The 144,179-nt window shown below is 34.2% G+C and overlaps 1 protein-coding gene across 1 annotated transcript; it reads left to right on the top strand.

Moving 5' to 3' along the window:
- Positions 1–45,346: 45,346 nt before the first annotated feature.
- On the top strand, positions 45,347–121,718 carry Trdn (triadin). Its single transcript, XM_042695454.1, has 9 exons — positions 45,347–45,410; positions 59,435–59,644; positions 80,911–81,072; positions 82,119–82,151; positions 95,604–95,663; positions 106,298–106,351; positions 111,165–111,221; positions 117,324–117,506; positions 121,624–121,718. Exons 1-9 carry the CDS (start codon positions 45,347–45,349, stop codon positions 121,716–121,718), a joined length of 918 nt encoding a protein of 305 aa, XP_042551388.1.
- Positions 121,719–144,179: the final 22,461 nt, after the last annotated feature.

Genomic DNA, 144,179 nt, shown 5'->3' with positions numbered 1-144,179 from the left:
AAGAATTTCTGTTCATGTATTTATCATACTAGCTACTTCTGGTAGCATTAAAAGTTTGAAAATGTTCATGTTCCAAATAGTTCATCCAAATATTTCTAAAACATACTTCAGAATACTATTTTTGAAGTTTCCATGTATTTTTGGAGTGTGGGATGGAGGGGCAGGAGTTAGTTTGTTAGTTTCTGGCCACAAAAGCTCATCTGACCTAAAAACATAGGTCATCTGACTTACCAACCTAGCAATGTTCTGTTTCTGAAATCTCAAGTTCAAAGCCCAGTTTGTGGACTTCAGTTATGTAACCTTCCAACGCACTCATTCAATAAATTCAACTTCACCATGACCTTCAGTATCCAGCTTCCTTAATAGGGTCATTTATTCCATCACAAACACCTGCTGAATGCTTACCATGAAATTCTAGGCACTGTGGATAAGATGTTCAATAAAGCATGCTATTTCCTCAAGGGAATGTTTAGAAATAGAGACCAAAACTCTTGGAAAAGGAGAATATTCATTCTCATTTTGTGTTCAAACTATGGTATCTAAAACAGACAGAGAAAAGTGTGGGAAACCATAGGATATGTGTAAATGTTTTCATAATTAATGATCATAGTTCTTTCCACCATTTCACTAAAAAAATTATTTCCAAGTTTCAGTGTCCTACAACACAAGAACATACCAGACATGCAGTATAGAGTCTGATGATTTAGTCTTTTTGTCTTAGCTTTGTGTCACAGATGAGTTCAGTTCTCATCCACTTGCTTTTTAGCTTCCTTAAATCAACAGCTACCTATTTATGCATGTTCCTTTCATGGTAAAAGGAATAAGTAGAAAAGGTAGCCAATTACATTTTGATACCTTGTCTATGTTTAAGTCTGGTAGTGTTCTTTTGGTCACAAAAAGTCACATAGTCAGATCCAGAACCATAGGGAAAAGCAGTACATTGTGTCTAGTACAAGGTTATACAAGTCTAGACAGTTGGTACAGAAAAATGAAAAAAAAAAACTGTGAACAGTTATTCACCCACATGTTTCAATTTATCTCTTTGAGTTTAAGGTAAAGGCTGGAAGGAGATTGGAGAGGAACACAAGGCCATGTCATGGATTACACTGTTGTGGACATCAAAGAAATTTGGGTATTATTCTAGTTGTGGTGGGAAATTGAGGTTTTGGGTAGTATAGTAATCTAGTTGGTGCCTTGGTTCAGTAGTCTTGGGAAGTGAAATTACCCTCTTGTTCTCTTATAGCTAACTCTACATATAGACAGTTGTGAGACTCTAGGTCCTTCAGAACCTCCAAAATCAAACAGCTAAAAGACAAAGCTCTGCTGCATCATTGTGATGAAAGATATCTTACCTTCCAGCAGCAAATCTGTGGTAACTTCCTTGAGAACCTCACTGTTTGACCAGTGTTAGTGCAAAGTTGCCTGTTTGTCACCTGTTCTTTGTGATTTGTCCTGAGTCCAGGCCTACCCAAAGAGGACTTAGTTACTGATTGATGAAGCATTAATGCAGCATCATTAATACGTTTCTCTAGCTAGGGAGATAGAATAGAAAACATTGTAGTTCTTCCTATAGAATTAAAGGGATGATGGGTTCTTTGTGGGTCCTGCCGTCACTTATCCCTAAAAGAAAGGTCCACAGCTCACTGCAGTCTCTCAACATGTTGACAAATTTCCAATTCTCCTTAGATTTTAAACTCTTATTCCTCAAACCGTGACTAGATGAGAATTTACTACTGCTTACATTTACTGAGCTCCTCATTCAAGAAACAAACAAAAAGACCACCATCACCAAAAATACTACCTAAAATGAATTCAAATTTGGGTTGAAAAAGGTGCATATTTCTCATTTGTCCTTAGGAATTCAAGTGACAAGACCCAAGTGCCAGGATAGGGTGGTGATTGACAGTAATGAGCAATAATTCAGAAAAGAGACACCTATCGCTAGAGTCACAAAACCTCAAATGCCCCAAACATTTATTTCTTTTAAAAATAGTCCCTTTTTGCATTTTTTTGGTCATAAGACTTATAGCTGTCATTTTTAGTTTGGTTTCTTTCCCATTTGTGCTCATGAGAAAAAAAAGAAACTGCAAAACACAAGATCTCTCCATTTACATGCTCAGATGAAAGGTTCTAGTCTCAAACCCAGTGATATCGACAGCTCTGACAGCTCCTTTCCTGACTTGAACAGTCAAAAATGGCTGCATAGAATCACTACCAGTCAAAACAACTCCTTTTTATAAGTGAAAAATAATGAGGAAGAAACGAATGGAAAGTCTTTGGAATCCAACTGAGTGTCACAAAGATCATTCTAAATTTAAGAATTGATATTTTATCTATTAATTTCCATTCTGAAATTTTCAAAATCAGTCTCAGAGAAATTTGTTTCATAGGCAACTAATAAGAGCTTTGAATAGAAAGCTGAGACGTTTCTTGTATTGGCACTTAAAAAAAGTATTTAATTCGAATTTTTCCTACTGTGGCTGATAACCTGAATTTCAACCCCATTCTTGCTTTTCCTGGCACAAGACTTAGAATTTGATTTTAGCGTCTGTGCTTCCTTTTCTCAGTTCTTTCTCCTCCATTGTCATGTTCCTAAAATAAAACTCATTTTTCATTCACAGGGATACTTTATGACATAAAAACAGAAAGTAAGAAGCTAAGAACTTACAATTTTGTGTGTGTGTGTGTGTCAGTCATGGGGCTTGAACTTTGGGTTTGGGTGCTGTCCCTGAGCTCTTCAGCTCAAGGAGAGTGCTCTACTGGTTGAACCACAGCCATACTTCCAGTTTTCCAGTGGCTTATTGGAGATAAGAGTCTCATGGAGTTTCCTGTCTGGGCTGGCTTTGAACTGTGATCCTCAGATCTCAGCCTCCTGAGTAGCTAGGATTATAGGTGTAAGCCACCTGCACCCAGCTAGAACTTACAATTTTTAAGATTCAGGAAACTGACATTTCTGTGAAAACACCAAATTGGCTATTTAAGAACGATTTTTACAAGTCATCCCTTGATGGGATATTTCACATTCTAGTGAGATACACTGGCAACCTGTAGCAAGACTTATTTCTCAAGTTTGATTTGTTTGGGAAAAAAAGATATTGAAATAGTTTAAGAAGTACTGATATTCAGCAGAGTTCATTTTTCCACCTCTGTAAGTAAATTGATTACAAGTTATTCCCTTAAAAATTCGATTTCCCTTTTTATGTACAAAGTTCTCTAACATCCTTGCTTTGTCCTCTGTTCTCCAAAATGCTATTGTACCATTGAGGAGGTAATAAATGGCTAATTGCTGAGTCAACCTGGAAAAATATTCGTTTTTAACAAGCTGATTTTTTGACCTACATTTTCCCCTGGCTGACATTAAATTTACTTTAACAGAAGATAGCAGATAAATGATATTTATGGTGAATAAGTTACTATTTGACAAGATAAATAAACTACCTTCTTAATCCTTCATCTAACAACAACAACAACAAGCTATTTAGCAGAGTATCAGTGACTCAGGCCTATAATCCTAGTTACACAGGAGGCTGAGATTAGGAGGACTGATGTTTGAGATCAACTGAGATAGAAAAATTGGCTAGATTCCATTTCCAAAATGTCCAGCAAAAAGCAGGACTAGAAGTATGGTTCGAATAGTAGACCATTAGCCTAGAAGTGTCAAAGTTCTATGTTTAAATTCCAGTACAACATTCTCATAGTTGACTATGTTGCATGCAAAATCGAACAAAGCACTGTGGTATAATTTTCAAATTAATGAATATAAATTTGTATTCTTTGATATATTTTCAACTATTAGATTACAGAAATTAATCTTCAAATTAGTCCTGGGTTTCCAATGATAGAACAATTTTCTAACAGTGATTCATTTGTTTACATCTGATTCCCACTGTCTCCTTCATTTTACCAAAGGGAAGTATTCCTGGAGCTGCAGGAGATGGAATTCATTGTGATGTCCCAATGAAGAAAGAAGAAGGTAAAGACCAAATAGAGTATGTGGCCTTTGTGGCCCTTGTTTCTCTGAACGCCCCTTTTATCTTTCATGAAATACATGGAGACAGATTTGAGAAAGAAAATCTATCTTCAAGGGTCAGTTTGGAATAAACCTAATTCCTCCATCAATTTTTTCTTTTTCTTTTCTTTTCTTTTTTTTTTTCATGGGTGTTTGGTAGAGCAGTAAACAGTACAAAACTCAGAATCTGGTAAAAGACTGACTCAGATACCAAAAGTTTCTTGGCTGTAGGACAAATCTCACACTGGTAGGAGTCAGAATAAGGAAAATAGAGGTTTTGCAAGGAATTCTCTGACATCCTTCCTTTAATTTTACCTGCAGACTTCACATAATAATTTCTTACAAATTTGCAGTGTAAGCTCACCAGAGGAGACAACTGGTAATCACACCCCCACTGAATTGGTTACTATTGCAACAGAAGAGCTGCTTCCAAAAGCATGCTGTTCAGAGTCAGTTTGGTCAAAGACTTTACTATAGACTAACAGTGTGACCTTGAGAGGACTAATGTGCTCCCTAGATTCTGTAGTGGTAAAATGCGGAATATTGATAGAAAACAACTATTAGGGTCCTTATGAATTAATTGTGAATGAATTAATTGTACATGAAAATACCTATTGAAGATCATCATGTTGAGTCATGTTGAGTGAAATAAACCAAACTCCAAAAGCCAAATATCTAATATATTGCCACTCATGTGTGGATTATAGAACTAAAAGGATGACAATGAGGATGATGATGATGATGATGATGATAGAAATAGTAATAGAATGGTATTTTCTAGGGAGGGTGGGGGAAAGAGGACATACTAGAGGAAAAAAGGGTTGGGGGGTTGAATTATGTTACTTACACTGTACAACTATCTATATACACTTATATGCATATGTTCATATAGGTATCTTTGCATAGGTCTGAATATAGCATAATGAAGCACAATAAATGCTGCTTGAAAAAGCGTGTAGGAAGAAAGGGTGAAAATATTGTATATTGTAATATATGAAATACAAATAAAAATAAACACAAGTTAAGCAGGGCAAGGGTGACTCACACCTGTAATCCTGTCTACACAGGAGGCAGTGACCTGGGATCTGAAGTTTGAAGCTAACTCCAGGCAGGAAAGTCCTTAAGACTCTCATCTTCAATTAACTACCAGAAAACCAAAACTTAGGCTGTGGCTCAAGAGGTAGAGCACAAGCTCAGGGATAGCGCACACACACATGCGCAACACATACACACACAATCCTAAAACTTGAAAATAAAATATTGTTTATAATAAATCAACAAATAAGTTTCTCTTAGGTCTGTAAACCATCCTAACAAAGGAATAAAGCCTAAAGAATAAGTCATTGAAACCCCATTTGTAGCCAGTGGGTAAGAAAGTCTGGGGTCAGAATGGGGAGCCTTTGAACTGAGCCCTTAATTTTTGGAATCCATCAGCACATCTAGGTAAATGGTGCCAGGACTGAATTGAACTAGAAGTTGCCAACCAAAAGTTTGTGACTGCTGTTGAATGGATTGCTTGCTTGACCTGGGAAAAATCCCTCCCTTCCCCCCACATCTTGAAATGACTGAACTGACTCCTGCTATGAGAATAAAGAAGAGCTATGTTAATTTCTTCTCTGCTGTGAGAATAAAGAACTATGTTAATTTCTTCTCTGGTCCTCAGGTCAGGCATGTAGGAAACCACTTTTCAAAACTAACTCCTTACAATTACTAGGTTAAATAGCATACTACTCTGTGGGAAAATCCTGTGAGAACTTATTTTACTTTTTTACATTTTAATGACTTAATGCATAAATTTTAGGGCAGTGGAATGGATGTTTTGATACGTTTCCTTTGATGTGCTTATGATTACTACAGTGAAATCAATTAATATGCCAATCATCTTATATATGACAAGCTGATGAAATACAATATAACATTAACTACCATTAATTCTTTACCTAATGCTGTACATTAGGTCTCTAATATATAATAACCTTTGACCTATGTCTTACCATTTTCTTTTCTTCACTTGGTGACCAATGTTTGACCCTGTTTCTATGTATTGACTTATTTTTTTCAGATTCTACTTGTAAGTTTGATCACATGTTATTTTATCATTTGGCTTTTATCCCTGTCTATCTCATATCATGGGTATTGATGTATTGGTATTGATGCAAATAAGATCATAACCTTAAAAGTAATTACTGTTATTATAAAGGTGATGTACACAGCGGTGACAGTTACATAAGTTAGAATATATTACTTTTTGGACAATATCACTTCTTTCCTTGCTTTTTCTGTTTATCCCTCCTATTTCTACACGCAAGCTGTATAGTTCATTTTCAACGTGGTGTCCAGTGAGTAGCATTGTTGCATTTGTTTAGGTATTGTCCCTCCATTTCCGTGCCTCCCTTTATACTCTCCAAGATATATAAAAGAACAGGATAAAGAGAAAACAAAACAAAGACAGTAAGAAAGGGAAAGTTTTGTTTTCATTTCCTGCAGTTTATTTCAATAAATATTATTTTGTATGATCAGATACACTTAGGCATTGTGCCTTTTTGTTCCTGTCCTAAGAATAAAGGATAAGTTTATTTAAAGACTAAAGAATATTTTCTTTTCTTTCATATATATCTCACTGTCTTTACTCAATAATACATCAACAGACATTTTAGCTGTTTCTTGGTTTTAGGAGACACTCTATTTGAATGTACTTTTGAATCGCAGGAGATAAGTTTTTCAGTTTAGGAGTGCTTAGAAATTCTCTTTAGCAGAATAAACCATGGTTGTTAAAAGAGCAGCTTAGCTTTTCAATGAACAAACATTCCAGCTGAAATAACAAATAGGCCTCCCCCCACCCTAAAAGAATAGTTATCAACTTAGACTTCCATTCTCCTTTTCTTATTAATCTTGAAATACAGACTTGTTACCCAAGTTTGTCTTACTGGCTTTGTTGGGAGAATTGGTACAAATTACCTATTCTGACACGCCTCCAGGCGGAATTACTTTTTCTGTATAAACCTATTAAACTAGATAAGGGAAACTATCTACATAGTTTTAAGCTGCTGAAACTGAGTTCAATTTCTTAAGGCCTATTGGTTTAACAGAAAAATTGTGACTTAATTAGGAAAGCCCTTTTACAAACATAAAAACTATTTAAAACTATACAGTCCTAAAGAATTCAGACAAATATTGGAAAAGAACTCATTTGAAGAGTTTAAAAGCCAAGTTCATTTTCAGTTCGATTTCAATATTTACATTATTACTATTATAACTCATGTCAAGGGCCTGGTGTAATATGCTTATGTAAACAAAATAGACAAAACCATTTTTTCTAATGAAAGTTAGTGAGAAATGTGGAAAAAACATAAAACTGAATGTGGAATGGGGTGAGCAGATCTTACTGTAGTTCCTGGCATGTAGTAACATGCTCAGATACTGTTTCTAATACTGTACAGAGTAATGTCCAAACAGCTCACAACTTCTAGGTCTCATTGGATTCACTTCTCCTTCAGCTTGATTTATGGAATGAGCTGCCTTGTACAAGCAGATTAGGTAATGGGATTTTATGTGTACTCATACATTTTTACCTTGGAACTTTTACTTTTTGAAAACTTGGTTCAAAATACATGGTGTGACCTAAATATATCTATAACTCTCTCTGTGTGTGTGTCTCTCTCTCTTTCTCTTTATATATATATATATATATATATATATGCATATATATTTAAATTTTTATGTTGAAATCTTATCCCACAAGTGAATGCTGTACCTTTCAGAAGATTAAAACCCTCACAAGTGCCATTGGTACCACCTTATAAAAGAGGCCCAGAAAACTATCTTGCTTCTTTTCTACCTGTGAGGAGATAGAGCTAAAGTGGTAGAATGCTCTAGAGTTCTCAGCAGACACTGAATCTATTGGTTATTTGATCTTTGACTTCAGTCTCCAAAGCTATGTGGAGAAAATAAAATTTCTGTTGTTTTATAAGCTATCCAGCTATTGCTGTGTTTTGTTAGTCTGGACAGACTAAAATAACATGAGAGAATATGTTCTGTAGTGTATAGATAGCACAGATCTTCCTTTGGCTCAGAAAGCAGCAAATATTCCCTCAGGCACTGAAGTACAGGAGAAAATACGTACCTGCTATTCTTCAAGGGACTCTCAATCTTCAATCAATACACAAAAGGGAGGGACACACATATAAGTTGAGGATTATACTTTAAAGATTGTAGTAAGGCAATTTTCATGTATGATTTCAAGGAAAATGGAAAAGAACCAATTAGTCCTTATTCCATCTCAAACTATATTCTGAATTGGGAACATATGATTTGATTTAGATATTAGGCACTGAGGGGAGGAAGTATGTTTTTACTTATATATGGGAGAGTTATGCTGGTAGGACAAGAAGCTGCCTAGGAAGAAAATATAAACAATGTGTTTGTACTCAGATGTGCAGAATAGTCATCTCTTTCTTTGTCCTTTTTAATGTCTTCTGGCAATAACGCTCTTCTCTTTGGGCAACTATGCTACACCCTCACCTGTATTTTGCGGGCTGCTGGTGAAGCTGCAAACCACTGTGCTAAACCTCTTTTGTCACAGGATTTTGGATTTTTTTGGTACCAGTCCTAGGCTTGAATTAGTGCCTGAGACTGTCCCTAAGCTTTTATGCTCAAGGATAGAAAACTACCACTTTGAGCCCCACCATCATTTCCTGCCTTTTAGTAGTTAATTGGAGTAATAGTCTCACTGGCTTCCCTGACTAGGCTGATTTTGAACTGTAATCTTCAGATCTCAGCCTCCTGAGTAGCTAGGATTACAGGCCATCAGCCATGGATAACTGGCCATAAATTTTGCTTTCCAGTGTTTATTTTTGGAATCACAATATTGGTTGATCTATATGAACTTGGCCTATCCATAGCTATGCCAAAAACTTGTCATAAAGATTCTCTTTATAAAATGGGAGAAAATTAAAGAAAATATAGACAGAAACAAAACTTTAAAAATGGAGATAGTACTGGCTACATTATGTTGCTACTTTCAAAGATACACAAAAGCACCTACTTCCTTTTAGGATTCAAAGTAGACAGAAGGGATTTGGGTTAATGTTAAATGGATTCTTGCTTAAATTCAGGAAGACTGAATCAGAGGGAGGTGAAAAAATCTAACAAGGTGCAAAGAGAGCAGGATTGAGATCCTAGTCCAGGCTTTCCAATTATGTAAACAGGGATAAGTTACTTAGTTCTTCCAGGTCTCCGTTCTCTCCTCTGTACATGTAAAGCTAGCCTCAGCTGTTTCTATGATCCTTAAGATTGTAAATGTCCATGTCCTAGACATCTCTATGCTAATCACATTTTAAAATGAGTGCCTGATCTGTGAATCGGTAGGTGCTTAATAATTTTCTTGATAATAACATTTTATTTTTCATTTCCTAACCTCTGCTGAAAAGCTTTCTGCTTTAAAAAAAATACGAGGCTGCTAGATTAACCCGATGGAATGTAAATGTAATCAGTGACTAAATCAAACGTGCCTGTAGTCCACAACATTCTCAAAGCAAAACAAAATGATAGATCTTCCTAATTTGAACCAGCTGATGTAAGTGCTGATTTTTATAGAAAGAGTGAATTGTCAGAATTGATTGTCTCTGTAGATTATAATGCTGAGTACTTTTTTTTTCCTTTTCTTTTTGGTGAAGAGAACAGCCCCTCCTCTAATTTAGAGGTCCTTGAAGTCTGTATTGGTGATATTTCTGCTGTCTTTTCAGTAAGGTCTTCAGCCTCTTAGTCCCTCCAATCCATTTCTCCAGTCTTAGGATACTTAGGTTCAATGCAAGGGCAAACGGTAGTGGCTACATGGACTGTGGTGTTTAGAAGGGTGTATAGTAAAGATCATGAGCCTGGGGAAGTTGACTCCTGTAACTTTTTATTCTAAATGGTATTTTCTTTTTAATAGGAGCTTTCCAAATTCAATTTCCAGATTATAGGATTGAGCCTTTGATTTGTGTATGGCAGGCTTCCCCACTGGGTGATAGTATTTGGAATCAAGGTGATTTTTTTTTCATTATTCTTTATTCTTCCATGTGTTCTCTCTACAGACTGTCTCAATGCAGCATGGACTGGATTTTTATCCCCAGTGTCTTTCACAACTCCAATTAATTCCCAGCATAAAACACCACTTGCATTACTTTGAAATTCTATTCTAAACTTAGAGCCCATGGTTTCTGTGTGGGATGTAGAGTTGACAAAACACATACTTTTTTCCTAATGCAAATCCTACATGCATTAACTTTCAGGTAGTCAGGCTGACACTGTCGGGGGCGTGCGGGACAGAAAATAACTCCTGCTAAATAAAAGGGTTCAGGGTGAAGAAAGAGGAGTGAATCTGTTTTGTTAAATGGAATTTTTTAAAGACATGGAGCCATTTGCTTGGTTTTAAAGGGACTGTGAATAAAAGTAAACTATTAAGTAGGATGGAACCCACAGTAGGAAGTCAAGGAAAGAAGACCATCTGACAGCTGTGACAACATTTATTAATAATATACAAGGTAATTATGATATTGAAAATGGAAACTTCTGTCTTCAAATGAATAATGAATAGCAAAAGCAGACTTGGCTTTAAGGTGAAATGTGATTTTCATGAGGATGGAAACATTTAACATTTATACAGCAGTTCAATTCTCAAAGTCATGTATCAGTGACAACTGTAAAATACATTCTCAACTTGAATTGAAATACTTTTTATAGGTCCATTCTGGAGATAATATACTCCCCTCCCGCCCCCCCCCCCCAAAAAAAAAGAGTGAGGAGAATTGAATAAAGAAGTGCTTAAACACTGTTTAAATAGGGATACAGGTTGACTCATTGTAACAATGAGATGTAGAAGACACAATGTTGAAAATGAACTTTACAATTTCTGCCAGGGAGGGGGGAGGGCAGGAGAGGATGAGAGGGGGTAAGTTGGGGAGGTGGGGAAGGAAGGGATGGTAGGGGAAAAACAAAGGAGGAGGCATCAATGTTCAATAGGAAATGTACTCATTACCTTGCTCATGTAACTGTAACCCCTCTGTACAGTATTTTTACAATAAAATTGTATATAAAAAAGGAAGGCAAATACCCATAAACCCAATCATTTGACAGGATATTATTCTTGGAAATTATAACTTGGTTCTTAATACATATCACTGCTAATAGGATGGCTCAAGTCTTCATGTGTTTAGAAGTTAAAGGTAATTGACATTCTGAGTGCACAAACTTGATTTATAAATATGCACTGTAATCCTTAAGCACTACTTCAAATAAAAACCCTTTAGATCATCTCAGATCTGCCCAGATCATTTTATATCCTGCCTCATCTGAAATTTTGCTATAATTTTTCTTGAAAACCACACTTGCTTTAAGATTTCAGGGCAACCATCTACTTCCTTGCTCCTTATGCTGAACCTGCTAACTAGTATGTTGACTGATGGTTCGTGACCCAGTAAATGACAGGGAATTTCAGGGAAGAAAAGATCCACTTTAGCTCAGGGTTTTGAACATTTCAGGGCAAGTCTTCGGTTCTATTAGTTCAGAGTTTGCAGAAAGGCCAAACATGGTGAGAAGAGCAGAGGCAGAGGAAGAGGCAGAGATGGAGGGAGGGAAAAGGGGGAAAGACATTTAGGAACAGGTAAAACTTAGAAGGCATGTTTCTAGTGATCTACTTCTGCAGTTAGGATACACCTACCAAAGTTTCCAGAACTCCCTAAAACACCAGTAGCTAGGGATCAAGTGCTAAACACATGTGCTGGTGGGGATATTTCATGTTCAAACCATAATATATAGCTACAAAAATCCCAACACAGAATTCAGCCCCTATGGTGGACATGCCAATCCTAGTAATGGGATTTATATAGAGTATCAGTCATCCTTCAGCTTCCTTCAGCAATGAGTGCCAGAAGGACATGGAATAAAGCTTTCATCCTAGAAATGAAGCGAGAGTGACCTCCATCATTTCTACATTTGATCCACACAGCTTTGTAAAGCCTTTAGCTTTCTGCAGACTGGAGTGGTAATAGGCAGATGGGAGCTGCATCAAGGTGGCTGAACTGTTATCATCCTGGATCTTTACATGACTCCTCAGAGAATAGCTGGACCACTACCTGAGCAATCTCCTTGCATGGTCCATTTTATTTGGGAAATATATTCAGAGGTCTTTTGGTTTTGCTTCTTGTATCACCATAGCTAATACTTCTAAATTTGTTACTACATATTTAAATTGTCTAAGCCCAGATAGCCTTTCACCTGCCTTCTGTAATCCTTGTGAAATTGCTGCTTGATTTACCTTTAAAGATCATTTTCCCTTTCTTACTGGGGTTTGAACTGAGAATGCTGCTATTGCTAGGTAGGCAATCTACTTACTCTGCATATCCAACATAGCCTCCCAAGAAGCTAGTTTTAGAAACTTGAACCATCAGGCCTAGTGTTTCTCCTTTGCTTTTAAAAACAGCTTCATTAAGTAGTATTTGAGGCTCCTTCTTCATAACTCTGTATTTGGTTCATGATGTATCTGTCTTCACTGAACTTATTTTAAAAGAACAGATAAAGCTACTTTTCTATTGAATCCAGTTTCTTTAAAATACAAATATGAACAATAAAAATATGTTCCTAATTAAAAACTTTGTCATCTAAATTAGGATTGAGACTAAACAATTTTTCATGACCTTTTGTTCTTTAAAAAAAATTCATGTTTCTATTTTGTAGCTTTGGAAAATCTGTCCTTAATCAACAACATAAGGATGAAGAATGTCTGGTCCCCACCTGATTTTTTGGTGCTTGATAGACTTCTTGCTGGCTTCTCCAATTCCACCTGTTCTTATTAATTTTGTGTGGTAGCCACTTGAATGCTGCTACAATTATCCAACAGATCCTTGACAGAGAAAAAGTTTCATCATTCCTGAGTCATAATCAAGTTCTCATATATTAAGATTCAATATTTCCTTATTTTTAATGTTATTTTTTATTCTGTTAAAACTCCTTCTTTGTCCCTCCATCCCTAATGCTTAATTTCCTCATTCTACTTTTATATTACAATAGTTGGTCTACTTTTTTTTACTCTTATCAGACTTATCTCTTAACACACAGAGTTCTATTCATCTTTGCATAAGATATAATCTAGCTCAGTGCCCATAAAAATATAATGTATATTTATTAAACACTGGAATTCAGTAGTAGACATTATTTCTTTATTGGTTAGTAAGCTCATAAATTTGGTAACTCTAGCTGGTATTCACTAAGGATACACTATCTAGGTTGAATGAACTTCACTGTTGATAATGTAAAACATCACAAGGTAAAGAAAGAACGATGTTGTAAAGTTTTTTCAACATAAGTAAATGGAAATACTCATTTGAAAGGAAAAACTACCTGAGTCAGTAAACAGATATTTTCTTTTATTAGAAAAGCATTTATATTGTCTAAGAATTAGAAAAACTTAAGTCACATATTACATTGGATACAAACCAGAAATTCCTGCTGATGATCATTTGTAGTGGTATGTAGACTACAAAGCTCAATTATGAGCACTAGAGAAGCTACCTACTAAAGGACATTGTGGATATTCATAAAGAGAGCAGTGGTAGCGAACAGAGGCCAGCTTTGCAGAGAATGCAATCAAATGTTAAGAAGGAAGGGGCACCCACTGTCTTTAGTAACTGAGGAATAGATTGACCCAGGCTGTGTTGTAAGAGAATGTTTGACAATGGCAGATGTGTGTGGGGAAAGATGCCTGATACTGGAGACCAAGCTATTCATGAGTCAGAGTCAAAGAGAGGAAAGTTCTTAATTGCTCTGGAATGCCTTCTGAAATCTGAAACGACCTGGATTACGCAGTTTCTAAATAATCAGAGACAAGCCAAACCTATGGAATGACTTTCAACCTTTGATTAAAGAAGTGAGCTCAAGCCAGTTCAGGAAAATAGTAAGAGCAGAAGGAGATTTTCTGTAACAAAAACAGAACAACAACAATAAAAACAATTTAAATGGAAGTGAACAGAAGTGCTCTGATGAAGTAAGATAAATGAACTAGCAGTTCAAATGAGCGTTTGTTGTGATTTTGAAGACAGAGTTTATGAAAGATAAGCTTCAGAGCAATTTCTAGGTCGTGTGATGAGATTTCAGGGTCAAATGAAATCAAATACAATCAAAGGGACCTTAAGTTTACTTCTGATGTTAGCAGTTTCTCCTGTTTCTTCATTTAATGTTTAAAAAGCCAATATTTACTCTGTTCAAGTATAGATTGTTTTTTTTTTCACCTAAAAGCTAAAAATAACCACTTTTGTATATATCCTTTGGTAATCTACTTCAAATCCAGTGCTGAAAATTTATATTTGGTTAATTTCTAACATCACAGCACTTTGCCTTCCTTGACTTTTATTAAAGCCATCCTGTTTGGTTTATTATCTTTTTCCCCAATTAAAATGAAACTGAAAACTTAGGTTCACATAGAAATAATGCCAATTATAATATTAATATCCAAAGAAAGTGTACTTTCTATTCTATCCCAAATGCATATCTTTTTGTACTGTTTAAATGTACTAGAATGCATACTGTACAGAGTATTTTTATTATATTATGCTCATTTATCACTAACATGAATATGAGCATCTGTACATTGAGAAGTAGACCTTGTAAATAACCTTGAAACTTGAATTTCTCTCAAATATTCAAAGTCCTTCAGAAAATAAGTGATGGATGTTCAATTGCTGCTTACTAACAATTAAATTCCTTCCTACTACTCCATAGAAAGGACATATTAACACTGTACAAGACAGTGTATTACATTCTTAAATTTTTTTATATTAGTTTACATGTGGAAACTGAAAATCAAAAGTTTTCTGGTTACCTTCTGAATATTTTTACATTGTGAAATTCATTGTGAGTAAAATTTTATTTATAACCAAATAGAGTATAGGCCTTATTGATTGTTAGTTTATTACAATAGCAGCCAGGCTAAAAACTACTCTAAGTAACAATATTTTTATTGACACATTTCAGTATTTAGATCACTGAGTGAAATCACACTGGAGTAAGCAGTTTAGAGAGAAATACTGGCCTACATGTGACATTTATTACTAGAAAAAATATTTACAGTTCATCACTCACTTATGTATATTAGGTTAGTTATTGTTGTCCTGGTTTTATAAATGCTCCTCTATGCAACTCTTTTACTAAGTCCACCTGTACTACTAGTACAGAAATAGTAAGAAGACATCAGAAGAAGAAAGAACTGTCACACCTACCTGGTCATGGTAGAAATGTCCAAATGAGCTAGGCTCCTCCCTTTAAGATGAAATGAGAAATGAGGAAGGGTATGCTCTTGGTTTAGTATACCTTGCTCTTTGAGCTTCCTGATAAATGAGGTGTACCTACTTGGTAGGTTGCTTGATTCTGCAAAGTTTTGTAGAGTTCTATTTGGAATTCAAGATACATTGCATGGATTGGGTTTCAAAGTAGTTGTAAGAATTCTAATCACTTGTTAGAATGAGAAATATGGTGATTTCTTAATGCCTAATAAGATTCATCAACTCATCTATAAGATGAGTTTAAAAGAGCTTATTATTTCCAAACATGTGACTGTCTAGAATGCTTTTCTCTTCTTTCTTCTAGTATATGCAGCATGAAATTTAGTGATTGTCAGCTGGAGAGAAACATCAATCCGTAGGAATTTAGTATTCGTGCTCTATATAGTTTTAGTTTTTATTGAATAATGGTTTGAAATTGAGTTTATCGCTCTAAATTAGATAATTTTATTTAGGCCTTGATCCATAGAAAGGTTTAATGAGGTATACACAATAATATTTCTTCAGTAATTACATGAAACAATGAAAGGTCTAAATGAAGATGAAGAGCAGTATTTCTTTAAAATTGAAAGTACTATGTTGGAATGATGGTTTTTAGAGGAGGGACATGTTTTGGGGAAAATAGTGAGATGAATCTGCTTTTAGGGTAAGTTCTGCTCTAGGCCAAGTCAGACCACCAGAAGGCTGTTTTGAGGATTATGGATCTTCTCATCTTGTTACTTAGCCTAATTTGTAGGGCTCTCTTTAACCTATAAATGGTACTACGGTAGTATTGGCAACTTGACCTCATCTCTGGGAAAAGGTGGTCAATAGACTCTGCTACCAATCCTAGGTACTGAACCTTTTATAAAAGCATGAATCTTACACAAATTATTTCTTCCTTTGTTAATTAAGAATATTTCATTACTTGGTTGGGACTAGAGCAAATCATTTGAGCAAGGTAAGCCAAGAACAAAGAGACAAACAGCACGTGGTCTCCCTGATATGTGGATGTTAAAGCCAAAATGCAAGGAGATATGACAAAGTAAACAGGACTTGAGAAACGGAGGAGCTCCACTCATTTTGTCGTATCATTGATAAATGACTCTATGTTCTTGACCATATATATGGCATATATATATATGTATATATATATATATATACATATATATATATGCACACATCTGAGGGAAGCTAGGAGGAGGACACAGAATCAGAGGGAAATGGGAAAACATACAAAGAGGGGCCCATCAGCTGCACTGGACATTGATGAAATATGAACTAAGCAACTCAAAGGCAGCGATGGGAAGGAGGGAATTGGAAGGAAAGAGGGAACAGCTGACACTAAGCAAAAGGAAAGAAATGTAAATATCACCTGATGTGGAAGAAGTAGTTGTATTGCCAAAGCTCACAGAATTCACAAACTTTATAGACCATGATAATGACAGTTTGCTTTGTGAAAGTTAGTATGTGTTAATGACTTTAAGTATCACTATTCCACAATACTGTGAAATATGTGAAATTTATGGAATCACCTAATCTCAAGAAAATTATTTTTAACAATAATATTTCATCACTAATTTGTATATTTGAGCACTTGCTTTCGTGCCAGGAATTGGGGCATCATATAAAAGACAGTACTGACATGGAGGATGGCATTGTCAAGCAAATAGCTGTCTTATCCCTCTTCTTATCCTCACATTTTAAAATTATAGACACACCTTTGCTCTGTGATCTGTGAGGTACCATGCAAATTTAAGAGGTTCTGACACCCAAAGGCAGAAAGGCTAAAAGATGAAACTATAAGCACTTATTAGGTTGAGTGGGAAAATAAAATGAAAGTTAAGCATAGTCACCCCTTGATTAATTCACAGTCTGCCTAGAGTTTATGATTATCAATGCCCTTTGATTCTCCTTTTCCCTTCTAACCACCAACCATTGAATATTTCTCTACTCATTAACACCTGTCTAGGAGTGGGAAGGTGAATGCTAATCAGCCAATTTGGCTAATTGTTAGCTGCTGCTGTGATATCTTTTTTTATTTTTTAAGTTGAGGAGAAAAGTTGAGATCTTTTACTGAAATGTTGGCTGTGCTTTTCTACAATTTTCTTTCTTTCATTGCACAGATAAAATCAAATACTTTGATTTTGAATAAAGCATAAAACAATAAAATCTTGATACTTTCTACTTCAAACATTGTGACATAGCATTACATTATGCATTGGCTATTGGCTACTGTTCAGAAAATATTTGTCTCCTACCACATGACTACTTTAGGATAAAGTTCTGGGATTTCATACTTTCAACCTTAAGTATCGATCTGTATAAATAATTGTACTTGCTAAGTGGATTTACACCAATAAGAAATCAACCTAAGAGAAAATTACTTCAGACTGCTCTCCTCTTTGCCTCTGGAAGACATTACTGGACCCTCCCCATCCAAATAAGGCAGAAAGGAATGTTCTGAGCATTAGGGCACTAAGAATAAATCTGTGCTACCACGGATAAGATTACTTTCAACTCTATTTCATGTTTTCTGACACAGACCATAAGGTCTGTAATTATCTTAGAGAAGCTGCGGGGGCTTAGACAGAACTTTTTAGTTCCTTTGCCTTTTGTGTGTGTGTGTGTGTGTGTGTGTGTGTGTGTGTGTGTGGCCTTTTGGAGGTTGAAGTGTGTGTGTGTGTGTGTGTGTGTGTGTGTGTTCCCCTAGAGTGCCAGGAAAAAAAAGTGCTGAAGAGTCCTAGGGAGATGAGGCTATTTTTGTTCGAAGCTGATACTTCTAGCTGAGCCACAAGTGCTTCTTGGGAAGGGCTGAGGTTGTTTCCAGGGGGAGAACTCTGCAGAGAAGAGGCAAAGTTCAACAGGACAACAAAGAAGCAGCAGAAACAGCCAGAAAATAATAATAATAATAACGAAGAGCCCTCCTCACATTTTCACACAGAACCCTCTACCAGAGTTCTCAAATACTAAAGTACTTCGCAAAGTGCCACTTGACAAGAACTTTTCACCCGACTCAATTTCTACGACCACCATGACTGAGATCACTGCTGAAGGTACTGCAACCATTTTCCAATAGAATCACGCAGGGGGGATAGTGTATCAACTGGCAGCCTCAGGGTCTGCCTTGCTTCCATTGAAAATGTTGCTTTCAGGTAATGATCTTATTTAGTGATTCTACACAGGAGCTTGGAAGTGAATTCGGGAGCTGAAAGACTGTTAGATCAGTATGTTGGGGGAGCAAGAAGAGATTTGTCTGAAATTTTGCTGTGGAAACTGTTCTCTGCTATAGCCAAGGGTCCACTGGTTAACAGTTGTCACTCACACCTCTATAAATAGCTATAGTCACGAAACACGATGGCTGATTTCTTTGCTAGTAAAGGTGGCAAGACTTGCTACAGACAGAGGTTGTCATAAACTCAAAATATTACATTATATGTAAACTTCAAAATATGACTGTGAGCAATTTTGCTTTATTGCTAGAGATATCTTAATTAAGTTGGTCTTTCTCAGAATGCATACATATATAAAAATAATATGTGTACATGAGGTTTATTTGCAACTGATAATGCTCTGATAAAAATTCTACCTGTTACTATTATTTATGGATACCCAGAGACAATGTCGGCAAATTTACAAACTTGCCAGTCCAACTAGAAAATAATGCATTTAAGTGATACAATTCTCATTCTTTATATAAACTCGTATCTCTTTTTTTGTTCTCCAAATGGTGAAATCAGTAAAATTTCTTTTTTTAGTACTAATACTGAAAAGCTGAAGCACATAATTTTTAAATTACTTAATCAGAGTAACAAATCATGTTATACAGATATTCACATGTACTTTATTATTTTTTGCAATAAGGGAATGTTTAAAAATAAAATATTTCAAATGCAGCAATACTCTGGTTCTAATTGTGATAAAAATTTGAGAAGTGGATCTAAAATTTGTTTCTGACAGCTGTAAGCAAAACAAGACAGGTGGTACTTTTGACAACTTCCAAGTTTAATGCTGTGCTGGTTTGTTTTTAATCAGACAACTGAAAAACAGAATATGTGAATTTTGTCTTTTGGGGTGGAAATTAGTGTGGCTCCTGAGTCATTTCTATTATAGAATTTTAGTCAATACTTACAAGAAACATTACTTTTTTATGTAGTTTCTGTGAAGAAATTAGTTTGGCACTGTAACTTAGTAACACTGATTACTGTGAAATTTGTATATGTTAGGCATTTTGTTTAGAACCTGATGTATATTTATTTAAGTTTCACATGACTCAACTAGATAAAATTATTATCTCTATTTAACAAAACAAGAAACCATAACATAGATGTTCTGTGACTTTTTCAAGGCTACAGCCCAGTCAATATTTGAAGTCCACTCTTTAAATTTAGTGTTCTTTTTTTTTTTCTAAAGGGGAATATCAGGTTTCTGTTTAGCAATTTTAGTTCAGAACTGATAAACTATTTGCAAATAGTATTTTTTCTTGTTCTTCAGATATTCTGTGTGGGTGGACTTTAGTTTATCTTGAAGAGAGCTGTCTATAAACATTTCTTGCTTATCCCTGCACAAGTTATTAAGATACCTATGAGCATGCTTCCTTACCTCGGTGCACGGCATGAATAGCCAGCTGATTCAAGAGGTCAGTTGGACAGAATATTTTTGGCTCGCCTATATATTATACTCTGAAGACCTTTGCATTTGATCTATAAAACATTTCAAGAGTAATTTCCTGATTTAAGAATGGAATTTTTGTTTAAAGGGTCATTGAAGATTTTTAGGAGTGACTCATTTAAACACCACCAAAATTAATAATGCTAAAAATAAAAACATCATCTAATAGGTGAATGGTGATTATTTCCCACTGCTCAGTCTTCATAATGTATAGAGTTGATGCCATTTGATCATCTATGATACATTTATTCCATTTCTGAAATGATTTGTCAGTTATACTTCTCAAATGAAATTTAGATAGCTCAATGACTTGATATGTTAAAGTCGGTACAATAGTCATGCTCTGTGGATATACAAAGGTTAGAGCAGATTCTTGTACTACCCACATTTTATTTTTACTTTGTGATTCACATTGTGTGCCTTACCTGCAATAAAAGGTACATTTTTGTGCCAGATCTTGGTACAAGCTATTTCCTCAGCCTGACATAGTGTTTCTTTTCATCTGCTTATTTCTTTGGTCACTACCTTTAGAGAAATCACTGAAATGAAAACTCTTCATCAGTTGTCTTGTGCCATCTACCCATTGCTTTTTCCATTCATTTATCACCAAATAGCAAAAAGTGTGTAGTACTAAAGCAAGTAAGAGCTAGAGCAGCACCTTGGAAGTCCAGGCTCACATTGTTTCTATGACTCTTCCATGGGTATTGGTAATTATGTGTGTAATTCATGTCTTATCCCAGTCCTTATTCGACTAAAGTCCCTGATGAATCTATAAACTTTCCAAGCCCTACATGTGGGTTTTTAGTGCATATTTTAAGCTGGATTATTTCCTCTGATGGAAAGGAAATAATTCTAGACATAGAACTGTGTTTTCCATACTGTGCAATGGGTAAACTACAACTAGGACACAGTTAAACCCCAAAGATTTTAGGGTAACAACACCGTTGATTCTGGTCATCTCAAATTAACAAAGATAACTATAATGACAATAACAATAGCAACTCATATCTACTTTGAAGACTTCAAATATTAATTATTTAATGCTCCCAGCATCTAAAGTAGATACTCTTATCCTGAGTATTTATAGAATTTGAAGCCAAGATTTAGAGAGATTTAGTAATGTACATGTATTCCCATAGCTGAGATTCACATCTAGGCCTCAATGTGTGAGAAATATAGTTACCTTAGTGTCACTAGGTGGTTATTGCTTGCCTACAATAGGCCCCATGCTACATTGGGTAAGTTAGATCAGGCCCCAAGACTGGATTAGACTCAAACAGGACTCAGGACTGGGACTATCAATATCTCTCAATTCTTCTTCCAGAAACCCCATCATTCTTAAGTGACAAAATCAATTTCTCTATCAGAGAGAGGTTCATGCAAACTTTCAACCACTTTAATAAATGTGCCTATTGAAATTTCTACTTAACAGCAAATAGAACTATGCAAAAGTACCTTTGAATAAGTTCAATAATGAAAAAATGTTTAGCTAGCTTTTATTTACTCTGTGGAAAACATAGTGTGGATGTTTTTATGAGTTGGCAAAATATATAAAAAATTTTCAAATGCTCATTAACTAAAGGTAAAGTCATAAATAGTATGTTATACCTTATACTAATACTTATAAAATACATTTCCTGAGGATCTCTACTTAAATAAATAGAACACTTAAAAGAAGAAAGACACTTAAATATTTAAAAACTCTCAACATCCAAACTATTATATAATTATAGGATTCAACAGAACTTATTGTACTATATATAATTTTTTATTATTATATGAATATTATTTCACTGCTTCTATGATAACTTTTATGACATTCTTTTTAATATTCAAAATTTAGGACAAAGCCAGGAGTAGTGGTACAGGCCTATAATCTCAACATGAGGAAGGCTGAGGCAGGAAGATATAGAGTTCAAGTCCACCCTGTACTTAAACTTGACTAGAGAGGGCAAAATGTGTTCTGCTCAGTTTTCATTGGGGAAGGAATGTAGGATGCAGTGCTAGATTCTAGCACGACTCAGCTAAAATTTCATTTTTAATCCCAGGAATACATTTTAAAATTGACACTAAAAGCCAGTAAATTTGGTGCATAACTATGGCAGTAGAAGGCACAGTTTGAAAGATTTGTGCCCAGGTTGTTTAATGAGAAGACTATTTTCCTTGCATTATACTGCACTTGAAGACCATGCATAGATCTAGAGTCAAAAGCCATAATAGAGTCAAAAGCCATAAAAAGGCAAATTGTTGGTGAAATATAATCAACCAACTGGTAAGTGTAGCCAGAACTGATTCTTAAGGCTGAGAAGATCAAGGAAAACGGAGAGGGAGAGGGACAGGGACAGGGAAAAGGAAAGGGAGGGAGATACCAAGCAAAAGAAATGAAGAAACAAAAAACAAAAAGGACAAGTACAAAGGGAAAATAAAATATCCTCCAATTTGGAAGGAGAAGAGTTATGGACACTCAAACTCCAGGCTATGTGAACTATTAAAGAACAAACAACCCAGGTATTCAAATAATACTAGAAGCATAAAGAGGTATCAACGTACAAGGTAACTAATAGATCAAGAGAAAAATAGACTCATGGATTATTGGGTTATGAGTCAAATGGGCTTAAACACATTCCAATAACGTAATTGAAAAATTTGACATACTGCAGATGTTACATAATACTTGTCAATTATTATCCTGCTTTGCTTCATTTTTTTCTGAGAACACTGACCATATTGTGGCTCTGTTTTCAGATAACTTATAATTTGAGGACACATAGTCAAGTGTATGTGGCTGAGATGATGTGGTGTTTATAATTCTAAGTCATGTGCCAGCAGGGGGCTGTACATGAGGTTTGATTGGGGGTCAGGATTAACTATGACGTGAATCTGTTGGGCCTAGTGATGGGCATATGGATATTGTCTTATGTATTCTGTCTACTTTTGTGGATATTCAAATGTTTCCATGAGAAAGACTTCTTACAAAAGGGTATTTCCAGTAAGATAACTTTTAACTAACATTTTTCTTTTCATGGAGTACACAGGTCAGAAAATCCACTGGTCATTAAACTTATTTGGTATGTGCAAATTATTCAATTAAATTTTCTGCTACTATTGGGGGAAATAATATACCCATCTATTGGGCTTAAGTGGCCAGAAACACACTGTAGTTTTCTAATAACAGAATAAAAAATAAGTACTTAAAAATATATAACCGAGAGGAGAATCTTATCAAAGTCATAATGGAAATTCCTTAGAGAATGTGCCAGAATTACTTTGTTGTTTGTTTTTGGTGGTATTGGGGTCTGAGGAAAGGACTCATGGTTTTTATGTTGGTGCTCTACCACTTTAGCTACACCTATAGCCCATTTTACCTTGATTAATTTAAAATTAGAGTCCTGCTTTCTCCATTAGTGGGACTAGAATGTGATCCTGCCATTTATAATTCTTACAGTCACTGGGAGGAGAGGCCTGTACACCATGCCTAGTTTTTTTCATTGAGATGATAGTCTCCTAAACATTTTGTTCAGACTAAGCTCAAACTATGATCCCCTTGCTTTCTGCCATCCAAGTAGCTAAGATGATAGGTATGTGCTACTGAACTTGACTATGCAAGAATTAGTTCAATTGTGGTTAATGCAAAAACCTGACAACAATTAAAAAACTTGGAGAGAACTATTTAAAAAATTAAAGAGTCAATATGATACAAGAAAGACAACTGTAAAAATGCTATATCCTGTCAAGATATTAGTTATCATGTTTCAGTTCTACTAAAAAATATCACAGAAACTCTAAATGTGGTGTCATTTAAACCTGATCAATCTAATTATATGTCTTATTGTTCTAGTTGAATTAAGAGAAAGGCAAAAAAAAGCAGACTATGAAGAACAGTGGTGTATATTGCACTGACACTCCAAAGATGAACTAATGGCAAAACGAGGTGGCCTTGAGAATTAAAAAGCATTTCCCATCATAGGTGCCAGACTGTCTTCAACTCCTTAATACTACTTTCTCTCATACATGCAAATGATATATGTATATATATATATAATCAACACAAATATGCTTTTAAAGAATTTTTGAGTATAAATTAGAAACCTTAAGTACCCTTTAGAGAATTAAAGAATTCATTCATGAACAGAGCCAAAACACAGTGTTTGAACCTTGTTTAATCATGAATAATATGACCAAAGGAATGTCTCTGGCTTATTAGACTATGCTAATTGAAAATCAAGATATGCACTTAAAATTGAACAAGTACTTACAATGCAAAATCTGTGGAACAAATGAACATATACACTGAAATTTTCCTAGTTTTATTTGTAATAGCTGCTCATTTAATTCTCCACTCCACAATCACAACACTCATGGAAAACATTCTGTTTATCAATTGAGTATTTTAATTTTTTTTCCTTTTTTTCCTTTTGGTCATCATTTTGACCATTTTTTCAGAATTATGCTACTTTTACAATGTAAAAAAGAATTGAAACTACTCAGCAATTACACTAAAGGTGTAGATATCCTTACAGATGTATTAATTGTTAATCAGTTAACAGTACTTCATATTTGGGAAACACAAAGTGTTAGGGCAGATAAGCAATTTGAAAAGCAATTTGAAAACTATCTACATTGACCTTTGGGATGAATATGACAATTTGAAGAGAATGCTTAAATCATTAGGTTTTTCCCACTAAAATACCAGACTTTTACTTAGTTGGATCTTAAATCCAGTATTAAAACATTGCCACTTTCTTTTCTTTCTCCAAATAACAAGTAACCTTTTTGTGGATACATTGTATTATATATAATACTATGTAAATTATATATGCAATATAGACAAACATGCATATTTCCTAATTTTTAAAACACAAAATAGGGCCATACTTTCACCTGGAAACTATAAACTATAATTTCCTACAACATTAAGAGTTTCTGAAAGTTTATAGAGTTTCTGGAAAATCCATTAAGGTTAATTTTCGTGTTCTTTCTTCTTCCTGTTTAGTGTGATTGGTGGGCACAATGACTGCCAGCAAGATTTATTTAGTGTCACCTAAACCTTCATTGCCCCAAGTATGGGCTGTACATAGATAGGAAAACTTCTTAGTCCAGAATGATAGTAATTTCCATCTTCAAAGCAAGTTAAAATGAATATTCCTTGCAAATGTGTGATGAATAAAGTTCTGCTTCTCTCTATGCAAGTTGTATTTTCTAAACATCAAACATCTCTGCCTGAAGTAAGCTGTCAGAGACACCAAATTTACAATTTTGAGAGATACTTTGGTATGCAAATGAGCTGTTTCCTCATAAACTGCAGAGCCCACCTCTATTACATTTAAACATATGCAGCTTAAATATTTTCTAATTTGATAGCTGTGGCAGAGGCTGGTTCACATGCTCTTTACCTAAGCAAGTTAAAGATCTAATCTTTTAACTTATAAGAGATACGAAGACAATTTGCATATAGCAACTTGTTCTTTACAGGAGAAACTTGGTTTTATTCAGACAGCATGAGGCTCCAATTATCATGAGAAGCTGGATTGATCTTTGCTATTCATTTATGGAATCATTTTCTTCTCCGTGACCCAGCTTGCTGAAATGTAGAAAAACAAAACAAACAAAGGGAAATTTCTTAATATTTCAAACTTCATTTCTTCATTTTAGTAATGTCCTGGTTACAGGTAAGTTTGTGGATCTGAAAAAGGCGGTTTCAATTTATTTAGACTATCAAAATATAGCCGGGCGTCTCTGGGAGAGTCATTGCTGCCTTTTAAAATAAAAGTATCATGTGACTGGGGGAACTTTCTGTTTGAAGTAGACATTTGATATAATGTCAAGAAAGAAATGACAAATATAAAATGACACTTTGACATTTAGTGCCTAAGCTATTATTTTTGATCATGATTATTCTTATTTTACTTAAATATGATTGCCTGGGAGGGGGCACACTGTACAATCTATGAATGACTACAGATCATTTACTGTCAAGCTTTAGAATTTAAATCTGCAGAAGTATCCGGCAATACATTTAGAGAAGTGCAAATTATTCTTACTTGAAATATAACACAATTTTAGATCCTATAACACATTTAATATTAATGCAGAACTATAAAGCAATATTTCATGTGAGAGGTTCATTTGTATGTAAAATTTTAGCACCTTTTATTAACCCAGGCTAAATACCAAACCATGGAACACAAAGATGAACGATAAACAAAGTATCTGTTAGTATATTGATAGAGAAAACAACAAACAAATATGATACAAATGATGACTGAATAGATTTGAAAACAAAGCTGTATAGTTTCGTTAAATAGCATCATATGATAGTCTTAAATTTTATGATAGGTGAGCACATGTTCTAACTTCCTGAAAATAGTTTGGGGGTGAATAAAGACTGTTATTCTTTGACACTTCCAGTTTGCAATAAAATGACATTACCAGGAAGGTCAGATAGTTGGCCAGATGTAAAGGATCAAGAATAGGTTTGATCAGCCTAGCTATGCTGAAAAGATAGGTGGTGGCTGAGATTCAGGCGTCTGTGGAATGAAGTCTTTGGCAGAAAAGAATTTGGTAAAAGTCTTTATTTAAATATTCTATTTTTATTGAAGCATTCTATTGCTATAATGTTGCTACTTGCAACCTGGAACCACAAGATGGGATGCTGGAGCTGATCAAATGAGAATAGACAGAGAGTAAAGCAAGCAGGGACCAAGAAGTCAAGGCTAACCTGCTCTTGGATCCTGACCCTTGCGTAAACAGGTCTGTTTATTTAGTTCAATACAGGGTAGGTTACTATAAGTACAAGCAGAAAACAAGGTATCAGTCTATCTTGTGGTTACAACCCCTTATTGTTAAGTGGCGGGGTGAAGTGATGAACATTTAACTATAACACAAACTTTCATCTTAGGCTCAGTGTCTCAAACAACCCTAACTTAAATATCCTCCAGTTAATAGTCACTGACACATTGGTTTTGTCTTGTCTGTTTGAGCTTTCCAGGGTCCAGTTCTCAGCCTTCTGCATACTGACAAGGCAGCATTCTCTAACCTCTTAACTCTTTCCTAGTCCTACAACTCAGCCTCAAGCATTCCTTACACTAGACTATTAAGAGATCTGGTTGTTTCATGTTCCTCATTAATTTTTGATAGATTGTTATTGCTCTTTAAATTTTATTTCCCTATGTGAGTGTTCTCCTATGGAAGATACCCACTGCAGAAGCCTCTTACCTCTCTTTGAGCTGAGCGTGTATATGCTCCATTTCCAACTCATAAGGAAATAATGAAATACCATCCCATAGGTAATCCCTACGTTTTCTTACAAACCCACAATGAAAAAATAGCTTGTAAAGAAAAATGGTTGTAATTGTCCTCAGAATTGGTCTGTTAAGCTTTTGGTCTTGTGAAGTCATTGATCTTATAAAGTCATTACATTAGGAGTTGACATAATGGAAGAGATGTTCTGAATATGCCCTTAATCGTGGAATGGGTGGCATGGTTCATAGAATAAAGCTTAGAAGATTTGAGCGGGGATTACTTAGGGTTTCAAAAAAGACTGGATTAAAGTAATATAACCTGTGTAGTTCCTGGGGGTAATATTGGATCAGATATCAGAAAGTTTTACTATCTCGTCAATTAAGTTCACTATGTATTCTTACGTTGTTTCTGCCCAGATGTCCTTGTATTTGAATGTCTTGAAATTTCTGACTAAAATGTTCATTATGACCATTATGTAGCATGGGTCCCCAAGTCTGAATGACCTAGGCCCTTTATCCAGTTGTTTTGCAGCCCAGTGTTTTCATCTCCTTTCCATATTTCACAATTACCTGTGGATAGATAGGAGCCAAACTGCTGTAAAGAATATTCATTCTTAACACTTCTTTGTATTTAGTTTGGGAAAGTGCTTTTGCAAACATTATTTTAAGTCCGGGAATGAAATATGAAACATGCAGACATCTGGCTTCAAGAAAAGATGAAACAAATGTATAAACAATTATCTGTAATAAGGCTGGCAATTATAACTCCCCAAATGAGGTACAAACAAATTGTAAGTAAAGGTTGTGAGAAAGACTTCTTTATTTCTTATATTAAAAATTTAAAGGCAATATAAAGCATTTTTGCATATTAAACAATGAGGAAATAAATTAATATAACAAATAGTCCATTATTAAGAGACATGATTATCAGAAAAAAAAAGAGAGAAAGAGAAATGAAGTAAGTAGTTCACAGACTACCATAAAGTAGTGGAACTGGAGTTAAATCTTAAAGAAAGTTTTCAAATGAAAGAGTTCTGCTATGCAAAATTAACAGTGTTAACAACATGTCTAGATGCTCAAGGCTCCAGCATATTTTATTTAACAAATGATTTGTTTTTTAGTAAATTGATAATCTCACCTTTTAAAACATTTATTTTTATCTTTGATTTTGATTTATGTTTATTTTATCTTTGAATAGACAATAAAGCAGTATATGAACACAATGAATCTTGATCGATATAACCCCTTTCATCTCCCCCATACCTTTCAATGTCCCCCCTCAATTTTCTTAATTTTGTAGAATATGCATTGATTTCTCTCTTCCCCCCTCTTCCTGGTGCTTAGCATCTGGGCTTGGTTGCTATCCCTGAACTCTTTTTGTTCAAGGCTAGCACTCTAGCACTTAAGCCACAGAGACTCTTCTGAATTTTTCTGTGATTAATTGGAGATAAGTGTCTCATAGACTTTCCTGCCCAGGCTGGCTTTGAATCACAATCCTTGAGTCTCAGCCTCCTAAGTATTACAAGTGTGATTACAAGTAGGATTACAAGTGTGAGCCACTGGTGCTACGCTTGCATTGATTTTTGTAAGTGCATTTCGCCCAGTTTAACCTCTTTTAAAAAAAAAAATTGGAGGAGACACCCTCCAATGCCCTTATATCCTGGAGACTATAATTAATAACCAGTAGCAAAACTCACCCATAATTATACTCCACAAAAATTCTCCTTTAAGATACTAAACTTCATCTCAGTTAACAATCAACAAGAACAGAAGACAAAGTTTAACCCAGATGCTAGTGGTAATTTTGAGAGAACTGGAATCAAAATATTCTGTGATGAGAATCCTTAAGCTTAGCTAGCATTCATTTTATATACAAGATTCATTTTAGGCCAATATAAGGGATTTGGATTCATGAGATGGTTATTTTAATATTCCCAGGTTCAGAGTCAGAAAATCAAATATGACCATCCAATTCCATCCATGTTAAAAAGTTATTTGGGTACAATAAAATACTTGATGAAATCTAATTACATTTGTATGCTTTGGGGAAGTGCAAGCAGGCACTTCCGTGTTTAGCTCTTTTTCTTGAACAGTTATTTCTTTTCTTTCCCTACTTAAAGGACATATCTTTAAATAGTCCTTAATGCCATATATTAATATTGCTGTCATTCTGTCAGGAAACATCTACTTGGGTTTTTTACTCATTCTCTTCCTGTTTTTAGATCTAAAGCTGTTTTATGAAAAGGTGGTCATTTCATAGAGTTAATTTGATCCTCTTCATGCTCATCTTGCTAACTTAAACTCTGAAAAAAATGTTTCTATTTTCAATTAAATGGAAGGAAGTTTCACTGAAGTGGAAAGCTTAACTGTCTCAATGAGTGAGAAAAGACGGATTAAAAGAATAAAATCCTATTTACTACTCATTGCCTTTAAAAATGAAAATGAGAAAAATGCTACTCTTGATAAACTGTGAAGGTCATAAGTTCAATACCCATTTTTTTTTTCATTTGAAATAGAATGCACTTAAGATTTGTAGATATATGAACACTGGGAAATCTGGGATATATTAAAGTCTCCTAGATCAAATGTTCACAAAATGTGGATTCCAGCACAGCAAAATCAACAGTAATTATACCAGAAAATCAAATATAGTTGCCCATGGACTCAGAAAGCCAGTTTTCTAGTTAGAAATCTACCACTTCCCTTATAATCAGTTTAGTTAGAGTCACTTTAACTTATTTTTTAAAATTTCACAAATGGATATTTGAAAATATTAAGAAAGAGAGGTCATTTATAGGTATTTATTTCTCTTAAATATCTTTACAGTTAGCTTGCATCAATTTAATGACCATTTATGAAACAGAAAGTATGACTCACTCTATAATCAATGGCATTGCAAATGCATTTATCATGGGCACAATATAAGATACCTATGATTTCCTCTGTCTAGAAGATTATACGATGAACCCTAAAAGTTCTCTGTAACTCACATACTGAAAACCTTGCCCTTCTTCAAAATAGTTACTTTTCGTTTTCCCTAGCTTACACCCACCATGAAGCCATCTATTCCTCTGGAGAAAAAAATATTAATTGAAAGCTGACACTGCTGTGATTTAAAAAATCAGGTCAGAGATTAATTTCATGGAACCCATAGTTATGTCAGCGAAACATGACCTTTTTGAGGTAGGTGAGAGATGTGTGATCCCCATGCTGCCTGTTCAACTAAAATAAATGCCTGTCTTTCATATTCTGACTCTGAGACATTCTTTCCCCTAGGACTTCAAAAATATTCTTGTATGAAGTTCTTGCAGATTTTTTGACTTCTAACACAATTCTTTTGCTTAAACAGTTTCCAAGTAAGAGCAATTAAAGGAAAAGGGTCATCAGGGGGTGAGACACAGGAAGACGATATGACAAATGTAGTTAATTAAAATGTTGGAAATAGTAAAATTTAGACAACAAAACTTGGTGCTAAGAAAATATAAAGTGAAATTTGTTAGAAAGCAAAATTGCATTCATGTGATCTGAAAACACTGGATGTCCACAGTAGGATAGAAATATGAGTAATTCTAATATAAAGAAGAAAGTTAAGAGAAAAACCTTTAAAAAAGAGCAATACCAAAATTGTACATGTGAGAAATATTACACAAAAATTTAATTTATATATTGTAAATGCCTATGCATACATAAGTGCATATATATTTAAGATTTGTGATACATAGAATACAATGTAAAATTGAAACTTTTATTGTAGTAAATATTGAGTGTATACAGCATCATCAAGCAGTAGGTAAACCTATTTGAAATTTTTAGTTTTGAAATATATTTTAGAAAATGTTTAACCATATTAACAAATTTTATAGTAATATTGGGGTAAAATAGTCTATGCAAAGTATAATTAAATCACTGTCTAAAAAATCTGAAGTTTAGATATAACAGTATTTCATATCAACAGTCAGTAGTAATAGTTTCATTCCAGTATACCTTTGCAAAGGTATTTTGTTCTAAATTTATATTTTATGTATATTAAATTAACATTAACAGAATAAATTTGAGGTAATTCAAAAATAAAACAAACATGAAAAGTATACATTTGTCTGATTTGGGGAGGGGAAGGGGAAGAACAAAACACTGAAACAAGGACACAGGATGACCCATATAACACTATGTTGGAAATGAACTCTACAACTTTTGGGGTGTGGAGAAGGAGGTAGGGGAGGGAAGAGATAATGGGAAAACAACAAAGGAGGGGGTAACAATGCTCAAGAAGAAATGAACTCATTACCTTATTCATGTAACTGTATCCCTTCTGTACAGCATCTTTACAATAAAATAATTTAAAAAAAAATCTCAAAGCATTATACCATGGAAACATTCTTAAGTTATTTCAATGGTGGGAATTTGAAGCAAAAGGTGCTTTGTGATTACCCAGACTATCATGTGCCTATAAATTATTAGAGGTCTTGGCAGAACGTAATTTTCATTCAGTGGTTGAGGGAAAGTACTGAGGACCTACCTTCCCACAAAGCCTTGTGATAAGATACTGTTGACCCAGGGACCACACTTGAATAGGACGATCCTAAGTCATTATAAAGGGGATTAGAAGTAACTTTGCTTTTGGTTTCAGTCTCCAGGGCTGCTTTTTTTTTTAACTGAAATGAATAAATCAAAGGATATTCTAGGACAAAAAGGGAAAATTATTACTACTTATTATTACTTGATCTTGAATATCTATGAGCTTGGGTGTTGTCCCTCAGCTCTTCAGCTCAAGGCTAGCACTCTACCACTTGAGCCTCAGCGCCACTTCTGGCCTTTTCTGTTTATGTGTGCTGAGGAATTGAATACAGGGCCTCAGCATGCAAGGCTAGCACTCTACCACTGAGCCACCTTCCCAGCCCCCTATGTGTCTTTTTTTAAACAAGAAACGTTCACAATGCGAGGCTAATTGTAATATACCCTGTCATATTTACTATGTAAGTGTGATATCAAGTAGTTTCATTTTACATTTTTAAAAAAATCATAAAAATTTATAAAACTTTATATTTGGTGCTCTTTAAAACAGCAACAATTGACTTATCATCAGTTTCTATGGCTATTATTAGGTACTTTGTAGTAGATTTTATAATTTAAAACTAGATATATACCTCTTCAACACTCTGTAAGCTGTTTCTTTGCCAGGTGCTGGTGACACATATTTGTTCTCCTAACTGCTCAGGAATCTGAGACCTGAGGGGTCACAATTTGAAACTAGTCAAGGAGAAACAAAATTCTTTGGGACTCCATGTCCAATTTAATAACAAAATAGTTGTCTAGAAGTTTGGCTCAGATGAAAAAAAAATCACTGTGAGCTAGAGGCTTTGAGTATAAGAGACAGTACTGACGATAAAAAATACTTTTGCAGAATAAAATAATGGATTCCTTTATACTGTCAATGACATTTAATGACTAATGTGTAAAACAAATAGTATGTCCTGTACTTTTTCCACAGGAATGCTATTCAATTTCTAATTCTTTATAGTAACTAAGAAACCTAAAAAATTTCAAATATTTATTTATTGATCTCCTGCCAAATCTAAGTTCATTTTCCTCAGAGCAAGAAGTATTTTCTAGTAGATATTTAGACTGAGGATTTTGCTCAGATAAAATTGGTTATAATTCTCAAATCAATGTTTTTTTTTTTAAATTTAATTTTATTTGTGAACATACTGTACAGAGGAGTTACAGTTACATGGGCAGGATAATGCGTACATTTCTTACCAAGCATTGCAGCCTCCTCCTTTGTTTACCCTTCACATCCCTTCCCAGCCTCCCCCCTCCCCCCCAATCCCAATCCTTCTCCTTCCCACCCAGCTCCTTTTGGACATGACAACTTGTACTTCTCATTGTTGCAACAGGTCCACCTGTATCCTTAAACAACTGGTTTTTCCCCATCTCCTCCACAAGTTATACTGACATCAAATATAGTGAAAGCAGGGGTTATACTGTGGGGGAGGGACATGCAAAGCAACAAAGAGATAATCTTATAAATGCGTTAGAAACACATGCATGAAAGAAAAAAAACATTAAAATACACATCTAAGGGTTCATTTTCCTGACATCACATTATCTGACCTTTTCCGCTTGACTCATACATATACTAGATATTACAAATAAGGGAAACCATGGGACCTACGTTTCTTTGGGCCTGGCTTACTTCACTTAATATAATTTTTTCCAAGTTTTTCCATTTCCTAACAAATGGGGCAGTGTCATTCTTTCTGATGGAGGCATAGAATTCCATTGTGTATATATACCACATTTTCTTGATCCATTCATCTACTGAGGGGCATCTGGGTTGGTTCCATATCTTAGCTATGGTAAATAATGCTGCAATAAACATAGTTGTGCTGGTAGCTTTAGTGTGGTCTTGTTTGTAAACATTAGGGTAAATGCCCAAAAGTGGGATTGCTGGGTCATAGGGGAGCTCTATGTGAAGTCTTTTGAGGAACCTCCATACTGCTTTCCAAAGTGGTTGAACAAGTTTACATTCCCACCAACAATGAAGTAAGGTTCCTTTCTGTCCACATCCCCTCCAGCATCTGTTGTTGTTAGAGTTCTTGATTTTTGCCGTTCTAACTGGAGTGAGGTGATATCTCAATGTTGTTTTGATTTGCATTTCTTTTATGGCTAGGGATGTTGAACATTTCTTCATGTGTCTATTGGCCATCCTTCTTTCTTCTTCAGAGAAGCTTCTCTTTGTCTTTCGCCCACTTACTTATTGGGCAGTTGTTTCTTTGAGGATTTGTTGTTGGGTGGTTTAATTTTTTGAGTTCCAAGTATATTTTAGATATGAGACCCTTGTCCGTTGTATGGCTAGTAAAGATCTTCTCCCAGTCCGTGGGCTTTCTATTGATCTTGCTAGCTATGTCATTTGCCCTGCAGAAGCTCTGCAACCTTATACAATCCCATTTGTCCAACCTTTCTTTGATTTGTTGTGTTTCCGTGTCTCTATTCAGAAAATTTCGGCCTGAGCCAAGGAGACCCAGGGTTTCTCCTATTCCATCCTGTAATGTTTTCAGAGTGTCTGCTTTGAGTTCAAGGTCTTTGATCCATTTGGAGTTGATTCTGGTGCAGGGTGATATATAAGGATCTAGCTTTAGTTTTCTACATGTAGTTAACCAGTTTTGCCAGCACCATTTACTGAAGAGGCTGTCTGTCTTCCATTCTATTGTTTTAGCTCCCTTATCGAAGATTAGATGGCTATAGGTCTGTAGGTTCATTTCTGGGTTTTCAATTCTATTCCATTGGTCCTGAGGTCTGTTCTTATGCCAATACCAAGCTGTTTTGATTACTATGGCTTTATAGTAGAGTTTGAAATTTGGTATTGATATTCCTCCAGCAGTGTTCTTTCCGTTGAGGAGCGTTTTTGCTATTCGGGGTCTTTTATTGTTCCATATGAATTTTTGGATTGCCTCTTCTATTTCCTTGAAGAATGAGGGTGGAATTTGATAGGTATTGCGTTGAATTTGTAGATAGCCTTGGGAAGTATTGCCATTTTCACGATGTTAATCTTTCCAATCCAGGAGCATGGGAGGTTTTGCCATTTTTTAAGTTCTGTGTTGATTTCCTTTTTCAAGATTTTAAAGTTTTCATCATAGAGGTCCTTCACTTCTTTAGTTAAGTTAATTCCGAGGTTCAAATCAATGTTTTTTAAAACTATTTTTATTGTAAAAGTGATGTAAAGTACTAGGGTTAAAGTTCCATCAGTCATAATGAATTTCTTTTTGAACAGTGTCAACTCTTCCCTGTTTTTCTCTCAGTTTTTCCTTTGCTGACCCCTCCTTCCTACAAGTTGTATAGTTCATTTGCAACATATTGTCTAGAGAGTTCACCCTTTGTCCCACCATTTCTGGTTCTCCCCTGCTCTCCCCAAAACAGATTCAAAAAAAATAAGACTATAGGAAAAGAAAACAAAAACAAGTAGGACACACGTTAGCTTATCACAGAAGTCTTATTTTAGTTCTAAGAGATTTTCTAATACCTTAGTAAGTGAAGGGTGAGGTCATTGCCTTTCCTACCTACTAAATGTACATTTTCCTAGATTATTCAATTCATCCAGTTTTACCTTTGTGCTATATTGTTATTGGTTTTATTTGTATGATGACAAAAATAGCATGATAATAAAATAGGTAAAATTATAGGAATATAGAGTTGGAACAGGTTCAAGGTCAAGCAATTTCATGTTGAAATAAAAAAATTATTTGGTGTTATAAAAGCTTGTATCTGAAAAACTACTTCTGGCCTTCTTCCTGTACCTGACCGAGAATATTTTTTAAACTGTAAGAAATGTCAAAGAAAATGAATATCTACCATACAGTCAAATATTTCCATGCAAAGGCACTTCAATACTTTTCTTAGAAAGCTATTTGTGTTCAACAATACTTCTATCAAGACGTCTTTACCTAAATCTCTCTTGTTAACAATTCAATACAATTTTCCCTTTTCTTTTTGAACTTGAAAATAGCAGGTCACCATTACTTTTTATAATGACCCTACGTCTTCTGAAACACTAATATTACATCATTCTCTTAACAGTTGACAAAGATAAAGATTTTTTTTTAATTCTCTATGCATTGTCCATTTTTTTTGGTCTTTTAGTTACATTAACTCCTAAATTCTAAATATCAAATAGCAATATATTTTTAGAACATGTAGATGTGACATTTCAAAACTAATTGACAAGTAAAGCAAAGATTCTGACTGATCAAAAACTCTACCAAACCAAAAGGAAGAAAAAAGGGCAGCCTCAATTCTGTATTTGTACTTCCTAACTAAATCTTGGCTCTATGTATCAATAATATTTGATAAATGAAAACAGAAAGAAAATGAAATGACAAAGGTATAGAGTGAAAGCTTTCCTCTTCTGCACTTAGAATGTGACTTTCCCACATTTTATTATTTATTTTTTTATTTTTTTGTTGGTCGTGGGGCTTGAACTCTGGGCCTGGGTGTTGTCCCTCAGCTCTTCAGCTCAAGGCTAGCGCTTTACCACTTGAGCCACAGTACCACTTCCAGTTTTCTGAGTGGTTTATTGGAGATAAAAGTCTCCTGGTCTTTCCTGCCTGGTCTGGCTTTGAACTGCAATCCTCAGATCTCAGCCTCCTGAGTAGTTAGGATTATAGGTGTGAGCCATCAGTGCCCGCCTTCACATTTTATTTTAGAAATACAGGGATTGTGTGTGTGTGTGTGTGTGTGTGTGTGTGTGTGTGTGTGTGTAGTGCTAGTACTAAGGTCTGGGTGCTATTCCTTAGCGCTTTCCAGTAAGGGCTGGTCTTCTACCATTTGAGTCACAACTCCATTTCCAGCTTTTTGTTTGGTTAATTATAAAGAAAAGAGTTTCACAGTCTTTCCTGCCCTGGCCAGCTTTGAACTATGATACTCAGATCTCTGTCTCCTGGGTAGGTAGGATTACAGATAAGTTTCTGGTATGGTATCAGATATGAAATGCAAGTTTCTTATCTTCAACAGAAGGGTTATAAGAATAATTCACACTGTATATTCTTGAATATGTCAGAAACTGCCTGACACACACGAGGACAATATAAATATTAATTTCTTTTCTTCTTTATTGGTCCAATACTGTGTGAGCTTCAAAGGCTCATTCAACTTTATGGAATATATATAAATTGCATATACACATAACCAAAAATAAATGGAATAATTTTATTTTTGTTTATTTGTTTGTGCCAGTCCAAAGCTTGAACTCAGGATTCTTAAGCTTCTTGTTCCTGGCTACTACTCTTCCACCTGAGTCATGGATCTACTGCTAGCTTTTTGGTGGCCAATTGGAGAGAAGACTTTCAGAGACTTTCCTGCCTAGGCTCACCTCCAATCACAATCTTCAGGTCTCAGACTTTTGAGTAGCTAGGATTACAGGCATAATTCACTGTTGTCTGGCTAAGATAATTTTCTTTTTGCTCACTCCTGTGTAAATATTCGAATGTTCTTCTCATTTCAGTGGAGATAGTTGTTTTCATGGTTCTCTCCCCTCCCTAATTCAGATCTTATGTGTATAGCATACTTTGTGCTCTACCCATTTCAGTTTTTTGGCTATTCTAAAATTATTAACATTTGCATTTAGCAGATTTAAAATGCATAGTAAATCAATTTTATGCACTTAATTCATGTTTTTCCAATTTTCTTTCACATACAAACCTCTTAGAATCTTACTGGAATTACAAAAATCTTAACTCATACAAATGACTAAAGTAATCCAAGTGATCACAAACCAAGCCACACTGAAGCCACAATCATAACCATATTCATTTCAGCCCCCCCCTTTTTTTTTTTACCATAACTAAGATATGGAATCAACAGAGATGCTCCTCAGTAGATGAATGGATCAAGAAAATGCAGCATAGATACAAAATGGAATTCTATGCTTCCATCAGGAAGAATGACATGGAACTACTTGGAAAAATACATATATATTAAGCAAAGTAAGCCAGACCCAAAGAAACATAGGCTACATGACTTCCCCCATTTGTGATATTTAGAATGTGCCTATAAATCTACAAGTAAACACAATAGATAATAAAAGTCAAAAAACTTACACTTAGACGTGATTAATTAAACAGTACTCTAACCATAGTGAGAACAAAGGAAGATATTCTTAGGAGAGGATCACAAGGGCTCCATAGCTATGTGCCTATGATCATATAAAATGATGCTTCTCAAGATGAACTGCAAAAATGGAAACAAGTTTTTTATTGTAATGTTTGCAGTTCTTTCCCTTTCTTTTTTCCCTTTGGTTTATTCCCCTTTGTTGCTGTATATGATTTCTGTACACTTTGTCTTGTATATACGTTTATCTGATTTGGGGAGGGGAAGGGAGAGCAAAGAAATGGTGGGACAAAGTGAACTAATCAAACAGTAACACTCAATAGACACAATGTTAGAAATGATCTATACAAATTGAGGGAGAGAGGAATCAGATGGCAAAAAAAGCGGGAGAAAATGAGGGCGAGGGTGACACTGTTCAAAAAGAAATGTACTCATTTTCTGTTTTATGTAGCTGTAACCATCTGTACATCACCTTTACAATAAAATTAAAAAAAATAATCTTCCCAAGGTTAGCTCATTTCAGTAGAACCATGTGTTACTTATCTAGCATATAACAATATTACCAACTTACTAGTTTACAATAGCAAATATTTATTTTCTCACTTTTGGTCAAGAACCTGGGTCTTCTACTTCAGATTCTTTTTCTATGTCTAATCTCCCTTCTTAGATATATTTAGACTCCAGGTGTGCTACCTAAGTGTTCAGATAATCTCCAAGCTCTTTTTCCTTTTTAGTAAATGGAGGAATATATTAGATGTGAGATTCATACAGCCTTGCTCCCAGAAAGTTCCCACACTTGGGTGATAAAGAAAGGGTTTGGGGAGGGAAGTGGAAAGGCACTTTGTGTCTTGGTTCTGAATAACTACTTATACTTCAGAATTCAACCCAATTGTCTGAATAATGCTCATCCCAAAATCCCATAGAATGTATACATCCCTGTAACATTTGTCACAAATGCGTTCACTCATTTATGTAAATATTTAGTAGCTATCTTTGGCTCTATAGCCTTGGCTCAAAGAAGGCAGAGATAATGAAATAACTTTTCTCACTTCTAGAATGGAAGCACCAAGCAGATTACTCAGTTCATGGGCAAATTTCCATGTTTTCAAAACCCATAGTTTGACACTTCATTTTTTTCAACAATTAATTAAATCAAATGTAATCTGATGGAGTATTACAACAAACTCCTTATGTCTCCTTGAAAATTTCTCCTCCATGGATAGTATTTAGAATTAGAGGATGTCCAGGGATCTTGCCATTCAATAAATATTTAAGCCACTTAGCAATAGTCATCTCCTGAACTGTCGCAGAAGCACAGAACAGTTGTCTTCATTGGGAGTCAATCATTGTTACTCAGAAATGGTCACCTAAAAGTGTACTCATTTTAGTGACACTCCAGTACTTCAGTAGTGTTTTCTATTTTATAATGGTGCTAGGATTTGAACTCAGGGCCCGTGCCTGCTAGAAAGAGACTGTGCAACTTTGGTTATTTTTGAGATTTCTGTTTAACACCAAGATTAACCGAGATCAGCCTCAGTTATGACACTGGTATTATATTTCTGTTTCTTGATAGCTAAGGTGACAGGTGCATGCTATCTGTTGAGATGAGGTCTCATGGGTATTTTTCCAGAGCTGGCCTTAAACTGTTATCTTCCAGATCACAGGCTCCTGGATAGCTAGGATTACAGGCATCAGCCACCATCATACACACACACACACACACACACACACACACACACACACACACACAAAACATCTGGCAAGCAAGCACACAGTGCATATATATATACATATATATATACACATATGTATATGTGTATATATATGTTTCTTTTTATAGCAAACTACTAAGATAGAACTGGTATTTTACCTTGATTTGTTACAGAATGAGAAACTGAGCTCTATGCTAAATTTCTGACACTAAATAATGCTGATTATATACTAATAGTAATATTTCACACATACATAATTTGCCTGATCCTTTGCCAATTGTCTCAGTTAACTCTTGAAACAAAACTACCGGGATTAATGTTCACCAGGAACATGAGTACTGGAGGGGTGAATGACTTGCTTAAAACATGCATCACCTCAGGCTTCTAAATTCAACAGCATTATTTTCCCCTGTAGTTAATAAATTTTGGCACCTATTAAAACTTATCTCTTTATGGTAAAAGTTGTTTTATATGTGACTGCATTACTTACATTATATGTTCAGAAAGTAGTCAGTTTGGGAACCATGAAACAATTTAACAATAAATGGAAAAAGAGTTTTAAAGTTTTCTATGAATCAGAACTTAAGGTATTGGAACTTCTGGGTAAAAATAATACCTATAAAATGCTTTATTTTTTATTGGGAAGCAAAAATATTTATTTTTAAATTAAATAACTTCTAAAATTCAATTTAAAAATACTTTTTAAATCTCCTACCAACAGAAGACATTGAATCTGTCTGTACATTTCAACAGTCCACAGGCAGAGACTTGGTAGCCTCTTGGGGAGTTATCTAAATATTTGACATAGCTGGAATGTATTTATGTTAAGATATGGGAATTATCAATAATAAATTAATATGATATCTTTCTGTAGAGAAAGTGTGTGTATGATGACTTTAAGTCTTTTATGAAGTTTCTACTATTGACTTTGTTTATAAGAATATTACACCATTTAAAATCTATTTTGCTTTTATCCACAAGCATGAGTTATATCCAGACAATCTATATGCCACTTTTATAAGTTCAGTTTAATCTATGAGCCACATTTACTTTCCTGCTTCCAAATTAACATAATTAGATGTAAAAGACCATGTACCTCATGATAGAGGCAGAAATTCATTAAGAAATAGTTTATGAAAATGAATCAATAACATAATCCCTAATTAATACCATAATCCAATAATGCTGTAATTGAATTCAGTTCATTTTAAAGAACCACTTATGGCTGTTCCTGAAAGCTTTGAAATGTTTCAGATTACTTAGAGATGCTCTTCTACTTGTTAGTGAAAGCAGAATGAGAAATACAGACTGAGCCAGCATGCGGCCACGCCCCCAGAGGCACCCAGGCTCCATGGGACCTTACCATCCAGTCTAGAGTTTTGCAGAGTACCATTAATGGTGGAAACGAAGGTCTGTGCAATAAAGATGGATGCTTTTATTTTAGTTGTCATGATTTCATCTGAATATTTCTTAGTAGCAATGTAAGTCGAGCAATTATTCTAAGATTTGCAGACATTTATAGCATTAACTTGCTATAAATGTTTTATTAACCATTCAATATCTGATCATTTTATTTCAGTCTGGTACAATGTTATAACTGGGGTAATTATTCAATCTACTTTTATTATTTATTTATTTATTTATTATTGTTTCAGCAAGGCAAATTTATTTCTGTAGACAGGAGTGCCACCAGCCAAAAATCTGGCAAACAAGCACACAGAGCAGGCAATCTATCCAGGTATTTATTCCTAACAGAGAAGGCCCTACTCTTCTGCTCAGATCTTGTCCTACTTGAAACACCATTATGGAAGACAGGATAGTGGGTAGGTACCTCGTTGTAATGGATATTGTGAGAAAATTGGAATTCAAAATTCACTTGAACATATAATTTTAGTTGTTCAAGGTAAAAATTTATAAAATATTCAAAGAAAATTCCAGATTTAATTTTGGCAAATGTTATAGATCTGTGGGTGATGGACAATGCCAGTAAGAGAATGGTAAAAGTGTCTCAACTCTCTAAAAATTAGGTAGAGCAGAGTCTAAGTCCATCCTTTTCATTCTCATAACATAGAGCAATGCTTGGATCATAGTAAATGCACAATAAAATTGGACACATTGCTGTATGGCTGGATAAATGCATGACTATTGGATGGAAATTGAGTAAATAAATTAATAAATGAGAGATACCCTATTACAACATTAATCTATGGGTAAAATAACCACACATTATTTTAAGATTGCTTGCAAAGTCATTATAAACTTCAACACAGAAAGAACAGGTACATTGAAATAAAGGAATTTTGGAAGGGAATAAAATACTGCTTCACCTAATTGATGACAGTATATTTTCTATAAGATGTACAGTTTAAATGACAAAATCAAGTGTTTACATTTTTTCTAGTACCCTAGTACAGAATACCAAATCAGACTGTTCATTTACTGTTCCAATTGTGGATCTGTAATCTCAGTTTTTATTATGTTTACAATTCATGTCAAACCAAATGTGAACAGAAATGTAAGATGCTTTTTCATAATTCCTTCCTAATTTCTTTTGTGCTGATCACATTTAGAAAATAACTATACAGAAAAAGATTTCCAAATACTATTATGTTTATGATTGAATTTCAATAGCCCCTTGAGCTATTCAGTTGTTTGTTGTGCATTAAGGTTTGGAATAGTGAAGATCATATTTCTAAATATCTGAAATTTAAATAAGATTCAGATTTTAGATTAAATAACCCATCCAAAGCCAAAGACTTAATTTAATGTTGCTGCATAACTTCATAAATCTAAATTGCATTCTTATTTTAAATATAAGCACTTTCCTTTGGCTGAAGTAATAGTATGAAGTCATTGTTATGGGTGAATAGCATAGTGATTAGGTTATTTTGCCTTTGTTACTGTTTTGAAATTTTGATCTGAGGCTCTTGTATCAGCTACGTTGGAGAAAGTCAAAATGAAACTTGTCTTAGTTCTCAAATTGACCTTAAAAAGCAAACTCAAATATAATATGTCCTCACTGGAATGCAAATATCAGGAAAGTTTTAAGGCCCTGTGTTTAGACTCTTGCCTGATAAGTAATTAGGCATTTGTGAATATTCTAGTTGCAGTTTATAGAGTTAACTAAGCTCAGACCTATAGGTTTTAGCCCTGGCACTACTGCTTGCTAGAAAAATCTCTCTGGGCATCAATTCTCCTACTTTGAGATAAGAAGATTAGCTGCCAACTTAAGTCAGGAAAAAGCATTAGTATGGTGTATACAGCCTTGCATTTCAAATTTTGAAGTATTACACAGAAGTAAGAAACAACCTACAAATTAAAAGCTCTTTATGCTGTCTGTTTGTTTCCTGCTAACCTACATTTACCCAGTGCAAGTAGATCAAAACTGGGTCTTCTATGGTTTGCAGGAGGATGTACAGCAAAGGAAAGAGATGCAAATGGAGCATATTTTCTGTGCAACCAGCCCGGATTCTTGCCACAGCAGCACTGGCTGCTTAGAAGGGTCACTTCTGACTAATTACAGCAGAGAAGACACTTAAAATAGCTGGAAACTCAGGCTAAGCTCATGGCATTTTGTGTCTTCTCTTTACTTGACATGGTGTTCAAGAAATGTATTATCTGATGTCATGAAATCTGCTTTTTGAAGCATAGAAATGGCTACACTTTTTCTTCCCTTCTCTTTTTCCTTTTTCCTTTTGTTCCTTTCTTTGTTCTTCTTCCTCTCTTTTTTCATTCTTTCCTTGTCATTTTCTTTCCTTGTGTGTGTGTGTGTGTTTTCAAATTTTATTTTATTGTAAAGATGTTGTACAGGGGGTTACAATTACGTGAGTAAGGTAATGAGTACATTTCTTGTTGAACGTTGTTATCCCTCCTTTTTTCTCCTACTCTACCTTCCCTTTATCTTTCTTTTTTTAGAAACAGAATCTTGATAAATACTCTGTGATAGTTTGGAATTCACTAGGTAGTCTAGGCTAACTGCTCCCTGCTTCAGCCTCCTTAATGCTGGGATTATAGGTTCATACTATTGCACCTGGCTATTACTTTAAATCCTCAGCCAAAGTGAGCAAAAGGGGTTAATGAGTTTCTTTTACCTTTTTCAAGATGAAGCATTATGTTTACAAAGTATTGATTAATTTTGGCCCATATAAATCAGAATTACCAAAGACTTCTGTAACCTAATTCTCTCTCAACCGAATATCCATAAATATATAAAATATTTTATATTTAAGTCTATATAAAAATCATTGTACAAATATTTCTACCATCTCAAGTTTGTTTAGGATAGAGTTTAAATAACTTTCTTTGACTTCCTTTAATACTAAAGCAAAATGAACTCTCAGATATGGCTAGCAAAGAGGGTGAGTTTAGAGAATAAGAATTGGAAAAAATTATATTAAGTGAAGTAATCCAAGCCCAAAGAAACATAGGTCTCATGGTTTCCCTTATTTGCAATAACTAGTATATGTCTGAGACAAGCAGAAATGGTCAGATAAGTTGATGTTAGGCGAAATGAACCTCAAGATAAGGATTCAAATGTTTTTTTTCTTTCTTGAGATTGTTTCGAACATATTTATAAGATGATTTCTTTGTTGCTTTGTATGTCCCCTCTCCCCCATGATATAACTCCTGTTTTCACTGTATTTGATGTTGGTATAATTTGTGGAGGGGAAGGGAAAAAAACAATTGTTTAAATAGAGATACAGGTGGACCCATTGCAACAATGAGATGTACAACACGTTATGTCGAAAAACGAACTTTACAATTTTGGAGGTTAGGGGGGAGGGACTGGGTGGAGGGACATGAGAAGGGATGGGAAGGGGAAACAAAAGAGGAGGCTACAATGCTTGATAAGAAATGTACTCATTACCTTGCCCATGTAATTGTAACCCCTCTGTACTGTATTCACAATAAAAAAAAGAAAGAAAGAAAAAAAAAAGAATTGGGGTTGGGAAGGTAGTTCAGTAGTAGCATGGTTGCCTTGCATGTATGAGGCCGTGGGTTCAATTCCTCAGCACCACATAAGCACAAGAAACCGGAAGTGGTGCCATGGTTCAAGTGGTTGAGCGCTAGCCTTGAGCTGAAGAGTTGAGGGACAGTGCCCAGGCCCAGAATTCAGGTTCCAAGACAGACAAACAAACAAAGAAAACAAACAAAAAAACAATTAAAAGATGTGGCATACTTTCGATCTTTGATTATCTCAATTTCAGTTACACAGCCAGAAATTTATAAATATAAATTATTGTTGTCTTTAACAATATTTAGGAAGGAGTACAATTATATACAAAAATGTTTCACAGATACAGTTGTTCTGAGTCAAGATTTAAACGTAGGACAAAACCAGAGCTTTAGAGTTAGCCTAGAGCTTATGAGCACCTCCCAACAATACCTTTACCTGTAAAATATGGGTGATACTCTCCCTCCTTAGCCTGCTTCTTCTTCCTCCTATAAACTTTCTACCATCTATAAACAAAGTTCTCAATATGTTTTTCTTAACACGAAGTTTAGAATTTTCTTTCTGTCTCTCCCAGGCTACCAGGACAAAGTATAGGACCCACGCCCAACACTGAAAAGGGTTACCAATCATTTCTGTCTCCTCAGGTTCTATCTCTACTCCTTTTCATTTTCCACGAGCAAGATCCTTGCCCCCTTTTTAGCAGACTCTGCAGTACCCCATCCAGCAGTACCCTGCTACTCTTCTCGAAGTTTCCTGACATCCATATCAGGCACCATTCCTGCCACACCTGCTTTGTCAGTCAGTTATGATATACTGTGGCAGGTCTATAATGCATAAACAAAAGGGTTGGTCTGTATGGATCCAGGATGCACATCCGCACTCTTGGAGACTATGTCCAAGACTTCCTGAAATTGCTGACACTAGAGCTAAGTAGGATTTCCTCCTATGGAAGGAATGCATAATGCTTAAAAATATTTAATAGCATAGGGATATCTACAAGTTTATTCATCTAACAATTCAGCGGCAAAATATTAAAGAGATTTTGAGAGGCATACTGAAAGCATAACTAACCTTCATTACATTCTTTAATTAAAATGGGAAACACATTGGTGCTCTAAATAATCACTTTACCAAGAAAATAACCACTTTACCTAATGCCTTTTTAGAGTAAAGAATAGCACAGATTTATGGAAGGGATTAGGGAAACAGCAATGCTGTTTTATACATTGATAGTAAATGCATAAAAAACAAAACAAAACAAACAAACAAAAACTTCAGGAACCGGGCGTTGGTGGCTCCTGTGTATAATCCTAGCTACTCAGGAGGCTGAGATATGAGAATTGTGGCTCAAAGCCACTCCAGGCAGGAACGTCAGTGAGATTCTTAAGTCTAATTAACCCTCAGAAAACTGGAAGTGGCGCTGTGGCTCAAGCGGTAGAGTGCTAACCTTGAGCTGAAGAGCTGAGAGACAGCATCCAGGCCCAGCGTTCCATCCCCAAGACCAATAAACAAACAAGCAAAAAACAAAAGCTGTTGGAGTTTTATATGAATGAAAATGCGTATTTTTATTCAGCAGACATCCTAAACATTGGACAGTGAAGTACAATTTCTGAATTGTTAACATCTCTTGGCTTTAATGATAGTTGTGAATGTTTTTATTTTATTTTACTATGCTGTTATTGTAAAGGTGATGTACAAAGGTGTTACAGATACATAAATCAGGTAATGAGCACATTTCTGTTTGAACAATGTCACCTCTTCCCTCATTTTCTCCCAGTTTTTCCCTCCCAACACCACCTCTCCCCCACAAGTTGTACAATTCATTTTCAACATAGAATCTAGTGAGTACCACTGCTGCATTTGTTTTCTCTTTGTCCCACCATTTAACACTTACCCTCCCCCAAACAGATAAACTTTCCTAGAAGATAGTTTAGAAATTGAAAACAGCAACAAACCATTAAAAAAAACCAGTAAACTTAACAAAAAAAGCTCATTTCCATTTAGATAAACATCATTTTATGTGATCATATGCACATAGCTATTGAACCTTGGTGATTCTCTTCTAGAATATCTTCCTTTGGTCTCACTATGTGAATGGCTAGAGTTTTATATAATACATTATGTACACTAGTATTATTTTGTCTTTTACCATCAGTGTGTTTACTGGAGATTTATAGGCACATCTTAGTTACAACAAATGAGGGAAACCATGCAACCTATATTTCTTTGGGTCTGCCTTACTTTACTTAATATCAAAAATTGTACTAAGTTGTGTACTTTGTAAAGTCTCTTTCTTCAAAGACATTAACTTTTAAGCCTTTAGAGCTTATGTTCTCAGTTATATAACCCTAATTATTATCTACATGAAGAAATAGTTTAATTGCCATATTCAGAATTCTACGTACAAAGCAAAATGAATGTGTTGATAGAGTGAAAGTAGTATTGCTCTTAGTGAAACACTTTAAATAGACACATTTATATAGAAGACTATGCATCACTAATAAATATTTATCAATCAATAAATCAAAGCAGAGAACTTTGATAATAGAAAGAAAAAGAGTGAACAGCTATTGTATCTTACACTGGCTATTTTATCCCTTATGGTCACCCTATGAAGGAGTTATTATTTTGGTTTTATTGATGAGAATAGAAGTTTAATTGCTAATAATCTACAAAGATTTGTACAGATGGGCATTTACTATGTTTATTTCAATGTATTCATAAAGTGTTTGCTTAAATTAACATTTCCTGATTCAGAGCCATTTATTTTTAAAAGTTTCTACTATGATAGTTTCTACTGTAAGAGTTTCATTCCTAGACTCAAACATTAGGAACTGGCAAAATACTTGAGTAAAGGGGAAGTTAGTAAATATTTTTATAATTGGTCTATGCTCAATTTTGCTATTATGGAATGTAAACAATGACATTAAATGAAGTGAGAGCACAGGATCTTTCCAGATAATTCTAGTCTCAGGTCACAGTTTATTGAATACTGAGCAATGGCACATTCTCAGAGTTATTAAAAGATGTGACAAAGTGCTAGGCATTTGAAGGTTCACAGTTGTAATCCTAGCAACTCAAAAGGTTGAGATCTGAGGACCATGGTTCAAAGCTAATCTGGGCAGGAAAGTCTGTCAGACTCTTGTCTCCAAAAATCTAACCATAGAACACAACAAAACAAACAAACAAAAAAGCAGAACTGTGGCTCAAGTGGTTGAGCTCTAGCTTTGAGCAAAAATGCTTAGAGATTGTTCCCAGTCCCTGAGTTCAAGCCCCCAGACTGGCATCACCAGCACCACCAGCACCACCAGAACCAGCACCACCACCACCAACAACAAGAACAATAAACAACAACAACAACAAAGATGTGACAGGAAAAGAATTTCCTGATTACTTTTACCTCAGAAGAACCAACGTCAATTTTGAAAGAAAAAGAAATCTTGAATGCTTTATTCTTTCTCACTTAGATTTCCATATTTCTTTATAGAAAGCCCTATTCAGCCTTTCATCAGAATCCACTGAAAGACAAATTTATCACATCCATTGTCAGCATACTTTGAAGGATGTAATGAAAAGAAGTCTCCTATAAAAATAATAAAATGCTGCTTCCTAGGGTCACTTCTCAAACAAAAACCTTTTAAAAAGGCTTACTTCTAAGAACTATGAGAAGAACAAATAATGAATGAACAAATACGTGACTTCATTGAAGTCTGCTTTTCATAATTATGACAGATTTTATGACTTTTTTCTCAATTTAAATTTCACAAAAAACAATTTTCAGGAAACCAGAAAATCTTGCTATTTTTGTTATGCATTTCAGAAGTCCTGTAGATTCCAATGGTTCAAACTTGTATTTGTTTAATGGCTAAGAAATTGTGGTTGTCACGCTGTGAGAGCATCTTCTGCATTGCACAGGCACATTCATAGCTGCATCAATGTTCCAGACATAGTTTTCCCTATTTGTTTTGTTTCAATTATATGTCTTGTTGGATAAGTAATGTAATCTGATTATTTTATAAATTAAAATTCCTCAATTTTACTGCCAAACTGACTAAGCCTGGTCTTTGATAATGAAGATATGTCACCTAAATAATACTATGATATATTAGATATAATATATTATTATATATAATATATTTTATATATATAATTTATCATTTATAATATATTTTATATTATACTAGAAATACATATTATAGTTAATATATAATATATTAGAAACCATTATTTAAATTTTATATTATAAATTATTTATATTATAAATTACCAAGTGTTTTTAACCTTAAAAAAATCCTATGTATTGGGTAATGAGGGAAATGGATTTCACTGAGCAAATTTTTATAAAAATCATTAACAAATAAATAAACAATTTCATTCTGTTTTGGAATATTCATGCTTCAGGTATTATGGATAATTAAGGAGATTACTTTTTCTTTGTGATAAGCAAAAGAATTGAGTATTGCTTGTAGAACCTTTTTTAACATAAATATTTTCCTTTAGTGAATTTTAAAATTACATGACATGGGTAAATTATATAAAAGCGGTTATCTATAACAAAATTTTATCTGGATAAATAACACATATAAATGTTGATTTCTTTGAAAAATGTCTATTTGTTTTACAATAGGTTCATAGATCTAGAAAGTAGGATTAATTAAATGGAAATGTTTGATTCTGATATCTCAAATTATAAAAAGAATCAATAATATAGACACAGCTTCAATAAATATCCAATCTGACTGCAGTTACTTTGAACTCTGAAGCCCTATTATTTCATTAAAATATATCGATATATTGTGTTTAACTAGCTTTATCTGTTTTTGTGTTCACCTTTGTTTTTACGTTTATATGTTCGTGTACAGTTAAATCTAACCAATGTAATGACTACCAGAAGCCATTCTGTGAATGACTTCATAGCTTGTTAGTTACCTTTCAGATTTGAGAATAACAAATTTCCCTCTCAATGTAATTAATTTGAGGCTTCATTTTACATGTCATGAACGGTAATGTTTTATAATTAATCTAATTTAATCTTATGAAAATCATTTTATGGTAAAGTGAAGAGACCATATGGTATTTGTCATGGGATGAATTATGTTCCCTCAATTCATATATTGAACTAGTTCTCAGGACCTCCGATTGTGACCTTATTTGGAAATAGTGTCTTTACAGAGGTAATCAGATTAGTGTGAGGTACTTAATGGACAACCTAATCCTCTTGTCTGCTATCCCTAATGGAAAGAGATCTTTCCACATAGCCCTCAGGGGAAAACTAGTAACTACCTTCATTTTATACTTCTTCCCTCTGAAACTATGGAGTTATACATTTCTGTTGTGTAAATGCACTTAATTCATACTGTTTTATTCTAGCAATCCTAATAGATCAAAGAAGAATTTAACTGTTTATCAGATGGCAAATAACCACTATCCATGGTTAATCTTGAGTGAGTTCTATTCACAGATGTACTTCTTTTAATTCCAAGTGCTCTTTTTGAGCCACTGTGTCTTCTGAAATGACTGAATATTGCCCAGAGCATCACATATACACATCCGGAAAATCTGGTTTATCTGTGATTTTTAATTTCCCTGGGGCAGATATGCTATATAAGCCCAAAGCAATATAATTATAATCAGTTGGGAAGCTAGGATGTTAAGTATTATGATTTTCTCATGAAAACTGTCTTAGAAAAATTTATGTTTTATGATATCATTATTTTTGTGATCCGTAGAGTCTTTTAAAGAAGATAACATTTAATCAGAAGTGAGATATGGAGAGGCACTGGTGTTATCTTTGGAAAACCTCCTGTAAAACTGAACCAATGAACTTAATATTGAAATTTCCATATTTAATATCTTCCTTTTATTATAAAATTTAAAAAAGTGATTTTTGTGCAAAGGAAAAGATCTCCAAACTGTATCCCATTTGTCTTAATTATTCTATGACAGAAGCAGACTTGGAATGGTAAACACCTTGCACAGAATAGCCCTAGAGCTATGTTACTCAAGAGAAAGCTGCTTAGGAGGTTCTAAAAAGCACATGCTATAAGACAACTGTGTGTTTTTTTTTTAAAGCTTATTTTACTGAACTGGCTCTGGCTTGGTGATACAAATGCAGCTGTAATGCTTGAATAAGCTTAGTCAAATAAAGCTTATAAAAATGCTCACCCAACAGAAATAACTGCTCTGAGAGATTTAAATGTCAGAAATAGGAGATTGTCTTATCTTTCTCCATTAAGATCTTACTCTGAGAAGCTGTTTGAAACAATAGGTTATAGTATTTCACCCTCCCATGTAATACTGACATTCCCAATGCCTGGAGTTGATTTCAGACCCACTCTGAGGAAAATGACTTTTTCCTAGCATCTTACAATGATGCAAAGAGGGGTCCATATAAAAGTACAGACCAAGGAGTTGCTTAGAGGGAAAAGGGTCACTTTTTCATTACATTTTTTTCTCCCTTGAATGCTGATTATAAGATATCTTTAGAATACTCAATAAAATGATTATTTTTCTGTGTAGTAAAAACTGAAGGATGAAATAATGGGAACAGCTAGATGGAAAAAGTTCTATTATTTTCTTTTTGTTGATTTCTTTGGTTTGTAAAATTGTTTTGTATCATAATTTTAACAGCCTACAGGAAAAAATCTTTTCTTTTTCAATTGGTTGACAATGAGTGAAGTATTTTCTTCACATACCATGTAAGATTGGTCTTAGGTTGGTTTGAACCTGGGATAAAATGCTAGGGATTAATCAGTGTACAATAGTTTTAAATATGCCCATGAGTAACCTTCAGAAAACAGTTTCTTTCCAAATTGTGTGTTTCAGTTTTTTTTCTTACCAAACAAGAGTAGCATATTTCTACCATCCCTTAAATGTGTGCATCTTTATCAGCCTGGTGCTTATAAACAGTAAGAAAATGTTGTATGTTTGTTTAATTGCTTTTATTTTTTTTTGTTTTACAAAATATGAGCATGTACATCTTACTGATTCTTTCTTGAAGACATAAAGGATCTGCAAGCTTACTTAAAGTCCTTTGAAATGCACAGCAAGCTGCTTACTTTTCTCTATAGATGAATGATTTAAGAAAGAAAAAACACAGCACACATAGGTGAAATCTCTAACTTTTCAGGCTGTGTTACCTTCATGAGATATGTCTATTTTCCTCAAGTTATGTAGATTCAATTTAATGAAATTTTGGGTTCAAGTTAAGCATAAACACCCAATAACCTAATACTAGTCTATTATGGGTATATGTAATTTTTCTCATAAAAGTATTAAATACTTCAATTAGAGATAAAAATTCTGTGTAGCTCCATTTTGATCAAATTATAACAATCTCCTTAATGCTTGAGTAAATAATAAAAGTAGCATTTTATATTACTGACAGTAAAATGTATATTATTGACAATTTAGACAATGAAAATATACTGCTTGTATGTATGTAATATGAAAAACATTATAATATTATTACTCCTTTTCTGACAAATTGATGGATATTTTCTTATAGAGAGCATAAACATTTATTTTCATATTTAAATGGATCTGAAAAGAAGCCAAGTTGCCCTGTGTCATTGGAAATTGAAGATTCCCCCATTGTCTGTGTGTGTGTGTGTGTGTGTGTGTGTGTGTGTGTGTGTGTGTGTGTGTATGTGTGCGTGTGTGTGCATGTGTATAGTGGAGATAGATGCTTTACATGAAGTCTTTATTACTACCAAACACATTTACATTTATAGACAGTAAGCATGAATATCTTGTATGTTTCAGGTGGGGCAAGTCTAGGTAACTTGCAACTTGTTATGAGACTTCAGTACTAGGATTATGACTCCACGTGTGCTCAAAGCAGCAGGAGATGATTAAGAAAGAGTCAATTTTCACGAAAACGTCTTTAGGAAAAAGAAAGCGAAAAAAGACATATTAGAGTCAACAAATCATCGAAAGTTAATGATTTAGAAGCTCTCAGTTGGGTATTTTTCTTTTTCCAAGTTGAATAGCATATAATGACTCAAAGCTGTTCTGTTTCAGTGGGTTTGCAATCTAATGACCATGGGACAATTTGTAGGAAGACTGCTGGACTAGGTAAAGCACTTCATTTATGCAAATTTGTCTGAGAAAGAACTGAATATAGTTTGCAAATCATAACTTCACCCTATTCAAATGATAGTTCCTTGGAGCAAAATGTCTACTATTTCCTTAAAACTGAATCCAGTAAATTTGGGAAATTTTTTGGAGACTATATCTCTAAATTCAGACTCACAAAACTTGCTATATCCCATATCCGTTTATTTTCTTTTGTACGTGTTCTTTGATTCATGAAAGGAGTATAGATATTTTTCCCTAAAATGAACCTGATTACACTTGTCAAAATCATTGTCTTTGATTAATTTCCAACTCTGATGTGACCCACTTTATATAGTGTCCATTGAAATTTTGATTTGGCCTCCTTACACACATAGTGGTAGTAAAGGACCCTTGTCATTATTTCTATTATTTTAACATGAAAGACAGAGGTGTATTACAATAGCTATGCTTACTAAGATTAAAAGATGCCAGTAGTCTTTATAGCAATTCAAAACAATTATCAAAGAGAAAAATGCACAATGTGACCTGAATTTTATCCCTTAATATCAAAACCAGATGTCGAAGTCCTAATCCCCACATCAATAATGGATTTATGATTTGAGGGTGGGGATCTTGGGGAAATAATTATGTTGAGATGAAATTATAGTGATGGGACTCTTATGATAGAATTAGTGCCTTTATACCAAGAAAACACTAGACAGTTTGTTCATTGTCTACCACTGGAGAACACAATCATCGGCCATAAATGAAAATAACTCACACTGTAACCAAGTCATGCTGGTACCTTGATTCTCAGATTCTAGAACTGTTACACTGTTACACCTGTTACACTGGGAGATTTAGAAACATAATGGCATTGAAATATTAGTTTTCATTGACTCAGTAGAAAATACTTTCATTTCTTCCCAACTCTCTTGCTTAATAATTGACAAAATACATTTTGCTTTTGTTTTTAGTCAAAGATTTGGCATATCTTTTACAAAAGCCTTATTAGTTAATTTTTTTCAGTATCAGGAATTGAATCCAGGGTCTTGCACATGATTTACAATTATTTTCCCATTCACATATACCTCTAGTTCTGCATTATATTTTTTATGTTGTAGCCTTAATTATTTTTGTCCACATGAATCTCTTAGGTCTGATAAGATAGACCTGAACAGACATACTTTTACTTCTATCAATAATATTTCCCATCTCAACTTATTCTCATATTACAAAAATACATTTCATTTATTATTTCTTTTATTTCTTTAAGTCAAAGGCACTCCAAATTGTACATCCTCATGTATGTAGATATGGTGAGCTTAGCATCATATATTTTAAAATCTAATTCCTATTAAAATTAAAATTTAATTTAAACTTTAATTCCTATTAAAAACATTCATGACACTCTTCATTTTTAATGATGGTTTGTTGTAGCCTGTTTGGAAACAAATGTTGTGCTACAAAAGTATGCAAGGAGAGATGATTTGCTTTCAATCTACAGGCTTGGTGAGGGATAGTTATAATAAAAAAGTCCTAGTTTTATCTATTTCACCTCATTATGTATATTAACACATTCTATAGTGTTGTAAACAAATATAAGTTCCATGTTAAAAAGATTTTAAAAAACATATTTAAGGAAATGCCCTGGATTCAAAGATGAATTATGCTTTTCACTTTCAACTTCTGTTAGCTATTTGTAGAAAATCTATTATTCTAAGAGTGTCACTAAATTGAAGATTTTTTTTAAAAAAGGTCAAAAGTAGAGGATGCAAGGTTTCAAGACTAAAACAAGAAAAGACATCTACCAATTTTCATGAGGACTTATTGGAAAGTTAGCTACTAGGTCAGAGTAAACATTTTGGTGTAGTCCACTATCCCAAAATACAAGAGAGGTACTTATAAAAAACACAACTTCCTGTCTCACAGTTTTGGAGGCTGGAAGGCCAAGAACAAGTAAATTGGGACAAGGGCCTGCTTCCTCATAAACAGCCTCATTTCACTATAACATCACAGTTCTCCCTCTGACCTCATTATTTGAGAACAGTTAGTTAATTCATGATGGCTTCACCCTCACGAATAACCTACTAAAGACTGATCTCCCAATTCCCTTAACATGGGAGTAAGGACTTCAACATGTATTTTGGTGAGCATGCACATTCAAATCACAGCAGTGCATGTGTACTGCCAGGGGACGGAGGCTTTGCCTATTGCTCATAAAGAGCTCGCCTGAACTAATGACAGAAGCTGCACTTTATTTATTTATTGTTGGTTGTTGGTCTTGAACTCTGGGCCTGGGCGCTGTCCCTCAAATCTTCAGCTCAAGGCTAGCACTCTACTATTTGAGCCACAGTGCCACTTCCAGTTTTCTGGTGGTTAATTGGAGATAAGAGTCTCACTGACATTCCTGTCCTGGGTGGGTTTGAACTAGGATCCTCAGATCTCAGCCTTCTGAAGTAGCTAGGATTACAGACGAGTCATCTGCGCCCAGCAGAAGCTGCCCCTTTAAATACTTTTTTTTTTAAACTTAGGATAATGACACTTCAGCCACTTGCAAGATGAGTGAGATTTAATAATTTTGAAAAAGATGTTTACATGCAGATTTTTCTTACTGACTAGTTCCTATGACATAATGACATGAAGAAAAATAATTTTATCCATCTACTCAGCAGAGAGAGAGAGTGTCATTCAGAGCTTGTGATGTCTGATGATAACAAATGCAGTCAAATCTAACTCATTTGTTTCTTCCCATGTAACTACAAAGCCCAGACATATATCTGCCTTTAAAAACATCTGGCTCTGTGAACCCATTTCATGTTCCTAAGGTCAGACAAACCATACATTCTAGTATACTTCTACTTAGCTGCCCATGGCTGCCTGTTTTATTGGTAATTTTTGGACCTGTAATGGTGTTATAAATATCCAATTATGTTGGAAGCAAAAAGTCTCTAACTTTTAGGGTACACTAGAGACCCACTGCCAACCTCCTACAACCTACCAATTTCTAAGCTACAGTAGAAAGAGAATGCCTTTCAGCTATTCCTCAGAAAAATGTGAGGGAGTCATTGGTGGTCTCAATCTTTAAATGGGGTCCTGGATAATTAGGCCTATTCTTATGCCCTGGCCTTAGGAACAATTCTACTTTCTAGCACCACCACCCCCACTAGAAAAATAAATCTGTGGGTATTAATAAGGAGTGATGGGTAACATTAAAGATATGAAAGGAATTCCATGTCAACGGTAAGACTAAGTAGCAAAAATACCCTCTGAAATTTTAGTATAATGATTGCAGCCTAAAAACTGGAGAAAAGAAGCTTGAATTGATATGAAGAGAAACCAGTTTCCATTTTGAGACAGAAGAGAGTTTTATTCTTCACAGACACTTCATTTTTAAAAAGGACACTTCATAGTTGTTTATGTGTTTCATATATCTAAAGTCTGGATTCTTCTAAAGTTATATTACTTCTCATTATTCTCATACATATTGATTAATACATATATCCATGATAATTTTTTATCTTCTTTATGACTACTTTATCTCTTAAAATATATGCTCAGTTTATGTAAACTTTTAGATATGCTACAAGCATTAAAACAGTCAACAGGAAAAAATTTTAATTTTTCAACCTCTTTTGCAAAAAAATACCCCGTTTTGCAATAGACTTTCTGTAGAGTTCTCATTGACATGCGTGCATTTTAGAAACCCTAACTCAGCAAAGCTTATTGTTATGAATTGAAAGTCCTTTTTACTTCTCCATGTAACTGGAAAGTCTAGACAGGCATCTACCTCCAAGGACATAAGGTTCTGCAAAGATCATTGTGATGAACTTTGCTCAGCATGACCTCAGAGTACTTTGGGAATAATGTGTTTTATAATGACATAGGTATTGTCTACTCTCTATTTCATTTATGCTCAAAATCTTGAAGGAGAAATATAGTGAAAAAGTACTACAAAAATCATAGTGTTTTCACATAATGAAGAATTAATATTTTATTTATATAATTATAGAATATAGGTATCTTCTTTAATATCTATATTCTTTAAGCATTCTGGCAGAGACTGTACTGCTAGTACCACATGAGAATAATAATGGGCTAGTGCATTTGGTGGTTTAGTTGTCTGATCAATAAGGCATGATGAGGTTAAGTGAGTTCTATCAAGAGGTTTATGATTTATTCTTCTGTGTATAAAATGACCATTCTTTAAAACCATTGTACAAGCAGCCCTCCTCCCCTCCTTTTTATTAAGGAGCAAAACCACATTCAATCAAATCTATACTTCATTTGAACCTGATTTTATCTGTCTGGCAATCAAAACAATTTGTATGGAATCAAAGGGAATGAAATTTGCAAATAGATAGAGAAAGTACTGGTAGTGCTCTGCTCTAGCTCCAGCTCTGAAACGCCAACTTTGAAGAAGCATCGTCCATGTCAAATTGCTCAGCAGCATTTACCTCTCATTTTTTCCACCATATCAATAACTAGCTCTTGTCATCCTTAAAGTGCTTCTCAAACATTAAAAAATCTCAAATTATACACTCTGTTCTTTGCATTTATCTTGACCAGCTGTCAGGAGAGGCAGTTTTATTCTTTAATTCTTCTCCTCTTGGCTCTGTGTTTCTTCTGCAATAAATATGAATGGAAAATGAAAGGTACAACTTAGTATGTTTATAGCAAAGGGAGCATATAATTTTCTTCAAGCAATATACTTTCAGATTATATAACAACTGTTTATTTTACACCTGGATACTTAGAGACTATTTTCCTTGTGTTTGAGTCTTGATCAGGTTTTAAGTAGAGATTTTGAAACCAGGAAGGTGAATAAAAGAGAGATTTGCAAAAGAAAACCCCAACATTATTGAGCATTTATGTTATCATTTTTACCTATTTAAAATCACAAAATAATTGTCCCAAGAGATCATAAAGAAAAGTAAAATTTCAAATTCATATAAATTCCTCAAAATAGGCAATTTTTTGAGCTTGCATTAATTATTTCTTAAATTTGTAGTTTCTCATTTTCATGATCAAACGCCATAAATAAAAAATCGTTTCCTTTAATTATTTTTCTACTTTAAAAAATATTACCAGCATTCAACTAATTCTGTTAAGTGTTGGTAATTTGTACTTTCAGTTTTAAGATTCCACCAGGTGTGAATGATATTGTCTAATACCATAATACACAGCTCACTGAAGTGAATCTGAAGTACAGAAACAATTATTCAAAGATTCTCTACTTAGTGGTATTAAAAAGCCTTTCAGAGATCAAGAAACGGAAGATTAGCAACATATCAACTTTCAGGTGGGCCACTCCTAAACACTTATAATTCACTTGCTTCCCTGAAAATCATTATTCAGAAGGTTTGATTCACTTGTAGTCTCACTTGGGCCTTAAATCTCATTACAAGGCACTCCAACCATTCATTCATTTCAGACCTACCATGACATATGATGGGAGTTTGACACAAAAATCAATGAGAGGATATGGAATGAGTTTTTCCCTAATTTTTCCTTCAGTGGGCAGCCCTTCAAGCAGTGTATAAAATCTTTCTTAATGTAGCATTCCTTCTTTGTGTCACTTTCCCTAAATTTTGAGTTCATGAACTGAGGATATATATATATATATATATATATATATATATATATATATATATATTCCCATTTTTTGAGGAGAAAAGGAAATGTTTTCTTTTGTCATTATTAACTTCTACTAAAGTCATTTTAAAATCTTAGATTCTTTGCCATGTATTAGCTACATTAGCTTTTATAGTCTTTTGAAAAATGGGCTTAGGTTCACCATTTTATCTAAAAATAGTTATGTTTGGCTATTGCCTAGTAACTAATTTGCTTGCCTCTGGGTATTCAAAGAATTATATGCCATTTATCTTACTCCTGTAAAGAAGTGGGCCTTCTACAGTGAAAACATCAGAAGAGTAAGTTCATTAACAAAAGTAATTGACTTTAGCTTTTCATGCACTATTTTCAACCCCCTACCATTTCTAGTCATTGTACTTTGTTCACATCTGTTTAAAGGGTTCAAATTTTATTTTCTAATTCAAATAGTTAACTTATACTGATGTTTATATTATTAATACTGTTATCTGAAAAAACTACATAGAGGGAAGTATGATAAAGATTGTCTAAGCCAAGAAAACATTTACATATTTCTACACACTTCCAGAAAACTCAATGGAAATTGAATAACATGTTAACAGAAGCTGTTTCAGAGTTGTGAGATTAAAATTTTTATGTATCTATTTGCTTATGTACTGGTTGTTATTTTTAAATTTTTTGAACATTTTCTCAAGAGCATAATGTTCTTAAAATCAGGAACAAGAAATTAAAATATAATATTCTCCAATATTCCTTTCTTAGTTTTATTTCCCTATCAATAATAACAACAACAATAAAGAGAAAGGAATGACCTCAATGAGAGGGACAACTCTGTACCTAAACTAGGATCTCTGAAGAGAATTTCTGATTCTATTTGAACTGTTGTATCACAGACCGTGATTCTCTTTTGAAAAAGGAATGTATTTTCTCTGTTTTCTGTTTAAAGAAAAAAAGAGTGTGGTCCCAAACTGCACTGTTTTTGATGGGACACCAGAAGAGATGATAGAGAAGAAAAATGAATGGGAGGAGAAGTAAAATTGAATGAAATAAGAGGAAAAGCTATTTGGCCTGGATGGTAGACAGATGGAAGAGGGGATATGACAAAGGCTGATTACATGGGCACACACCTTTTACAACATCAAGTAAATGTTAAGGAAGAGATGGGCTGAGGCACCTGAGGGAGGCGCTGAGCCACTGAACAGCTTTGTTCTGTGACTGAAAACAATGCAGGGGTTATCCATGTCTAAATGTTTTCTTTTTTTCTTCTCTGAATGTTTGACTAGGAAATGCATCGACAACCACAACTGTTATAGACAATAAAAATGGATCTGTGCCCAAGTCCCCTGGAAAAGTGCTGAAGAGGACAGTCACAGAAGACATAGTGACAACCTTCAGCTCCCCAGCAGCCTGGCTCCTGGTCATTGCACTCATCATCACATGGTCAGCCGTAGCTGTTGTCATGTTTGATTTAGTGGATTACAAAAACTTTTCAGGTAAGAGCCACAAAACTTGAATTTTAAATGAAAGGAAACAATAGTCTCTTTAGCAGTAGCTTTGTTTCTCTTCGCCCCAAAGTGTTGTGGGAGAAATAAAGCTACCACAAATGTGCTCAAGTGTCCATGTGGTCAGTTTTCTTCCATTGTCAGTCTTCTTTCATTGTCTTTCCTCATCGACAAAACTCTAGATTTGAGCAGTCAATTATGATTCACATTTTACAGAGTTGGGCCTCATCATTTATGTTCTTTCCCCTTCCCTTTTCTGTTTTCTTTTTCTAGTAGGGATAGAATACAATTCAATAGGACGATATTTCATTTTACCTAGAGATCTTCTTCTTATGGGAGGCATTTACTCATGTAACAATTATTTATCAAGTGCTCATCAGAAATCGTATCAGAAAATGGTTGTGTAACAGGGGACAAATATACAGTACAATTATCATAAAGGAATAGAATGGTTTTAGGTGTTGATGAACATAGAAGTGTGAGTAATGTGATTTCTCCCATCTATATTCCTGATGGATGGTGTGGTAGACATTTTTTTACAAATAAAGGTAAGTTGAATGATGTTGACAAAAATATAACAACTATTACTCTAGAACCCTAAGTGCTGTTGCATGGCTGCTCTCTTTCCACTGGGCACTGTCATTAAGTACTGTGGATAATGCCTATGTGAATGGCATTATATCTGATTGAGCAAAACCGGCCTTTGTGTTACTACTACAAGATTCAAGAAGAATCTGAAGTCATGTTTTAAGTCTCTGAGTAGTGAGCAGTTTCCATAATCTCTGCCTGCCGAACTCACATGGTCATCAGTTGGAGCTCTTCTTTCATTACTACCATTTCCATTGTCACACTTACTTAAATCCATTCTCTTTTAAGGGTACTTATGCAATCTATTATGTCTTTTATCCATCCACTACTCATTTATATTGCTCTAAGACATCTTCACAAAACATGCATTTGATCAAGTCATGCAGAGCAAGCAATTTGGCATGAAATTCATCTTGTAATTCAACATATACATTCCATTCCCAACCATATTTACTTCTTCTCTTCCTGGTTGGACCTAGGACAACATAGAATTTTACTTCTTGCTGACTCTGCTCCTACTGTTTTCCCCACCACAGCCTTCAATAGAGTAGAAAGAGTAGTAGTTCATATCTAAGCATGGGGACTGTGGCTTCAGTTCTCTGATATTAGTATAGACCTTATTATTTGCTAGCTTTTTTTAAAATGAGAAACCTTTGTACACTCTCTGCTTAATTTTCATCATTTATAAGATCAGGATTCTAATAGTACCTATGTAATAGGATTGTCAGAAAGATAATGAAATATATGAGAAGTGCTTAGAAAAGAACCTGGTTCACCATGTATGCTGTATAAATATTAATATCACTAGGAGGAAAGCCTCCTTTTTCACTTTTATCTGGAGAATTCTTATTAACCCCTCAGGGTCTACTCCATCTGTGAAGCATTCTGAGATGTCATTAGAAAAATGGGTTATACCATACTTTCATTCTCTTTCTGCCTATGGGCATGTGCATTACAAGCAGCAGGATAAATATTGTGTTATAAATGTCTGTTTACTCATCTTGGGATATGTGTGTGCGTATGTGTGTGTGTGTGTGTGTGTGTGTGTGTGTGTCTGTCTGTCTGTCTGTGTGCTGGAGATGAGGCTTTTGCACACTCTAGGCAGAACTCTGCTTGTGAGTTTTATCTGTGTCCATTACCTTGTCCATGTCATTCAAGGAAAGTTCAGCTATATTCTTCATTGTATATGAATGTCACATAGCAAACTTTCTGATACACATTGCTGAATATAATTAATAATGCTCACACTTTGAGTTTTAAATGTCTTATGTACAAATAGACTTGCAAATTTTACTTCATCAAGTCAAAAAACCTTTTGAACGTAACATTCACAATTAATAAAGTAGCCTTAATGAAATTCAAATGGATAAAATACTCTTTTATACAAATGAAATTTTACTTATCCTCTTTTGTAATAGTTATTTTTATTTGTTAATAAACTGCTTCAATAGTGGGTAGATTAAAAAACAACAAATATTCATTATTACATTAGTAATTGTAATTAGGAATTTAGCTGGATGGTCTCTTCGGAGATTGCAGTGTGATTGCAGTATGTGGTATGATTAATGGAACTTTTTCTAAGGATGTCTTATGAACTTGGCTCTTAAAATAATATTGGTGTTTCCTCACTATGTGGCAGATGGTTTCCCTTCAAGTAAGTGATCTGAGAAAGAGCAAAGCTGAAGTCACCTTGCTCTGAAGACTACATGGAATTCCACATTGTCATTTTTGCAAAGTCCTTTAGGTTCATATGTTAGCCCCATTCTGCACTGAAAAAACCTAGACAGATGATGGGTTGATACTGTAATTACTGAAGCACAAAGAAAACGAGTAAGCTTCCGGATGATAGGCTCGTAATTCCAGGTTTAAAGGGGTGAAAAGGTGCACCACATGGATGGATTCAAATGAACAAAAAATAATCCCAGAATTTCAAATCTAAAAGAAATTCTTCTAATAATAAATTTATTAAAATTTAAACAATCAATTTCTGGAAACAAAAGAATACAAATTTTAAAAACTCAGTGTAATTATAGAAAAGAACAATTGGTACCTCATACTAATCCTTGTGTAGATGGCACACATTCACTTATTTTAATATTCTACTATCATTTTACCATTTTACTTATATTAATATTTAAATTTCATTTTTTGGTCGATCATGAGGCTTGAACTCTGTCCCTCAGCTGTTCAGCACAAGATGAGTGCTCTACCACTTGAGCCATAGAGCCACTTCCGTTTTTCTGAGTGGATTGTTGGAGATAAGAGTTTCACGGACTTTCCTGCCAGGGCTGGCTTTGAACCATGATCCTCAGATCTCAGCCTCCTGAGTAGCTAGGATTACAGGCGTGAACCACCGGTGCTGGACTTGAATTTCATTTTTATCATTATTTCCATTTAGCATTTTCAATGCTATCTTCTTGAGGTTCATCTTTGTTGCCAGAGTTCCGAAATATAAACTATATTCTTGGGGCTGGGAAGGTGGCTCAGTGGTAGAGTGCTTGCCTTGCATGCATGAGGCTCTAGGTTCAATTCCTCAGCACCACATAAACAGATAAAAAGGAGGTGGAGCTGTGGCTCAAGTGGTAGAGTGCTAGCCTTGAGCTGATGAGCTGAGGGACAGCACCCAGGCCCAGAGTGTAGGCCCCATGACCAACATAACAAAAACAAAAAAACCCAACTATATTCTTAATTTAATAGATATATTTGAAATTTTTACTGGGGATTAATATTATCATCCTATTTAGTCTTTTATACTGCCTACTTGTCTTTGAGGATCTTCTTGTTAGTGTTTAAAAGATAGAGCTAATAGAATAAAACATGCTGGAAGCTGATTGTTGGTGGTGAACACCTGTGGTCCTAGCTAGTCCTAGTAGGAAACTGAGATCTGAGGATCGTGATTCAAAGCCAGCCCTGGCAGTAAAGTGCCAGTGAGACTCTTAGCTCCAATAAACTACTAAAAAAGGCTGGAAATGCCACTGTGGCTCAAGTGGTAGAGCCCTAGCCTTGAACACAAAGAGACTCAGGGACAGCACCTGAGTTCAAGCCCCAAGACTGGAAAAATACAAGAACCAAAGCCAAAACAAAGAAGCATGCTGGAGATGATCATGAAGGCCAAGAGTTAAGCCAGCTACTATTACATTAGCAATGATTCTCTGATGCTTTAAAAAACTAGATATTGTTCATAGTGAGGTGAAAGTATATTTTCATACTACACTGGTTTGAGAAGGATGATTATCCTTCCAACAACATCATAATTCCATATTTTCAGAATGCGATCTGAATTACTTGCGTTTGCGTGTGCTTCCATGAAAATGTTTTGCAAAGTCATATGACGAGGAATTTCTATTTCTTGTTCAGTGAAATGATGTTGGTCCCTAAAACTGCGAGTTTGATTCTTCTTAACAAGTAAGACAAATTTCAGGATACCAGACAAACAGCCTAGGAAAGAAAATGTCACCTACATTTCTTCCCCAATGTAATGTCCATACAATATTCAAATAATACTATGGAAATATGTCCGGTTTGATGGGAGCAGCAGGAGCAGTCTGATGGATAACGGGATAGGGATTTGTTTGGTGGCTTATAAATTCCTGGGAGCTGATTAAGCAGTTGGTGGAAAGCTGCTGCAGCGATTCTGAAACTGAAAGGAAGGTCAGATGGACACATAGGCGGAGAGAAAGGACAAACCACGACCCTCATTTGTCTCTCAGCACCTCAAATTACCATGACGTGGAGGAGTTGCAAGATGAATTGGTGCCCTTTGGTACTGAACTGCGCATGTACCTGAGAAGGTTTTGGAGATGTGGGGAGACAGCGCAGCAGGAGCTGGGGGGCAGCCAGCATGTTGGCAAAAATATGCACAATGTCAAGAACACCTGCCCTGTAACCAACCTTCAGACAAGGAGCGCTAAGTTTCATGATTACTTCCTTTCTGACTTCCAACGTTTGCACCATTTTCGCTTCATGCTCAACAGACACAAGATAAGATTTATTATCACCCTGATATTATTTACACTGCCTTTACTTTTTTTCTTCTTCTGGAAAACAAATGCTGTAGAAAAGTCTACATACAACAAGTTTATTTCTTCATAATTGAGTACAGGGGTCCACCAGGACTGCTGGAAATCTGGCCTGCAAGCTTGTGTACAGTTTCTCAAGCCCTTTTAGTAAACAATTTATAACTGACAATTTATAACTCCTTGAGAAGCAGAATAAGTGGGCTTTCATTGAAATTTCTTTTCAATGTTTTCTGCTTTATGAAGAGTCATGTTTCTTTCTAAACAATAATAAGCACAAGCAGAATTTCTAAAGAAACAATTACAAATTGAGGCATCAGTGCATGCTAATGAATGTATAGAAATAGATGGCTATAATTCTTAGTTTTTCCTTACATAAGAAGAAGGATTTGCTGTGCACCAGTAGCTCATGCCTGTAATCCTAGCTACTCAGGAGGCTGAAATCTGAGGATCACGGTTCAAAGCGTAGCCCTGGCAGGAAAGTCCGTGAGACTCTTATCTCCAATAAACCACTGGAAAACCAGATGTGGTGCTGTGGCTCAAGCAGTAGAGTGCTCTCCTTGAGCTGAAGAGCTGAAGGATAGCACCCAAGCCCAGAGTTCAAGTCTCATGACAGAAAAAAAAGAAGTATCTTTATTTACTTCATCCAAAACAGGAAGAGTTATAATATGATTGTACAAGGGTTTCTTCAATGTATGTTTGGCAATTTTACAAGCATCTCACAAACTGTTTAATTTCAAAACAGTTGTGTAATTATTGGAATAAAATAATCTATGTGACACATAGATGCCTGGCACACAGGAAACACCCACTCATTAAATAAGAAATGAATTTTAATCCTTACTTGGGGGGGGGAGTAAGATCAGTAATGTGAGAAGAAAGACAGCAAAGACATAATGATAGGAAGCATCAATTTCTTATGAAAGTCTTGCAGACATCTCCTGCATGTGCCTTTTAAATAGATTTTCTAATGAGGTATGCCATTTATCTATGCTCTTAGAAATTAATTTCCCTGATTTATTTTCTTCTCTTTTCTTGGAACTTAGCCCAATTAAGCAGGTGCAGTTTGTCAGGTTATGAGTTTAGCATAGCAAAAATCATTTAGGGAAATCCCAAAATCAATCTGAAAATACAAATTTAGTATCTATTTACTTATACATATCTATCAACTCTCTCTTCATCCATCTATCTACTGCTCTGGCTAGAGATGTGTTTGTGTCTGCATATATGTGAATACATTAATATGTTTTAGGATCAAAAGACTACAACTAACTGCACCATCTTTTTAAGCTTTATTAGTTCTCATGTGAACTGAGGTTTTGATAATGACTAACATCTTTGTGTTTCTTATCCTGATTTAATTCTTAAAATTTTCACATGTTCTGTTCAATGTCCTAGTCCTATTGGGGACTATACATAAATAGATGCACATAATTTCCAAGTTTTCAGTCAGCTTGTAAATACCTCAAGGAAGCAGAGTCTATATTGTAATGTTTCTCAATCCTTAATAAAGGCTTATTTATTCTTCATGTACTAAAATGGAAAAAGATAATAAAAATTGTGTTCATTTAGAGATATACACTTAGTGATTTTTTTCCTACATTTTGGTCATTACATTTCCTGTTGAGATTATGGTGAAACTAGATTTATCCCATCATTTTTCAAAACAAGATAGAAAGTGGGCCGTATGAGGTCCTTAACATGTCAAGAGTTTCAGTTAAGAAACTTAATACCATACCATAAAACCAATGTTCTATACCATTAATTTGGTCCTTTCCAAATGAGATCAATTTAAGATAAATTGAGATTTATACATTTTATTTATTTATTTATTTATTTATGTCGGTCATGGGGCTTGAACTCTGGGCCTGAGCACTGTCCCTCAGCTATTCAGCTCAAGGCGAGCACTCTACCACTTGAGCTACAGTACCACTTCTGGTTTTCTGGTGGTTTATTGGAGATAAAGAGTTTCACTGACTTTCCTGCCAGAGCTGGCTTTGAACCGTGATCCTCAGATCTCGACCTCCTGAGTAGCTAGGATTACAGGTGTGAGGCGCCCTGCGAGATTTATAAATTTTTAATGCAGATGATATAATTTTAAAATTTACCACATGCTTATTATTCTTTTCTTTGAAAGTTCCACAGTTACATGTTGTTTAGTTTTTAGTTGAAATTCACATTCTTAGAGAAAATTTTCCAGAACTTCTAAGAATCTCTCATAATATCCTCATATTACTTATTTTAAGTCAAAGTACTATTTTCTAGTTGTGTATATTTAGTTGAATGTACTGTAAAATATATGTTTCTTCTCTATTGATCTGATAGGGTAGAAAAAATGCTTATATTTATTTACTTAATTTTTCTAGAAATTAGAAAATACAACATAGAAATCAACAAGTAGTTCAATAACTGAGCAACTAATTTTATAAAGGTAAAAAATTGTGAGTTTTTTATACTCCAGATGCTCACTAATGAGTACAATATTACCTCATTTAAGATTAGTATGTAATGATACAGTTTATACGTGGATTTAACTTTACACAGTGTTTTAAAAACTGTCTCCATAGGCAGCGGCGCTGTAGCTTAAGTGGTAGAGCACGTGCCTTGAGCGAAGAGCTGAGGGACAGTGCCCAGGCTCAGAGTTCAAGCCCCAAGACTGACAAAAACAAAACAAAACAACAACAAAAAACCTGTCTCCATAATTAGACAATCAGCATCTTAAGTGACGGGGGTTCATGTAAGTTAGTGTTCATCTTAATGTGTGCATTTCCCTACTTTTTTCCAGAAATATATTATTCAATCAAATTTATGTGCTTTCCACCAAAATTTTTGGCTAATTTATTTAGCCTACATAGTAGACAAGCAAATAAAACAAACAAGTACAAAAAAATAAAAACAATATTGTATCAACAAAAGGGCACACAAATTTTAACACTAGAGAGTAAGTAGGTGAATGCAGGGTCTCCCAGCAGAGCACTGGATCCAGATCCTGATTCTGTCAGCAGCTGTGAGATCTTGTGAAGATTTATGCTCTGTACCTGCTTACTGACTGCATATAATGGTGCCTGCTTCTGATGTCTGCTATGTACACCTTAATAAGCTAACACACACAAAACACTTAAAATGTTACAAGGCATATATTAATGGTTAGATAAATTATGGCTAGTGTTTTTTCTATAATTTAATCTCTTTGAAATTAAACATATTTTGTACCTCAAAGATATATAGGCATGTTTCAAAAAGATAAGTTAATTAGATGAGTTCCAGTTTTTAAGGATCATGTGAATATACATAAATTCTAATTGCACAAAAGAAATTCATTAAGTGAAGTATTTTACTTAATGTCAAAGGAGTCTTCTAATCATTCCCAAATGATTTATTAAATTATATGATATGGTAAGTGAATTAGCTATGATATTCCAATCTATGTTTTGAAATGGTGAAAAGAAATTAAAAGTAATTTCATAATGATCATTGAAAAATAGAATGGCTAAATAGAATACATATTATAATCAAGAATTCCTAGAGTTAGCCCTAAAATTGTTGAGATGAATGTTTGTTTAATACTTATTTAGGGTATGCTAATGCATTACTAATTTCCAATCTCGCATCTCTTCTCCATATATTTGCTAAACATATAATAGTAAAGGCATTCAACCAGAGTGATATTTTGACTGATCTTTTGCTGCGAGAAAAATGAATCCATTGAATTCTATACATATATCTATAAACCCATGAAAACTTACTTTTCCATACTTTACTATGTACATAGTACATGGGCAGAAAGGTGTGATGCTAATGCCATCATTACAAGAGGTACAGCTGACACTCTGATAACCAAAGATATTGTGAGGAGAGAAAAAAAACACATCAGATTTATAAAATCAAAGTTTTACATTACATGCAAGCATTCAGAAATACAGACCTTAAGTCCAAAGGAAACTGAGCTCAGTGTGGAGAAGAATAGAATCTTACTACAATATGGCTGGCTATAAAACTATGATCTAGTGGTCATAGACTAAGGGTAGCCCCATGAGGGACAACCTGTTGGGATTCTTTTGGACTATTTATATGATATTCTTTCTACTGGGCATAGGGCAGAATTCTTTCTGGAATGAGGGTCTCATAGTCCATCAGACAAGGTACTTCATAAAATTTCTTTATGACTAGCCCTTACCTAGAGTTATAGGGAAAGTTTTGAGTCATTGTTCTAGGGCTCTGCTCAGTGGTCATGGCCTGCTTTTCAGAAGAGACAAGAGCAAAGGAAAGAAGGAAGTGTGAGCAAATAGCAGAAAGATCTTGCTTCTGAGGCCTTTTCTTCCTATTCTGTTCTTTGAGATATCTTATTTTCATCTCCAGCAATAATAATGAATTAAAAAACTAACACGTACTTATATAAGAAAAGGAAAGCAAATGAGTATCCAGTAAATATAACAGGATCCTTTTTTATACACTTACTAATAGAAGGTAATTTGACTCCCCAGCTTTCATATTTTGACCTGAGTAGAAGAAGAAAAAAGCTTTTTGTGTTTTTATTTTGAAACTTAAAATGCCCTTGATTTGACATGAGTCTAGTTCCAGTTAGCTAGTGAGATTCCTTTAAACACTTACAACCCAATTTTGCTAGCAAAACTTGGCTGATTGGGGTCATATTGACAAGGAGAAGGGAAGTGTACACCTATTTGTACTCAGCAATGTTCCTTATTGCCTCAGAAAGTTACAATTGAATGGCTTCAGAGAGAAATTTAGAGATAAAACATCCTGAAATTATTAAATATTAAAATACCTCGAATTTTAAGTTAGGAATGTTTTTGTTTAATTTCATTAGTTTCCACACAAATACACATTTCTAAACTACTGAAGTAAGTTAATAGTAAAGATGAGTATGGGAAATTTTCTATTGAGAAAGTTTTGAAAAGCAGAAAGAAAATGTCCACATCTCAGATATTGAAAGGCAAGGATTGGAACTACTGTATGTCTATTCAAATGTAAAATAGAAAAGTAACAGCATTTCCTTCTTCATTGAATAAAACAATTAGCTCACCAAAAGTGCCTATAAATCAGGATCTTAATTTTTCTTTGGTTTAAAAACATCTGACTATCCAACATCTGCAAGTATTTGGTTTTCTGAAAATTGCAAATCAAGTGAATTTTGTATTTTACAATCCAATCTGCTTCAGGAGCTTTTGCATTCTACCTTTTATTTTCACATGATTTTCAGTTGTTTGGTCCATTTGGGTTGCTGTGACCAAACATCTCAGAACAAGAGAAATTTATTTCTTACTGCTCTAGAGATTGAGAAGTTCAAGATTAAATTGTTAGCAGGGTAATAAGGGTCTGCTATCATAAAGCCAGACATGTCTTCTTGCTATAGCTTTATACCATAAGAAGGGGTATACTGAGGTTTTTCTGGGGTAAGGGAGGAGGGTGATGAATCTGTTATTAAGGCATGAATCTCATTTTTGAGAGTTTTGCCTTCATGACGTAGTCATCTCTCAAAGACCCTAACATTGTCACTAAATGATTAGAGATTTGTCACAAACTTTGTGTCGATGCAAACTTTTAGAACATAGAACACATGGAAGGAGGTAGAAGGAAGGGCACTTATTTTCATATGAGTAGTATCCAGAAGATGGAAAGAAACAGAAGGAGAGGGATGGGGGAGGAAGGGAGGAAATGGGGGGAGAGGGAGAGAGAGAGAGAGAGACTCAGGCAAAAATGTATAAATGTAATAAAATAACAGTAACATTGATTTAGAAATGGAATAAACTTTCAGTCAGTAGAATGAAAAATGGTTGTCTTTAGTGTCTTTAGGGTGAGAGTGACAAATTTGTCTTGAAGAGTTGAATACTTCCTGAGAAGGATCATGAGATAGTCTTAGTACCCAGGTCCAGTCCACAGGGTAAACAATAGTGTCAGGATATTTACAGAATGATTCTGTACAAAAAATTATGGTCTTACCTGATCCTTAGCTCAGGCTGGAGTCTTTGTTTAATTAGGTGAAACATCTATTGTTTTACAGAGTAGAATGAGATCTGGCTTGAATAAAGCCTGGGATGGTGACTAAAAATCATGTGGCAACATTCCATGACCCTTTGGACTATTTCGATTTTAATAGAAGTCAGGAATTTTTAGTTACAAGTTTTCTTGTGATGTCTTTTGCCATTTTAGGATAGATAGATAGATGGATAGATAGATAGATGGATAGATAGATAGATAGATGAATAGATAGATAGATAGATAGATAGATTAGATAGATAGATAGATAGATAGATAGATAGATAGATAGATAGATAGATAGATAGATAGATAGATAGATAGATAGATAGATAGATAGATAGATAGATAGATAGATAGATAGATAGATAGATAGATAGATAGATGGATAGACAGATGATAGATTCTTACATGCATACATACATACAAATATAGAGGAGAAAGAAAGGAGAAAATGGAGAGACACATCTAGAAGATGATGGTCATCTATGAAGATATATTTAGACATGAAATAAATGTTACTACTTAATGAAGATTTAGGTTTTAAAATGCTAATTACTCTTAAGGCCATGTGAGTGTCTTGGGTCTAAATGAACGGAAAGGACAGGATACCCTTTAAATGCTATGTCAAGTACCATCTCCCTCCTTTGTCTTCAGAACTTCCCCATTCTCTCATTCTCCTCAATATGCTTGTTTTCTGACTTGGAAAATGAAACAAATCTTTCTTCTTTCCTATATCCCTTTTTAATCCTGAAGCCTTTCTTCACTCTCCCTGCTTCAGTGAATGAAGTCTTTTTATTAGGCCATTACATGACCAACACTATTCCTTTACTCTGCTGAAATGTCAAACACTATTTGCTAATAAATCAGTGCACATTTCATATCTTTTTTTCTTGGGAAAAAGTGCCATATTGCATTCTTGATGATCACATCCTTCTTAAAATCTTAGCTCCTGTAACTCTTGGAACTCATTTTTTTTTGCATTTTCATTTGTTTACCGCCACTAGAAAATATCACCTATTAAATTGTGGTACCCTCATACTCCCTAAACAAGCAATGAGTGATAAAAGCAAGCTGCCACAGCCCACCAGCTAGCCAGCTTCTCTTACTATGTAGCTCTCAATCTAATATTAGAAACAATCCTCTAACAGAGACAGATATGAAAATTGAGTACAGGGAGTGAACAGTTTTAAACAAATATGTAAGGTAAATAGTGAGAACATCTATTTTATGCAAATCAGCATTTATTTTTATTTTGAAGGAAAATGTAGCTCATTGGCATATGTTTTTTCTTAGTTAATCTACTTTCCTAGAAGTTTGCTTAAAATTAACCTCCAAAGACAATGACTTCCAAGTTTACATCTTTAACTCCAATTTTCTCAATTTTCCTAATTACACTCCAATGTTCATTGAAGCAGCAAACTTAAAACTCCTGACTATGCTAACTGTATTTTTTTTCTAGGCCTGTTTCCTACATTTCAAATTTTGTGCAGTTTCACCATCTTGTTTCTTTTTCTAGACCTCACAGACTTGGAAAAACTTTTTTGAACTAGAAACAGAAAAATAATATGAAATTACCCTCTTCACAAATTTTGAAGTATGTAGAAGAATTGCTGATTATAAGCTCAACATTGCATGCAAGGTCTTGGAAATTCTTTCATCCTGCTTAACTAAAGCCTGTTCTAATTAGTGAACAACTCCTTATTTTTCCTTCTCTCCGGCTACTGACCACCACTGTTCCACTCTTTGATTTTATAAATTTGACAATTGCAGAAACCATCTATAAGTTGAATCATGCAGTATTTGACTCTCTGTATTCATTTGCTAAAATAGGAACATAGAATTTTTTGTGCACTTTTCCTTTTCCCCAGGCCCCTTGAATACTGAGTGAATGAAAAGCCCCATACTACTAGTTAAGCATCTCATAATCATGCACTCTAGGCAATTCCTACTCGACTCCTGATGTTACCTAACATTTTCACAAAATATAGTCCTTCAATAAATATAGTCCTTCAATATTTGCATCTTTCTTTTTCCTCAGCTCTCATTCTAAAGTCAGGTTGCTGTAAACTGCAATTAGAAATTTATTTTTACTCTATTTAAAAATTTAGGTGCATAATATTGGATATGAATATGTATGTGAAATAATGGAAATATAAACTGGAAAGTAACCAAATGAAGTAACTGAAAACTGGAAGAGAGAAGCACAGAAAGGGATGGGATAGGAGCAAAATTTATTTTAGTAAGGACTCAGTTTTTATAAAAAACTGTTATTGTGGGCTGGGAAGGTGGCTCAGTGGTAGAGTGCTTGCCTTGCATGCATGAGGCCCTGGGTTCGATTCCTCAGCACCACATAAGCAGAAAAAGCTGGAAGTAGTGCTGTGGCTCAAGTGGTAGAGCACTAACCTTGAGCTGAAAAGCTGAGAGATAATGCCCTGGCCCAGAGTTCAGGCCCCATGACTGACAAAAACAAACAAAAAACAACTGCTATAGTAAGATATACAGAATGTTTTTATTTTTTTTCACCATTTTTTTAAATTGAGAAAATACCATACAAAGGGGTTACAATTACATGGGCAAGACAATGAGTACATTTCTTATCAAGCATTGTTGCCTCCTCCTTTGTTTCCCCTTCCCATGCCCCACCTCCCCCCAAAGTTGTAAAGTTCGTTTTTCGACATAACGACTTATACATCTCATTGTTGCAATGGGTCCACCTGTATCCCTATTTAAACGATTTGTTGTTTCCCTTCCCCTGCACAAATTATACCAACATCAAATAAAGTGAAAGCAGGGGTTATACCGTGCGGAGAGGGACATACAAAGCAACAAAGAAATCATCTTATAAATATGTTAGCAACAATCGCATGAAAGAAAAAAAGATTTGAATGCTTATCTTGGGGTTCATTTCACCTAACATCAACTTATCTGACCTGTTCTGTTTGTCTCAGACATTTACTAGTTATTGCAAATAAGGGAAACCATGGGACCTATGTAATGTTTACAGTTATGTAAGTCAGGAAATGAGTACATTTCTTTTTGAACAGTATCATCCCTACTCATATAGTTTTTAAATTGACATTGTTAATGTTTTCTTTTTGTAATTAAAAAATGGCAGAAAACAAGAAATTATTAAAATTAGAAATTATATGGAAATCAATTGAATTCATTCTAGATTAGTTTAATTGCAAAACTACAGAAATGATTTACTTCAAAAGATTTGGTCATACCCAATTCTCTACACACTGGGACACAGTTCAAGAACCCAAAAAAACATGAACAGAAATTGGAAAATTCCTTCACTCTATTATTTGTTGTATTGCTGTCATTTATTTATTTGAAAGGGAAAATATTGTCATTAAATATCATTAAGAATCAAGACTTTCAATGAAAGATAACATAGATGTAAGCATAAAAGTAAAGAAAGGGAAAGGAAGTCCTGTGTTCATAAATTTTATTGGAAGAGTAAAAACATACAGTTTTAGGGAACTTCATATTTTCTGGGTTTGCCTATTCAACAAGTTTAGAAGCTATGACAATTCAATCCAATGAGCACTTTTTGCTGAATATTTAATCTCAGAATAATATTTCTGAAGAAAGGACAGTATTTAGTTAACATTTAGCTCAATAAGAAAGCAAAATTTGCTTTCAATTTGTGTGTGCTTGTGCACGTGTGTGTGTGTGTGTGTGTGTGTGTGTGTGTGTGTGCGTATGCGCGCGTGCATGCTGCAAGTATGTAACTATTGGAAAATGTACTAGGGAATACACATGCAATGTAGTATATTTAATTATCTTGGATTAAGAATTTATATAGCTGGGATCCATGTTTAATTATTTGACAAGCAAGGAAAAAAAAAAGAAAAATTAAGAGAAGTGGGGAAATAAGTAAAGTTGGCAAAATGTTGAGGCTAATGGAAACAAGGCTTGGAAGATTTGTATTTTATCATTTTTTTGCTGTGTTTCCAGAGTTCCTCCTCTTGTTCTGGGTTAAAGTGAGTCAGGAATCACCCGGGGCTACGTCTGGACGCAGAGGACAAGTCCCTGCAGGGGAACAGCGCAGTTGTGCCCTCATGATGTCATTGAAGTCTTGGCTCACCTGCGTGGTATAACACAGCAGCTATGACTGCAAAAAATGCCAGCTCCTGCCAGATCTTCCATTGGCTTCTCTCATTCCAGGGGCAGGTGCCTACTTTGCTCCACACAGAAGGGCAATAGCTTCTCCTGAATGAGTTACAACCGACCTTGAAGGTCACAATTCTGATGGAGGTTCTAGTTTATCCTCAAGTTTCAGCTCATCTCTTGTAGGGTGTAAATTGCCTTTCTCTCTCTAGTCCATTCTCCAAACCCAGTGTTTCTTCTTTCACCCTCAGACATTGCATACAGTCAAATCCAAATAATATGTCTCTTATTAGCTGTCATTCCCAATCATTCTGCTTCTCATATCAAAATCTGAATACAATATTTCTCTGATTAAACAATGGGAAAGTCAGTTTCAATTTGTCTTTCTTCTGTCTAGTCCTTCCTCCTTCCTTCCCTCCCTGTCTTTTTCTTTCCTTTTTCCATCTCTCCCTCACTTCTTTTCCCTCTTTCTTCTTTCCTCCTTCCCTATGTTCTCCCTCTCTTTTCCTCCCTTTCTCCCTTCCTTTATTCTTCTCTTTCCTATCTCTTCTTTATTCTATCTTTTCCCTTCTTTCCTTCCTCCTTCTTTCCTCCTCCCTTTCTCTCTTCCTCTCTTTTCTCTCTTCCTCTCTTTTCTCTTTTCTTTTCTTTCTTCCTGTCTTCCTGTCTTCGTGTCTTCCTTCATTCCTTCCTTCTTTCTTTCTTTCTGCCTTTCTTTTTTTCTTTCTTTCTTTCTGCCTTTCTCTTTCTTTCTTTCTGCTTTTCTTTCTTTCTTTCTTTCTTTTCTTTCTTACTTTCTGCCTTTCTTTCTGTCTTTCTTTCTTCCTTCTTTCCTTTTTTTTCTTTTATGTAATGATATTTTAGATCAGGGACTGAAAAATATTACATAATAAAAGAGAGTTATTCAGTGCAAAGCATATACTACAGCAACTGTATTTCATTGTCATTAGTGTGTTTGTATTTATCTTTTTTTCATTGTTACTTTAATGTTTAATTGTAAATCCCCACTGGTTTGCCAGCTCTACCTTCACAAAATGCTTTAGTGTAAGTAATTTCAAAATGTTGACAGAAGTGAATTAAAGCAAGATATCCAGAAATGAAACTCTTGGTTGATTCCATATCTTAGCTATAGTAAATAATTCTGCAATGAACATAGTTGTACTGGTAGCTTTAATGTGGCCTTCTTTTTGATCATTTGGGTAAATGTCCAGGAGTGGGATTTCTGGATCATAGGGGAACTCTATGTTGAGTCTCTTGGGGAAACACCATACTGCTTTCCAGAGTGGTTGAACCAGTTTGTGTTCCTACCAGAAGTGTAGTAGCATTCCCTTTTGGCCACATTCCCGCCAATATTATTTGTTTTCTTGATAATGGCCATTCTAACAGGGCTAAGGTGGAATCTCAATGTTCTTTTTTTTTGCATTTCTTTTGTGTACAGAGATGTTGACCATTTCTTCATGTGTCTATAGGCCATTCTTATTTCCTCTTCAGAGAAGTCTCTTTTTAAGTCTTTAGCCCACTTATTAATGGGGTAGTTATTCCCTTCAGGATTTGTTATGGGGGAGTTAATTTTTTGATCTCTAGGTATATTTGATATGAGCCCTTGTCTGTTGTATGGCTAGAGAAGATCTTCTCCCAATCTATGGGGTTTCTATTGATCTTGCTAGGTATGTACTTTATGAAGCCAACCCAGATGACCTGAAGTAGATCAAGAAAATGTGGTATATATACACAATGAAATTCTATGGTTCTATCAGAAAGAATAACATCATCCCATATGTAAGGAAATGGAAAAACTTGGAAAAGTCATATTGAGTGAAGTGAGCCAAACACAAAAGAACATAGGCCCCATGGTTTCTCTCATTTGTAATAATTAGTTTATGTCTAGACTAGTCCTAGCAGAAGATCACAATAGCTCAATAGCTATGTATGTATGACCATGTAAAATGATGCTTTTTGAAATGAGCTCTGAGATATGGAAACAAGAGGATGTTTTTGTCTTTATTTTTATTTACTTATTTTATGTCAGTCATTGGGCCTGATTAAGGGCCTGGGTGCTGTCCCTCAGCTCTTCAGCTCAAGGCTAGCACTCTACCACTTGAGCCACAGCACCACTTCTGGCTTTTTCTACTATGTAGTGCTGAGGAACCCTGGGCCTCATGCATGCAAGGCAAGCACTCTACCACTGAGCCTCCTTTCCAGCTCTGTCTTTTTTTTAATAGACTGTGTGAAGTTATTTATTTTTTCCTTCATTTTGTTTTTCCTTTTGGTTTATTCCCAATTGTCACTGTTTTTGATTTTGGTACCCTGATTTTGGTATATACATTTATCTGAGTTGGGGAAGGGAAGGGGGATAACAAAATGGTGAGACAAAGGACAAAGGCTGAACCAATGTAACAGTGGTACTCACAAGACGCTGTTAGAAATGAACTCTACAACTTGGGGGGAAGGGGAGTTGGGGGAGGGAAAGCGGGAGAAAATGAGGTGGGGAGTAACACTGTTCGATAAGAAATATATTCATTACCCGACTTATATAACTCTAACTCCTCTGCACATTACTCTTACAATAAAATTTTTAAAAAAGAAATGAGACTCTTTAGTGCAGAAACTATTTTTGTGCAAGAAATGATCACTATTGTAGATATAGCTAAACTACCTAATGTTTTTCTGAAGAAGAAAGAATATACAAGCATGCGGCCTTCTTCCTGTGTATTTTAAGAAAAAAAAATGAGAGTAGGAATACAATTCTTGTAGTAATCCATTATAAGTGTGTAACATTAGAAAGATTGAAATAAATCTTTCAACTAAAATATTGAAAAATAAAAGTGTAGGTCAACAATTTTGGAATTCTTGCCTACCTTGGATTTATGTTACTTATTATTCTAGTTTCTGGCTTTACTGTTAGCTTGGAATGAAATAGAAAACAAGAAAGTAGAAAAGATATGGAAGGAAAAAAAGTGAGAACATGAAGCCTTAAGTTCCATCTTTGTTGTTAAGCATTAAAAAAAATCAATAAATGTTTGAGTTGCATTGTTTTTATTCACTGTTGATATGGTTTGGAGATGATGTCTGAAGAAGTTGTTCACCTGTCTGAAAATCAGAATGTATTCATATGTTACAAACTTTGCTTTTCTGAAAATGTTCTGATTTGAAGATACCATGTACCTGGAGCAGCTAACTTCACATGGAGCCTTTTAGCATGGGCATAATAGAATGGCAACTATTTGGTAGGATTTTATTGTGAACTTCCTCAATTAACACTTTAAAAAGATGAGGAACAAGGAAATATTCTCCTCTACTTTAATCATAAAAATCGTATTTCTAGTGCATTGCTACTAGAAATAACTTAGTGATAAAAATGCCTTTAATGGGGCCAGCACAATCTAGGTTCTTCCATATCGTTGAGAGTTCTCAATGGCAATTAACAATTCATTTCCTTTCTCTAAGATTTAATCTCAACATTCAGACTACTATTTTTTCATACTCTCATAAAACTCTTGAACGCAGTAAAAATAAGATGGAGAATGTGAAGGCATGTTATCAATAATCACAGAGATAGGATTCCCTGAGACTACTGTTTCATCACTTGGGATCATTGCTGGTCTGTATTGTTCACCAACTCCACAAAAATAAAAACGTCAAATAAAAAGTTTGCGTAGGAATACTTTCCCCATTTCCCTCTCTTCTCCTTAGTCAAAGCCAATGTTGATTCTTTCCATTTTAATAATGCAATTTATTAAAAACAACAACTGTAATCCAAGTGGCTCTCCAAATATAACTCCATCTTTCTCATTTGCAGTAAAATATACTTACTGACCCCCTCCATGTTCTCCCATTTGACCTTGAAGGCACTTTGATGAATCTCTTCGATGACATCAGTCACATTGTATCCAAAAGGAGCATTCTTTATTGTTCTCCTCCTCTCACCTGAAGTTGTAAAGTTCATTTCCATATAGTGTCTTGTGGGCATCATTGTTGCAATGGGTCATCCTGTATCCTTGTTTCAGTGTTTTGTTATTCCCCTTCTCTTCCCCAAATTAGACAAATGTATATACAAGATGCAGGGTACCGAAATCACATACAGTGATAACAGAGGGAAGAACATACAAAGGAAACAAAAAAAAATCACATAGTACATTAAAAACAACAACAACAACAAAGAAAGACTTCTTATGTCCATATTTTGGGGTTCATTTCACTTAGCATCATCTTATATGGTAACAATAATATAGGGGGTAACAATGCTTGACAAGAAATGTACTCATTACCTTACTCATGTAACTGTAACCCGTCTGTACAACATCTTTATAATAAAACAAAATTTAAAAAACAGGAGCATTCTTAGATGTCATGGTACTTAAAGTCCTCTTGGCCACTTGATCACTTTATTCTTCTTGGTATGTTGTCTTTTCTCTTTAGATGCTTTACATCCTTGCTTTCTAAATAGTGAATTTTTCCTGGTTCCCTAAGTAATACCATAGCTTCTCAACCTTATTGCATTCACAAGCTCCTAACTTGAGGTAGAACTTTGATTTGTAGATATTTATTTACTTATTTATTTATTTATTTAATACTAGGCTTTGAATCCAGGGACTCATGTTTGCTAGGCAAGTACTCTACCCCTGAGCCATATCCTCAGCCTTCTTTTACTTTAATTGAAATTTTGATTGAGCCAACCTGGGCCATGATTCTCCTACGTGTTCATCTTGCATAGCTGGGATGACCGGCATGGATCTCCATACCTGGCCTGTTTTTACAAGATAAGAGTCTCACTATGCTTTGCCCATATTATCCTCAAACCTCATTTCCACTTCTCAATTTGATAGCTTTTGTTGATGTTGTTCAATTATGTACATATACAGATGTGTATCTCTCTCTGTGTATGTAATTTGAATTGGAAGTTATAGGTATATACTACATTTTTATCTATATATACATATTTGTATATAGTTGCCTAATGGGCATTATAAGTTTGGGAAGTCTAAAACTTGGCTACTTTTTTTACTTTACCCTTCCTCTCAATATAGGAAAGCTAGATGTTTTTTGTTTTTGTTTTTGTTTTTCTTGGCCTCTTCTATTTTACTAGATGTGATTTTTCTATCCTTACTGTTTCTCATACCAAAAATGTTGAAGTTATATTGGTAACTTTCTTTTCTCACGTCTCAGAGCCAAATTGAAAGCATATACCGTTAATTAAATTCACAGAATTACATTCAGAACCTGACCACATCTCATATCATATGCGGTTACTAGACTACCAAAAATTACCGTCATCTTTCTTCCAAATTATTCCACTTGGCTGCTCATTGTCTGACTGTTTCTAACTGTCATCATTTAGATTTTCAGCACAGGAAATAAAAGGCTTCTTACGCTTAAGCATTTTATTCATCTGCTCCACCTTTCAATGACTTCCTATCTCAATCAGAATAAAAGCTTTATTTTGGAATACTTAACCTTTAGATGATATAATACACTGATATAATTTGGATCTCTGGAAAAGGATAGATACTCTAAAAACCTAAAATATTTTTAAGTAGGAAAAACATAGCTCTAAAACTGAATTACATATTGATGAAAAATCAGGTGAATTTTTCTACCAATTTTTAGATCATCTCTTTAATTAGATCTTAAAGGTTACTCTTGCTTTTTCAGAGCAATTTTCAAATAATTAGAAAATTAAAAAAACAATCTTTGGAAATCCCTAACCTTGCTATTTACTTGAACTTTTATTATTTAATTTCTCATTATCCATGTTTTAAAAATATCCTAAGATATAATAAAAAGATTTACTGATATTACTAAAAGTTTAAATATTTTTTAATTAAGGTACTAGGATGTTTAATAATTATAAAACTAATTGAATGAAGCTTGCACTTGACATAATCACTGTCCTGAAATTACAGGTTTTTCCTTCTATAGAAAGAATTATAGGGGGTAGGGGTTTAGCCCAGAGGAAGGGCGCCCGCCTGGCTTGCGCAAGGCCCTGGGTTCAGTCCTCAGCCCTGGAAAAAAAAAAAAGAAAAAAGAAAAAAAAGAAAGAATTATAGTAAATAGACCAATTGGTCTTAATTTGACCACAAATACTTTAGTTAACTGACAGAAATGTGGCACTCCTAGGGCTCAAACACAGGATCTGGGAGCTGATCCGGAGCGCTTTTTGGCTAAGCCTAGTGCTCTATTACTTGAGTCAAAGCTCCACTTCCAGCTTTTTGGTAGTTATATAGACATAAGATCTCATGGAATTTCAGACCCAGGCTAGCTTTGAATTGTGCTCCTCAGATTTCAGCCTCCTGAATATTTAGGATTATAGGCATGAACCACCAGCATCAGGCTCTATAATTTCTCTTTTTACTTAAGCATTATACAGCATAACATTTTCCATTTTGATGCAAAATATTATAGCTAGTGGGTATTTAAATTTTAGAAATTGATATATTCACTGTGTCAAAAAAACAAATTATGAAAATACAAACCAAATTTTCTTAGTTTCTTTTGGAATGACTGTGAAATGTTTGTTTTGTTTCTCGTTACTTTTAGCAAGCTCCATTGCCAGGATTGGGTCAGATCCTCTCAAACTTGTACATGATGCTGTGGAGGAAACCACAGACTGGGTCTATGGCTTCTTTTCTTTGTTGTCTGACATCATCTCATCTGAGGCTGATGATGAAGATGATGATGTGGAAGAGGACATTGATAAAGGTACTGAGAATATAGAGTTATATCTAACTGGTGGGACCAATATTAGATATGTGTGACAGTAACTTGTTAAGGTTTACCCAAATGAACACTTAGGTCAGGTTGAATCAATATATTTCTGAATACTAAAGTATTTCAGTAAGCTGCAAAATAGACTAAATTGATCTCTATTTGATTTTCATGTTATAATTTATCTGCCACTATGGAAAAATGTCAAAATTTGATGCTACTATTATGGTAGCATTATAATACAAAGAATCTTATTATACACACCTACAAGCCCATAATAGACACATATATTTAATATACTTCTCTGAGAAAATATTGTGGCTATTTTTCAGGTTTATCTCCAGGAAGACTGAAATAAAAACATTAAATAAGAAATAGATATGCTTTATAACCTTACTTTTGTTCAGCGTCAAACATCAGGAAACTATCTTATTAAACGCACAATTTAAACAATCAATTTGTTGAACCTAATTGAAGCATAGAGTGGAAGGACACATTCTAAATGTCACATAATTATTCAGCTCTCTCATATATATTAGTGAATAAAAGGAAACAGCAAAATAAGCTCTTATATATAAGCTACCACTGAATGGGTATTGAAAGGACAAAGAACAGTGATTCTGTTGGCTAAATGACATATTTTCAGGTTAAGATTATTCACCAGAAATTATGTATTCAGACTTGGCTAACAGAAAAGCTCATATAGTGAGAGGCCTCTTCCATGATTTTGTCTGAATATATATTTGTTTTAGCACCATGACAAGTCACGATGAACAAGGAATTGAAATTATTATGATATATGATCTATAATGTATAATTTGGACCACAGCCACAATTTTATTGAACTCATAGAAATAAAGCTATCTCAAATAAAAGTACATAATCAAAATTACCAGTTAGGAATTTGGAAAGCAAAATAAAAGAACTATGATTTTCAGACATAAGAGGGTTTTTAAGAGTAAACGGAAAAAAATGCACAACTAGCCATATTTCCCCATGTTAAGAAACTTTTCTAATTTAATATTTTTATCTTCATTTAGGAGAAATAGAAGAGCCTCCCTTGAAAAAAAAAGGTTGGTTATTTTCACCTTTTAAAATATTTATTTTCATAGTAATAATTGATTTTCAGTGTGACTCAATATATTTTACTTGTTTTGCTCCTTTAATTTTATTTTTAGTACAGAAGTTTTATTTAATGACAGCATCAAATTTTATACTGAGGAGCAATACTCAGTTTCTTCTGATGAAGCAGATCCTGCAATTTTTAAGTCGATTATTGTTTTATGTTGGTCATGGGGCTTGAACTCTGGGTCTGAGCATTGTCCCTCAGCTCTTTAGCTCAAGTCTAGTGCTCTACCACTTGAGCCACAGCGCCACTTCCAATATTCTGGTGGTTACTTTCCTGTCTAGCTAGCTTTAAACTGTGATCCTCAGATCTCAGCCTCCTGTGTAGCTAGGATTACAGGTGTGAGCTGCCAGCACCTGGCTCATTATATAATATTTTGTAAAATATTTCTCATGCCAATTCTACATTTAAAATTTGCTTTTAACATTATTAGGGAAGATATTTTATTTGTAAACTTCTATCTCATCATATGCTATTTTATGTGTTTTATATTTAAAATTTTGGTTTAAGATTTTTTTTTTTTTTTTTTTGGGTCCGGTCGTGGGCCTGAACTCTGGGCCTGGGCACTGTCCCTCAGCTCTTCAGCTCAAGGCTAGTGCTCTACCACTTGAGTCACAGTGCCACTTCCAGCTTTTTTCTTTTTGCTTATGTGGTGCTGAGGAATCGAACCCAGGGCCTCAGGCATGCAAGGCAAGCGTTCTACCACTGAGCCAACTTCCCAGCCCTTAAGATGTATTTTTATAATCTAAAGTACTAATCTCTTAGAACATTTTTCTTCAAATTATTCTAAAACTCATTTCAATTTGTATATATTCAATGTTTAGTCATTTTATATTAGCGAATTTACCAGGTAGGAATATATTTTACTTAACCCTCTTGTGTATACCTAAGGCATTTAATTTAAGTGAACAAAATTTTTAGATTTATTTTCCAAGTTATTACTATTCTTAGCCAAATAAAAGATCTACCAACTTGTTGTTTATGGGTCAAGCTAGAATTTCTAACTTGATGTGGAATAATGGTCCAGTCAGCTAAACTCAGGGTCACAGAATTGATTATTAAACAGGTTATTAATATGGATGAAATTTTTAATGCTAGTCTGTAACTGTATTGTTATATATAAATATAGCTTTAGGGCATTACATACACCTAGTGTTTTTATAATCGTTATGAATATTTATTTTTCAACTTGTCAACTTTAAAATATGAAGTACTGCTAAAAATCTCTCCATAAAAAGTGTCCAAAGCACAGAACCATTAGAAAATATCATATTTGTATCATGTAATTATCTAAAAGTTTTAAAATAAGAACACCAAATAACTTTGTAAATGCCATTTCCTGGATCCACAGTTATATGTTGTAGATAGGTGGGTATTTTGTTTATCTGGAATGGGTCCTATCAAGAATAGTCTCATACCAACATACACATCACAGATATATTAAGCTCATTCTATAAGGAGTATACAAATGTAAACATTTTTTAAGAAATAATATGCTTTTCCAAAATCTACTTTCCTGAAAACATACCCAAATTTATAATAGTTTTACTGATACTTTCAAGATAAAGACAAATTTTATACATTTTCAAATTTCTAGAATGGCAACCAAAAATGATGCTAAAACAATGGGCCTCTGACCCTGTCTCATTTGTGCAGCTACTAAGCAAAAATTTATCAGTCACTGTATCAGTATAAGGTCATTATAAAAATAGCACATGACTATAATTCTAGCTACTCAGGAGACTAAGATCTGAAGTTCATTGTTCAAAGAAAGTCCATGAGAGTCTTATCTACAAATTAACTACTAAAAAGCCAGAAGTGGTATTGTGGCCAAGTGATAAAACACTTCTCTGAGCAAAAAGCTCCAGGACAGCTCCTAGGCCCTGAGTTCAAGCCCCAAGGCTGGCACAGACACCCAAATAGCTTCAATAAGTTTGCAATATATTTGTTATTAGGTGTTCATCCACCAAATATTAATGGAATGTAGCAATGTTGTTTTTGAATGACATTTACAGTAATTTTAGATTATTGTAACCTTTAGATAATAAAATAATTTTAAACATTAAATTATTAGCAAATACTCAAAAGTCATGCCCAATGACACAGATGCTACATTCACTCTTAGACATACAAAGACGGGGGTCAGAGAGAGAGAGAATTCAGTAGGCTAAAAAAAATTAATTATATATGTCTACTCAGTGCAGGCATCTTTGGAGTTTTCTGTATTTTTCAAAAGTAAAATACTGGCTGGGAAGGTAGCTCAGTGGTAGAGTGCTTGCCTTGCATGCATGAGGCCCTGGGTTCGATTCCTCAGCACCACATAAGCAGAAAAAGCTGGAAGTGGACTGTGGCTCAAGCGGTAGAGCACTAGCCTTGAGCTGAAGAGCTGAGGGACAGTGCCCAGGCCCAGAGTTCAGGCACCATGACTGGCAATAAAAAAAAAAAAAGTAAAATACTGGTTCATAACAAAAATACAATTTTTATATGTCTAATATTAATATTCAATGTTTCACTAACTTCCCTGACTTGTCAGATTAGGAAACATTCATAGGAAGTATAATTCTCTAGCAGGTATATAGCTTTAAATTGTTTTTGTACTAACACTTCTAAGTACAGTATAATGGATATTCTTATCTCCTTTTTACAGTTTATTCTTACCTAAATTTCATCTACAGTCAATCTGTATATTATAAGAATAATCATTATACTATTTGTGTACTCTCAAATATGTACTTTTAGAAGATAAGGATAATCTCTTAACCAGGAATTTTATTTTATAATGCTTTTTCCTGAGATCTAGCTTTAAAGTGAAGAAATAATAAATGTAGAATAGTAGTATTGCAGTGATTCAGAGCTAGGTACACCCAGAATTCTGTTGTTTTTGCTGCTCTAGGGATACCACCCAGGTTTTATACGTGTTAGGAAATCACTATTGTCCAGCTGAACTCATAAGAAAAATACTTACTTTTTTGTTTCTTTGCTTTTTGGAAAGTTGGCCTTCCGTTTTAGTTTCACTGGGATCTTACAAATTGTAGATCTGTCTTTTGCCTTTGAGGACAGCACAAGAAACTCCTTTATACTCTGTGTCCAACTGCTTGTCTGTCAGAATGAGGAACTGACCTGATGCCTGGCATCATGGTCCCTAACAAAGCCTGGTGTTCTGTGTCCTGATGCATGCCTGTGACTGAAAAGCAGACTGCTCTACTCAGAACAAGCAAATCACATTATCTGTACAGTCATGTTTTTTAATTGCTCTAAATTCTGCAAGTTGAAAGAGAAAAAAAATGCTCACTAAATTTACACTTAGTTCTCTTATTGTGTACTTTCCTTACTTTATTGAACTCCACAATAGTTGCCTGCGGTCAGAGTAAATGAGGAAGAGCTAGGCAATCTCAGCATCATAAATATTCAAGGCTTTAGCATTAGACCATTCAGAGGGCTGTATTACGTCCTTGGCCATAAGATGGATGAGCATGTATGCGTGCCAGAACTTTCATTGGCAACTTCTGTGGTTTGCACACCAAGCTGAACATTGTCTGGAAAATAATAGTGCCTGAATAAAGAAGGAAGAATGGGTAAGTGACTAAATTATTGTAATTCATTGCCTCTCAATATTGGTTACTAGGTAGGCCCTAGTCACATTGTTCATTTTGGATCTCTCTTTAGACTTACTTAGGTAAGTCTGTATCAATTCTCAATAATTGCTCTCAGACAACATGAAGAACTTACTGCCCTAACTGCTCCTTGTCTCTCACTGCAATCATTGGGTCTAACTCTGAATCTAACTCTGTCATTGGAGACAGAGTATAGAGGGAGCTGGCATCAAGGAAAGTTCGATATAGGTATATAAACATATCTATGTATAATAGTGTACATAATTTCATAGCCTCTGCCTGGGTGTTCCCTGTTTCATTCTCTTCCTTCTTTAAGCAGCTCTTTCTTCTCTCTTGGCAAACATAGTCACCAGAATCTTGAAGCCAAAGTTACTTTACCTTAGTGACCCAGGAAAAGAAGCAGCTCTTTTCTAAGAAATATTTCCGTTGAAACAACTCAGTTGAATTTCATTGACTTATACTGAGTAACAAAGCAAGGTTGGCTAAAAAAAGATACAATGTGCAAATTTGTCAGAGCCTGCTAATGGGTCTATCCTGGAACTAAAGAATGAGGTAACCTCAACCAAAATACAGGCACTAAGTTGGGAAAAGGAGTAGTTCCTGAACCTCAAACATTACACCGATATTATAATTATGGATTGTAACAAGAACACGAGATAGATATACCCCTATTGTTTTAAATTCCACATTCGTTTACCTCCCCTCTTAGATAGGACATTGAAATCTCAGGGGCAGACCAATTACCAAGGAAGAGCAAGAGAGGAGATATAGATTGGGGTGGGAGAAAGCTAATGCTTATGGAATTTCTTTGATGAATGATGAAAATATTCTACAGTTGGTTGTGGTGCTGGGTTCATAACTCTGAGAACAAGTAGAAAACATTAGATTGCACATTTTAAATAAATTATTTGAATGGTAAGTGAGGTATATCTAAATAAAACTATGTGACGTAACTCATCCCCTAAAAACAGAAATTTTAAAGTTTCAACAATATGTTTCTAAACAATAACCAAGGTAAGAGCCATTGCCATTCTAATGGCTAATTTGCAAAAGAAGGGGACTTGATACATTTTGAGGCCAGTTGAAGATAAGTGAATTCCTCTTCCTTTTGTTTACATATTGTGACTACTGTATATAAACTTACTGTAAGAAAAAAAATAGAAAAGGGCAAAGTAGGGCATGGGTGTGGTGACATGTGCATAATTACAGAGATTAGACAATTACAGTTGGCAAAAAGTTAGCAAGACCTGATTCAACAAGTAAACATGGCATAGTGGGGCACATCTGTAGTTCCAGATCTACTGGATGCTAGGTAGGGGACTATGGTTTTAGACTGGCCCTAAGCAAAACAACAACAACAACAAAAACCTGTAAAAATAATTAAAAGAAAAAAATGGCCTGAATCCTGGTTCAAGTGATACAGATACCCCTAATAAGGCAAGACCCTAAGTTCAAACAACAATATAAAAAATTCAGAAAGAAAAGAAAAGAATGAATGATAAAGTACAATGTCACATTGACCTGGATCATTGAAGTATAGATAATTAACATTCTTCAGTCAAAGTAGTGACATTGATCAAGGGACTTTTTTTTTCTTGTCGGTTGTGGGGCTTGAACCCTGGCCTGGGTGCTGTTGCTCAGCTCATTAGCTCAAGGCTAGCTCTCTACCACTTGAGCCACAGCACCACTTCTGGCTTTCTGGTAGTTTATTGGAGATGAGAGCCTCACAGACTTTCCTGCCCGGGCTGGCTTTGAACTGCCATCCTCAGATCTCAGCCTCCTGAGTAGCTAGGATTACAGGTGTGAGCCACTGGTGCCCAGCTTGATCAAGAGGCATTATCCTCAAACTGACATGTTGAATTGAAACTTTTTGAACTACTTCTTGATAATAAAAAAGTCAAGTAGAAAACTAATAATAAAATTCCTAAGAAAACTCAAGAAAATAAATAACTAGATAATGTTCTTCAACAGAATATATCAAAATTTGAAACATGATTGAGGCAAGCTGCAAAGAAGAAGGAAAGGAGGTACTGGTCAGGGATCTCTTGTAAGTTTGACCTCTTCTGGTTAAGTCACTTAACCTTGGTGCCTTCTAATCTTCACATTTGTAAAACAAAGATGCCGGATTTACTGACATACACATCCTTTTGAGCTATCATGCTTCTGGCTCTGATTAAGTCATGTTGTTAGATTTTATTACGCATCAAGAATTTTATCTGTACTATATCCTTACAACTCAAAAGTACAACTCAAGCAGCAACTTTTACATGAGCTGGGGCTATCTGAAAATCCAGCCTGCATGCACGTACCTTCACCAAGTCACAATCTGCATTTTAAGATCTCCAGGAGATTCATATGCACATGAAAATTTGAGAGGCATTGAGCTAGACAGTAATTCCCACTTCCAACTGTGGCTCTGAAATCATCTGAAAGCTTATCTAAATTGCAGATCCTATGTCTCCTCAGCATGAAAGACCCATTGATTAGGTTTGCAGCTCTGGAATAGGTTTTAAATCTCCCCAGATGATTCTGATGAACAGCCCACATTGATCTTGTCTAGTATATCACCAAGTTTGAAGCACATACCCTAACTCCAGCCAATGTCTCCTCTGTAGCTGCAAACTACACTGGTAATTACTTAACAAAAGATCTTATTTGAAATCACTTCCATCTGTCCGGTTCATGCTCACTTGGGAAAGTATATTTCATTTTATAAATAAAGAAAATAAAACCTAAAATGGGGAAAAAGCTAACCTAAGACTATAGAGCTGCAAAAAAAAAAGAGATTATATAGATATTGTTGTAACATGTTTAGTTTAGAGATGTAGAGATTTTCTCGGGACATTATTTGAGACTGTTTTTATGCAAATGTTTTACTTGTATTACTAAATAATAATAAAGTATAAAAAATAAACACACTAAGTATTTTATATTTATGAGCTTGAATGTCTCTGTAGAAAGATACCGTGAAGATAATCTGCCTACCACCATATCCACTATATAAATGTAAATAATATAAATGTAAATATAATATAAATATAATATAAGTATAAACAATAGGCGTTTCAAAGAAGTAAGCACTGTCATTATCACACTTTTTATTCATGGTACACAGTGCACTTCTTTGAAAACTTATTAGTCTGGATAACAGAAAAAGTATAAGAAAATGCAGCTACCTGAACATATTTGGTATATTTGTCTAAAATATTGGGAGTTCCTTAGCATTATTCAATTAGATACTAAAATTAACTACATTTGCTCAGTCATTTATGATAATTATTTTTGTGTCCTAGTGATAATTAGCAAAATCATACAAATAGACACTGTGTTCAAATGAGTAAGTAAATTAAATTTTTAATATTAAAAAGAAAAAATTAGAAAAGAGCCTTCTTATATTATCTTATTCTTGTGAGATATTTAGAGAAAAGAAAGGTGGAAGGCATTCTTTGAAATCCACAGCCCACATAATAATTTAATAAACTGGGTTGTCATTTTGAATCAGGGGATAGTTGCCTTGGTGACAGAGATTATCCTTTTAACTTCTTGTTTCTGTCATACATTGATTACATTTTGAATTTATTAATAGAGCAACACATTCATAGATAAAAATACTTGCTTTAAACTGGTCATGCATGTCTAAAACAAAATTATAAAGTACTCAACAATGAGTTTTGTTAAGATAATAAATAGATAAAAGGTATTTGTCATAAGCAAAAGTACATGTAATAAAACAAAGTGACTTAGAGGAACCTAACTATGAAATAAATTCATTTTTTTGGAAGCCATTTATTGCCTTCTATTTTCACTACCACTAGCTATTGTTGCTACCACCATCATCCACAAAGCTTGTTACCCATACTCTTTCTTTGCAAGATCAAGTAGAAGTCATGCTCAGATTATTGGAAATATCTGAAGACCTAATTAATGATTGCCATGCCACTGTGGTAACCATAGGACTAAGATAAATACATTCTGACAGCAATCGATGGAGTGAATTTTCAAAGCAAATTTGGAAGCTTTTGGGATTTTGTCTATAAATTATATATTTTAATGTTTAATTAGTACATAATATGCACCAAGTGAACTAGAAAATACACTGAAAATACCATTTGGGGAAACTAAACAGGTTCAGTAAAGTCTGTACTTATTTCCACAGATGTCCACCAACAGCATATTTGCCAAATCTCAAATTTTATATTATATATATATCATACACCATAAATACATAAACAAATAGTAGGCAAAAAGAAGGCAGACTTTATTGTAATACTAGATAATAGGAAATGTTAGATAAATGTAACAATAACAAAAAGTGAATGAAGGAAATAAAAATTTGGAGGAATACATTTTTTATTAATTTACTAATTTATTGTTGTTATAGAGGTGTTGTACAGAGGGATTACAGTTCCATGAGTCAGGTAATGACTATATTGAGGAATAAGAAGTTTTGTACACTTTTTTTAAAGTGAGATGAAGTAGCATATTCTAGTTTTAGAACTAGAACATGTAACAGTCATGAAGGTGTCAACATTTTATTACAAGTAAAATACACTCATTTGTTGTCTATGTGTCTATATCTGCATTCAGCCTACATAGTCATAAATAATATATTAGCTTCAAGGAGGAGAGTATCATTCTCTTCTTATTCTTCATTAGTATTGAATAATGCACTCTTCTAGAAAAATATTTATGAATATAACAAAGAGTATAAGACATATAGTAGTTGCTTGAATAAAATTTGGTATATTTTAATAAACATCTATGATGTATTAATGTATTGAGAACTATTCATGCTGTCCTCAAGTTGACCATCATTTAGCTTCTTTCTCAGTGTTGCAGAAAAAGGAAATATGAAAAACTTTTGAATAAATTTTGTGGTTTCAAAATACCTTTCAGACATTTATATTATTTCACTAAATAGAAAATTCTTCAACGTCTCCCTCCATTTCATATAGGTAAAACAAGTATTTACTTTCTGTACTTCTGGGGATCAAACTTAGGCCCTCTTTTATGCTAGGCAAGGGCTCAATACCAATAAACTTCATCTATAGCCCTACAAATCATCTTCAATCAATTTAGTAGACATGTAGAGTTGTACCATAAAGAGCAGGTAAGAAATAATCCACCTTTTTCTCCTAAACCTTTTTCTTTTAAGTGTGATCAAATAGTGATTTATTTCAAGTTGGTAACCAGGTAGTTATTCTTTGCCAATCATCCTGTATGGTATTAAACTTTAGTGTGGAGCAAAATAGACATTAATCTTGGCATTGTCAAAGTTTCTACTTACTGAGAAGTACAAGTAACAGCAAGATAACAGCCAATGTCCACGTGGTACTTGACATTCCAGAGATTCTCTACATTTGACTTATTTTAATCCTAAAGTAAACTTATGAGGTGGGTGCTTATTATTATCATTTTATGGATGAAGAAAAGAAATTCACACAGCTGGTAATGGGGCTGAGGTTTGGAGTGGCCACAGTGTCTCCAGTGCTAGTTAATTACCTTTAACAATAAATATTAGAAATGGCAATATTTTATATAGATCTTATAAAAATCATGCCAGTCTTTATTTTGCTGTCAGAGTAGATCATATTTGTAGGCACTAGCTGCTTATGTGTGTAATACTGGAGAACACTAAGATAGCAATTCAAAGCAAGCCAGGGGATGATGGTTTATAAAACTTACCTTAAATTGATGATGACACTGGTCATCCCACAATGATGGGAAGGTAAAGAGGAGAACTGTGGTCCACATCTGTGCAGGCAAAAAGAAAGACGCTATCTGAAAAATAACCAGACTATAAACTGCTGAGGGCATAGCTTAAGTGGTAGAATATCTACCACTTAAGTAAGTTCAAGGCCTTGAGTTCAAACCTTAGTACTTCCCCTCTCAAAAAGACGGTAATTTATATTAGAATAGAATAGATTTATAAATGTAATAGATTTATGACATCTTTCAAATGGAAATTAAAGCAAATCACTGTCATCTAGAAATGAGTAATCACAAAAACAAATTTTAGTTATTCTCAAGCTCTAATAAATCATTATATCTTCTTTGTTTTCTATAAGCTCAAAATCTCTCATATTGATTGACATTAAACTTAAAAATCCAGTCTGAGTATATTTCATTATCTCCAGTGAATACTAAAAGATAGAAATTAAGTTTAAATTATTTGATTCCTTAAGTGAAGGAAAGCTATAGATATTTCTAAAAGTTAGCTACATAACTTTTTTCTGGTAACTTCAAGTTTTTACTTTAGAGTGAGAAATGAATAAGAATATAAAAGGAGACACCTAATGTTTTCTCCAGTTCTCTCTTTATAAGCCATGTTAAAAACATTAGTAAATAAGACATAGTAAAAGAAACTGGAAAATGTTGCCTCATTCTGTGGAAAGACCTCGCTTTTTTCTCTGTTAGTGATTTGTATAACATGGCAAGACTACCAGTGTTACAGCGTGACAAAGGGATTGTTACCTAACACATTGAGATTTAGGGCTACTTGCACATCTGGATTGAAATACTTTTATCTCTGTTCCTTCTAAATCACAAAATATTTTAGTATTTTCCAGTTGCAATCAAAGCTTCGATTCCATCAGGTGCAGAGACTTAACAAACCTTTCAGAGACATTTGACTATTGACTTTTTTCTATTTCCAAAACACCTATATTTGGAGGCAAATCATAGGACTATCCTTTTCTCTGTCACTTGTATTCAGATTTGGTTTATGTTTAAATACTCTGTTCTTTAAAGCATGATTTTATTTTATTTTAGTTTTTTTGGTCAGTAGTGGGGCTTGAACTCAGGGCTTAAGTACTGTCTCTGTGCTCTTTTGCTCAACGTTGGCGCTCTACCCCATTCAGCCATAGCTCTACATCTGGTTCTCTGGTGATTAGGTGGAGATAAGAGTCTCATGGACTTTCCTGACTGGGCTGACTTTGGTCCATGATCCTCAGATCTCAGCCTCTTGAGGAGCCAGGAGTATAGACATGAGCCACCAGTGTCCCGCGTAAAGAGTGCTTTTTAAATACAGCTTTGTGCACATCATTTGCATGTTACAGGAAGCATAGATAAATTATTACAATTAAGTGCTGGTATTACCATCACATATGAAAGTTTGTTTCCTGTAACCTCTCTTTGAAACTTTTTGAAAACCAAAAGGCAATAAATGCTTTTGAAAAAATGACCTGAATTATTTAAAGTTAACTATCCAGTGTTGTACAAAGGATCCTTTGCTGGCTCATCGGAGGTAACAAATTAGACATGGTCTGTGTATGAGAACAGTGTCTGTCTCAAGTCTAAATTGGTAACATGCTGTTATTCAGTGGCACAGGAGCCTGAATGGTCATCATTTCCTGGCTAAGTTTCAAGGAGACAAGTTGGGACACCATGCATGGGGGTCACTGGCTCCTTCTGACATCTAATAGCCACAGGAAGTAATGCCAGAGATAGAACCTGATCTCTAAGGAAAATGAGATGGAGCTAGAAAACCAGCAGAGCTATTTAATTTCTCCTTAAGTCTGAATCATGGAATGCATTTCTTATGCTTGGTTTGAGCTGCAGACATGAGTTACCCGTATTCTACTTATTATACAATGAAAAAATAAATTATCTGAAATAAATTACCTGAAATAAATTACCAGTTTTTCTAACTAATTCTACTCGTTTTATTTGTGTGTGTGTGTATGTGTTTAATAAGTGATGAAGTACATCAGCCAACCAATGTTTATCTTCTACTTTAGAGTCCCTTTCCATGTTTTTAGGGTAGAGTTTAAAGAATATATTCACCCTCCCCTGCCTTCCTTTTCCTTAAGTGATACTCTCTTTGTTCACTAATATAGACTGCTTTCCTACATGTTGTTCACTGTGGTATTTCCATGCATACATTAGAGTGTATATTGATCATACCCAGTCACCGTTCTTCCTAACCTACTGTATCTTTCCTAATCCCTTATCACTCTCTTACTTTTGAAGATCAGCCCTGACAGTTTTCATTTGATAGAGAACATGTTTGCCATTCTGTGTCCAAATTCATATAATGTCCATTTTCATCTATTTTACTGCTAGTGACAGGAACTCCTGCTTCATAGCTGACTACTCAAGTGCTTTCTCAAATGCTGAGATCAACCATGTCACTCAGGGACAGAAATAGATTCAGATCAGTGTTCTTCATTCAATTTTTCTGAGATTTTTTTCTCCCCTTGTTTGTTTCCAAATTCCAGAATGGACCTCTGCTAGTTTCTATTCTGATTACAGTCTTATAGTTACCCATTTAAGCCTTATCCAAGAGCATATATAGAATTATGAGCACACTCACATACAAATACACACACACACACACACACACACACACACACACACACACACACACACACAGATCTGAAAGTATTGCCCCAAATTCCTTTTTAGGCAAAATGAACTCCAGTTGAGTTCCAAAATAAGCAGCCTACTAACACTTGTCACTGCCTTAATCTGTATTGGCTAATGACATGATTCCTAGATGTTCATGCACGGTAAGCACATTGTATGTGGTTAGTCCAGTTGGGGGCTATGAGCATCAGATGGGTAGAATCCAGGAAGTCTACTAAATAGCTTAAGAGGCTCATAATAGTCTCAATCTATCTCTCAATGGTTCACTGATCTGAGAATTTATAGTGCTAAGGCACGAAACATTGGCATACAACAGATTTTAGAGCTATTACTGAGAAGAAGGAATGACTGGAAGTTGTCACAGCCCTTTGGAGATCTTCTATTGAAACTTGGAGAAGTTTTTTCATGAGCGATTTTTTTGCCATATTGTAATTCAGGGATGATATGAAGGTTAATGAGTGGAACTGTGGATATTAAAATGATTGGTAAATGGTGAGAATTTAAGGAAGATAATGTTGATAGTAGTGATTACCTCCTTAATAGTTCTCATTTCTGAAGATATGTAGGTTTTGCCTTTAGCAGATTCTGGAAAAATTACAAAAATGTAAATTCAAATTTAAAATGAAAAATGTAAACCTACATAGTTACTTGTGTCATCTAATAACTTTTGTTGAATAAAGTAATGATAAATAAATAATTAACATTTCCCAAGATGAAACATGATATTTTAAGATTAAGTCACTTTACAGAGGTAGTGATCACATTTGCAAACCTTAAATTCAAATATACTTCTATCATTTAAAATTAATTGCAAATTCAGATTTAACTCCATTTTCTAAGACTTTGCAATGCAGGTAAACTGAATCTAGAAGCAAATGAAATACATTTTTAAACCTGAGCTTTAGAAAAAATTTCACAAGTAACTTTTTCTATGAAATGTATCCTTATTTACTTGAAGTAATTATTGGTTAAATTCAGTGCCAAATACTTATTGTAAACATAGCTTAAGTGAACTCTTCTAAGATGTATTTCCTGTTACATAATGGTTACAGTTTATTTCACAAATTCTTCATTTAATACCTCAAACTAAGACTTCTAAAATTGAAATCACATCCATATTTGTATTGTGAGTAATTGAAATAAAACATAATTATAGTTGGTGAAAAATTTTAATGCTGAAAGTATACAGTTTTAAGCTTTTACAGGTAACTTGATTATTGGAGTGTCCCTAACTTTTTTCTTATTTTAAATAAATAAGTTTTTTATATATCAACATGTAACAAAGATTCAAATGTCAATAACCTTGTTAGACACAAAAACATATACTTTGTGATGGAATTAAAAAGTCATAGCTATGGCCTAATTTAAATTTTATATTTTTAAACAAAAAGTTTTAAAATTATTCTTTATTTTTCTAGAAATACATAAAGTAAAGACTGAAAAGCCAGAGAAACCTGAAAGGAAAATACAAACTAAAGGTAAGTGTTGCATTTTATGTTTATTTAATTATGTATATATTATATATACATATATATAGTCGTATATATGCTATATTTTTAACTGAGACTGACCTTTGCTAGGTAAAATATCATTTGTACAATGTATGAATCCCTGATTATTCTTTCATTTTAGGGAATATTTTTCTCTGTAATTTTAAATGAAAGAATAAAAGAATATTAGTAGTAGTTTGGCTTCTTAAAAAATGTTATTATTTTCACAAGTAAATTTACTCCTCAATTACTTTCAGGCACAAATACATGAGTGTGTGTATACTTTTTAATGATTGGCATCCAAGTAAGTTCATCTATGACAATTTTCTAATTAGTTACAACTGGCTCTTATAAACTAAATAGTTCGACAGATAAATATTTGTGGCTTGTGGTATATTGCGACAATATTTTTGCTCTCTTCCTATGTGACTAATGAGCCAGATTTCATTTCTTTTTCACCATGAATTTCTCAAGCCATGTAATGACCTCACAGTCTTTGGTGCAGAAAGGTCAAGGTACTGTGTTACCTCTCTGAAGAAGGCGGTGTCTTGTAGCTTTTCCCCACATCTCAGGGTAAACAGACAATGACAGCATGATGAATCGCATTCCTTTCACTGAACTGAGTCCAGCAACTGCAGCTTTGCAACAGAAATGTCTTAACCATGACCAGTATTGCCTTGCTTAACTAACAGGCAGCACTTTTCTGTGGGTAATCCATATAATTACAAAAATATTAAACAGGAATTGGGGAAGGGGGTAGAGTACAGTCATAAGGGATGGAGGCGAATGATGGAAAGGTTGACACTGATCAAGACACATTGTATTCATAACCAGCTTTGTTGAATGGCACCTCCTTTGAATAACTAACTCCCTAAAAAGAATAACAAAAGAATGAAAGAAACTTGTAGAAATAAACGCATTCCAAAGGAGCATATTTCTAAGCATTCTCACGTTTTCCTAATAGTTATGCCTGCCTTCGGATGAGCCAGGACAAAATATTACAATCTCAATCATTACCTTGATGTGGCATATCTGAAACAAATTCTCTGGAACAAAAATAAAATATTTTACAATATTTATTATGTAAAATTGGCTATGAAAATTACCTGTCATAAATGCTTATTACAGTTTTGAATAATAGTTGTAGTTACTCTTAAACTACAGCAGATTTTTTATCTGAATTACAGAACCAAGTCACTGCTCTTCACTGCACTTTATGTATTTTCTGGGAAGAGCTCAAATCCGATATTAGGTCTTTAATCATAATGTTTGAATCTGTTCCAGATTGCTCAGCCAATAATTTACACAAACAGAACATTGAAATTCATTCAGTGGAAACTTATTTATACTTGTACTTAGGGAGCTGATGTCTTCTGACTGTTCACTTTCCTTGTTGGATTCTTAAACTCCTTTGGTCAGGGAAATTGGAACCAGCTCTTAGACAAGAATTGGCTGAGGAACCCTAAATGAACTAGCGGTTTCCATTTGCTAGTGGTTAAACAGAAACTCAACTCGTTCTGGGTGGCTGAAATCTCTACTGTTAATTTAAGAGCTGTTTCTGCTGGTACAGATATGGTGATGCGCTTGGTATACTTTGCATTTTGGACTCCACTCTGCTCCAATCTGCTTTCAAAGACTTTGAGCAGTGGGCTGTAGAGTAGGTTTATTAAACTAGTGAGTCTTCCATAATTACAAGAGTGAAATTGGCTGAAGTTTAAAAATGAATTTCTCAAAGATCAGGCTTGAGATTAGTTACCAGTACCATTGTTTGAATACACCAAGTATTTTCCAGGAAAATGAACAGTGCTCCAAAAAGAGAAAACAGGGCTTTACCTGTTCAACAGTGATTTAGGGAACAGAGAGAGTTTATTATTTTTTTCTGACATAGGATTTCTATGTGAATATATATGAAATATATCATTTTTCACTTCTTACTTTCCTATCTGTAGCAAAGATAAAATAAGGCCTCCCTCTCACTTGTAATTAATTCCATATATATAGTTTTACATTGGTTCACATATATATTGAGCACTGTACATCATATTCAATATTGGCTAGGTTATATACTGACAGTTGTGAATTTTAATTGTTATTAAAGCATTTTGAACTTTCATTATACAAGAAAAAGAACTCCATGGTAATACTATAATTATCTATGATGATTACAAACGAGCCAGGAGGTACCTTAATCTACAAAGATTCAGTATTCTGAAACTAATATACTTTATGCAGAGATTAAAGGGTTTGTGATAATGAAGAGATATTCCCATCCTATTTTCTCATTCTTTACTTCTTCAAAACAATCTTATTGTAATCAGAAAGATTTTAAAGATACTTCTCCATAAAACTTTATAAGTCTACTCATAGATGTTGTGAATACTGAAAAACAAAGAATATGTAATCCCAGGGAGCACAGTTTTTGAAAAACCATCTATAAAGAGATATTAATTAATTAATTTTTAATGGCCACAAAATCCATTTCAATTCTGAGTTTGTCAAGTAAGATAAAAAATACTGTACTTTTATACATTGAGTGATTTAAATTCATAATATCAGACTAATTTTTATTTCTTCTTAATCCCTCAATTTTGAAGAAAACAGCATTTACATAGAAGTAACCAGCATGACTATGTTTATTGCAGCATTATTTACCATAGCTAAGATATGGAACCAAGCCAGATGCCCCTCAGTAGATGAAAGGATCAAGAAAATGTGGTATATATATACAATGGAATTTTATGCCTCCCTCATAAAGAATGACATTGCCCCATTTGTTAGGAAATGGAAAGACTTGGAAAAAATTCTGTTAAGTGAAGTAAGCCAGGCCCGAAGAAACATAGGTCCCATGGTTTCCCTTATTTACAATAACTAGTATATGTCTGAGTCAAGCAGAAAAGGTCAGATAAGTTGATGTTAGGGAAATGAACCCTTAGATATGTATTCGAGTGTTTTTTTTTTCTTTCATGCGATTGTTTCTAACACATTTATAAGATTATTTCTTTGTTGCGTTGTATGTCCCTCCCCCACGGTATAACCCCTGCTTTCACTGTATTTGATGCTGTTATAATTTGTGGAGGGGAAGGAGAAAAACAAATGGTTTAAATAGGGATACAGGTGGATCCATTGCAACAATGAGATGTACAAGTCATATGTCGAAAATGAACTTTACAACTTTGGTGGGGGGAAAGGAGGGAAAAGGATTGGATGGGGGGGGGCGGGGGGAGGATGGGAAGAGATGAGAAGGGGAAGCACAGGAGGAGGCTACAATGCTTGGTAAGAAATGTACTCATTATCTTTCCCATGTAATTGTAACCCCTCTGTACAGTATTTTCACAATAAAAAAAAGTAATACTTTTTTTTTTTGGTCATGGGGCTTAACTCAGGGCCTAGCAGTATCCCTGAACTCTTACACTCTTACACTCAAGGCTAGTGCTCTACCACTTTGAGCCACCACCTTTAGATCTTAGCCTCTTAAGTAGCTAGGATTACAGGCATGAGCCACCAGCATCTGGCTGAGTGGTCTTTTTGATTCATAACCTGGCAATGAGTTTCTTATGGTTTTGAGCATCAGCTGTGACATGTTAATCATATTTTTGACCTAAGTTAATCTTATTTTTCTTCCATACAAAAAAGAAATCTATTTTATGTACATCACAATGATATATGCACACAGGACTTTGAATTGAATTTGCGTAGTAATACAGTTGATAAATACATTTTGCTTAGTAGTAGCTAAGAACCATAATTTATTTTTTCCTGGATTATAAAATTCTATTAATCCAATTGGTGTCATGTAAATTGCCTTTGGTGTAAGCCACAATCATATAGTTGTGGGTACAAATTAGTAGCTATAGCATCAGAGTTATGGTTTGTAACAAAAGCTTCCATATGTCAAAAATGGTCTTAAAGAATACCAGTGTATATAATGTTATATAATCTATTCTTATCTAACCAGAAAGAACTAACAAATGTCTCAGTGAAGATAAATCTGTGTTCAACTCATGACTGTTTCAGATAAATAGATGTCCAAAATAGACATAGAGCTACATGTCAGATAATATTGATTAGGCAGAAATATTAATTAGGCTCTTGGCCCAGAGTGAATCCTCAGACTTTCTCCATAGTGTTTGATACCACTTGGTAATCATTTAATTATAGGCTGGATTAATTTGTGACATGTCATCAGCAGTAGAGTTGTTGTATGGTGGTACTTTCATTCTTTTCTCTTCTATGCTGCTCCTGGGGCTTGAAACTTGTGGGATCTAGAATTTGCTTCTGATTCATTTTCAGATTTGATTCTTTGTCCCTGTCCATTATTGAGGCACCTAAGCATTTTATGCTACAGTTATAATCCAACCTTTGCTCCTTTAAAGTATTTGATAGCAAACTTAACTTGTAGGTATAGAGATTTAAAGCACTCCTGGAGTTCTGAGATTATCTGTCTTTATGTATGTTCTTTAGAGGCTTGGTCACTTCAGATGATTCTCTCTGTCTCTCTCTCAATGTTTTCATTTTCTTTAAGTAGTTGTACAAAGGAGTTGCCATTTAACAAACAGCTAATGAATAGAATATATCTTGGTGAATGTTACCCCTTTCAACCCAACCCTATGTCACTTTTCTTAAATTTATAGGATATTCATTGGAATTCTTGACTGCATTTTCCCCACTCCTTGTCTCTATTTATCTATCCCCTCTCTGTGTGTCTCTTTTAACATTTGTGTTTCCTTGGGGCATGTGTGTCTGTGTGTGAATTTCCTTCATACTTAAGGACATCAAGATGGAGGTCAACCTAATAGCAATATTTTAACTTAATTACTTCTGTAAAGATGAAATTACAGATGAAATCATGTTTTTGAGGTCCTGAGGGTTACGGCATTAATTTATTCTCCTACTTCCCCAAATAGGTTGAAATTCTGTACAAGTGTCACACATACGTTTTAAAGAATGTTATTCTAATGTATGACTTAACACTGTGACAATAATTGACTTGCGTAGGACTTCTTAAGCTTCTTGGAAGCAATTGCAGGATTAGGAATCATAAGCTGCCAAGAGATTTAGCTGGTAGTGATTCTCAAAAGCCAAAGAGGAAAGGAGGTTAAAATGGATCTGCATATCCCAAACTGCTTTAGAAAAATGCTTGTAAGGCTCACAAATTAACTTAGCCATCCTTCATTTTGGAAGCTTTCATTTTTATCTTCTCTGAGATCGACTAAAATGTATCTTCATGTAAAATTTGTAAGTTTTCCCTTTGTGGAATCAATGAAAAATGCATCTGAAAATTTTGAATAGGAAGTTCAATGCAAAGCTCTCCATCATTGCTTTCATAGTGATCATTCACTCATGAGGAAGCAACTGCAGTTTTCCTGGGGCTAGGAACAACAGGTAAAGGAGACTTGCTTCTCAAGCCATTTTTGAGAATGAAATTAATAATTTAGAGCCATGTATACATATATACAATATATAATATACATAAAATATGTATTTATTACATTTACACACATATATAAAGTATATTTATTGGATAAGAATTGAGCTTTTGAGTGATTGGCCAAACCTTCACTATATGTGTTTGGGGGAGGGGAGCAATACTGGGAGTTTAACTCACGATCTTGTGTTCATGCTTGGCTTTTTTGCTCAAGGCTGGAATTCTACTTCTTGAGTCACACTTTCTCTTTCATAAGAAGCGTGGCTTAATTTTTCTTGTCAATAAGAGATAAGAATATCATGGGGTTCTCTGCTAAGCTAAATTTGGCCCTTACTACTCATACCTCAGCCTCTTGCGTCGCTAGAATTATAAGGGGTAAGCCAGGGTTACAGGGTAAGCTACAATTATAAGAGTAAAGCCAACCTTTACTTTTATATGAAAAGAAAAGTGATTTTACAGAGTGTCAGTGGCTCACACCTGTAATCCTAGGTACTCAGAAAGTTGAGATCTAGAAGGTTGTGATTGAAAGCTACATGGGACAGACTCCAACTCCAAACTAGCAAATGGCAAGGTTGGGATGTGGCTTGGTGGTAACCCACAGCAAAGCCATAGGTCATGACTTCAAACCCTATTGCCACCAAAAGGCAAAAAGCTGATTATGTGAAGTATGTATGCTATTAAAAAGTAGATAATATAGAAATAGTCAGCTTCCATTCATGAGAACAAATTTTCAGTCTGCCCAGGACCTAAAGGAACAAGGCAGCACGGTTTAGGCAGAAACAATCTGATAATTATATTCTTTTCCTGGCTTGCTCTATATTTTGCTTGTTTTCTTATTTCTGTCAAAGAAATCCAGACTAGTTGACCTGCTAAATCTGTGTTCATTTGTTAACCTTAATGTGATAAATATTTTCTTAAGAAATACTAGATAACAGTCTTTCTGAAATTTCTCTATTTAAGAATCACTGTATTTGATGTTGGTGCCCTGCATCTTGTATGTACACTTCTCTAACTTGGGGAGGGGAAGGGAAAAAACAAAATGCTTAAACAGGGATACAGATTGACTCATTGTAACAATGAAGATGTACATGACACTATGTGGAAAAACAAACTTTACAATTTAGGCAGGGGAGCGGAGTGTAGTTGTGGAGGTGGGAGGGAAGGGATGTCAGGGGAAAAACAAAGGAGGAGATAACAACGCTTGATAGGAAATGTACTCATTACCTTGCTCATGTAACTGTAACCCCTCTGTACAGCATTTTTACAATAAAAACATATTTTAAAAATTCTTTTACTATGATGTTTGTTATATCTCTTTTTTAAGTATTTTTTTGCATTTGGCACAGAATTAAAATTCTCCAAATTAGTCCTTTTTTTTTGTTTTAAAGAAACATACAGGCACACCCTCAATAAACTATAATATGTCTGGCTATTTTTTTTCTAGTGATGGCTAAAAGAGAACTTCCCTTTTAAATGGTTTAAAATGAATGTGTCTAATTTTTGTCATAAAACTAATGAATTTAATCATGAATGTGTATGAATCTATGAAACTGAAATGTTCACTTATTTAAAAACTGATTGACTATTAATATCTCCTACAAACAAATGCACCAGAAAAATCTTAAAAATAGGGACATTAATTAAAACCAAAATCTGAAAAGTCTATGGCTAATCATGCCCCACCAAATTTTAATAATAAAAGTTATGACACCCGATCTATTTTTGCTTGGATATTCAAATTAATCTCATTCAATAGCTCTGAATTAACCATGAGTTTCAAAACTTTGATTAAATTTATTAGTTACCCATGAACCAGAGAATGCACAGTAGAGGATACCAATCAGTACTTTGAATAGTTTTGACCATAAAACTTTTCATATTGTTTTTAAGCTAAGAGCAGATACAAAGAGCAAGAGTCTGATAACTTAGAGCCTTTTGGCTCTCAGGGAGTATATTGACCTGGAACAACTGCAGAGTCAGAGGTATTGTGAGCTCTGACACACATCAGAAAACATACAAGTCTATCTGGCACTACAGGGATCAAAATCAGAAGCCTGGGGAAGGCTGGAGCAGAGCCATGTGGAGAGAGTAAGAAATCTACTTCACAGTTGAGTTGGGCTGAATGTTCTGGTCAGGGAAAGGTCAGAGTCTGGACAAGTGCAGGAACAGCAGGGCCATGCCAACTCAGATGCTGGACATCAGGGCCATTCCAACTGGTGGATTTTGCTTGTTTTTAATTACAAGCATACCAAAGGACTTCAGTTGGCTTTTTTTGCTTGCTTGCTTTTTGTTTTTGTTTTTGTTTTTTGTACCTAGGATGACAAACTTAATCTGTGGCAGGTGCAAAACATTTATTTTTCTCTGAGCTAAAACAATCTTGTCTAAGACTTCACTTACCAGCTAAGGCTGGTGACATTTTGGAATTCTTTTCCTCTTCCTTGTGGAAATTCTTATTATTGGTTTTAAGGGAAGAAAGGCATCAACAACCCCAGCTCCTGTTTCAAATAATTTTATATAAGCTTTAGAGTGATTGTTAAAGCAGTACTGACTGTTGTAGTGTTGTGGTTAAAAAAAAAAAGTCATTTTAGGAACTTGGTATTTGAGCAGAGTCTTGCCAAAGTTTGAAGTTTCTGTCCAAGCAGATTTAGTGGCCGTCTGCCATTTTGAACAGTTCCCTAGAGCCAGGGCTCCAGCTGCTTCACTAAGCTGTAGAATGGTGTTGTTCTGAAGGGTGAAAATGAAATTCCAGCGTACACTTCTGCGTCTGTAAATCAAAAATTTTGACTAGAGGAATAAGGGTTCCCCCCACCCTCGGTCACAGGAATGAGGAGTTAATATGCTAATAAAGGCTGGATTCACTCCCCTTGCTCTTTTGATTTGGTATTAATTCTCCCACTTATGCATGTGCACATGTCAATCTTAAAAATCCTTCCATGGAATGGACAACCAGCTGTCTGAGGTGCGTGAGCCCAGCCCTTCCAGAGCAGAGCCACAGATTAGGTGATCCCTTGGGGCTTTTTCCAATCAGAGTTCTGAAAGCACAGCTTATCTCACACAAACTAGGTTCCCCCTAGGGAAACTTTAAAGGAGGCTTTATTTATGCCAAGAATTTCTTTTAGTTTCATTAATAGTGATTTAAAGAAGCCCAAATAAGCTATTTGAGATCTGCATGAATGCTGATTTCTTTTTGCGAGATATTTTTATTGAACTTAGTAGCTCAGAAATACCTAAAATGAAAGGTGCCATTTCAAATGGTAAAAAAAATTAAAAAACCCTAATATCTAGATATTCGAAGGTGAAATTTTTCCCTTTAGCCTGCTTTTCTTTAGGATTTACTCAAGAAATCTTAATATTTCAAATGATCAGAAGCAAAAAGTGTACTATGTGATGTATGTCTATATCACAGCATGGTTCTTAATACAGATTTTACTAGAGATTTTAGAATTTTGCATATTCAAAAGCCAGGGATGCTAACTGGGATGTAGCTCAGTGGGAAAGCACTTGCCTAGTAAATGCAACATCCTGGGTTCAATAGCCAGTACCAAAAAAGAAAAAGAAAAAAACAGAGATGCAAGAAAAATAATGGGGCATTGTCTCTAAAGATTTCACTGGGTGGTTGCATATATGAGCAATTGGGATATTATTTCATCATTGCTAAATGGAATTAAGAAAATGATACAATTAGAGTATGGGACAAATATAGAAAGTATTGAGGGGTTATTTGATCCCAACAGAAAGGGAACATGGAACAGGAGAGTGAACTTGTTAAAATATGGACTGGGAGTTTAAGGTTGAAGACACAAACAAACAGGGATAGATAGGTCTCACAAGGGCACAAGATGTCCTTGATATCTTGTGTCATATGACATTGTGTCAAAACTGGAATGTGAAATTCAAGGAGAAATTCCTGGTTGATGACAATGGATTGTAAGCAAATATCGGATCATTGGGCCAATAAAATATTTGTGTGTTTGATATAGCACATGCTCTGTGGCAGATACCAAGCCAAGCAATATGTGAGATACTAATATTTGAAAAAGATAAATGATATAATCAGACTTGTGTTAGAAAGGTTATTATGAGATGGAAAAATAGAAATCTGTTTCCATTAAAGGGGAAATAATAGCATGCCCAAGATGGTTTTCTTGCCCATTGTTCTGAAATTGTCTCTTTCCACTTTGTCCTTTGTATTGTCCATGTAGATTAATTTCCTTCCACTTCTTACATCCTTCAGTGTCTTTTCCAAACATGTGTGAGATTAGGTCTCAGTTTTACACACTGACCTGCCATCCTGCCTATTTACTTCATAGTGATTATACTAACAGCAATTAGCTACCTTAGTAATTACTTGTTTGGCATCCATCATCCTTTAATGTGACATTCCATGACAAAAGTGGTATTTGTCTTGCCTAGCTGAGTCACTAGCATGTTTCTGGGGCTCTTTCTATATTTTTGGGAAAATAAGTGGTGTAAGAGGAATACTATAAAAAGTAAGACTGGCAGAGCTTGGATAATGAACTGACGTAGGAAGTAGAAGAGAGACACTAGTCTGGAATGAGCCATATATTTATAGTTTGAAAAATTAATAAAAATTATGATTTAAGTATGTGTTAAGCTTATGACATAAATGTTGATCCTGTTGCAATAATTAATTGAGTTATAGCTCATTCAGTCCAATTTTATTTTTTTAAAACAAGATGTAACAGCATTTTAATCCCATTCTAGCATTTAAAAATAATTGTGGAATATTGCTCTAGAAAAGCAATATGTACAATTTAGATTGATGTTTCTTTGCTTAAGGTTCAGTTGATTATATTTCTGTGTTTTTCAATTCAGACTTCTGGCACTTTTCCAATATTAAAGCTGGGCTCCTTGGCACATGGCATAATATTTTAAAGAAGTCTTCTAATTCATTAAATTATAGATTTCAAAAGACTGAGGAATATTCTTATCTTTGCAGTCAGACCTAATTTTGATATTTGCTCATGCTTGAATGTGAAGCAAAAATAGATTAAAAAATGAAATCTGTAATTATACTGAAGCTTAAACTTCTACGTAGGTAAACCTTATGCCAGTTAAAGGGAGATTTCTGAAAGTAGAGGATAGGTGTTTTTTTTTTTTTTTTTTTAACATCAAAACCACTATGTGATTATCTTGTCATTTATTAAAATGAAACGTGTGATCTGTTTCTTTCTAGTTGCACACAAAGAAAAAGAAAAAGAAAAGACAAAAGAAAAACCTATGAAGAAAGGTATGCTGTTATTCTTTGTGCAGTTTTTAATATTATATCATTTTTCCTTTTGACTTTCCCTTCCTTATATTCAGATTTATTCAAAATTTCATATCATTTCTTTCAAAACTATATCAGAAATACTTGCAATAGAATCTGAAAGGAGGAACTTTGATTGAATGAAAATGTTAAGGCTCTTGAGTTGTTTGCACTCTGCTGAACAGAAATGTGTTAGTTACCCTACTCCCCACCCCAAGTTCTGAGACTGTCATCTCATAATAACAATTTTATTAAAAACTACTTGGCATTTCATAAATACAAAATCACTCACCATTATTTTAATTTACATATGTTTGCTTATTAGACTTGATTTCTTTTAGCTTTTGCTTTATAATAGAATGGTCATAGAACCATATTATCCAATCAGTGAAGATACCTTGTGAAAACCCTCCTCTTCACTCTTTCCCAGGCCCACATCTGTCCCTTCCTACTTTCTAGTCTGGCCAAACAACAGGTTTACAATAAACTGCTGTGTGAATTTCATACATGCCCTTCCAGGATCTTCATTTGTAATATGTGACTGATATTAATACAACTTAGAATATATACTATATTTCACTAATATGTTATTATAATAAGTGTTATTGCCTCTTTATGTGCATATGCATACAAATTCTAGCATTTCTTACATTCTGGCTTTTATAAATTAAAAAGATATACTATGGATATTTTCTTCACTATGATCATTTGCATAGTGCTTGTATCAGAGTATTTTCTTCCATCAAATCTTCAATATGCTTGATATATGTAGATAGAAAAATGTAGATATGACTTTTAGTATGCTTTGTTCTTATGTAGCTGCTCACATTTGATACTCATTTATTTTAATGATGTCATTTAGAGATACAAATTTCTTAGTCAATCATCATTCCTAATTATTTTTTCTGTTTTCACATAAAATCTATGTGATTGGACAAATGTGAGTACATATATGTGTACATGCATATATAAGTTTAGACTCTTTGTTTTTGTATGTGTGTAAATGTGAGGTTACTGGGGTTTAGACTCAAGGCCTTCCATTTGCTAGACAGACATTCTACCATTTAAGCCATACTACCAGCCCTTTTTAAAATATGTTTTTAATTTATTATAAAGGCAATGTACACAGGTGTTACAGTTGCATAAGTCAGGTAAAGAGTATATTTTATTTTGGACAATGTTACCCTTTCCCTTGTTCTCTCCTAGTTTTCCCCTCCCATTCCCCCCCACAAGTAAAATAGCTCATTTTCAACATAATGTTCAGTGACTACCATTGCTGCATTTATTTACCCTTTGGGTCGCCATTTCTCTGCCTCCCCTGAGGCATGCTCAGAGACATACAATAAACCAAAAGAGCAAAAAGAAATGAAAACAAAAACAGCAAAAAGAGAAAAAACCCTTGTTTCTATTTCCTAGAGTTCATTTCGATAAATACTATTTTGTATAACTAGATACACATAGGCACATATAATTTATCATGCCCCTGTATATTTTAGATCACTTATGAGGGAAAAAAAAAACCATACATCATTCCTCTCTCTGAGCTTGGCTTGCCTCACTTGCCATGATTTGTTCTAGGTCTATCCGTTTCCTTGCAAATGACATAATTCTTTCTAATGACTGGGTAAAATACCATTGGGAATAGGTACCATAATTTTGGAACCACCCATCTATTGTAAGACATCTAGGTTGTTTCCACAACTTGGCTATTATGAATAGCTATAAAACACTTGCACATCCTTGTTCACTGCTGCACTATCCACAATAGCCAAGTTGTTGAAACAGCCTTTTTTTTCCCTCTTTAGTTATCTTTCAAATAAGAGCTGATGTTTTTGCCTGGGCTAGCCTCACAACTTGTTCTCCTATCTGATGCTCCTCTGTAACTAGCATTACAGATTCACATCTTCACCTGCAGCATACTGGTTAAGCTGGATTCTCACTTTTGTCTGTTCTTGTCTCAAATTGTGATCATTCTGGTCTCCACCACTCTATAGTAGTTGAGATTGTAGGTATAAGACACCACTCCCAATCTGCCTATGTATATTTGTATTTTTGTAGAATTTTATGTTTTTGAATCTTTATCAAAGATTATTTCAATAGATGCTAACATTTTCTTCAAGCTAAAAACCATTGCAACACATTTTATAGGTAGTGTGCATTTTAATTACTTAAATCCAAACAAAATTCTATTTAATGTATAATGTGAAGTAAGAGTTAATTTCGTTGTTTGGTATTGTTTTAGAATGGATCATGTCTAAGATATTTACCTGACTTCTGCAACCACAGTATGAATGACCTGCTGAGATTTCTTGTTTTATGCAATGTTGAAAATATTACCAATTGTACTGCTGAACCATGCTCCAATATTGATTATTCACCAATGAGCATTTGAATTAAATAGTTGCTCCTTTATTATTGCTAACTAGTGGCCATTTTCATGAATTTTAACTTGCTATTTCAGGTGTCCACTTTTGCTAATGGTTTATGCAGAATGAGAGCATCAGATCCTCTGGGTTCTGACTAAACGAAATAATTTGCAATTCTCCTATGAAGTTCGAAACTTTCACTGAAGCAATACGATGTATTGTTTAAAAAGAAGTGATTCACTGTCCGGGGATGGTGGCTGTAATCCTAGCTGTAATCCTAGCTACTCAGGAGGCTGAGATCTGAGGATCGCCATTCAAACCCAGCCCAGGAAGGAAAATCTGTGAAACTCTTACTTCCAATTAGCCACCAGAAAACCGAGGGTGGCGCTGTGGCTCCAGGGGTTGAATGCTGGCCTTGAGTGGAAGAGCCCAGGGATAGAGCCCAGACCCAGAGTTCAAGCCCCACGACTGAAAAAATAAAACATTAACTCATATTTTGGAACGTAGGTAGCCCCATGACTTTGTGTGAGTTGTGTCCTGCCTATCCTAGCATAGTTTTCCTTCTGTGAAAACTGTACAAATGGCTGCTCTTAGCGGCAAATGGTAGCGGAGGTAGGCGTGGGGGAGGCTGATCTTTGGAGGAGGAAGCTGCTGCTATGTCAGCATTCTGCCTCTCTGCTGGCCACTTGGCCTTTATCTGGACAGGAAGCATTAAGCTTTCTGTGAGGTTAAAATTGTCTCTTCAAGATTCCAGGCAAATTATTCATAGATATCATCTGTGTCCATTTGCAAAAGCTATAATAAAATACTACAGACTGGGTAGTTGTACATTCTAGGGAGTCTGAGCACCGGGATTGCATCTGTTTGGCTTCTGTTGAGATACTTTCTACTTCTTTGTAACATGGAAGGAGGCAAAGAGGGTCAAAAGAGGCAAACTTGCCTTTATTACAGTCCCACTTTCAGGAGAGTGAACCTACTCTGCAAGCGCAAACTCACTCCCGTATGAATATATTCATCTATTCACAAGTGTGGAGCATCAGTGACCAATCCTCATACCCCCTATCAAGCCCATTCCTTACTATTTCAATCCTTTAATGAATAAAACTGATGTTCATCCTTATTCTTAGATAGGCGAATAAATCCAGTTGTTTGAGGGCACTAATTTACTCCTTCCTTAAACAAATTAGTTAACAAAATTCTATCTTTTTATCACCTAATTGTCAATATATTATTTAATTTCCATTGTAATTATCCAATAAATGAGATGTGAAATATATAGTGATTAGAAATATATAGTGATTAGGGAAACTAGCTAGCTACCATTTAATATGCTTGAAATAGTACCTGCTATCATACCCTCAGGTCACCTTTATTTAAAATTCAGAGACCAAAAAAAAAAAACCGAGTGTATAAATACACTACAAATTGAGTCATTAGTTTACTAATAATGACAATGCATAACATCCCAGGTATCACATGAAAAATTGTTACTCCACATGAGAATCAATAAGATTACTCAACTGATAAATCATGGCTTTTTAAATTTTATGTTAAGTAGTTGTTTAAAAAGGTTTCAACTCAACAAGTCAGGGGTCTGGGAAGGTGGCTCAGTGGTAGAGCGCTTGCCTTGGATGCCTGAGGCCCTGGGTTCAATTCCTCAGCACTACATAAGCAAAAAGAAAAGAAAAGCCGGAAGTGGCTGTGTGGCTCAAGTGGTAGAGCGCTAGCCTTGAGCTGAGGGACAGCGCCCAGGTCCAGAGTTCAGGCCCCACGACTGGACCCAAAACAAGTCAGATTTTCAGTATGATGTATCTTGACCAATGTCATCCCTTCCATTGTTCTCTTTCTCCTTTTCTAATTTCATCCAGTTTGAATTACTTTATATCTATTGTAGATTCTCCAGTTAAAGTGTTGATTATAAGCAACAGGGTGCAATACATTACTTCAATTGTCAAAATGATGTTAAGATAGAGCCTTTTGTGGGAGAGATGGGAGAGAAACGAAACACTATTTTCAATGCAGAAGATAGTGCCATAGAGTAAGCAACTATTTTTCACCTGTTTCCCTTGTATACTAATCAATCCTTCGTTCCTGATTTCTGCATTCCTTTTTATTAATCTTAAAGACAGATTTTTTTATACCTGATATAAAGGTATTTTTTCAATTAATTCTTGTAAAACTTCTACTTTATTTACTTTTGTTGTTTGGAATAATGAGTTAGAAAAAGAAGGTGGTAAGCTTATTTTTCAAAATGCTTTCTACATCTCAATGCCAAGCTTTACATTGAAGTTTACACAGTCAATTTTTCAGGGTAAAAAAAAACAACCTCCTAAATATTCCATGATATTTGTGACTGTAAACTGAAACAAAATGAAAACTTGGTTTTGCAACCTTTGAAAGTACCCACTAATATAAATTTTCTGTTTAAGCAACCCACAAAGAGAAAATTGAGAAAAAAGAAAAACCAGAAATGAAGACAACACAAGGTAAACTTTCTCTTTATTATTACCAGAATTAAATTCATTTTAATGTTGAAAGACTATCTTCTGCTGAGCAGATAGTTGAATATCAGTATTTCTTTTATAGAAAAAAAATAAAATTTAATAGCTTAGAATAATAAGCCAAACACTTAAAATAGTAAGGCTTCTTGAAAGAGGAAAATTATTAACGTCCTATGTAATTGGAAGATTGTTGGTTTCCCTGCTTTGCTGCATTACATGACCAAAGTTTTGAGGAAGTATTCAAGTTCATTCTAACAATAGGGAAAATTTCTTGGCTGAGGACAGCTGAGCTCAGGTGGGCTCAGAGTACTATCACAACGTATTTAAAAGCAAAGAGATTCAGCAGAATGGAGAGATCTGAAGGGCAAGGTCTTGCCCTCTCTGACTCTCTGAGAATTGGAAGGGCCACATCAAAATCAAGCTTATTCTATGCTGAGTAAGCACAGATGACAGGTTTTTTACATTCAAACCCCTAGACTCCACTTAAGAAACAGAGTGCTATTGACAGTTTGATTGTACTCTTGTGAACCCAAAGCAGTGAACTCAGTTAAGTGATACTGAGCTGAAACTACAGAAATCATGCAAACTGGGAGGAAGGAAATGGCTTGTTTTGCAGGATAAAGGATGAACTAATGCAACAATGATACTCATTAGACACTCTGTTGGAAATGAACTTTACAACTTGTTAGGGAGGAGAATGGGGAGGAAAAAGGGAGAGGAAATGACTGAGAGGGTAACAGTTGCCAGGGCACATAACTAATTTGTAATTGGACTAGGATAAAAACCTAGGTAATCTAATTAGAAATCAAGTAATCCTTCCAAAAATAAGTAAAAAGTATTTTAAAATTCTTCCTTCAGGAGCTGGGAAGGTGGCTCAGTGGTAGAGCACTTGCCTTACATGCCTGAGGCGCCCTGGGTTTGATTCCTCAGCACCACATAAGCAAAAAGAAAAAAGCTGGAAGTGGCGCTGTAACTCAAGTGGTAGAGCGCTAGCCTTGATCTGAAGAGCTGAGGGACAGCGCCCAGGCCCATAGTTCAGGCCCCACAACAGGGGTCTTCCTTCAACAAGTGTGTTATTTGCTTATTATTTACTGTTATATACTGTTGCTCTTATAGAGAACAACAATGAAAAAACTTCTAGACTTAAATTCACAGGTATTTATAAGTAATGTCAGTGAGTAAAGAATCTGGCCAGAACTCAATCACTCACAATTCTGCAATGAAGGTAGTAATCAGGGCTGTAGGAAAGATCATTTTCAAGTTCATCAATATGGCAGTTGGCAAGACTCGGTTCTTGACAACTGAAGGCCCGAGTTCCCTGCCATATGGCTAGAAGTTATCTTCAGATCTTTGTCACCTGATAGATAATTTCAATGAGATTGTCAAGAGAGAGAATCATCATGATAGAAACCACAAGACTAGGCTGATTCATCATATGTCTTATCTGAAGTCATATACTACTGGGTAGCACATTCATGGGAAAAGGATATCAGAAGAGTACAAATACCATAAAATAAGGATTAGGAGCTATCTTAAGTCTTCCTGCTACAAACGCTTTCAACTTACCTCCATTTTTCTGAGGCAGATACCCTACATCTACCATGTTCCCTCACATATCTCATGCACATAATTTTCACTTTTATTATATATACTATTATATAGTAAATGGAAGTAGGAAGTGATCCTGGTATAATGTGTGGATTTTAGGAAAATAGAGTAAAATTATTAAAGCACAAACCATAATATTTGACATTTAAGTTAGTTTTTTCTTATTCCTGTTCAAACCACAATGCACAAAGGACAGCAATTGCTCACACTCCCTCAGAAATTCCTTCTGAGAAGCAGTGTCAGACCTCTACCTTTGTAAAAATTAGCCTATTTCTGTAGTTTGCTAAAATTTTTTAAGAAAAGAATGAGATGAAAATGATGGAATGAGAAAAGTTAAAAAGTTAATCAAGAGTAGAGTTAATCAAGTGTGGGTCACTGTGCAAAACTGTCCTGGAAATAATCAACTTCAGTACCCATGTCTGATAAAGTAGAGAGAAGAGTTTGTATTGCTTTCAGTTGGTCCATGTATATCTGTGCTCGTATGCCTTAAGACTCATTTCTGGGTATCATTTGCATCCATTAGTCTTAAGAATTGTATACAATTTAGCATGGTTGGAAAATGGATTCAATATTCTGGTTTTATTGTATTTGCATTTACTCATTAATTGTATCATTTTCACTCTTAATTTCTTCATATTTAAAGTAAATACATGTCATGGATTTTACTATTAACTTCCAAGTAAATCCTAAAAAAAAATCCAAAACCAAACCAAAACAAAACAAAGCAAAACAAAAAAAATCCTTCAAAGAACTCCAGTTATCTAGGTGCATATTTCCTATTAGTGATTTATGTAGTTATCATACAGGGCAGCTACAATCATGACATTGTTATTGCAGAGAAACTTAAGACCAAAGAAGTACAGCAGTTTCTACTTCCTTACTTAATAAGGAATCAAATTTATTCTGTCCTAACTCATGTAAAATCAGCAATATTTTAGTATGCTTTTTGTATAACACCATTTAACGGCCATGACACCAAACATTTTAATTCTAACGCGAGTTTTTTGTGGTGATTCTGGGCCTTGAACTCAGGGCCTAGGCTTTCTACCACTTGAGCCACAAAACTACTGTCCCACTTTTGCTGAGTGGTTTATTGGAGATCAGAGTCTCATGGACTTTCCTGTCTAGGCTGGCATTGAACTGCCATCCTCAGATCTCAGTCTCCTGAGTATCTAGGATTGCAGATATGAGCCACTATTGCCTGGCTATAACAACACTGTTCATCTTTCTTCTAGATCCGGACCCACTATGTTGATGTCAATCATTTGATCAAATCATTTTTTTCTTGATGAAAGCTATAATAAATTAAAATTCTTCCTAATAAAACTAGGGAATTTGAATTCATCATGTAAGTAGTTTTTGTTCTTTTTTAGCTTCTCAACAAAATTATAAGTTCTAATTATATTAGAATATTTTGATTAAAAAGAAAATTTGGCACCGATTTTAAGAAAATCACCAAGTTTGAAAGTAACTAGAACTTGCACCTGTGCTACTTTCCTTTTATCTTCATTGCATTCACTTCACTGTTGAGTTCTCTCTGGTTTTTAATGCGATGCAGATATTTGTAGGGAAGATTTGATAAATTCCTAAGAAAACGAGTTTTTTAAAATTATTTTTATGCATTAAAAACAACCACTAAAGTAAATTTGTTGTATGTGTGATCCTATTCTCTAAGAAAAATATCTTTCCTGATTGATAGTTTAAGTCATTAAAGGCAGTTGAATTTAAGGAATCTTTAATTCCTTTAGGATCAACAAAGATTTAATCAATTGAAGCCTACAAGTAGATTTAAAAAAGAAGCCATTTCACATGAAAATCATTAACACACACACACACACACACACACACACACACACACACACACACACACACACACACACGTGCAAAGATTCCACACTATTACAAGTTTATTTTAAACATTTTTACTTACCTATGGCATATACATACTACTTACTCTATTTCACATAGATATGAGAGTAGTAAAACATTTCTTCTCTTTGAACAAACTTTTTAATCCAGAATGTTTGTTCTGTTTTTCCCTGAAAAAAGCACTGTACTAATATAAAAATGTGATACAAAAATAAATAACAAAATCCCTTTCTTCACGTTGTCTATAGTTTGGTAGGGAAGACAGATTGATGAGCAATCACCTGTAATTGAAGACCTGCTATAGGGAATAAAGTACATGCTTTAATAAAATTTCTGGCAAATTGAAGCTCAGGGGACAGATTGATTAATTCCCATGACAAGACCATTATTTTTTCATGTGAGTCAAATATGATGGAGTTTAGAGATATAGAAAACATGGAAAATGTGGAGAAAAGTCTAGGCATGTCTGGCACAGGAAAAATACAGAAAGTAGTCAGAAAAGAAGGAATATAGTAGAGAAAAAAACTCTGGAAAAAATGTGTGAGTAGACAGACAGTATGAAGTGAGATATCTCAGGTTTTAATGCAATTTATTTAGAGAAGTATATTGTACTGTTCTTTACAGGTCCATTTCCCATCAAGATAGGTTGCCATGTGTATGTGTGCATATGAGTTTCGTGTGTTTGGAGTGCTGCTGGCTAGCTCAATGGAACTTTGTTTCCAGGCAGACACTAATAAACATTTTAGTGTGAGTTTTTGAAATCTTCTGTAGAAAGCTGTATTTTTGTACTGTCAGATATGTGTGTGTGTGTGTGTGTGTGTGTGTGTGTGTGTGTGTGTGTTTGCTTTAGAAATGGAATTAAGATGCAAAGATTTTGAAATGGCTTCTAGAAAGGAGATTAAAAAAACACAATAAAAGTAGTCACAGAATCCACAAAGACACTGGAAGATTATGAAGGAGTTAGCATGAGAATTTTATGGTCTAATAACTCTGGACAATGTGTATATCCAAATACTCCTTGAAGAGTCTTAAAATACTCTATTTTTGAGGGATAATTCAGGAGTAAATCTGTTGTTTAAGTTAGTTTCCCAATTTGTTTCATGATGAGGATAACTTTTGACACTCACATGCAGTATTAACTCCTAGGCAAATTCCAAGGTAAAGTGTCTGAGGAAGTGTTAGTTCACTCAGTTACATCCAGTATTGTATCATAGATCCTGCAGCCAAACTGGCTTCAAACATAATAACTACCATTCTCTCTGTGACATCCCCAATACAATCTTGGCTTAGTCTGTATCAAATTCTGAAAACTAGATCATTTTATTTTCATCAAATCCTTGGAGTAATAATAAATGCTACACACTGCATTAATAAATGATATGTGGGATTCAACATTGTGGAAGAAATTCAGTAGTACAGTATCTGATGGATATGTACAGTCTGGTACTATACATCACAGATGGTCCCAAATGCAGCATTGCAGAATTAAACTATACATAATTGGCTTTTTAAAAAAATAATGGCGTCATCCAAAACTTAAGCCACAAGACAAAGGCCAATTGTTTGTGTTGATGTACATCTAGTATCAAATTAATAATATGCACACATAGCATTTATATGCTATAATTCATTCACATTTTTCAGTAAGTAACTATTTCCATTTCCTAAGTTACGTTTAAGACTTTTTAAACATATCTGAATTAAGTATATTATATGAATGCATGGAAATGTCAAAATAAAACTCCTTATTTTATATAATTAATATATGCTGAATAAATTGAGCCAGCAAAAACATTATTTCTGACTTTCAATAAACAAAAAAAAAGTTTTGTACTCTTTAGCTTATTAAAACCCAAATCATTGGGGAAGGGGAAGGGAAATCACAGAAACAATGGGAAAATGGAGGAGCCAATGCATCAGCGATACTCCCTAAACACTATGTTGGAAATGAACTTTACAGCTTGGGTATGTGTGTGATGGGGGAAGGAAAGCAGGAGAAAAACAAAGTGGGTAACACTGCTGGAAAGAAATGTACGCATTATCTTACTTATGTAACTGTAACCCCTCTGTATATCATCTTTACAATAAAATAAAAAAAATTAAAGAAAAGAAAAGAAAACCCAAATAATTAAAGATGATGTGACTTTTGGTTGTTCACTAATATATTTTATTGTTTTATAATTGTTAGTCAATACCAGTACTTGTCATTTTCTTTTTGAATGCTGAATAATTATCTTTTTAAAAACCTGTGTTGGAGTTTCAGTTTATTGGTATGAGCATTGACTTTGATTGAAGGTGCCTATATGTACAATCTCTGCCTAGAACAAATTCTTTTGGCAGGCTAAGTTTAGAATCATCTAAAACAATCCCAACAGTATTTTTTTTTAAAGATCATCATTTTGTATGTGAGCTGTAAGTCTAAATAGCATGTAATATATTGCATAAAACTATGACACCAATCAGAAATATTTATGTTGATGGCACTATTTTTCTACTGATTTTTTTTCTTTTCCTTTTCAAATTGTGGTTCAGGACAAATTTCAGAAAAAATAATTGTATGATGTTGGGACATAAAGAAAATTATCTACCATTTTTTTAAATCCTATATAGAAGAGAAGAAAGCTAAGGCTAAAGAAAAGACTGAAGAAAAGACTAAGAAAGAAGTGAAAGGTGGCAAACAGGAGAAAGGGAAGCAAGCAGCTGCAAAAGTCAAGGAAGTACCAAAAACTCCACCAAAAGCTAAAGAGAAAGAAGATAAAGAGGCTGCAGCTGTGTCAAAGCATGATCAGAAAGGTAAACACAGCAGAGGCATCCAGATGATCTAAGAGTATGTTGGGCAAGACACAGATGCACTCAAAGTAAAAAGCTGGACAAGGCTGAAATCAGACTACAAGTGATGGTAAAAGACTTGCACAAGTAAATACACCTGAAAGGAAGTCAAATAAATTGACAAATAGCATGCATTTGTAGATATACAGAATGATTACTTACCTAAAGATGGATTTTCAAGTATTTTAAAAGAGATTTTGAGTTAACATTTGGAATTACTTAAATCTTGTGGATAAAAGTTGACTTACTGAGACAAAGGATCTCTATTAAAATACAGGATAACAATGGAATCATCACATGTGTCTGGAGAAAGCAGAGGGAAGGGAGAGGGGGGAGGGAGGAGTGACAGTAATTCTCAGACCTAGTTGAGATGTCTACATTCAAATCATGTAGAATAAATAATAAAACAATTCACCCTTTGTATCTCTGCAATAACATACAACTCTGTGTATATTCAGAACCAATTTACTGGATCAATTTAATAGGCAAAAAGTTATTAAAAAAAGAAAAGGAACTCTTACAGTTCTTTTTCATTTTCCTTTATTACATGTATGACTTCAGAAAGTTCTGCGTCTGACAGGTACCTCTCTTCAACAAGTTTGATGTCAAACCTACATCTCCACTCGCAGAAATGTAGCATGCAATGGAGGTGTGATAGAATTTTGACATTCTTTTTGAAGGTTGCTGTATCAATTTAAAATAGGAGAGTTTGAAAATGGTTCCTAAGGGATTTTTCTTCCACTTCACAATCCCTTGTTGAATCTTTCTTCTACAGTCACTTCTAACACAAGGCTACTATGGATCCTGTCCTCCTGACTTAGAGTGTGAGGTTTAGTCTGTAGGGACTATTTTCAAGATTTTTATTTGCCTTATAAGTGCTGAAAAGTAAGAGTTTATTTTACTTTGGTAAAAATGGAATAACTTTATTTGAGGATGAAAATCACAGAATTTAGGATCCATGATAAGATTTTATTTTAAAAATAACTCTTCATGTTTTTTATTGTATGAGCTGTTTGCACAGTGAAACTGAAAATAACTTTCATTATAAGCTACACACATATGAAATTTCCAGTCTATTCTTTAACTTTGATTTTTGTATTTTCCACAAATTCATAATATATATATAAAATATAATACATGAATAACATAAAATTTTATTTATTTATATATAATATAAATATATAGAAAGAAGAGCTAAAAATTAACTTTTTAACAATTTTCAGTGGTTCAAATATAATAAAATATCCATAATTTAGCTTATCACTTTCATGCATATTTAAAAATAGTTCCCTTGAAACCAATAGGGTCGAATTATCATTATATACTGGGAAACAGTTTCACATGGGAGAAACTTATTGAAAATTATTTAATTATTCATTATATGCATAAATATGTTCAATATAGTTACCATTAATTACACATTTGCATAGATAAACAATGCATTTTTACTTAAAGCATTGAAAATAAGATGAATATCAAAAACAAAAATCGAGTTTCGTGGGCCAATGTAAACCTATTCAAGGTGAAAGTGAAGAATTGACAGGATCAGTTACTGTTCCCAAGTTTCTCACGGTCTCTGACAAGTCTGTGGGAAAAAAAACAATCTCCCCATGGCCACACCTGTGGCTTATTCCTGCCTTTGTTTTCTTTTTGGAACAATTATTTAAACATTTGTGGCAGGCAGAGTAAGTGTAGCTAATGAGAGTGCTTTAGAGCACCATACGCCATGTAACCCATCCTCATTAGAGATTATTTTTAAAAACACCTTCCTATTGACATTCTGTACTCAGAATGCATTTTTTTCCCCTGAGCTTCTATTCCTCAGGGGAAGCAATAGCTGATGACATCCATCATAACTTTTAGCAGATTAAGATGGGAGGGAGACCTCACCAGCTCATCTTAGAATGATGTTTATTTGAGGGAAAATGCTTCAAAGTGGTGACCAATTATGAAATTTCAATATACATATATATATATATATGAAAGCATATATGTATATATATATATATATATATATATATATATATATACAGTTTAAGTATAAAAGTTAGAATGGCAGGATAATTTATTTTTCTTTATGAAAAGTTTCCTGCTATAGGATTTGAATAGGATCTTTTCTTTTGCCAGTCCTGGGCTTGCACTCAGGGCCTGGGCACTGTCCCTGATCTTCTTTTGCTCAAGGCTAGCACTCTACCACTTGAGCCACAGTGCCACTTGTGGATTGTTCTGTTTATGGTACTGAGGAATCAAACCCAGAGCTTCATGCATGCTAGTCAAGCACTCTATCACTAAGCCACATTCTCAGAACCTGGATTTCTCTTCTTCTTTTTTTTTTTTGAGGAGCTTTTTGATATGCTTCTTCCAAAAGCAGAAAGGCTCCATTTTGCTCTGTCCTTAAGCAAGTGAAGCACAAACACTGGGGACTGCCAAAAATCTGTCCTTCCTAGAAATGCTACACGTTGTTGAGGTCAGGGATAATGAAAGATAAAAAATGGACGTTTTAACTTAAACTTCTCAGCCTTCTTAATTTAAAACATTTAAAATATATTCCTGTCATGTTTCTATTGATATCTTGATGCCACTGAAAAGCAGCAACACAATATTACTCATATATAGCTAAAATCTTTTAAATATTTACCTGAATGATTTTCAGGTTGGAAAAGAAAAGCTATTTGAGTTCACCATTGATTGCTTTCTTCAAATTAGAAGCTCTTTGGACTGTTAGTAATTTAAATGAATGAGCTTTGAAGCCAAAAATGATTGGTATAATACAGAAATAATTCAGATCAAGTTATAAAGTTTCATTACACTGTCAACATTAAGAGGAAACTGAAATATGACTTTTGCACAACATTTTAACCATGCATTATAACTTTGAAAATAACGTTTCAATTACTATTTGTCTTTCATAATAAAAGATAGACCTTAACTTTTACATTAGTCATACATAAAAAAAAACAAAAAACAACCCCCCCCCCCCCCCACAAAACCTTCCTTTACTGTCCTGGGAAGCTGTAGACCAATTAGAAACCATTTGGAAAGGAAAAAAAAAGAAGAATCATTTTCACATTTGGCAGATATAGTCTTTTAAAACACATTTGGGAAAAAAAAACACATTTGGGGATCCTTGGCCTTAACAACTTTGTTGTTTATTTTTGTTTGTTTGTTACACATGATTTGAAGCCATCAGAATGTGTCATACTGAATAAAATCAATAAACTTTTAAAATCCTAATTCTCCCTTTGATTTGGTGGATTAATAAAATTCCTAATCTAGGCATATTAAATGTAAACAATCAAATGTAAGATTTATTTAATGTGCATGATGCAGAGATACTACAGAGAACCCTAGAAGCATCTTCCATTGAGAATTGGCTTTTCCCTGACCAGGAATATGTAGAATTTTGTGGGAATATAAAGATCAGTGTAACATCTTTAGAGGAGGGAGTAAAGTCATAGCAACTTCTGAAATCAGGAAGGCTACATACTGCTCAAGCTCTTAAAATTACTTTGTGAAGATTACGCAACTAATTAGCCAGTGCCATCATTTGATGCTATTACTATATTCTCCCTGATTTCTTCTCGATTTAAAGAGCATTTCCACACAGAAGGACTCTGAGAAGTTGCAAAGGCGTTCACACTCCTGCAGGCAGGTTAGAGGGAATAATCCATACTTCATTTAGACAACCAGCAGAGGGTATAGGAGTGAATACTGGGCAAAACATTTGTAGCCAGAAAACAATTTTCTTTTGTAAAACTTGTGCTTCATTATAACTTTACAAAAGGACAAATAAGAATAATTACTTTAATGTGATAAAAAAAAGATTTGGATTTAAAAAAAACTACTATATTACTCTGAACTACTACGTTGCAATATTGGTGGTTATTTTTGTTTGGCAATACATGAAAAGGTGTGTTTACTATGTTTTTATCCCCTTTATTTTCCTAAGAGTACAAATTATTTCTTCACAGAAAGTATAAATTAAGTCAAATAGAATTATATCATTCTTTTCTGTTAAATCATTTCTTCTTCTAAAGAAAAATGTTGATGACATTTTTTTCATTTTTTTCTATTCTGTCAGATCAGTATGCATTCTGTCGATATATGATTGACATGTTTGTCCATGGGGATTTAAAACCAGGTATTCCAAATAAGTCTTGTGATTGTCTGTTTTAATAGTCTTTGCTTCAGTGACTGCTGGCTTTTTTATGTACTAAACTGTATATTTCATTAAAAAATCTGCATAATGCATGAATAGATATAAAGTCAACCAAAAGCAGAAATAATAACTGGCATTAGGACTTTCAATTTTGCTTTCAGTCACTGCATGGCCTATTGCAAATGAAGTCAGCTGAAAGCTAAAAATATGCTAATCTCTTCATATATAAAAATGCTAATATCTTTAATAACATCTTGGAATGAAGCCATGAATTATTTTATTCCTGGTAAACTTAGAAGAAAAGACTTATGACAAGGAAAATATCCTCCCCTGCGTTTTTTTTTTTTTTACCAGTACAAAAATTCATACTGAAATCTGTTGAATGTTTATTTTTTTTTAATATTTTTATCATTTTAAAGTTTGTAGATTTCTTTTCATCTACATAGGATCTTCAGCCATTCCAGAGAACTATTGATGCAGATAGTGAAATTTTGAGTTATTATCAATAATGAAGAAAGAATTTTAGCTAAGATACTGTATCTGTAATTTCTTTACAAATTTTAATTGTTGTCCAGAGTGAAGCAAGATAAACTTACTAACATCTTAATTAAAATGAATAACTTCACTTCTCGTACTACGCCTTTTTCATAGTTAACAACCTGACAGAATGTATATTCATGTCTGGAAAAACTGTCCCTAAGAAGATGGTATTGTTAATGAAGGTGCTAATTTGCATTAGAACAACTGAAACTGTTGTTCAACTATTTTTATTTCTTGAACGTGAACTTTGTGATTAGAAACCTTTCAAAAATGTAGATTAGAATTTATGCATATATTCACAAACATCATATCTGAAAGAAATAAAAAGTTGTCTAGGCCTAGAAATTTAGAAGATCATGAGAATCTTAGCTCACTGAAAAATTCAGTTCATCCCAGTCATTTATTCCATCAGGTAGCATACTCTTCCTCCTCTTCCTCCTCCTCTTCCTCCTGCTTTACTCCTACATCTTTTTTTTTTTTTTTTTTGTCGGTCGTGGGGCCTGAACTCTGGGCCTTGGCACTGTCCCTCAGCTCTTCAGCTCCAGGCTAGCACTCTACCACTTGAGCCACAGCACCATTTCCAGCTTTTTCTGCTTATGTGGTGTTGAGGAATCGAACCCAGGGCCTCATGCGAGCAAGGCAAGCGCTCTACCACTGAGCCACCTTCCCAGCCCCTACTCCTACATCTTTAATGTGTTATGAAGTGAATGTAATCAGATCTGAGAATTATGAAATCTTGCTTGGTGAAGCTAATTACTGCTAATATTTGTGTTTAGAAAAATACCAAAATTAGATGGCAACATTCTGGAAGGTCATTTGATACATGTCATAGAAAGAGAGGACTTTGACTACAAATACACAGATACAATTCTGAATTTTATTAGCATAAATTAATCATACAAAAGGGCTTCACTGTAGTATTGACCACATGCATACCAACTATCCAATCAAAGAAAACTTCCCAAAAGAAAATCATAGTATAATACATATACTTTTACTCTTGTAAATTCAACTGCTTACTTCTATATAAGAAGACTTTATATTGCTGGTGAATACAAATAAATAAGTGACTAATACAGTGTTTTCTTTATGTCCATTAGCTTTGAAGTGTCATTATTCAAGAAAGGCTGTGTATTCCTTGTGCCATTAAAAGTATTAGTAGTAGCTTCTAAAAAGTGAAATAACTTTTACAACAGAATTTTTTATTAGATGTTGGAAGGGAAGAAAGAAATGAAGGTGACAAAGCAGACAGAACAGTCTACACTATGTGTCATATCATACCAAAGGAAAGTTAATCCACACTGTCATGGTAAATGAAGATACATGAATGAAATAACAAAGCACCAACTATGATCTACAGTTTTAAAAATAAAGAGAAAACTGTAGATATAGTCTGCCTTTCGAAAAAATACAAGTGATGAAACATTTATTCTGAGAACTAGATAATAAGACAATCTTTGCCAACTTTATTGCTCTGCATGCACCCACTATTTATAAAACATTTGTGATTCCATCTGTTTCTGTTTGAGATTAGTGGAACACCTGTTATTGTTTATCTGGAGTTCATTATTAATTATTAGTAATGAGTTTTAAAACTACAATTTGAATTTTCCCTCTGGAATTCAGTAATTCCTTTGTAGAATATTGTCACTCCCAAAAGTAACCTAAATTGTAGTTAGAATTTCAGAAACTTCCTTGATAAAAAAGGCCCATATGATAGCATTACATCCCAAATTTTCCTTTTTATTCCATGAAACAAAAGATTGCAAATTATTATTGAAATCTTTGGCTAGAATGTCGTATCTACACCAGAAAATGAATTAACTTTGTCTTTCTGATTCTCATAGTGATTAATAAATATGCAATAGCTGTGGTCAGTCATGAGACCCACTTCAACTTAGAAAAGCATCAGAGTGTTTTGTTTTCTCTCATTAAATTGAAGCACCTAGAGTTTTTTGTTTAAATCTAGTAAGTGAAGATGTATGTTATGAAATGTGGTTCAACATAAAGCTGGAATAGACATATATGTACTTTTATTTTTCATCTTAAAGATACCATCGACAATGAAGTTCTTCACTTTGCAGATATTTTTCCTGTCAACTTTTTAATAACCTATCTGCATCATAAGATCTCTTCATTGTATAGATTCTTGACGTAAGATGTATTTGGAGAGGAGAGGTGATGGGTCATTCAAGATGTATTTTTGAAGACCACATATACAAATAGGGGAATGGGGAGGGGAAAAGGAAGAGAGAGAGAGAGAGAGAGAGAGAGAAAGAGAGAGAGAGAGAGAGAGAGAGAGAGGGAGGGAGACAGGGAGACAGGGAGACAGCGAAAACAGAATGACAAAGAGGGTCTTATTTTGTCTATCTTCTATTATCTTTTAACAAACGATTAGCTAATTACCTAATTAATTTTTCTGTGCCTGTCCTTGGGTTTAAACTCAGGACCTGGACTCTGTCCCTGAACTTCTTTTGCTTAAGCTAGTGCTCTTCCATTTGAGTCACAGCTCCACTTCTGGCATTTGGGTACTTTTGTGGCAGTAAGAGTATCACAGACTTTCCTGACCTTGCTGGCTTTGACTTGTTATTCTCAGATCTCAACTTCCTGAGTAGCTAGGTGCCTGGCTATTGTTATGTATTTATTTTCATAATTTCCTTATCTATGAATGGTTGCACGGGGAATACAATGTAACATCCACATTTATGTGGGTAGTGAATCTTGAGTAGAGTCATTCCTGCCATCCTTCTCCCTCTCCCTCCTTCCTACCCTTCCCCAACCGCCCCCCCCCCCCCCCCCCCCCCCCCCCCCCCCCCCCCCCCCCCCCGCCCAGCCACATGGAGTTCCCCACTTCCCCTTTTCACATAAATACAATGTATTATAACTGAATTTGTTTACTGTTCCTTTTCCCATTCATCACCTCTGTTCTACTAATCCTAGCACCCAATAAAAACCCCTCAGCTTCCTGATACTCGTTTTGTTACACTGTCTATTAATTGTTCAAAAAGTTTGCCCCATGGAGTTTCACTTCTGCAGATACTAGTACTTTAATCAAGTGGGTCATGAAAGTATCCATCTCTCCCTCTGTATGTTTACCTTGGAGGCTGTATTTGGATCTAAGATTCACAAATGAGAGAAAACATACAGCCTTTGTCTTTCTGAGCCGAGCTCATGATTTCTTTTTTCCCCCCCCAGAACCATCCATTGTGCCTATCTTTAAATTGGTAATACCTATATTTTCCTAGAGATTAAAATTGTTGATTAAAATGGTCAACACACACATTGCCACAGTCAGTTGATGATGTTTGGTTTGTTTAGAAACTAATTGTATAGGTGACGAAGGCAAAATTCTTTTGTATTTACTTATTTCTGCCTTTTTAATAATTACAACGTGGCCTCCACTATTTTTCAGGATAAACGTTTGTCTTAAAAGTTACATCTGTGATTTCATTCATTTTTCAGACTCTTTAAAAGAAACCTTAAGGCCTTCCTTGTCAGTTTCTTTTTCTGTCCTCAGGAAACTCTTCTTGGGTTTAAATTTTAGACATGGATTTCTGAATAGCAGCAGGCAAGTTACAGAAAAGACGAATTCCTATGAGGAAGAAATCTCATGACTCACAGATCTCTTTATATTCACTGGAGATAAAGAAACTAATTTAAATGTTCAGTACAAGGACCTGGGTAGTGTGCTTTTGGTCAGTAATTTTAACACTTTCCTTTTAGCTTCCATCTCTATAGCTATTATGAGTAGGGTTTAATACAAGTTAAAGTTTATCAGTTAGAAGTCATCCTACCATTACAATTCCAACAAATGTCTGGCTTTTGTTTGATTCAAGAATTTATGTCAAGGTAATTTCTTTCATAGTGTCATTCATTTTTTTTCTAAAATTGAGGGTTACTCACCTACCTTAATCTTCTTTTACTATCATCAGATATTTTTTTTGGCAGCCTGCATTCAATTCAATGTGTTTTAAGTCGACAGCTAATAAAAGCATCAAGGAGTAAGTTAGTACTCTTATTTTATTAAGATCTTTTTTTTTTGAACTCCAGGGCTACTTAACTGTTTTTTTTTTTTTTTGGTTTGATCCTGCAAAGAGGTCAGATGTAATTGCTGTACAGCCATTGTTATTTAATGGCTTTATCTACTGTATTTCACTTGGCTTAATAAAGAAGACTATTTAAAATTCAGTCTATCTGTAGGCTTCTCCAAAAATCTTTCCTTCAAAGTAAGCATTGTTCCATAAAACATACTTTAATTCCTAGCATCTAATTATTTTACCCATCAAAAAATTATAGCTAAGTGGTTTTATAAATAAAGATTCATTGAATCTCTTAGCTAGATGATAAAGAAATAAGACATGATATAAATAATAGTATAAATATAACTTCATAAGTATATAGGAAAAACTCAGAAAATATTCAGTTTAATATCACCATAGCAGAATTAGTTATTTCTACTCACAGCTTATACCTTAGATTAATGAAAAAAAGTTCCATTATTTAAGTTTATTATTTATTTACTTTTATGTAGCAAGAACACATGATAAACTGGAAATAGAAATTAGAACATTTTTCCTATATCAATTAACACACACATACTCTCTCTATGAATAGTTATGTTTTCAAATTTTCTGTAAATAGAATTCAAGAGTATTACCACAAAATGGCAACTTTTGTTTCTGAGTCTAGATCTTATCTCAAGGAACCAGCAAGTATTATCTCCAATTACTATAGTAAATTTCTAAATTCTTAACGCAGAGAATATTTTTACTATTTACCATATATCTTTGGATGGTTTCAAATAGGGTTTTGGTAGAGAAAAAAATATGTTTTTCCTCAAAGTCACATCAAGCAGTAACATGCTAGACTCGTTTTTTTTTTCCATTTTACCCATTCTATTTCCCTATTCTTGGTCACATAATCAGTAACATGTGGAAGATAATCTTACGTAATTTTTACATTGAGAATTATGTATTATATGCAGTACAATTATGAGATGAACAATCTTTGAATTTTTTTTGAGTTCCAGGAAAAATGCTAAATTCTGTAGATACAGCAGTAGCAAAAGATGCAAGTTGCCTACATTTATCAAGGTTATATGAAACTTAAGTAGTACTTACTCTATGCCATTAGACATGTTATATAGTCCACAGATAACATAATGATTATTGTTATTAGTAAAAGAGAAAAAACATGTGAACAAAAATCTGCATTTATATTTTTGCTTGCAAGTTATTAATTCTAAATAATTAGCTTACAAAACATTTTAACAATGGCACCTGCTATTTGGTCTATGCATTTGAAAGGTAATTCTTTGATATAAAACATTATTTTGAGTGATTTAAGTAATGTTTACAACCTAGCTTTAAGCATTTGAAAGAACAGTTAAAATATAATAAAAGTAAGCCTTAATTTAATCAGGAGATCAGCTAAATGCCAGTTACTGCACTTATTGACTAGTATTATAAAAATAGACTTTCAATCTTTTTGTATTTTTACTTTTAAGTTCTCTTCAGCTTTTATGAATATATTGTATGTTATTAGGGAATAACATACAGTCAATTCATTGTGCAATAAAACAACAGAACTTATTTGTCATAATGAACAGCAGATAAGTAGAATCATAAAATATATATAAAATGGAATATCAAATCTAATTCCAGTTAAGCATACCATAAATAATACAATTCCGAGAATGTAAAAGTAAAAACATCTAAAACCCAAAAGTTTAAAAATATAGCATTCATTTAAAAGTATAATCTTAAAGACAACACTCTTACATCCAATTCATTAATTGTAATTTTGGCAACTTTATGTATTTTATTATAAAATAGTATTACAATCGTATTTGTATTCTAATTTCACTTACTTGTATTTCAGTTCAATAGTGAAACTTTTACCATTTTTGGAGGTTGGGACATGGACCTACTGAATCCATTGTAATCTAAAGTCCAGGATGTTGGGTTCCTATTACCTTAGTAAAATCTGCAGTGACACAGCATACACAGAAAGATTTCAGAAGGAGTACATAGGAAAGAACATAGTTGAATACGTAGTAGAGGAGAGGAGAGGAGAAGAGAGAGGAGAGGAGAGAAGTAGAATGATCACTGCCAGGAAAGGAATTAATTTAAAAAAATCAAGTAAACATAGGCAAGTTGTTTTAAGCTTCTTGAGCTTTTTCCTTTCTTCCTTTTTCTTTTCTTTTTTTAATATATGTATATATATGAATATATATACTAAGAAAAGAATATATATTGTACATATATATATGTCCAAAGAGGTTACAGTTACATGAGTAAGGTAATGAGTACATTACCTATCAAGCATTTTTACCCCCTCTTTTGTTTTTGCCTTATTATTCCTTCCCTCTCCACCTCCCCAACTTTCCTCTCCCCAACCCCAAGCTGTAAAGTTCGTTGGCAACATAGTGTTTTGTACATCTCATCGTTACAATGGGTCAACCTGTATCCTTAATTCAGCATTTTGTTATTTCTCTTCCCCTCCCCAAATTAGAAAAATGTATATATAAGATGCATGGCACAAGAATCAAGTACAGTGAAAACAGAGGTTATACCATAGGGGAAGAACATACAAAAGAAACAAAAAAATTACACAGTACATTATAAGTGCATTTAAAAACAACAGCAACAAAGATAAAACCTCTTATGTCCCTATCTTGTGTTTCATTTCACTTAGCATCATCTTATATGGTCATCTGTACATAGATTTGGACCTTTTCTGCTTGTCCTAGACATATACTAGTTATTGAAAATAAGGGAAACCATGGGACCTATGTTTCTTTGGGTTTGGCTTACTTCACTTAATATAATTTTTTCCAAGTCTTTCCATTTACTAACCAATGGGGCAGTGTCATCCTTTCTGATGGAGGCATAGAATTCCAGTGTGTGTGTATATGTATATATATCACATTTATATATATAAATTATATATTTTATATATAATTTTATATACAATTTATATACATATAAATCACATTTTCTAGATCCATTCATCTACTGAGGGGCATCTGGGTTGGTTCCATATCTTAGCCTTGGTGAATAATGCTAAACATAGTTGTGCTGGTAGCTTTATTATGGCCTTGTTTATGATTGTTTGGGTAAATATGCAAAAGTGGGATTGCTGGGTCATAGGGGAGCTCTATGTGGAGTCCTAACTTCAGTTTACACTCCCACCAACAATACAGAACGGTTCCCTTTGGCATCATCCCCTCTTGATTATAGCCGTTCTAACTGGAGTGAGGTGAAATCTCAACGTTGTTTAGAGTTGCATTTCTTTTGTAGCTAGAGAAGTTGAGCATTTTATCATGTGTCTATTGGCCATTCTTATTTCCTCGTCAGAGCAGTCTCTACCAAGCAAATGGCCCTCATGAACAGGTGGAAGTTGCAATCCTAACATCAGATAAAATAGACTTCAAATTAAAATTAGCGAGAAGAGATAAAGAAGGTCATTACATACTAATTAAGGGATCTCTTCTTCAGGAAGATATTACAATTCTAAATATCTATTCACCAAATAACTGAGAACCCAAATTTATCCAAGAACACTACTTTCCCTAAAATCTCACATAGATTCAAAGACATTATTGTTGAGGACTTTAACACACCACTATCTCCACTGGATAGATCAACCCAGCAAAATTCATCAAAGAATCCTTGTAGCTAAACAAGTGCATAGATCAAGTAGACAACAGACATATACCAAATATTTCACTCAGCAGCATCAGAATACATGTTTTTCTCAGCAGGACACAGAACATTCTCCAAAATAGACCACATTTTAGGTCACAAAGAAAATCTTTCCAAATTCAGAATATTGAAATTATGCTCTGCAATCTCTCAGACCACAGGGAATAAAATTAGAATTCAACACCAAAAGCCACCCAAGAAAATCCTGTAACACATAGTGGCTGAACAACCCACTGAACCACCAGTGGGTCATTGAAGATATTAGAAAGGAAATCCAAGTGTTCATGATATTGAACAAAAATGAACACACAAATTACCAGCTCCTCTGGGACACAGAAAGCATTACTCATAGGCAAGTTTATAGCTCTGAGTTCCTGCATCAACAAATTGGAGAGATCTGAAACCAACAATTTAATGAGGCAGCTGAAGCTCCTTGGAAAAAGAGCAACAAGCTAAACTCCAATCCAGTAGATGGAAACAAATAATTAAAATTGAATCTGAATTAAGTGAATTAGAGTTCAAAAAACCATAGAAAGATTCAACAAAACGAAGAGTTGGTTCTTCGAAAAAATTAGCAAAATTGACAGACCCTTAACAAATCTTATGAGAAAAAGAAGAGAACACACCTAAATAAACAAACTCAAAGATGAAAATGTAAACATCACCACAGAAACAACCAAGATTCAGAACATTATAAGGGAATACTTCTCAAACCTTTATGCTAATAAGTTTGAGAATCTTTTTCTTTTCTTTTGTTTGCCAGTCTTGGGGCTTGAACTGGGCCTGGGCATTGTCTTTGAACTTCTTTTTGCTCAAGACTAGCACTCTACCACTTAGCCACAGTGCCACTTCCGGCTTTTTCTGTTTATGTGGTACTGTGGAATCCAATCCAGGGCTTCATGTATGCAAGGCATGCACTCTACCACTAACCCACATTCCCAGCCCATAAGCTTTTTACTTTTAAAATGGGATGATAAAAATGAATTTATAGGATTAGGATATAGTTTAAATCATGCACCTGTGCACAGACTCAACAACCATTCAACTATAATAAGCACACAATTTACTATTGAAATGCTTAGTGGAGAGGTACTTTTCAGAAATAGCAAAAGTGTTATTTTTCTCCCTATTAGTTCTTTATTTTTATTTAATTTTCTATCATATATATATTTTTATGATTTCTCCCTACAAAGTTTTTTTTTCTTTTTTGCTGACTGCCTTTTATATGCCTTCAAAAAATATTTGTTTTTAAATCTCCATTGCCTCAGACTTTGCCAAATACATGGTATGCTTGTTGAATTGAATTCTTATCTCAATGGTTAAAAAATGTTTATCTGAGGCTGCCTTCTTTATTCATTTGTAGAAATAATCTTGTTACTTAAAATGATGACAGGTTCCTAAGCATTGCAAATAGAACTCTGTAAAGATTTCTTAAGGACTTATTTGCAGTATCTCTAGAGACAGAAGCTTAGAATTAACAAAGAATAGTTCAATGCATGCATCAGTAAACTGCAGACAGCATACAGAATTAGACTAAAATGAGAGGAAAAATGCAAGACAACCCATGTCTAATTATAGAAGTGTTTATTCCCTGGACTTGTTGTATTCCTATGAGAGTTGCTTTCTGATTATTTGATGTTACTGAAAGATGCTCAAGGTAAACGTATCAGATTGTCATATTTGTCTAAGTCAATCTACTGAATATTCTAGTCACTATTAATAGCACGGAGATAAACAGAAATAGACGAGGTACTTCTGAACAGATGCAATTTCACTGATGATCTGTCACTTTCTAAATCAGTTTCATTTGCATCAACCTCTGGATGTTAAAGTCCAAACCTAGTAAATCAGGCTTTCTCACCTCAGTACAGTGTTCATATAACTTTGCTATTTTTGTATCCAAAAAGGGAAAGCAAAGAGGGCCTAAGATATTACTATTCTCGTATTTGAATTTTATCTCTTATGAATTTCTATAGCAACATCTTTGGTATGAAGGAATGTTCATTAAAGTGTATGTTTTTTCTTCCACTATTAGTGGCATGAACCTGCCATCAGACTAAAATAATTCCTTCTCAAGTAACCTACTGGGACTATTCAAAACCTCTTCTAAAAGAGTCTGAAAAGAAACAAATAATAGAGAGTAATTTGAATCACTGCAAGAGAAGCAAAGAAAATTAAGGCTTAATCAAAGAATTATTGAAGTAATTCAATGTTATTTATTAGTGTGTCATGTCTTATAATAATCTTATCTTTCAGCTTATATGCAAGATTGAGGATTAAAAAAGTATTGTAATAATTTATGTGAACATATTCCTTTAACGCTGTTCTAAAGTTCATTTGTGTGGCCTTGGATAGAATGGGGGGAAAAAACCCAGAGACTCTAAAGCTCTTTATAACCATTCAAATAGACATACAGTTCTAATCCCTTTACTTAAGCAAGGCTTATTTTAAATCTGGAAATAATAAATAGATGCCATAACTATTATGATATAATTGACTTATCTTCAGAGGCCAATTTGATAAGCAAATATTCTTCTTTTCATTGAAATTTTTCTATACTGAATAAAGAAAATAATTCTGTGATAGAAATATTATCACTACTGACAATTGACAATAGAATTTTTACACAGTTGCCTAATATTCTTGGGTAGTTCTATAGCATGTATTGTAGCCAGTCTGATGTATTTTGCATTTTGATTTTCTAAAATGAAAATGATTATGTTAAGACATACAGATACAGTCCTCTTGCATTGTTGTGATAATCTTCCCATATTAGAAGGCACTTTAATTTGACTGTTTACATCCTCTGCAACACTAGGACTTTTGTATTAATCAGTGCCCAGCAGTTACTGAATATGTATTCCATGCCAGTGGTCATAGCATGCGCTCAAAGCAGAAGGTGGTAGCAATCCAATCAGAGATTATTGCAAATAAAACAATGCACAGTTTGAAATGACTGTGAGAAAAATCGAAAGGAGGTACTAATTGAGTGTCCTATCAAGTGATTCACTTTATCCTCATTTAAAAAGTCGAGAACAGAGCCATAGTGGTTTGAATAGACTCTACCAAGGTTAAGTCTGTCAGAATTCAGATATCTTCAGCTTTATTGCAATGTTATTATAATTGTTTTCAGTAGTCCACTATTCTTACTTAGTAATTTTTCTTATTCTATCAGGAGAACATGTAGTGATAATACTAGAGTACTGCTTTTGATTAATAATACCAGATGAGAAATCAATTCAGGGTAAAAAAATGAATAAAATGTCATTGCATCATACAGATCTGGTCTACACTACAATTTTCTTCCAAAATTGACTTCATTCTACTTTTAGTGTTGGTCCACTGTCACACTGAATTATGTATACTCTTGTCTTAGAAATGCATCTTATCCTTTTTTTATTCAGTATTTCTATTTTGTGATTGATGTACTGTTTGCCTAAGAGAAGCAGTCTAACTTATAAACCTACTTGAACTCATACCATTCAATATTTAGGTAATGAGCAGACAAGATTCCCTGTAATATCTACAAAAATTGAAAATAGACATGAAAATATATATATATGACATAAAGAAATATCCTGTAAGAAACAAATTGATGATTTAATATTGTCCTATGGGTGGCTGCATAAGGCATAATCCCTTTCAATTTTCTATAACTAATGGTAATGAATATGCTACTAATGATTTTTCTTCAGGGAAATGTGATTTTATATGTGATTATAAATAGCCTCCCAGGAGACAATGAATAAACAGTATGTAGTGTTTTAAATATCAGATAATATAAATTAGATACAATTTTAAAGAAAGAAAATTGGCTGGAGTAGAAACATGTCACTATCTGACAATGTATTTGTAAATGTAATCATAATGTTAAGCAGATTAAAAGAAAATTATTAATGTCCTTCATTTTAATCTTTACCTATGAAATAAAATATACAAGCTTACCTTATGTGCCTGTAGTTGGAAAGATGGAAAGTTTCTCATCTTTATTACAGCATTCTGTAAGAAATTCTTTGCTAAAGCTAAATCCCAAATTCTTTTTAGTACTTTTGAGGCAAACTCCAAAACCAGAAGCTTCCTTTTTAATTGGCTGTATGGCTCTGCTTTTGGCTTTTGAAATCTCTTTTAATTGCTTGTGAATATAGAATATTTGCATGTGTCAGAGAGAAAGAAAACACAGAAACAAACAAACAACCAGGTAAAGATGAAGACATCTTCCTGTATGTTGAGACAAAGTGGAAAGAGGTGAAAGAATTATAACATCCCTTCTTTTCAACACTCACGTAGAAAGTAATTATCAATGTGATTTAAAAGTATAAAGTGATTTTACTTTTTATGAATGAAATCCTAATATAATGGCTAAGCAACCCTGGTTTTCAAATGTCATATGATTGCTTCAAATGTTTTCCATTGCACTTGAGAATAATGAGAAAAGAAATTAACCAAGAACTTTGCATTGTGAGCTTGGAGGGAAGCCTCAGGTAGTCCTATAGATATTAATCTACATCTGCCTTTTAAACTTAGCAAGGGCTGTCAAAGATGATGCTAAAATGAGAAGAACAAGCAGAAGATTTAACACTTACTGTAAGCTAATAGTACACCAGGCACTGTGGTGAGATTTGGGCACAGACCATTTCACTTAAATCTCACAGAGCCCTGTTAAATTGCCTTGTAATGTCACCTTAGATATCAGGCAATCAACTGTAGGTTCACCTAGGTTTTCTTCCATAGCTGTATGTTGTCTCCAAGACTCACGGAGAAATATATTTTTAATGGGGGTCGGGCAGGTGGGGTCTTGCCTTTTAGCTTTTGTTTTTGTTTTTGCTTTTTTTTTCTTTACACACTCCTAAATATTGACATTGTAATAAAAAAATCAAAAAAAATAATTTGCTGCTAGAAGTTAGCAGGTTTGATATTGAGCTAAAGGTACTGGTATAGAAACTGCAAGCAGAATAGACTTATTCCATACCCAAGACCTAAATGTCTTGTCCCCAAAACTGCTGAGGGAACCATAATATGGTTTTTTTTTTTTTTTTAACAAAAGCTTGTGCATATTCATTAAGCTGGCCAAAAAGCCTGGCAAATTGCATCCTTTATTATGGTTGAATTTTAATTTATTTTTCATAATTAAAATAGGGTTACAACAAACTCTAAATTTGTATGCAAGAGAATTGGTGTGTCTTGAATTTATTGGGAATGAAAACAGATTCTAGGATCTGAGAAGCTGATTTAGAATCATCTGTGCCAGCTGATGTGTCAAATAACTTCTTTGGTGGAATTTTTAAATCAAACAATCCAGAAACAATCCAGGAGATATTATTTATTCTCCATGTTTGGATAGTTTATAAAAACATCAAAACATCCAATCTCTTAGGAAGTAAATTTACTGTTCTACTTGTAAATTTCTTAATACATTTGGTAAATGTAGTGATTTTACTTTGGGGAGCAACATTTTCTCTATGTCCTTATCTGTCTGTTGCTATTTATTTTCTCATTATCTTCATAATGAAAGATAACTTGATTTTCCCTTTTTGAGTTGTGTTAAATTCTGGAAAGCAATATCATACAAGCTTTGAGTTATTAAATTTTGACTTGAGAACTTTGAGAAACTAAGTGCATCCACAATCAATAATTTGCATGACTATAATTACCTTATAATCTTATTAGGATTTTTATCTCTTCTGTATTAATAAAATGATCAGTTAAACTGAATCAATAATAGCATTGTTCAGTCAGAATTTAACATCAACTGTTACACTGGAAAGATTATGCTTAGGGATATAAATAAAATGAGGTTTTATTCAAAGTTTTTATTTCAAAGGTTTTATTTCAAAGTTTTATTGTTTTCTGGTTTACCTTCAAATTATGCATTTCTAATTCAATTATGTATTCAAATTTCACAACTATGTTAAATCTTTTCTGTGGACAATTTTTAAAATACCATAGATTCTCTTATCATTAAATATCTCAGAAAAATGTATCTTCATAAAGAACATTTCATTCTTTTGACATTGAAAACAGAACCCCCTCAGAGACTTAATCTGAATTTATTATAGCTTTGAATATTTAATTATCATAATTGGACATGAAAATGTGTAATCACCTTCAAATAGACTAAGGGACAAAATATCCATCACCAGTATCATCTTAATAAAATATGATATTTTTTCTAAAATCTCTTTTAATTAGTATATAATAATATTTGTTAGATAATTCTAAAACATAATATAACTGTAATATTTATTTGGAATTAATTGCAATTTTAGCAGTATTCTAAATTTTCTATTTTATACATTTCTGTATCACTAGTGATTTCTAAAGAAAATTCAATCACAAAGACAATTATTGCTTGGTAAACAAGTGATATACTCAATCTTTCTTCTTTACACCCAGTTACAAACGTTTGTTTTAACTCCATTATTCATTGAACTTGGTAAGTTCTCTAACTTTTTAGGATTTTAGTTTTGTGAGATTATTCCAAGGCTAAATGCTTTAAGCATTTACAGCTTGTGCTAAAACAAATATTCAAGTTACATATGAAGATTCAGATTAGGTTAGGGTAAAAGATATTGCAAAGGGTAATTCATAATTTAGAATGAAGGTATTGATATTTAGAATATATTTTGAGTACTATATTGAGTGAATTGTTTAATTAACTTCCTTTCTTTGTCTCTGAGCTCTAGTTCAATTTTATCACAGTCAGTACAGATATATGTATAATACTTTAATTGAAAATTGTCGACTTACTAAAAAATCATTAATGTTCCATCAAAAAGACAATGCATATCTTTTTTAGAAGTACAAGTGAATAGAAAACATAAGTGCATGTTTCCTTGTATATATTTGGAATGATTTCACATTCTACAAGAAGTACAAATAGTAAACTTCAGTCTTTAACATTAATATAACACTTTAAAAGTAGCATTTTGCAACATTCATCCACATAATCATTTAATTGTACATTTTCATTGCTAAAATTTCTGTCCTTTATTAGTAAGTAATAAGTTAGTAAGTCCTTTATTGATCCTCCAATTTTTTATACCATAGTGAAGATTTAGAAAAAAATGCTTAAAGTAAAAAAGTGCATTGAGAACCAGAGATCTAGACATAAACTATACACTGGGTACTATCGAAACATAAAAGTTTATGGGTATGTGAGGAAGGGAGCCAAAAGTAAAGTGTGCCAGAGCTAAACCTTGAGGAATAGCTAGAGTTCGCTGAATCCTAAGTAATTTGAAATAACCTGGATATTGGGCAGTTCATTGGATGATTCCATGATAAGCAGGACATTTATATTCTGACTATATAAAATATTTATTTATTTATTTTTGAAAACATGATCTCACAATATTGCCAAAGCTAATCTCCATCTCCTGGGCTCAAGCAATCCTTCAGGCTGAGCTTCCTGAGTAAGTGGATCTAGAGGTTTATATTAGTTAGTTTTTTAATTTTTTTTGGCAATAACTAGTTTTGGATCTAGGTAAGGTCTATGAATAATGTTGAAAGTATATATTCCACTGAGCAAGGCATAAAATAACCTTATAAATATTAAAATGGTAGTAAGAGGTTCTAACACTTAGAATTTCTGAGTCAGATAGAGAACAGAGATGGAGATTGGTTATGGAATCAGCTTTAGCTTCATAGATAAATGTGTCTACTTTTTTAAAATTGAAGTATAAATGAGAATGAGCTAGTTAAGTGAGAGGCTTGTGTAAAGTCTACTGGAGGAGAAGGTCTAGGTCTGTTCAAGGAAAAGAACAAAAACCATGATGGCTATAATGCTATGACAATAGGAGCTCACTGACAAGAGTAGGAATAACACAGAGTCAAGAGGTACTAAAGCTACCAGCACAACTATGTTTATTGCAGCATTATTTAACATAGCTAAGATATGGAACCAACCCAGATGCCCCTCAGTTGATGAATGGATCAAGAAAATGTGGTATATATACACAATGGAATTCTATGCCTCCATCAGAAAGAATGACATTGCCCCATTTGTTAGGAAATGGAAAGACTTGTAAAAAATTATATTAAGGGAAGTAAGCCAGGCACAAAGAAACATAGGTCCCATGATTTCCCTTATTTGCAGTAACTAGTATATGTCTGAGACAAGCAGAAAAGGTCAGATGAGTTGATGTTAGGCAAAATGAACCCCAAGATAAGGACTCAAATGTTTTTTTCTTGCCTGCTATTGTTTTTAGCATATTTATAAGATATTTCTTTGTTGGTTTGTATGTCCCTCCCTCACTGTATAACCTCTGCCTTCACTGTATTTAATGTTGGTATAATTTGTGGAGGGGAAGGGAAAAACCAATTGTTTAAATAGGGATACAGGTGGACCCATTGCAACAATGAGATGTACAAGATGTTATGTCGAAAAACAAACTTTACAACTTTGGTGCAGGAGGGGGGGTTGGCGGGGTCGGGGAGGGGCGAAAGGGAAGGGAGGGTAAGGGGAAACAAAGGAGAAGGCAACAATGCTGGATAAGAAATGTACTCATTACCTTGCTTACGTAATTGTGACCCCTCTGTACGGTATTTTCACAATAAAAAATATGTATTAAAAAAAGAGGTACTGACAATATCAATGACGCACGTTGAAGATTATACTGCCAGAACCTAATAAAAGGACTAGAGGAATAGGATGATCTTCAGTTGGAATAAGGTAAATAACGCCAGTCAGAGAAAGATCAGGTCAAGAATTGCAAAGCAAAAATCAGCAATTATAGTGATACTGTGAGACAGGGATAAAGCAAGCATTCCCCAGGCTTTTTGCCAGTAGATTGCTCATCATTCTTTCTATAGTAGCTCATTAGGAGCTAGTTGAATTGCCAAAAATCTCAGCAAACAAAAATCTGCCTTTTGCCATCCTGGCAGAATTGGCCAAAGAAATAAAAAGACAGATACACAAGAGCAATTTCAAGAGTACAAAGAAGAAATATCAAAGGAATTCCAAGTCCTATGAAAAGAGATGTAGTCAAGAATAGACACAGTATATAAAACTTTGAGAATCGATATACAAACCATAAATGGATCAGTTTCCGCATTACTAACCATAACGGAAGCCATAGGTAACTGAATGAGATGGAAAATAATATCAGGAGTTGAAGATAAAACAGAGGAACTGGAGAAGTCATAGATACAGAAAAAAAAAACACTCAGAAATTACAAAAGGGAATCCAAGAACTGGCAGACAATGCCAAGAAATCTAATCTTCGTACAACTGGGATCGATGAAGGAGAGGAATACCAGAATAGAGGGACGCAACACTTATTCAATAAGGTTATTACAGAAAATTCCCAATCTCAGAAGAGAAAACCCACATAACAGAAGCATACAGAACGCCTAGTAAATAAGATCCTAGAAGAAACAGTTGGAGACACATTGTAGTAAAGACACTAGACCTGAACTGCAAAGCGCAGATTTTAAATGCTGTAAAATCAAACGGAAAGAATGGAAAGAAAATTAGAATCACTGTGAACCTCTTCATACGAACCCTCAACACAAGGAGAGCCTGAAAAAGTACCAGCCAAGCCCTGAAAGCCAAGAACTGCCAACCTAGATAGTATATCCAGCAAAACTAACATTCACATTTGACAGAGAAGAAGCCAGCACTCAAAAATACTAAAAGGAGTAACACACATGAAGAAAATAATCAAGACCAGGGAACCACATCAGACAGAAACCTAATCGAGAGTTAGCTTTATTAATATGAAATGTCCTTCTTTGTTTTTATGACTAATTTAATTTGGAATATCTTTTATCTGGTATTAGTATCACTACCCCAGCCTGTTTATGAGGCCATTTGATTGGAAGACTTTGTTCCAGCCTTTCACTTGAATAGTCAATATTTGAAGTCTCAAGGCCATAGTTAATAAAAGACAAGCAAAGATAGAGGAATTGCTGCAGATTAGGTAGGCTAAAACAGGATAACTAAGCAGGCTAGATTAGATTTTATGATGGAAATTTAAAAAAATGCTGATAAATACCAGTAAAGCCAGTGAACTAAAGTAGTTCAGTTTAAAGCATTATATCTCTTGGTAATTATACTAAGATTCTGTGGGTTTTCAGCCTTAGTAGATGCTGATAAAAGACAAGTCATTTTTTGAACTATTTTTGTAATTATTCTAAAATCTAAAATTATCTTATAGTACAAAGTTAAAGATAATTTTCTCATAAGACATTTTAATATGCAGTTGGCATATTTTGGTGAATTTTACCAAAGATTTAAGAAAGAAAGAATGCCAAGCTCACACTCTTCTCCTTGTAGAGGAAAAGAGAAGACTAATTCATTTTATGAGGCTAACATTACCCTGATTCTAGATATTAAAATAAACAAAAACTCAAAGTTAATATCCTTTATGAAAATAGATGCAAAATACTGGCAAAACACTCACAAATCATATCCAGTAATATCCTGTGTTTGCAATCCTGTGAGTGCAAGCTTGGTTTAACATCTGTAATCCAGTTATATAACAAAATGGTATTAATAGAATAAAGGAGAAAACAATAAGTTCATGTCAATAGAGATAAAGTATTTAATAACACTAAACACCCATTCATGATGAAATTCCTCAGCACACTAGAATAGAAGAGAACTTACCTGTTCGGATAAAGGTCATTCACAACAAAACAGAAAAAAAAGAATATTTAAGCAGACAGAAATCTATGAATTAGTGGTTTGGCTTCACTAGAAGGGAAAAGTTTTATAAGGTAATTGCATAAATAAGACAAAGAAAGTATCTGATTTATTAAAACAGAGAATCCTTAGAGTTTCTGATTGACAGGTTTACCAGTTAGACATTAGTTCACAGTTTATGACTGTTTTACTTTCCTGTTTACACTTAATTTGATAGTGGTTTGTTAAAAAAAAATGATTAAAAAGAAGAAGAAAGAGGAAAAGAAAGTTCAAGAGAAGGGATCTTTCTAATCTAAGGACAATATGCATACATGGAAGTATCACAAGGAAACCCTTCATACAATGCATATGAAATTAAAGATAAAATATAATTCAAAGAAACTTTTCTGTACTGGGGCTGGGAAAGTGGCTCAGTGGTAGAGTGCTTGCCTTGCATGCATGAGACCCTGGGTTCGATTCCTCAGGACCACATAACCAGAAAAAGCCAGAAGTGGTGCTGTGGCTCAAGTGGTAGAACACTAGCCTTGAGCTGAAGAGCTGAGGGACAGTGCCCAGGCCCAGGCCCAGACCCCACGACCGACAAAAAAAAAAAAAAGAAAAGAAAGAAACATTTCTGTACTTAAGATTTTCCAAATAATTGCCTCAGAAAATATATAATGAACATTTACTTATGCCAGACACACTAAATGGTGAATGAGTAAAACAAAGTGTTAAAAACAAAATAGCATACAGGAGTTAATAAGATAGCATTTCTTGAGAGTATTAAAATGGAAGGAAAATTATCTCCAATAGTTAGAGGATTGCAATGATTGTCACCTTTAAGAAAATGTTATTATTCATAATACCTCTGCCGGCTAATGATATAATCTAATTCTTGCAACTCACAATTTGTCTACCCAGTAAATATTAACCTTTGAGGCAAGGAAAAGAAAAGAGGAGAGGGGCTGGAAAGGTGGCTTAGTGGTAGAGTGCTTGCCTTGCATGCATGAGGCCCTGGGTTCAATTCTTCAGCACCACATAAGAAGCAAAAGCTGGAAGTAATGCTGTGGCTCAAGTGGTAGGGTGCTAGCCTTGAACTGAAGAGCTGAGGGACAGTGCCCAGGCTCAGAGTTCAGGCCCCACAAAAGAGAAAGAGAGAGAGAATGACAGAGAAAGAAGAAAGAGAGAAAGAAGAGAGAAAGGAGAAAGGAGGGAGAAAGGGAAGGAGGGAGGGAAAGAAGAGAAGGAAAGAAAGAAAGACAGAAAGAAAGAAAGAAAGAAAGAAAGAAAGAAAGAAAGAAAGAAAGAAAGAAAGAAAGGAAGGAAGGAAGGAAGAAAGAAAGAAAGAAAAGAGGAGAACTGCAGCCTTGAAAAAAAAAAGTTTGGTATTTATTTTAACATTTTAAGTTGTAAAAGACCATTTCTGAAATTTCTACTGGGAAATCATCAGATTATAAAATGTCTTTGATGCAAAAGGCAGATTTATCATTGTCATCATCATCATCATCATTATCATCATCATTATTAATTGTGACTACAATCATCTAATTTGCCTCATCTCTTTTCTGGCTTTGAACTAAACACACACATATTTATCCATTTATCTATATCATACTTTTCCCCTTTCTCTTACCATGTAATTGTTTCTACCTGTGTAATTATCAAAGGAAATCTTGGAATACTAGAGAAAACTATTTGAGAAACAAGAAGAGGGCTAAGATGTAGCTCAGTGGCAAAATGCTTGCCTAGCAAGTACAGGTTTGATCCCCAGAACCAAAAAAAAGGAAAAGGCAAAAAATAAAATTAAAAAAACAGCAAATGAAGAACCATAATGAAATCATGATTCAATTTTTTAAAACAATCCAGTTGACAACAGTAAGGTTTTAGAAAAGGAACTCTGTTACATGGAAATTGGTCTTTAAGTTCAGAGCCTCTTTGAGCAGCCTCTATGTGAAGCTATTTTCCTTTTGGAAGTGAATATTTGCAGATACTTCCAGAGTAGGTAATGAGTAATTTATGGTAAAAGTTAAGATAATTGTTACTTATTATTACTTTCCAAATAGATTATTAAATAAACAGAAGAATAAAATGAAGTAAAAATAACTTTTATCATGACATCCTTACTTCAGTTATTTATCCTCGAAGAGGCCATTTTTAAACTGTATTAAAATTTAAAGAACTAAAATATTTTATTTAAAAGATTTTTATCAAAAGCCTACACTCTATTATTATAATTCTACACCACTAGGCATGTGTTTATGTTATGTCAGATTATCAGGTATTCTAATATAACAAGGCACAAAATACATGAAGCAATGATATACTCTTGAATCAATCTTATTTCATTTCTTGAGTTGGCTGTTCCATGGAAAATTATTTCTATTTCATAAATTGGAAATGAGGAGGAAGAAACACTAAAATTACCTTTATATTTTTAATCAAAAGAATGTATGAAATATGCATTTTTCTACCCCTCCTAGCTTTCCATCAAAGTGAATATGCAAATACATAATAACGCATAAAAATGTTAGAGAAGATTTTTATCAGAATGCAAAGAAACCAAGCCAGAAAAATTTTGGCCTGGAGGATGTTCTTTGATCTAAGAAGTCAAAGCTTTTGGTTTAAACACCTAACAGTAGGGTCATGTAACCAATTCATGCTAAATATTCCATTTTCACAAAACTTTTCTAAAATTATAAATAAGTCTTGAGAAATATGTACCAGTAAGTTTTATCATTGGAATATCCCAATAGAGTAACCATATATTCACCTTCAATATCTGTCTATTGGAGAATGTGGGCAAAACTGAGTACTGTAAATGGTAGTGGCAATAATAGTTGAAATGTTAGTTGAAAAATTCAAGTAGATTGTGAGGAGAAAACTTGCTGCCTTTATCAGAGTATTAATCTTATTTATTCCCAAATGCTTAGGTCAAATAGTAACCATCTGGCCCTACCTAGACACTCAATAAATATTTGTTACAAGGACGAATGAATTCTACTGCAACCTGATTTCTTCAAGCCAGTACAATTTTTCATTTGAGTTAATTTAGTACTGTCCAGTGGATCGCTTCCTACCTCTCCTATCTTTTCTCTAAATACTTTGGTTTTGTTCAAATAGAATCCCGAGATTCTTTAAAACCTATTTATCTATTTATGCTAAAAACTTCTCAAAAGATTATCTTACACTTAGAAAGAATTCAAACAAAAATATCCTAGAACCCTCTGTTTGTCTATTTTGCAAAAAACTCTTTCAATCTTGTCTAGTTCATAAAACTCTCTCTATATGTCAACATATATATATAGAGAAACATATATATGTCTATCTGTATGTATGTATGTTATTGGGACATGGCTTGGTAGTGAGGCTTGGCCTCACTACAACTCCTTGTAGTCTCATTCATTTTCTACCTTACCACTCTACAAGATTGACCTGGATGTATGAGATTTGAAATAATTAAGTACCAGCATCTCCTTATCATTAATATAAATTTTCATCAGCAAGGCTGTATATTCACTGTTGTCTTGCTGTGATTTTTTTGCACTATTATTTCTGTTATATAACATCCAAGCTGAAGACATGATTATTCCAATTTTTTTTTATCTTGGAAC

This window comes from Dipodomys spectabilis, unplaced genomic scaffold, assembly GCF_019054845.1.
Source record: "Dipodomys spectabilis isolate Male_0828 unplaced genomic scaffold, ASM1905484v1 ptg000001l, whole genome shotgun sequence".
NCBI classification, from domain to species: domain Eukaryota; kingdom Metazoa; phylum Chordata; class Mammalia; order Rodentia; family Heteromyidae; genus Dipodomys; species Dipodomys spectabilis.
Note: the sequence above shows the minus strand (reverse complement) of the source record. Positions and strands in the feature narration are given on the sequence as shown.

Excerpts from the sequence above, each read along its gene's own strand:
- Trdn (XM_042695454.1), top strand. The coding sequence starts at position 45,347 with ATGCACATCCGCACTCTTGGAGACTATGTCCAAGACTTCCTGAAATTG. Across the intron at positions 45,411-59,434 it reads ATTGCTGACACTAGAGCTAA|GAAATGCATCGACAACCACA; the intron begins GTAGGATTTCCT and ends ATGTTTGACTAG. Across the intron at positions 59,645-80,910 it reads GGATTACAAAAACTTTTCAG|CAAGCTCCATTGCCAGGATT; the intron begins GTAAGAGCCACA and ends CGTTACTTTTAG.